At 44.9% G+C, this 144,179-nt stretch overlaps 2 protein-coding genes across 5 annotated transcripts; one reads left to right on the top strand and one right to left on the bottom strand.

The window, feature by feature from the left end:
• The first annotated feature begins 4,793 nt into the window (after positions 1–4,793).
• ESRP2 (epithelial splicing regulatory protein 2) lies at positions 4,794–57,649 on the top strand. 4 transcript variants are annotated; one of them, XM_048516253.1, is made up of 17 exons: positions 4,794–5,003; positions 5,263–5,418; positions 6,417–6,545; positions 28,593–28,706; positions 30,427–30,541; positions 31,421–31,519; positions 32,176–32,236; positions 36,513–36,623; positions 37,602–37,734; positions 38,826–38,868; positions 40,365–40,666; positions 44,742–44,963; positions 47,039–47,225; positions 48,206–48,416; positions 49,017–49,194; positions 54,399–54,510; positions 57,279–57,411. In XM_048516253.1, the coding sequence occupies exons 2-16, from the start codon at positions 5,281–5,283 to the stop codon at positions 54,486–54,488; spliced, it is 2,133 nt and encodes a 710-aa protein (XP_048372210.1). In that variant the 5' UTR covers positions 4,794–5,003; positions 5,263–5,280; the 3' UTR covers positions 54,489–54,510; positions 57,279–57,411. The 4 variants fall into 4 exon arrangements, with proteins under 4 accessions (XP_048372210.1, XP_048372209.1, XP_048372208.1 ...); XM_048516252.1 differs by having other exon boundaries at positions 47,039–47,237; XM_048516251.1 differs by lacking the exon at positions 54,399–54,510 and having other exon boundaries at positions 57,279–57,649.
• Positions 57,650–74,424: 16,775 nt separating this feature from the next.
• On the bottom strand, positions 74,425–135,954 carry NFATC3 (nuclear factor of activated T cells 3). Its single transcript, XM_048515630.1, has 11 exons — positions 135,446–135,954; positions 120,520–121,642; positions 110,671–110,833; positions 96,753–96,952; positions 93,602–93,774; positions 92,019–92,159; positions 88,365–88,420; positions 87,600–87,726; positions 85,648–86,703; positions 76,802–78,882; positions 74,425–76,693 (listed from the first exon to the last, which is right to left on the bottom strand). The coding sequence occupies exons 1-10, from the start codon at positions 135,573–135,575 to the stop codon at positions 78,758–78,760; spliced, it is 3,294 nt and encodes a 1,097-aa protein (XP_048371587.1). The 5' UTR covers positions 135,576–135,954; the 3' UTR covers positions 74,425–76,693; positions 76,802–78,757.
• Positions 135,955–144,179: the final 8,225 nt, after the last annotated feature.

Raw genomic sequence — 144,179 nt, 5'->3', positions numbered from 1 at the left:
TGTGATGTCATCACCTCCTAGTCACACCAGAAATGGTATCATTACATCAGTCAAACCCTCCTATTTTGCCCACAAATTTTCTCCCACTGCCCAGCTGAGCTGTGGTATGCAACAGAGGGGTGTGGGGTGTGGGGTGTCTCCTGCTACCAGCAGGCAATTGGGAACCCTATTATCTGGTAAAACTCATGGCTGAACAAGGGCAGTGAACTCAGTTCACTAAGCCATGTTGCTGATAGGGAAGCTATCCCTTGACCTCCATTTCTCTGGCCAGATCTGGTTATGTCGAGTGGTATAACAGTTAAAACAGGAGCCCCCAGTCTTGCTGAGCCTGTGAAGGACTTCAGAATGTTGAGGATAGAGTGGGCACCATCACAAAATGGCTGCCATGTGGACTGAATACCGAAGCCAGTTTCTAGGTGGAATCTGGAGGATCCCCTGGAATTACAGAGATTAGTTTCCCTAAATAAAATGGATGCTTTGGAGGGTGGGCTCCCTGGCATTGCATCCCTGGGGGTTAGCAACCCTCATAGACTTAGGGTCACCAGGTTCCCTCTGGCCACTGCTGCCAATGTGTTCAGGGGAGCTGATCTCTGTGGTCTGGACAACAGTTGCAATTTGGGAGAACTCCATGCCCCACCTGGGGGTTAGCAACCCTCCTTGCAGAGACAAGGGGAACAGATGCATGCCATCATTTCTTTACAGTACAATAAAAGAGGTTGACCACCAGATTTTTCAAATAGCCAAGAAGTTGCTGAACAATTTCGGATACAGATATGGCTTGGGAATACCAGACATTCACTTGAGTAGGTATTCAAATCACTCAGAAGAAGAACCATCACCCTCAAATCTTATAGAACCGTACAAGCTTCAGTGTTCAGGTTTTGGCATTTTTTGATAGTACGAGGACCCCTTTTCACCCCATCAAAAAATTTCACACTCCCCATGATAGCAATTGTAGTACAAGTATCCATTGATTGAGAAAATACCTAAGGAGAAAATCAAAATGACAAAGCTCTGGCCGTTTCCGCACGGGCAATTAATGGCGGCCTGGAGACGGAAAAAACGCCGTCTCCAGGCCGCCATTCGCACAGGGGGCGCAGCTGCGCCGCCCTTGCGCCGTGAAGCCAGCGTTTCCCCAGAGCGCTTGGAAGCGCTCTTGTTGGGGAAACGCCGCCGTGAAGCCGCTGCCGAGCGAACGGCAGCGGCTTCACGACGCCTCCCCCACCCGGCACTTACCTTGTCCCCAGGCCTCCAGCGCGTCGCCGAGGCCTGGGGACACCCCCCCTGCCTTGCGCCGCTGGAGCAGGCGCGCAGGGCCATGGGGGCGTGTCCCCAGGCCTCAGCGACGCGCTGGAGGCCCGGGGACATGCCAGGTCGGCCGGGCACCGGCGCTCCGTGGAAACCCTGACCCGGCCGCTTCCGCCTTTGTGCGGAAACGGCCTCTGTGTGTGTGTGTGAGTGAGTGAGTGAGAGAGAGAGAGAGAGAGAGAGAGAGTGGTGGGGGATCACTGCATTAGGGATTAATTGTAGGAAACATTTTTGCCATATCATTACATGTTGCACAGAGCATAGTCCTAAACTGATAGTTGCAGATAACACTTCCACATTATAAGCTCCTCAGTGGTTTATGCTGACATTTCTTCCAACAAATTCTCACCAACCTCGTCAAAGTTCTCCCTCAATTTGATGCTGACATAGTTCCACTTCTACTTGGAGACTCTTTAGTTTTAGCAGAATTACATGTGCAGGTTAACTACCTTAACTGATTCTTTTGGCAGAGAAAAAACACCCCCCCCCTCCTAGACTAGATGACTGACATTTTACCCCAGCATTTCCCTAGTTGGGAGGGGGGGGGTGTTGGAAGCCAAAGTAATGAAGCTCCTGACCCAGGAATGCATGCAGCCCACTTAACATTCCACAGGAAACGCAGCACCTGTGGAAAGGCTGCTCTGTTTGAGGTAAAGCCCACCAGCTACTTATGTTCTGAGGTGAATTTCTCCTAAGGATGCAGAAATTTGTAGCCCACAGCCAGGTAGGTTAGCCTTCCTGAAATGTATGTTTCCTGAATCTTTTCCCATTTTAGTCAGCTCTCTCACTTGGGCTTATCTGTACACACCTCTGAAATGTATTTGTTTAAATTCATTTGGATACCCCCCCCCCCAGCACTGAGTCATTCAGAGTTCTTCTGGCTTTATCATGTCTGAATGGCCACTAGGCAGTTTACAATGTAAGTCACCCTCCAAAGTAGTACCACATTTTTACACCACTCTATTTTTAAGCAGCTCTGGACAACTGTGGTCCTCAGCCTTTTATCATCACAACAATTCAGTAAGGTAGGCAGGGCTGACATAGAGTGACTGACTCCAATTCATGTTTCACAGCTGTGTAGGGATTTGAATTTTCCAACCTAATTTTAAAGTTTCTAAAGTATGTTATTTTTCTTGGGCCTCTTATCTTTTTTAAAAAAACAACCCTGTAATGATCCTGTGTGGTTTACTCAGAAGACAGTTTTCAGTTCAATAAACCAATAGGCCATGTAAGCACACAAGCCTGAGAAATTTGCTCCAGATCACTCAGTGAACGTTCAGGGCCAAATAGAGGCTTCACATTTAAATCTTCCCAATCCGAGTCCACAACTCTACTTACTACACCATACTACCTCCCCAAATTCTTATTAACAAAATTGGTTGAGTGAAGTATCTTTTTGCCTAGGCTGAATCCTAGGAACAACCCCCCCTGTAAATTGGGCTTACTTCTAAGTAGACCAGTTTGGAATTGCACTGTTACTTGGTGAAAGGGTCCTTAGTACATGATCTCAAATCTGTGATTTCCTAACAATTAAATTACAATGGGATCATTGGCTGTTGAACCACATTCTGGCTTTCATTGATCTAAAATCTTTCCCTTTTGAGCACTCATTTGGCAGTAAACCTATCTTAACAACATATTTGCTGTTCTCCCGTCTTCCCCCCTGCACTATATTATGGCTCTCTTTCTGTGGTTCAGCTATCAGCAAATTCCTAAAGCTGAAAGACCAGCTCCAGTGTTTGGAACTTAAAATCAGACTGCAGCCAAAAGTCGACCAGTGAACACTTTTCATATTTGGAAAATCTTGCTCAATTTACTCCATAACTGAGATAATCTGGGAGATGGAAGATAATAAAGATTACAACTTGGGGGGGGTGGGGTGGGTTTCTGTGCCTTCTAGATCTGTAAGAGTGCCAGAAAATCATCTTTGTTATTATTCAAGAAAACTTCAAATGCTGCATCTGTCCTGATCTTGTAGTTGTTAAAGGCACAGGCTGCAAATTTATTTTAATAAGTTATTTTTTCTCTACTTTTTTTAACTGGAATTTTGATTCCAGAGAGACTCTGAGAGTTAATTTTTCTGCCAGTGGTCAGCAAAAGAGAATATACAGAGTATATTTTGTACTTCTAGAACCAATTGATGTTTTTAAACATCTGCAATGACGAATTTTTAAAAAATGAAGGTAGCCAAATAGAAAAAGGACAAGGGTGTTTATCACTATATTATATTCCCAGGAGATGGGAGATTTCCTTTGTTTAGATTTTTGCTTATTTAATAACTCTCACCTGTTCAGGCAGCACGTGTAGTGGTTAGAGTGTCAGACGAGCATTTGGAAGACCCAGGTTTGATTCCCCCCTCTGCCATGGAAGCTCTCTTGCTGACCTGAGGCCAGTCAGCCTAAATGACCTCATGGGGTAGTTTCAGGGAGGAAATAGAGGTACTACTGTAAACCACAAACAGAGGCGGAGCTTCGGACATGCAATGGGGGGGTTGAACCCGAGGACCCCCCCCCCCGCCGCCTACGTCCTTGCCTGGCCCATCCAGTTCAGAAATAAATCCAAGTGTGTTTGATGATCAGGAGTAAATTCCATTCAGCAGGGCTGACTTCCAGATGAGGCTAAGTTTCTATTTATGCCTATTGAATTAAATATGACAAACTTGTGCAACATGTGTATGTTTATTTATTAGACTTTTATCCCAGTGTTTCTTTAAGAAGATCCAGGCATGTCTCCACTTGCCATCTGTTAATATTTGGATGAGAGACCACCAATGAAGTCTAGGGTCACTAGACAGAGGCAGGCAATGGCAAATCACCTCTGTTCACCTTTTGCCTCGAAAACCTGACAGGTTCGCCAAAAGTTGACTGCAACTTGACGGCACTTTCCACCGCAAAACATGCTCTGGCTGCAAGTGAACAGAAGATTGCAAGTCAATAAGCCCGATCCTGTGTTTTGTTTTGTCAAATGCAGCAGCATTTACTTCCTAATAAAGGTTGATCGATGTGTTGTAAGTGACGATTAGCTCTGCTTAGGGTTGGGCTCTGTGCATGCGGAGGATTGTAACTCCAGAACAATTAAAGGATTCAAAACAGAGAGAGATCTGCGCCTAGGTGGCAAAAGATAGGAAAGGAAACCGTGGAAGAAAACTGTAGAAACACAATATTGTTTAGTCAAAGAGTCCTCTGCAAGCAACAAGAGGGCCCCATACCTTTGTGGGGAGGAGGGGGAAGCAATTCACCTCATTCCACTTGCTCAGTGCTGATAAAAAGATTCCAGTTAAACTCAAAGCAGGTAAAGCACTTCCTGGAGCCAGAATTAAAATTGAGAAGGGGGAGGGAGAGAGAGAGAGAGAGAGAGAGAGAGAGAGAAAGGGAGTTTCCCTTCTGATCTCTCTGAGTAAAAAAAAAATCCAATCAGGTAAGCTGTAACAGGCGTTGATTTCACTATGTCCCTCCTACACCTTTCCTAAAGGCCCAATGGTTTTGGCCTTTGGGGAGATTGACTAGGGTCACATGGTCTCTCTCATGGGCAGGTAACTTAGGAAAGGAAAGGACAGAGGGTGGAAAAAAAGGATTTTTAAAAAATATATACCAAAGCCTGAGTTCCTGCCATGATGTTAAAGGGACAGAAGCTTACAGCCTGTTGATTTCCTCTCCCAGTCAGACCCAGGGAGACCAGAGATTCCTCTCAACCAGGTACAATGGCGAGATTTCTTCTCCTTGATCTATTTTGTGGGTGTGCGTAAAGCGCTACTTTCTCTTTGACCCTCCCCTACCCCATAGTTCTGGCTTTTCCACTTGGAGGAAAGGGGTGACCCTTTACATGTGGGTTTTTTTGTGTTTTTGGTTTGTGTTACTTTTTCTCTTCTCTCCTTTTTTTCTCCCCTTCCCTTTTTATTTTCCTCCTCCGTTCTTTCTCTCTTTTTTTTGTTTTGACCTGTGCTTTTGATTGTAGTTGTCTCTCCCTGTGGTCATGACGGCTTCTTCGCACAGTGACTCTGTGGTGGTCTTGTTTGGGGCAACAGCTGGTGCATATGGGGCTAAGCTGGGTTCCGATGAGAGGGAACTAATTCTCTTGGTGTGGCAAGTTGTGGATCTACACAGCAAGAAGGTATGGCTTCCCAAACTCTTGATACAAAAGTTGGACAACGGGCAAAAATCAGCTCTGTCCCCCAAAAAGCAAGCTTCTTTTTGTGTGTTTTAAAAGAGGGAAACTCTGTGGCTGCCCATGCTTGCTTGAGAAGAAATCCCATTCCTTTCAGTGGGGTTTATCCTTGAGAAAACATTGGGCTGTTATCTCTCTCCCCGCCCAAAACTGTTGTGGGGAGAAGAGTTCAGTTAGCTGGCCAGAATTGTCCCCCACCCCTCATCCCAAAAAGAGATAGATTTGTTGATTTCACAATTGTGCCTGAGAGGTTGAAGGGACAGGGCAGAAATTTACAGAGATTTACAAAATCACAGCTCTTTCCCCCTCTTCCCAAGCACAAAACTTTTTATATGCTAGGTTAGGAATGGCAAAGCTTTCCCTTCTTCTAGAAGTCAAGTGGTTTCCTTATTTGGGATATCTGGTTGTTGTGTTTTTTAAAAAAATCAGGCCTGCATGCTACTCTTGGGACCTGTCGCTTTACATGGGAATTGAACACCCGGGGGAGGTCTTCTGTGTATTGATAAGAGCGAGTCTAAATTTTCCCCTTCTCCTTTCAATTAAGTGAACTCTTGTAATCATTGCTGTTTTAAAAATGTTTGCCCAGTTGTCGGTGAGGCCGAACCCAATTAAAGGAGACTCTCTGCCTGCCGGGTTGCAACCTGTAAATACGTATTTCTCAGGGTTATATAAGAACAGCAGCTCAGTCTCTTTGCAAAGGGGGTGGCCAGCTGTCTCTCTGTCTCTTTCGGGGGGTGGGGGGGTGGGGAGGAGGCCTCGAAGGATCAAAAAGAGCTTGGCTTCAAGCAACGAGTCCTTTTCCCATCTGTAAGACTCCAGGAATGCAAGCCATTATGTGTTACCTTTAAAAAAATCAATATGAAACACCTACAGCTCCAGCTTCTTACTTTTGTCCCCCCCCCCCCCCCCAATTCCCATCTTCCCACTATGTGAAATATTTTCAGGTAGGGACGCTGCACAAATGCTTGGTGAAGGCAGACAACTTGGAGTTGAGTGACCAGTGTCAAGAAGTGACAGGCTTAACCCCTGAGGGACTGAGCAAAGCAGAACCATTGGATCAGGTTCTCCAACAGGTGAGGACAACGAGGGGTTAATGCACAAGGAGCCGGACTCCATCTGATGCAATAGGGCAAACAGACTTGCTTTGGGCTTTGAAATGAAAGGCAAAATGTCCCTTTGGGCAGAAGCGGTGAAACCAGGGAGGGTTTTTCTTAAAAAAGAAACCTGTCGAGCTGGACTCATGAAAAGGGATTGGTTTTGTGACGTTCATGCACACCCCAGCTTCGCTCATAGTTGGGTGGCTGGGCACGGAGTGTCTGCGTTGACAAATTCTGAGAACTGGTTGCAACCAGGAGCCTGAGCTGGGAGCTGTGGAGCCCTTGGTTCAAATTACTCCTCTTTCTCGAACTTGGTAGATAATTCTTAGGCCAACCACATTCTCTCTCCTCTCTATGGTTCTAAGGATTTACTGAGATTATAAAAATGGAACGTTTTGAACTCTCAAAAGCACAATACAAAGAATATCTGGGGGGGGGGGGGTTGTGAGGCATGATAGAGACTTATAAAACTGTTCCTAGGATGGAGAAGTGGTTGAAGTTGACTTTTCCCCCCTCAAAATCCTAGAATTTGGAGGCTTCCAGCAGATTGGCTTTGGACTCAGGGCAGAGTGGGACGAAAGCTTTCCTTCACAACACTCACAGTTGCTTTGTGGTACCTTCTGCTGCAAGATATGATGATACTTTAGGTGGCTTCTTAAAAAAAAGATTAAACATTATTCATGAAAGAAAGCTGTTTTCCATGATGGCTAAATGAACCTCCATTTTCAGGGGTGGTATACCAGTTGCTGAGGAGCTGCAATAGAGCTTGTTGTCAGTTTCTTGGGCATTCTGTTGATCACTGGAGAACAATTTGCTAAACTAAATAGATGTTTGGTCTGGCTCCACGGTAGGAGGATGTACTTATGTATTATTAAAAAATTTAATTAACATTCTGTTTTGTAGTGTTTGATCTATGGCTGCTGTTTCACACATTCAGATGACAGTTGGATGTTGCGTTTGTTTTGTGGTGCACTTGCAGGTGTGAATTGGCCCTGAAGTGTGCATATGTGTTCTTAAATCTTTTGAACAGTTGGTTTCATGTGAAAAGCTCTTCAATGTTGTGATGATTCTTACTTGTAGTATATTTAGTGAGTCTTTAAATGGACAGGAAATCCATTTACACTCTATTGTGTAAAATACCTCATAATTCTTCCCTCACACACACATGAAATGACTCTATAACAGAGGTTAGACTGGTGAACAAATGATTTGTTCGGGGTTAATCAGTGAGCCCTGTGGGATCGGGCCTGAAATTTGGACATGTAAAACCAGTGCCACCAACCAGTACCACCTCTCCCATAGGTGTCAAATTCAGATGAGCTGAGGAGACCAATTCCCATCACTCGAGGTCAAACCCATGGCCTACTATGGTGCTGGCGCCTTGGGCTTGAAAATTTGCATGGAGAAGTGTGTGAAGTCCAGTGTTTTGTTCTTCAGTGTGAAATTGGGATGGTATAAACTTTCCGCGGAAGTTGAATTTTGGGTCTCCCCCCACCCAACATTTGAAGAAGAGGAGAAGAGTTGGATTTATATCCCTCCTTTTTCTCCTGTAGGAGACTCAAAGGGGCTTACAAACTCCTTTCCCTTCCCCCCCTCACAATAAACACCCTATGACAGTGGTGGCGAACCTTTGGCACTCCAGATGTTATGGACTACAATTCCCATCAGCCCCTGCCAGCACAGCCAATTGGCCATGAGGGCAGGGGCTGATGGGAATTGTAGTCCATAACATCTGGAGTGCCAAAGGTTCGCCACCACGGCCCTATGAGGTACGTGGGGCTGAGAGAGCTCAGGAGAGCTGTGACTAGCCCAGCTGGCGTGTGTTGGAGTGCACAGGCTAATCTGAATCCCCCCCCCAGATAAGCCTCCACAGCTCAAGTGGCAGAGCGGGGAATCAGACACAGTTCCTCCAGGTTAGAGTACACCTGCTCTTAACCACTACGCCACTGCTGCTCCCAGATACTTTGCTAGTTTAAGTATCCTTAAACAGAGATGTGGGGATTTTATCTGGTCCCTTCTGTGTGCTAGGATTATGTTATGCCCACTGAGCCCTGGCCCATCTAGCTATTATCACTGTTTTATTTACTTCATATTTAGTTATTTACTTCATTTATAACCCTCTTTTCTCCTCAGTGGGGACCCAGAATGGATTAAAGCATTCTCATTTGCTCCACTTTACTTCACATCAACTCTGTGATGTGTGTGAGGCTGCAAATGTATAACTGACCCAAGGTCACCCAGCAAGCTTCCACGGTGTAGTAAGGTTGTGCACCAGAGCATCCCAGATCATAGCCTGGCACTTTAACAACCAACCGTATTGACTCTGCTATTAGTTCCACAGGTTCAGGGACGCTCTCTTGATGCCGAAAATCAGATTCCATCTTTGCCATAATTTTCACAGGCAAATGGCAGGAGATTCCATGTCTAGTTTTTCAGAAGGCTTGGCTACCCCAAACATATATGCAGTTGAGTGTTGCTGATGCTTGAAAACTTAAATATTCTCCAGTTGGGGCCTAAACATTGCATCCCTGTTCAAGTATCTCTTTTCCTTAAAGTTTACCCTTCCCTTGCTATCTCTAGGATCTGCCCTACTCTGTGGCAACCCTGTGCCAACAATAACACTCTGACCTGTGTCAGTTCCATAGATCAGGAGAAATTAAGCAGATCTAGTTTCTTTGCATAAGCTTGAAATTATCTGAACTGAAAAGACTGAAATTATCTGAACTGAAAAAGAACTTTCCTTTAAAAACAAGAACAAAAATGGGCTGAATCAGGTGCCTATGTACTAACTTACGTCGAGCTGTTTTTGCTCATCCCAAACAGGACTGCATCACTATCTGGATGTTTGTGTTTTGACAAAGAGGGCAAAGAGTAGTCAATCTGAGTTTTAACACATGATGTTAAGTGTCGATGTTTTCTCTTTTCTGGATTACCCCCCCCCCCCCCCCCCGGCCGCCATGACCTTTGAGAAAACAGGACTCAAATGGAAAAGCACAATAGTGAAGCTTTGTGGAATGTCTGAAACGGGTTCTTCATATCTCACTTGAATCGCAGGGAGTGTGTGTTTGTGGGAGAAACTTGCTTAGGCAGTAAAACAGGTTCTAGAGACAAGGATCGGCTCAGGCAGCAGCTTCTGTGAGCTACACCTTTCGGGGTTCTCTGTGCCTTCCCCTGAGGTCTCAGTGTTAAGAGGGAGCACAGCAGACCTCCAGAAGGGGAGAAACGTATTCTGCAAAAGAAACAATTAGAAGTGGGGGTTCTTCTTGTTCTTCTTTCTTCCTTAGATTTCATGCAAGGCTGGTTAAGGCTGTAGAAATGACTTTGATTGCTCAGAATTCGCTCTGTGAGACGAATGTTACCGGCTGCATGTTAGATCTTGTTTTGAATCTTGCAGCCAAAGACAGCTGGAACAGCTTAGCTAAGTACACTTTGCTGTTAACTTTTCCCAAAAAAAGAGACAAACACTGTAATTATGCTCCAGTTTTCTATAGGGGTTGTATTTTATGGCCACAAATTGCAAGTGAGGAGCAGCTATTAAGGTAGATGGGAAGAAAAAATTGAACTCCTCTGCCTCGGTGTGGTGTGGAGTCTGGCGAGTTGGTGAGGGAGATTTTACCCCACGTTTTGGTTGAATAAAGCAAGATGGCGGGATTGACAGAGAACCTTGAGCAGTAGCATTCTGGGCCCTTCGTAGTAGTTTTCAAGTCAGAGATGGACAGCTTATTACTGTCTTAGTGCAGTCATGAGAATCTCAGCCTTTTACTAGTCCTTGGGTTGCCAGCTCTGGCCTAGGAAATTCCTTCAGTGGGGGTGCCTGGAGAGGTCAGAGTTTGGGGAATGGAGGGAATTCAGTGGGGCCTGATGCCATAGAACCCATCCTCCAAAACAGCCATTTTGTTTCACGGGAACAGATCTCTGAGGCCTAGGATCGCTAACACAAGGTTGCCAACTGGTGTGTCCTTGGGTTGTCCATAAGGAGTCCTTGGCAGCGATGCAGCAATGTTGCTGGTGACTCACTGATATCACTTCTGGTCACACCGGAAGCAATATCAGCATGTTGGGACACTGGCAATTGCTCATCACACACACCCCTCCTTATTTCTCCTGTCACCCAATTAAGCAATAGTGGGAAGATCCCACTGAGGGTGGGGTGTGTCTTTCTCCCAGTGGGAATTTGGCAAACCTACTGAGATGCGGAGAGCAGTCATGATTCCAGAATAATTCCAAGTCCTCCACCTGGAAGCTGGTAACTCTTTGTGCTTGGTTGAATCGCAGCCCTCATCCCAACCAACTAGTCAGCTGAACAGTCTTGCTGTGCACAACTCAAACCCATTTTGGAGGGTGGGGATCTCATTCGTGTTTGTTTTGAGTCTCTGTATCTAGCAACTTTCAGGTCGTTTCCCCACTTACCTCGACCACCCTTTGCTGCGCACTACTCTCAGCGTGCATCATTTCTGGTGTGCTCCGGGGCTCCCCCACGACCCCGCGCTCTGCGCGTGGTCATCAAAAGGCACCGTTTTGAGGAGCGCCAGGAATGACACGCGCTGAGGGGGCGCAAGAGCGGCAGCGTTGGGGCGGCTGCATTGTCGCCGCCCCTGTAGTGGGGAGTGCCACGGGACCCTGCGCTACTTGAGGAGTGTAGCGCGCAGCAGATGGTAAGTGGGGAAACGACCTCAGATATGTATCTGCTTCCCTCATCCTGGATAGACTAATCTTGGATTGGATAGTATAGTTCTGTGAGGGAGCTTGGGAATTCTGACAGGACATTCTTGGTACGCTTACCAAAGGATGCCTTTGGGGAAAGACAGTAAAATCACTATAAAATTAATATATAGGCTGTATTTTATTTCTTTACAAAATGTGTGTGTCATCTAAGATTGCCAACTCTGGGTTTGGAAATTCCTGGAGATTTAGGCATGGAGCCATGGGAAGGGCAGAGTTTGAGGAGGGACCTCAGCCAGTTTTATGCCACAGAGACCACCCTCCCAAGCCACCATTTTCTCTAGGGAAACTGATCTCTGTCACCTGGGGATCACTTGTAAGTCTGGGCACTCCCCAAGAGGTTGGTAACCCTAAGTACTGCCTCTCCAGAGACCAGATAGTTATAGTGTAGGTATATTCATCATAATAGTTTCATCTCACACAAACACACCCATGGTATAGTGTAATACTCCACATTTATGAAAGGATGCGAGCTTTAATCAGCAGATCAAATAAAGTTTCATTTGATTAGTCAGAGAAGGAAGATTTTAGTTGCTGAGGCTGCAAGTTAAAGGTACTCTTTATTTAAGCTCTTAGTTCTGGTGTGTCCTTGGCAGTGGTGGTGAACCTTTTGCACTCCAGATGTTATGGACTATAACATCTGGAGTCCATAACATCTGGAGTGCAAAAGGTTCGCCACCACGGTACTAGGGTGAAAGAGACAATACTTTCCACTAAGCTGTAACCTACAATTTAATGAAGTAAAATTAGCTTGGATTTCGTTCAGCATCTCAAAATGCATTTATAGTGAATAGGTTCCATAGATGTCAAACTCGTGGCCCTCCAGATGTTATGGACTACAGTTCCCATCATCCCCTGCCAGCATCATGTTGTGGGTTAAACCATCCATTAAAGGGCAGATGACTTACCTATAAATATTTAAGCATGTTGGTTTTGTTTTAAGGTGTATAGCTCTTCCATAAGGCTGCCATCTTCGACAATGTGTGGATGTTGTGCTAGAACAGAGGTGTCCAACTCTGGCGCTTCAGATGTTCATGGACTACGATTCCCATCAGCCCCTTCTCCTGCCATGCCAGCAGGGGCTGATGGGAATTGTAGTCCATGAACCTCTGAAGCGCCAGAGTTGGACATCCCTGTGCTAGAAGGTCAAGCATGCATTTGGGATGTCCATTAATTGATCAAAGGGTTGAAGACTTATGAAGCAGTGTTTAGTTTCCACCCAGTCAGCCAGCTTCTGACAGAGACAGGGCTCAGTACGGGACACTCTGTTTTGTATGCAGAAGTCCTCAGGTTCAGTTCCCAACACCTGAATTTCAAAGGAGCAGAAAATGAGTGATGTTAAAGATTTCAGCCAGAGATCCTGGGGATCAGTTGCCAATCACCGTAGACATTACTGATCTTGAAAAATAGATGGTGTTGTGATCTGTTTCTGTTGGAGGAGCAATTTTGTGGCTGATTCCTTGGTTTATTTTTTTCCAAGAGGGGTTTTTAAGTTAAATACTGCTTGTTGCTAGTGTGTTCCTTTTCATAGCCCCCTCCCCCCTCCCATGCTTTTCAGGGGGGAGAGGTCTCCTAATTTTTCTAAGCAGTATGTTTGCTGACACCAGCCAAGTCAGCAGAAAGCTTTTTGTTTTGAAAGCCAGAGGTGGTTCAGCCATTGGATTCCTTCAACCTGATGAACAGGTTGTAGTTTTGCTTGAGGGCAAACCTGTTCTTCAGCCTTTCCTCTTGATGGGAAAGGGTGTGTTCCTTTCTGCCTCCTTTAATGGCATTGGCAACAGTTGCAGTTTTATTGCACTTTAAAAAAAAACGGGACCAAGCTGAGATGCTTGCAAAAGCAGTGTGTGATGGGTGGGGGAAGTCCTTCTCTCCGACTGTCAGGGATTAGAAGTTCTTGCCAACTTTGTTTGCACCTGCCCCTCTTGACATACTCGGAAAGAGCGGAGCCGGAATGTTTTCTAAGCTGGATTCCTTCGCTCTAAATCAGCTTTTCAGATCTGATCTGGATGAAATGACATTTAGTTACTTCTCTGCAGTATATGCTGCAGAGGCTCCCAACTTTCCTTGCGTCTAATAGAGACCTGTAAGACCCCAATTCTTACACCCAAGAGGGACTTCCTATTCTTATTTTTTTTAAGCTTTGTGATGAGATGCTATTTAATAAAATATCTTTTTGGTTTGTTTCGATTGTGGGTTTTAATCATAAGTTGCCTTAAGTCATTATGCAGAGAGGTGGGGATATACATAGTAAATAAATATGTGCGGGTTTGTTTGTTTGTTTATTATTTAGTTTTATATACTGCCGAAAGGGCTCAGGGCGGTGTACAGCACAAAGTTTCCCCACAAAATACAAACAAAACCCAAACTCCAAAAAACAGGTGGAGTAGATAGCTACATACAAATAAATAATTTATAGATAATAATGCACAAGCTCCATCTACTAGAAACTATAAAAACTAAAAGTCCATTAAAACAACAGTTAGCACAATAAAACGGCGTCCAGCGAGATTCTTAATTTAAAAACCCCATCCAAAGAGGAGGAACAGTGGGTCCCACTGATGTTAAGGGACCCTTGGTGTAGTGAGAACAGGAGGGGTTAAGAGCACTATAAAATACTTCAGTTATACTTTTGAAGTACAGCTGACTCATTAGCTCAGGACAGGTGGCAACAGCTATGTAGGATCCTCAAGGTTTTCTTGGACCCTTAGGGAACAAACGTTAAGACAGAGATTAAAATGCATAAATACTTTGATAAAGTGTCGTAAGAAAAACAAACCACCACTCATGTAACTCTCCTACTGCCTCTTCCCGCCTCTCCCTATCAAACAGGAATTAGTATGTGAGTTGTGAAAACCATTGGTAGCGCGTTGAATCATACTACAAATAATTTTGCTACAACCTGGTCGGCTGCATAAAAGAACAGGCCAGGTTGTTTCCTTCTTTGATGCAGGTGGTTCTGGAATGCTCCAGCTAGACTTGTTGCCAAGTTGTTACAGTGAGTAAATTGGTTGAGCTGCTCCAAACAGAAGCTTTGACAACTTTGGCAGAACCATAGTTCGGTGGCAAAAAGGAAACCGGAGGGTGGAGAGATGGCTGACTGACAGGGTGGAATGTGTTCCCCTCACCCCCCTCTCTCTGACACGCACACACACAGATACACACACACTCTGCCACCCCTTTCCTCCCAGCCTTTTGCCTCCCCTGACTGGCGCACACTTCCCAGAGTACAAGCCGAAGTGGAAGGATTGCAGAGATCCGCTAGCAGGCAAGGGATGTTTGACTCTGTCCCACACCTGGGGCTTCTCCCTGCCACGTCTCTTCTCTCTTTTGCTTTCCGCATCGGCAACAGCTACACATGCATTCTTTGTAGGGTTCCCACCCTCCAGGGGTTGACTGCAGATCTCCTGCTGTTACAACTGATCTCCAGGCAACAGAGAAGGCTTTCATGGCTGGAATCACTAGACAGTGGTGGCGAACCTTTGGCACTCCAGATATTATGGAGTACAATTCCCATCAGCCCCTGCCAGCATGGCCAATTGGCCATTCTGGTAGGGGGTGATGGGAATTGTAGTCCATAACATCTGGAGTGCCAAAGGTTCGCCACCATGGCACTAGGATGTTGTGGGTTTTCCAGGTTGTATGGCCGTGTTCCAGTAGCATTTTCTCCTGATGTTTTGCCTGCATCTGTGGCTGGCATCTTCAGAGGATCTAGTGGCTGCAAAGCAAGTGGAGTATATAACGATCAGTTTATCGGGAGAAAATGGTCACTTTGGGAGGTAGACTCTCTGGCAGGGGTGTCAAACGTGTGGCCTGGGGATTTGATCTGGCCCCTTGGGAAGGTTTATCAGGTCTGTGAGCCAGCTAAGGCAACACCACCTTGCTCCCAATCTGTCCAGGCCCACTGTGGGGTGGCTAGTCCAGGTACCCACCCCATCCCACTCCTGATCTGGTCTTTTGAGCACCCCCCCCCCCATCAGTCTGAGCTGGCGAGCCCACTGTGTAGGGTCAGATTTGTGTCTTTCAAGGACTGTGTCACTATCTTCCCTGTGTCTTTAAGAACAGGCCATCCAGTGTTAGAGTAGAAGTTAGGTTTTGCTCTCCCTCTACACCTACAAGTAAAGGAAGTGGATGGGATTTAGTTACCGGGAGAACTAAGACACTGTTACGACTTGAGGAGGGGCTTCTTTCTAATGCCCTCCACTGCAAAAGCACCAACTAATTTGTACTTATTTTGGCTTGGAGGAGGAAAGCTGTTGAAGAGGCCGCCTTGAAGTGGTTAATAACCACTAGATTTTCACAGGCTTTGGTCTTCTTCTATGGGATCTCTTTCCCTTGCTCCCTTTTTGTGCAATATATGGGTGGTTTCTGTTTCCATGGGCAGTGGCGTGGGGTTACTATTGACTATTTATCAGATCCTTACTATATTTTTACCCCCTCTGGCTGATATTAGTACACGGCGCCAGGATGTTGAAGTCAAATTATTGCTTGTTGATTTTATTATTGCTTTGATTATAATTGACTGTTGTAAGCTGCCCTGAGAGTATTGAGTAGCCTTTAAGTCAAATAAATAAATAACCATCCTATGCCGAGGTAATCCAACCTAAGTCAATTGGTTTTGTTGGTTTTAGATTGAAATAACTCTTTATAGAATGGCATTGTAAATGTTGAGGCAGGATACCTCTTCGTATTTGTGCACGTCCACAAATATGCCCGTGTGCATGTGTCCCACTTAACAATTAGCCATTAAAACAAGCTAAGGTGTAATGCTAGAGGGAGATCTACATTACTGTGAGCATATATGTGTGTGTGTGTATTTGCAATAGCTTCCCTCCTCCACACACACACTCATAGAAACATGGCACTGGAAAGGACCTCAAGGGTAATCTAGTCCAACTGCCTACACAATGCAGGAAATTCACAATTATGTCCTCTTTCCACTCCCCTAGTGACCCTTGCTCTAGATCCAGAGGGAGATCAAAAACCTCCATGATCCCTGGCCAATCTGACCTGGAGGAAAATTCCTTCCTGACCCCAAAGCAATTGGTATTACCTTGGTCATGTAAGAAAGGGCCACGAGAGCTGAGCGCAGACTCCATCCTTCCGGCCCTCCCTTTCATGATCTGCTTATACACATACTGTCCTTCAGCTTAAGCTATCGCTGCTTGTATAGACGTAAAGTTTGCCACGCACTCCATGCATTTGCCCAAGTGTTCACCCTCATCCCTGGAAATTCTGTGAGAATAAGTTTGTTAGGCTCAAAGATGCAGCAAGACACCGTTTATCCTGGATTTTGCTTCTTGGTCACAAGGGTGACTAATGCCATGTTGTGAACTGGCCAGTGGTGGGATTCAGCCGGTTCGCACAGCTTCGGCAGAACCGGTTGTTAAAATGGTGCTTGTAAACAACCAGTTGTTAAATTATTTGAATCCCATCACTGGAACTGGCCCATAAATATATCCTGTGTATTTTTTTGTGTTTGAAATAGTACCCATATTTGACTCCCACTGCAGGCTTTGTTGGCTTCTTCCTAACATGCTCAGCTTTGCACTACAAACAGTGTCAGTGTTGGGTAAACACGGCTGCCAATCAATAGAGCCAGTGCTAAAGATCACGTTGCCAGTGAAAGCTTGTCCTTGAAACAGGAAGGGGAGAGGACGAGAGAGAGGAGGGGAGCAAAACACTGTGTGTGAAAGAACTTACAAGCATCTAGTTTTTGAAAGTTGGCGGCTGTCTATGGACAGCTAAATTCTCCACTACTTAGAGAAATGTTTTGGGGCCTAGGACAACATAGAGGGGTACTGACTACACAGCTAAATTAATTCTGTTGGTAAATTCTTGTGCAAGAGAGAGTTTGGCAGTTTGGAATGGAGTTGCTGTTGTCTGTTTTCAGAGGATTCAGTGGAGTAGAGGTTACAGTAATGGACTAGGATCTAGGAGACATCATGGGTTCAAATACTTGTGCTACCATGGAAGCTTGTTGACTGACCTTGGACTAGTCGCACACTCTCTGCCTAATCTACCTCATAGTCTTGTTGTAAGGATAAATAGATGGAGAGGAGGCTGTTAGAGAGAAAGGATGGAGTATAAATGAAGTAACTATATAAACTTAGTGGTGGAATAAGGGATTGCACCAGGTAACACGTGCAGATTAGATTCGGTTTCTGATCCAAAGGAAGACGAAATGAATGGCATGACCTGCTGGTGGCCTTTGATCTTTTGTGAAAGTTTGAGCAGCCAGGTATAGAAAGCCCTAAGTGATGTGGGTTTTGGTAATCCCATGAAGTGCTTTGGCCTATCATAGACTCCCCTGGAATTTAAGATGATTCTCAGGGAAGCCCTGCTTCAAGGTCAAACTTTTAGAGAGGCCAGAATCATTTTGAACCAGAAGAAACCAGGTTTTGTCTGTTACAGAATCTTGGGCCCCTTTCGCACATGCAAAATAATGCATTTTCAAACCACTTTCACAACTGTTTGCAAGTGGATTTTGCTATTCCGCACAGCTTCAAAGAGCACTGAAAGCAGTTTGAAAGTGCATTATTCTGCATGTGCGGAATGAGCCTTGGAGTACTTTACCTTGAGCCCGTTTGGGGAAAGGCAGCCTGTAAACCAAACAAACACCAATATATACAAACACCAATATATACAAACAAACACCAATATATACATCTTATCTGACAATATCCCACAAGCAAAAAAGTTATTCTGCGGCCTTGGAATTGAAATTGCATTCTACATCTCAGTAGCTGTTTTTAAAACGCTCCAAATAATGGCAGTATTTGTATGTGTGTGTGTGTGTGTGTGTGTGTGTGTGTGTGTGTGTGTGTGTGTGTGTGTGTGTGTGTGTGTGTGTGTGTGTGTGTGTGTGTGTGTGTGTGTGTGTTTCTTGGATATGCTACTTTAAGAACAGCAGTAGAAAAGCAGTCTCCCTTTCCCCCCCAAACTCTGACCCTAAATCTTCAACCTTACAAAAAGATTCACTCATCTTTTGCTGCAGAGAAAATGATCACCAAAGTGTAGATTCTGAAGGGATGTGGGACGTCTATGAAGTGCATGAGGTGAAAGTCACCCCCAACCCACATACACACGCACCTCTAAGAAAATGTTTCCATGGGATCCAAGCCAAATACCACCAGATAACCTTGGCTCTTTTCAGATTATCGTTCTAAACCAGATGTTAACCATTTTTGGCCCAATTCTGAGTAAAGTGATTCAGAGATGGGCATTTAATATAGCTCATTTCAATCCATCTGTGAGCCAGCTCTAAAGTGCTGTGAAGCATCCTAGCTATTTCAAGCAACGCTGTGCTTTCGCTCACTTTTTTAAGAGCCTGTTTCTTTTTTGGCTTTCTGAAAAATGTTATAAGATTAGGGCTATAGCACCTTAGCGATCCAATGCATCTGAATCCTGCACTGAATTGCTATATTGCCAGCATTCGAATGCATTGGATTGCTACGGAGCTTTAGTGCTAGTCTCAGAACGTTAAAAAAAAGTCAAGAAAAAAAACTGCTGAAAAAATGGGGAATAGTAGTCCTTTTGGAAGCACGGCAGACATTTTTAAACAGCACACGGCAGCAATTCCAAAGCATAAGAAATAGCTGAAAACAAGAGAAAGCATTTTCATAAAATGGTTGAGTCCTCAGATGCCGGCAGGACACAAGATAATTGATCTATTCAGGCAACCCCCCCAAAAAATTAGCAACCAGGAGCCAAAACAGTTGTGTCTTGTCACAAAAAATCTGTTAGCAACCAGCTGCTCAAACGGATTGTAAGGATGGTTTGAAAGGGGTCTTAGACTTTACTAAGTTAAGAGACAGCATGCTAAAATAGTAAAGAGCAGGAGGACTCTAATCTGGAGAACAGGTTTCATTCCTCATTCCTCCACCTGAGTGGCGGAATCCTCTCTGGTAAACCACATTTGTTTCCCTACTCCTACGTTCCTGCTGGGTGACCTTGGGCTAGTCACAGTTCTCTTGGAACTCTCTCAATCCCACCTACCTCAGAAGATGTTTGTTGTGGGGAGAGGAAGAGGAAGGAGTTTGTAAGCACCTTTGAATCTCCTTACAGGAGAGAAAGAGGGATGGCGTAAATCCAAACTCTTCTTCTTCTCAGACTGCGTAGGAGTCCACTGATTTCTACATGAAACTGTACTGTTGAACTTTCAAGATGTTCAGATTTCCTATGACAAACATGGTTGAAGCCATGGCATGCGATTTTAATAATCGGTTGCTCTTTGCTTGTGAATGTCACCATGAGGAGATACTTCAGAAGCACCACTGAATGACGACTCCTCTGCTAACAGTCTCTTGGAGATGTAAATTACATTTTTGCTTATTTAAAAATGTTTAATGACCAGTGGAAACTCCTTTTGAAACGAAGCAGGCTATCAAACAAAATAAACTGGAATCCTTCTGCCTGGCCCCTCCCCACCAGTCCCCTCTAAGGGTTGGGTGGTAATACACGTGTGAGCTATAGTTTCTACATTGTACCCAGGAAAAGGAGAACATTCTTGTGCGTGTTTACAATGCTGCAACTCTCACCTGAGCACACTCTTCTCTCCCAACCCTCACTCAAGGTCTTTCTCTATCTGCCGTATTGATTCAGTACCAGCCTATTCTACTCTGTAAGTTTAAAAGCAAACAGGGTGTGTGCTGTTGCTCATAATGTAATAGAAAGACCAGAATTGTCCTATGCAACGTTTATTGACAATTCAGGATGAATCTTGCCAGCATGTGAAATTGAAGACTATGTTACAGGACTTTGCTGTACTTGTACAGAAGTATTACAGTGGACCAAAGAGGAGCCAGTGGTTACTTTTCCTTTGTGCAGAGTTTTTGTCATTTTCTTTTACTGCTAACTGGTGGGGCATGGGGGGGGGGGGCACGGGGGAGCGGGTCCGGGCGCCATTTTGCCTCGGGTGCCATTTTCCCCCCTCTGACTGGAAGTGGCCATTCCATGCTTGTCTGTAATCAGCCTGCATAGCCCAAACTACAGCTAAATAGCCTTGGTCACTACTTAGATGGGTGACCACCAAGGAACACCAAGGTTGCTAAGCAGAGGAGGTGAATGGCAAACCACCTCTGCTCATCTCCTGCATTGAAAACCCAGCGAGGGGTTGCCATAAATTGACTGCTACTTGACAGAACTTGATTATTGTGCGACGGGCACTTTGGACCACTGTCTACAAGCATCCTGGCTTTCAATTTCAGAGCTTCTCCAGTTTTGCCCCTGTTTGCAAGGATTATATAACAACGCCCCAGTCTTCCAGACTGCATCTTAATTCTCACAAGTGTTTCGGGGTAGACAAAGGCTAAGTGGATCCTTGTGGCTGTTTCAGACTCCGAAAGAGAAAAAAAAACAAAATGCTCTCCCATGGCCAATGTGGTGATATTGCTATTAATTATAATGTGACATAAAGTACAACAATGTAATACAAATGTGCAAACTCACAAACAACCCAAACCCTTCTTGTATATACTATATCATACAGTGTAAGTTTGCATCGTTGGGCTGTTTGTGAGTTTGTATGTAATTGATAGCAATATCAAAACATTGGCCATTGGAGAGTGCCTTGTTTTAATTTGTCAGATTATTTGTCAGATTATTTGGTTTACACCTCTCCATTTTCTTAGGTAGTATTGCCGTTTCAGACTCAACCTGGATGCAACCCCCCCCCCCCCCGCCAATCCATGCCATCCTAAAACAAGTTGCGCCCTTCTTTGAAGCTGATAGGCTTAGAAAGGTATTGTTAGTGGCATAGTGGTTAAGAGCAGCAGTGGCGTAGTGGTTAAGAGCAGGTGCATTCTAATCTGGAGGAACCAGGTTTGATTCCCTGCTCTGCCACTTGAGCTGTGGAGGCTTATCTGGGGAATTCAGATGAGCCTGTGCGCTCCAATACACGCCAGCTGGGTGACCTTGGGCTAGTCACAGCTTTTCAGAGCTCTCAGTCCCACCCACCTCACAAGGTTGTTGTGAGGAGGGAAGGGAAATGAGATTGTAAGCCCCTAAGTCTCCTACAGGAGAGAAAGGGGGGATATAAATCCAAACTCTTCTTCTTCTTCTAGGGTAAAGGTGGCCAATAACCTTAGTAGGCCGTGTATGCTGTATAGAGCCTTTGTACGTGGAAGTAGCTCGTTTGTATATTGCCTCTGCCGTTTGGCAGGGAGCCATCTGACTTTTAGGCCATGTTCAATGAAGCGTGCTTGAGGAGGAAGAGCGGTTGCAGGAGGAAGGCGGGGGCAGTGTGAGACAAGCCTTTCTATTCAAGGAGGCCTGTTTTTTGTTTGTGGAAAAGTAGCCCCGCAGCTGGGGATGCCCAGAACATCATTCAATATGCTTACGAGAGCTAGCATGGTGCAGTGGTTAAGAGCAGGTGGATTCCAATCTGGAGAACAGGGTTTGATTCCCCACTCCTCCACCTGAGTGGCAGAGGCTTATCTGGTGAACCAGATGTGTTTCCGCACTCCTACATTTCTGCTGGGTGACCTTGGGCTAGTCACAGTTCTTCAGAACTCTCTCAGCCCCACCTGCCTCACAAGGTGTCTGTTGTGGGGAGAGGAAGGGAAAGGAGCTTGTAAGCCACTTTGAGTCTCCTTACAGGAGAAAAAGGGGGGTATAAATTCAAACTCTTCTTCTTCTTATGTCTCATCCAGATTTGGGGGCAGAGGTGATGTTATGCATTGCCAGACATCATTCCCCCCTTTTCCTCCAAGGGTCAGGAGAGAGAGCGTAACCGCCAGGTGCTCTCCTACTATAAGCAATCCAGTTGTCTCCTTAAACTGCAGTGATAGTCGTGGGCTTATTTTCCAAGAAGGGCCCTGGCTCAGTGGCAGAGCATATCCTCTGCGTACATGTGGTTCAGTTCCTGGCAACTCCAGTTAATTAACTGTAGGCAACAGGCCCTGGGGAAAGACCTCTCTCTGAAAGAGACCCTGGGGCAGGAGTGTCCAACTCTGGCGTTTCAGACGGTCATGGACTACAATTCCCATCAGCCCCTGCTGGCATGGCCAGTTGACTGATGGGAATTGTAGTCCATGAACATCTGAAGCGCCAGAGTTGGGCACCCCTGCCCTGGAGAGTTGCTGCCAGTCGAAGCAGACAATACAGAGCTGGATGATCCAGCAGTTGGAGCGGCAGCCTTGTGTGCCGAACTAGCAACGGGCCGTGCTTTGCTTGTGGCTTTGGAAAGTTACATGTTCTAATAAGATGCTAAATTTCCCATTAGGCAGAGTGCCTTGTCTGCCCTTGCAGAGTAAACAGGCACAGGTCTTGGGGCTCTGAGCTGACTGCTGTGTGGTGACCCATGCCATTTTTGGCATGCAGCCACAGCTGCTCCTTTCCTTTCCTTCTTTTGTCGTGGGGCCAGGAGCAGAAAGTAATTGGCTCGAGCCTGACAGATTGCATGGGCTTCATCCACTTTTTTTTCTTCTTCTTGCATGAGGTCACAGTGCTCCTATTATCAGCCACGTGGAGTAACAGTTAGCAGCCGAACAAAAGGCGAGGCCCCAGTGAAGGGCAGGGGAGCGCTGTTGAAGGGCAGGGGAGCGCTTTTCTCTTGCCAGCAAGCAGCGTGGTAGTCCAGAAACCCTCTCCTGTTGGTATTTGTGCACAGCGGGTTCTTCTTAGCAAAGCCACACCCGAGGGGATAGTAAGACCAGCTTAGGCAACAAACACGCTGTTACCGTCTCCAGGATGTGAATGATGAAGCCGTGGCTCAGTATAAGTTCAGGAAGCAGAATTGTGATTTGGTGCAAAAGCCAAATTGACATCTCTGCAGCCGGGCAGTTGGGGAATGGGGGCAGAGAGAACCAAACAGCAACAAAGTGTTTGAATTTCTCTCTCTCTCTCTCTCTTCTATCTTCCATCTATCTTCTTTTATCTATCTATGTGACTGCTTAGAAAATAAGGCTGCCTCCTGCCTCTCTCTGTACAAACGCTGAGAAGAACAGCAGGAGAATGAGATGAGGTTCTTCAGTGGAGCAGATTCCTCTCTGGCCAAGGCATGGTTAAAAATCTATAATGATTAGGACTAGATAGCAATTATAAATATGAAACCACTGCCAGTCCTACTGCTACTATCATCGACACACATACAACAACACTCCTGGGTTGAGCTAAACCATTTACTTAGTGGAGTGAAAAAGTAATAAAGGTGCCTTAATAATCTAGAACAGTATAAACATACAAAATTTTCCACCATACAAAAAGTACACAAAACATGCATGAATTCCCTCAATAACAGTCTCAGCTGCAATGATAGGGAACTAGAGTAGTGCTGTACTTCTTCTTTGGAACACAAAGTATTCAGCAGAAGGCCATTCTATAATGCCGTTCGCAATAACAGAATGTTTTCATGGATTACTTCTTCAGTAGAGTGCTGTTAAATACTCAGTGTTGTAAATAATCTTCTGCAAAAGGATAATTCAGTATCACATTAACGCAGCTTGCTTAACCATTCTCAAGGCACAGACTTCAGGACACAATCAGGTGCAGCAACTTGAAGAATTTCAAAACTAAACAGGGGAATATGTAAGACTGCTCCTTTTGCCTTTGCCTGCCTCAAAAGAAGGACGAGTCTGAATAGTATGACGCCCACTAAAAATGTTGTCCATCAGGGATTTTAAAAAATCTGGACATATCTGTGACTTCCATGTGAATGTAAGGCAATCCCCCTCCCTTTTTTGATGGCATGCCTTGGGGGTGGGGGACTGTTGTTGCATTCGAGTAAATACTGTACTTTCTTTTGGCTATTGTGATGGCCAGAATATTGCAGGGTAAATACAAGCTTCAATAACATGTAATTTCCAGCTTGGGTGGTGGTGTGTGTGTGGGGGGGGGGGGGGCGCTAGTGGTATCAGGCAGCATTTCTGTGATAATCAGGGTACAACAATGTGTTTGGACTTAGGATCTTTGCGACTTGTTTCTTTGTTTCCACGTCATGGGTATGATTCTTTCATGGGCTTTCTACTTTTTATCTGTGACGGGGCAGCATTTTTGTTTAGTAGCTGTGTCAAGGAGTTAGATGGGTCAGATGATCCTCCCATTCCCCCTCCTCTCTCTCTTATCTCAAGTGTGCTGAGAACTCCACCTGCCCTCCATTCAACAGGAGAAGCCAGGAGTGGAGTGCAGCTTCTAGACAGTACGACAGGAATTGTTTACCCTTCCTCCTTCCTCTTCCTGTCCTTGATAGACACTTATTACTCTTCCCCATGGACCCCACCCCACGACACTAAAAACAGGGGGAGCGGAATATCATACACTGAACATGCAAAACATGCTGCAATAAAAAAAAAATATTTTATCCTTACAACATCTCTGTGACTTCACTGTCTAATACTGGAAGAACTGAGGTGGAAGCCCGTTCACCCTACTTAAGGCTGCCAACCTCCTGATGGGCATTAGGAACCTTCCAGAATTACAGCTGATCTCCAGCCTGCAAAGATCAGTTCCCCTGGACAAAATGACAGCTTCAGAGGGTGGACTCTATGGTTTTATAGACTCCTGAGGTCCTTCCTCTCCCTAAACCCCACACTCTACCAAACCTCTAGGAAGCTCCCAGCTAGAGTTGGTAACCCTACTCCAAATTAATGGTTGTGTTCACTAGACATGGTCCAAAGAAGAGCAGTTTCTCCCAAGCATCTTTCCTCAGAGCCCTGCAACTTATTCCAGTGGATGGGACCATCGGCCCACTCACTGGAATAAGTTGCAGGGATCAGAGGAAAGACGTTTGGGAGGAACCAGACTTCTTTGGACCCTGTTCAGCTTGCAGAGACGAAAAATTGACCCGTAGGAAATGAGCATGTTTTGCAGAAATTAGGCCACGGATAAGATTGCGTCACTTCATGTTGTTTGCTTTTGTTGGAAGTTTTGCAAACATTCCTCTATTTGTTGTTTCTGCTTTTGTTTTATTTGTTTAATTTGCAACATTTGTATCCCACCTTCCTGCTATTTGTTCTACCATCTGCCTATGCAGGGTTGATCAACCTACAATGTGAGCATAACATACAGTGGAACCTCGGTTTTCGTTGGTAATCCGTCCAAAAAGAATCGATGAAAACCGAAACCGATGAAAACCGAGGCAACCTTTTCCATAGGAATCAATGTAAATCCAATTGATCCATTCTAGGCATTCCAAAAAGCATACCAAAAACACATTCCAAAAAGCATACCAAAAACACATGCTGAAAACAGTAACAAACAATAACACTAGGACCAGCGTCAGAGCCAGTGGACCAATGTCGCACCAGAAAGCTGTCCAAAGAGGTCTGTTTCTGACGCCTCTTTAAGGTTTGTCTGAAGTGGGGCAAGATATTGTCATTAAACAAGTTGCAGACACGGCCTGCCACAGCTTTGTCCGGGTGATTTTTCTCCACAAACCCCTGCACCTTACTGCAAATCAATGAAAACCGAGACAAATTTTTCACGAAAAAATCAATGAAAACCAAAACTGATGAAAACCAACAGCAATGAAAACTGAGGTTCCACTGTATTCATTTGGGCTTAGGGCTGCAGCCCCCAGGTTGTGGCTGGAGAGCTCCTGCTGTTACAACTGATTTCCAGGTGTCACAGATCAGCTCACCTGGAGAAAGTGGACTCTGTAGCATTGTACCCCATTGAAGTCTGTCCTCTGCCCAAATCCCTCAGTTTCTACCCTCAAAAATCTCCAGGTGTTTCATAATCCAGAGATGACAACCCTATTCAGGCTGGCCTGGTTCAAGGTTAGCCATGGTTTGGCATTGTGCAAGCGGCAGCATCATCCTGAAATGGTTTGCTCATCAGTCACGTCCATGGATCTCTTGTAATTGGTTTAGGGTTGCAGCCAGATTGCCACATTGTGTGCTTCCTTCTCTACTCAGGTGATCCCACCTTTGCTTGTGCAGAAAAGCCATAGATTTGCCATTGCGTTACCGAGCTTGTCTAGATTAGATGTAACCAGAGATGCTTCAAATGCTGTGACAAACTGCTCACCTAACAAATGTACCTTGTTCAACTGCTGTCTCCTACACATAAATTGAGCACTGGATTAAGGGCAAGACAAACCAGTTTATCCAGAGGCGTATGGCCTGGGCCCTAGTGGGACATGGGGTCACCAATGTCCCTGGGTGCCTGCCTTTTGGTCAAAAAGTCCTTCGGGGCTAGAGCGGTATACTAAGTTAAATAAATAATAATAATAATTTAAAAAAATAAAAACATTTTGTTTTTCTGCGCTATGTGGACAAAAAAAGCCACAGCAGTTCTTTTTTTAAAGTTTGCAAAACATTTTAAATGTTCTGTGTGGGAAAAGCCTATGGTGGGGGGAGGGTGAACCACAGCTATCGTGAGATGATGCAAGAATTCACATGTGCGGCTTTCTTTGAATCAACAGCTCAGCTGGTGGAATAGACAAACGAATAGGGAACTTGTCCCCCACTCTACCTTCATGTATTTTTTTTTTCAGCATATGGCATTTATGTTGACAGGGGATAGGTGAGGAAGAGTAAAACAATAAAGTGCATGCTTGCACCAGATGGGTTTAAGCTGTTCAAATGCAGACAAACAGCCTGTTGAACGTATTGTTGAAGGCTTTCACGGCCGGAATCACTTGGGTGCTGTGTGGTTTCCGGGCTGTATGGCCGGGTTCTAGTAGCATTTTCTCCTGACGTTTCGCCTGCATCTGTGGCTGGCATCTTCAGAGGATCTGAGCCTGTTGAATGTTCAGCTCCCGTATCGGTCAGGATGTGAGCTGATTTGGTACAAGTCTAGATGTAACAGTAAACTGCACATCAGGGAGCAGAGGAGGGAAGAGGGCGCATGAAGCTCGAGGTCCATTCAGGGGGAAAACATACTTGGCTGTTGGATTTGAACTGAGCTGCTACCTAGAATGTCCATTTCAGTCTACATCTCCTCCTTTGCACTTGATTATCCTGATTTTAGCTGCTTAATCGTTTTGGTACAGAGGAGCAGAGGGGCTGGAATGGGCGGAAGTGTCTCTTGCTGCCAGTAAGCAGTGGAGTAGGAATTTAGATGCATCTTCAGCTGCTCTTAGCAATTTGTAGCTACAAAATTTCCTGTTGTGCTAGACTCTGTGGCTGCTGAAGGCCTAGTTTTGTTGATTCTGGTTGTAGAAGCACAAAGGGGGTAATATTTTGAAACGTGGAGTGTGTGTTGGAGGAAGAGAGCGAAGGCAGGTGCTGGCTCCTGGCCAATGTACAACCGACTGAACTAGTTTCACTGCTTTTCTCTTCTTTGCTCCCAGGTAAATGGCCAGAATCTCGTTTAACCAGGTTCTAAATCAGCTCTTCGATCTCCTTCTCCCTCTTCCCTTCCCCTTTCCTTGCCAAAATTCTTTCATCCAGGTTAAATGTACTAAGAAGGATTTGGCCCGTGCATACTTAGTAGGATAGCACTTTTATTTTCAATATGCAAAACTATTCAAGATCCCCCCCCCCCCCCCCCATCACAGGAGGAATTGTGCTGTGGTGCTTAAAGCAGATGTTTTGTTTACAGAAATTCCCAGATTCTATTCCTGGCATGTCTTGGTACAATTCCTTTGTTCACTCGGGCAGTACTTTCATTGGGATGAATTAAAATGCCACTAAGTAGTAAGCAAACTATTGAATTTTCCAGAATTTTTCTTTGGACTAGATAAAACAAAGAAGAGCAGGGTTGGAGGAGATGTTGGGCCTGACGGGAAGTCCAGCTCTGTAGTGTATCTTGATTTGTTGCTGAACACAAGTCTGAATTTGTACTACTTTTTATATGAGAGGATCACTTCTCGCATGGACCTCCCCACCCTTCAGAAACTGGGGGTGGGAATGTGCAGCGTGTCCCGTCACTTACACAAGATCTGTACCTACTGAGAGCTCTAATTGAATTTGCTTTTATTAATTTACTGTTTTAATTGGAAGCCACCTTGTGAGGTTTTAGCTGAGACACTGGTAAAAATGTTTGCTAGCCACAAAGGAAAGCCATGGTGTCAGAACAGCATTGTGTTTTGGCAGTGGTGGGATTCAAATGATTTAACAACCGGTTCTGGTGGTGGAATTCAAATAATTTAACAACTGGTTGCATGCAAGCACCATTTTAACAACCGGTTCTGCCGAAGTGGTGTGAACCAGCTGAATCCCACCACTGTGTATGGTGGGTCTTTTTAAGTGACTGAATTAATATGAAGTAAAAAACAATATTCCAGTTAATGGATATAGTTTTGTTCAAAGGCAACTGGTGACAAATGTATGAGCACCTTTATATTTTTCCTTCAGGCTGTGCTGGTATGTTTCTTGTGACCTGTTTAACATACGTACTCTCTTTTAATCTGTTTTCCAGTTCAGCCAGTTGGTATCCAGTGATCTGAAAGCACTAGGGAGAAACTCCTATACATTCTGCACGGATGGCCAGTTACTCGTTCGGCAGGTCCTTCACCCAGAGGCCTCGAAAAAGGTATACCTGGTAGAGAAGGAGAGGATCCTGGGTACCAGTCAGAAAAAACATGGGTGCAGCTAGAAGGGAAGATCTTAAATGGGCTACCAACATGTTGTTCAAGGGTGGAGCTGGTGCGTGCCTCACCCTACCGTAAGGGCTGATTCATCCCAATTAACTTTGTTTCTTTACAACAGGTTCTTTTTTTAAGGCTGTGGAAGGGCGGCTTGTGTGTGAAGCTGTAAAAGGTTTTGTTTTTTTAGAAAAGTTCTGGATTGATTGATTTTAAAAGAAATAAGTAGTGACTGATGTCTGCAGAAAGGTTGCCTCTCCAAAGTCTATCCACCTTCTCATCGAGTTTTGTGCATCCGGGCCCCCTCCGCACATGGTTTTCTTAGGCTCAAAATAGTTTTTCTTAATAATTCCCACTCTTACTGTGCTGATGTGGCTCTGAAAAAGAAAACCTGTTAGTGTCTTGTCAAAGGCTTTCACAGCCAGAACCAACTGGTTGTTGTGGGTTTTCCAGGCTGTGTGGCCTGGTCTGGTGGTTTTAGCTCCTAACATTTCATCCCTGTGTGTGGTTGGCATCTTCAGAAGACACTAGCCACAGACGTGGGTCAAACTTTAGGGGCTAAAGCCACCAGACAATGCACAACCATACAGCTCAGAAAACCCACAAAAACCTTTTAGCTTGAGTTGCCAACCTCCAGGTGGGGATTTGGAGATCTCCGGAAATTACAACTATCTCCAGACTCCATTCCTTGCTTGCTCATTCATTCATTCATTCATTCATTCATTCATTCATTCATTCATTCATTCATTCATTCATTCATTCATTCATTCATTCAGTTAAAAGATTCATTCTACTTTTCTTGGAGCAAATAACTGCTTTGGAAGGTGAACTGTATGGTGCTCTACTCTACTGAGTTTCCTCACCTCCCTTAACCCTGCCTCCACCCTCAAATCTCCCATGTATTACCAAAGCTGGCATTGGCAACTTGGTAGCTGTTATGTCTGTGAGTATTCGGGTTACTAGATTGGACCTGCAGTTTTGCCGGAATCCCAGCTGTTCTCCAGACTATCAGTTCCCTTGGAGGAAATGGTACCTTTGGAGAGCAGACTCTAGGGCAGGGGTTTGCAATCTATGGCTCTCCAGATGTTCATGGACTACAATTCCCATCAGCCCTGCCACTTTGCCATGTTGGCAGAGGGGCTGATGGGACTCGTAGTCCATGAACATCTGGAGAGCCGTAGGTTACAGACCCCTGCTCTAGGGAAAATGAAAGCATTTCCCCACCCAGCTACCATCTCCAGATCTCCAGGAATTTCCCAAATGACAGCTGGGAAGCCGAATCTCACCGCAAATAATTTCTGCTTCTCAAGAGCCTGGGAGATGGAGCCACGGGAGCTGACTTGGGTCAACTTTGTGATAACATGTTTATTCAAATGATTAGCAAGTATTATATGTGAAATGTCTCATGAAGTGTTAAATTTATATTCCTCTACTGTAGCCTCTTCACTCTGACAGAAGCACAGAATGTTTCTGTGCCTTTTTTTTCCTTTTTGAAAACTTTAGAAAAGCAGCAGGACTCCGTTCTTTAACTGGATGCCTTTTGTGTGTTTGATTAACTTATGCATAATGTGTTGGGTAAAATTTGCCTTCACCTTAGTCTTATTTGAAAAGTTTGTGAGGGACCTGAACCTACTAAATGTTTGTGTTCTGTTTGTTGTCCCTTCACAGAATCTTCTGTTGTCTGATTCCTTTTATTCCTTTTATGATCTACGCAAAGAATTTCACAACTGCTATCCTAACTCGGCCTCCTTGAAGGATCAAACTATCCAGTCCATGGCTGAATGTATCCTTGCTGATTGTTCCTCTGTACCTGGATTTAATTTGTTAGACTGAAGAGCAGGGATGGCTAACAGACAACTTTTGGGTCAGATCTTGAAGAGTTTCTGATCAGTCCAGGAAGCCGCATCAGTTTCTAGCCTACGTGTTGTGTGTAATATTTAACTCGCTTGGGGAAACAAATGAAGGAAATAGTCTACCCTAGAATGCAACATCTCTCTTTGAACTTGTCGTGTCTGAATTTTAAAGAATATGGGTTGATTCCCACTTGCTGAATCAACCAGGGTTTGACCTGAGTTCGATCTTGGTACTCCCCACAGCTGCTGATTTTGATGCAGGTCTGTCCCAGCTTCACCCCCTCTAACCGTCAAATTTCCGATTCTACCAGGGAGGTACAGCTTTTTCGGTGAACCTTGGTAAAAGGTCGAAGCCGGTAAAGTGGGGAATCGTTCATCGTGTGCCATAACTCTGTTGCCTTTGCTGCTGCTGTGTTTAAAATGCCCTCAAGTGCTTCCAACTCAGGATGAGCCTATGAACCAATGCCCTCCAAAATGTCCTATCATTAGTTTGGAGATAGCTGCTGCCAGACAATATTTGTAAAAAATAAGCCCAGCCTTGCTGGGAAAATGGCACTGCTCACTTTCTAAAAACACTTGGCAGACTCCGGAAAAGGTGTCACAATGGGGCTCCTGGCTGAAGGCCTCTGCATATATTTACCAGGCCTAGTTGTAGTAGGATCTTTTTTCCATTCTTCTGATAAAACTCTTTGCTTAAAAGATCCTCTGCCAATGGATTATTAAATAGTTTGAGTTGTGTGCAGGCCACAGCAGAGTGTCCTTGCTGCTTGTGAAATCCTTAATATTGTTTTCTTGAACATAACATCCAGATATTGGCTTTGCAATAGATGAAACAGAGGAGGATTTTGGGGTATGGCAAGTGAAAGCCATGGTGGCCATAATTTTCAACATGCTTTCAGATACATGCGGTAAGTGCTGGAATTGGGAAGTCCTGCTGCAGAAAACTAGAATTGGCAAGGGGTTGATTTTTTTTCCAAAGTTTGAAAAAATTGACTAAGGATCTCCAATGAAACTTTTTGTCCCCTTTTGGAGTGAATGAAATACTGTCTAAAACAAGGTTTTCTTTAGTCAACAAGTTGCATGAAAAAGTATGATTTTTTTTTCAAATTTTCCAATGGAAAAATTGGGAAAATATCTCTCTCTCTCTCTCTCTCTCTCTCTCTCTCTCTCTCTCTCTCTCGGAATTAGTAAAGTAAGCAAATATAGCATAGCAGTTTGCAGCACTGTCTTGCTTTAGTATTTGATATATTTATAGTTTTACTTGTAAAAAACTAAGGCATTTATATACTTGCAATCCATCAATATGCCAGTTAATACAATTTTATATGCCAAGTTGTAAATAATGTTCTTTTATATTGTTGAAGCAGAAAAATGAGTTTGATAGGAAAGTAAGTAAGGTGCATATTTCAGTCCCACTCCCAAATGGTTCCCCCCTCCCCCATGGCTTCAAAATGTTTAGAAATTTTTTTCCCCTAAAGTAAGTGCAAATACGTCTGTGGGAGCCTGTTCCTTGTGTCAGCCATGCCTACCCTGTTCATGATTCCATTTTGCCTTTCCATCCCAGTTTCAGATCACACGTTTACAGACCCAGAGACTGTGAAATACAAGTATGAAACTGGACCCTGGTAAGACACTTTCTCATAATGCAGTCATAGGATGTGAAAGGGTTGCTGCGACTTTCTGTTCCCTCTGCAGTTAGAAAGGGATTGGCATTCAGTCAGGTGCATTGGGTATGGAGAGTGCTTCAGGATCAATCCCTAGCACCTCCAGTTAAACACCTTCTCAGGCAGCTGATGGTTGAGACCGACCTTTGGGGTTGCTGCCAGTTGAAATGTTGAGCTAAATGGACCTGGCCAATGCCCCTTCCTGTGTGGCCCACATGAGATCTCCATCCTCTTGGTAGGGTCTGGATTTCTTCTAGAACAGTGGTTCTCAAATCTTCCTAATGCCACAACCCTTTAATACAGTTCCTCATGTTGTGGTGACCCCCAACCATACAATTATTTGTGTTTCAGTTCCTAAGACCATTGGAAATATGTGTTTTCCTATGGTCTTAGGTGACCCCTGTGAAAGGGTCTGGTTGAGAACCGCTGTTCTAGAGGTTTCTAACCTTGCAGCACTATCTAGCTGACATTCGCCTGCCCTCTGTTGAGTCTTCTTCTCTGTTTGCATGCTAGACATTGTTACTCCCAATGATCTCTTCATAGGTTTGCTAAGTACTGTTCAGGATCCTTTGATATTTCATTAATGTTGCTGTGCTTTTATGCCAGGTTAAAAACAGCCAGCTCTATGCAAATGTGTTGGAAGTTCTTCCCATTTCTCTTAGAATATCCCATATTCTTTTCTTTCCAGTCCAGAGGGATGGGGAATGTAGCAGTTTTGTTTGCAAACTGCAGCTGGAAGTAATGTAAGCACTGCAAGATTCACTGCCTAGGCTGTGTTGTGGAAGATTTGGGGCTTGCATGGTTAAAGGAGGGTCAGCGGGAGATTGAGAGACAGCTCCGTGGTGGGAGGCTCGGTGTACCATGGTGCCCTTCCTGAGTTTCTCAGAAGTCCCCTACTTTGGTTCTGAGGGTTTCTACTTCTCACCTGAGTAGAAGTTGTCAACGGGGGTTCACTCACTTGCTGTTTCTCACTCTTGCTGGCGTTTTCTGGCTGTGTGTGGTTTATTGGGCTGGACAGACATGGGTGTTCGTATGGTTGTAGTGACATGACTCTAGAGATAATCAGCCTCTAGGCTGATGACCCTCACATGATTCAGAGGAAGCTGAGAATGTTCAGCCCCGTTTCTCTAGTTTGTGTGAGACGGTTTGTGGGTTTTGTGTGTATGCTTTAATCTACTGAGAAATATCATGAGAAACAGTGATGTGGGGCATTTTTTGATTGGAAGAGTTTCCTGTGCAAATGGATTGTGGTAAATTCCTAAAATTCTCACTTTCCATAAAATGTTTGGGAGTTGGAAAACATTTTCAATACACTACATTTTTTTAAGGGTCCTCCTGATCTAGTGGGTTTGGTCAACAAATAAACCCACGTAGTATGTGATGGGAATTTCACTAACAAAATTATTGGTTAATTTTTTTTTAATCCACAGATAAATATAGTAGGAACTATTTGGAAAATATTCTCTTTTTGGAAGCTGATCTCCCCCACATCACTAAATAGTGTTACGAAATGCCGAAATTGATCCTTTCGTAGAATTCTTTTTCTGGGAGAAAATTGTAGTCTTGTATGCTGGTGACAGTTTCTTCAAAAGGCATTGTTTTCCATTCATGCAGAATGAGTTTTATTATATTTATTAATGTTGTAGCAGTTCATCCTCATAAGCAAGGATTTACATATCACAGAAGACAGTTGCTATTGGCATATATAAGTTGTCTTTGAACCAGTTCACACATTCACGTTCACATATGTGTATGAGGTGATGATCGCCACAGAACTATCACATGGCCTGCATTGTTTCGTTTGGTTCCTCATCCTTCTTCCAAAGAGCTATGAACAGCATACAGGGCTGGGCTTCCATATTTATCTCCACAACAACCCTAAGAGATAGGTCTATGGACATCATATGAGCTTCATACTTGAAGTGGAATGTAGACCTCTTCGTGGTCCAAATCTAAAGCCCATCCCTTTTCCCCACACCAACTCTCTGATGTCCTGATATTTGAGACCCAGTGAGGTTATAGTTAGGGGTGGGTGTTCCATATATCCGAACCAGAAAAAAAAAACAATCCCAAAAATACCTAGTTGGTATTTTTCAGGGATTTTTCACCATAAAAGACCACATTAAAAGGGAGCCGAAAAATCGGCTTCTGGAAAATGCTGAATTTTTTCATCACTTTTCAGGTCTATTCAGTCTGCCACCTATAAAAAGAAAAGAAAACCCATTTCCCTTCCTTATCTTCAGCCTGGCCAAGCCCAGCATTAAACTGTATGTGCCATCCCCAGTGAATTGTATTCCAAAAGTCACATGGACTCCAGAGGTGGAGCCAGCAGTATAAGCCCGCAGGTGCTGTCAGCTGCCTCCAAGACCCACATGGAGTTCAGAGGCAAGCGTATTTTTCAGTTCATGTTTAATTACCCAATAATCCAAAATTTTTCATAAACATCTTGAAAAGCCGATATGTAGTATCAGCTTTTTCCCCTGTAAAATATTTGGGTTATTAAAGTCAAACCCGAAAAATACCAAAAAAGTGACCACCCCAAGTTATAGTACCGTGGTGGCGAACCTATGGCACTCCAGATGTTCATGGACTACATTTCCCATCAACCCCTGCCAGCATGGCCAATTGGCCATGCTGGCAGGGGCTGATGGGAATTGTAGTCCATGAACATCTGCAGCGCCATAGGTTCGCCACCACTGTTATAGTGGCTACAGTGTTGAAGAAGAGGAGGAGGAGGAGGAGGAGGAGTTTGGATTTATATCCCCCCTTTCTTTCCTGCAGGAGACTCAAAGGGGCTGACAATCTCCTTGCCCTTCCCCCCTCACAACAAACACCCTGTGAGGTAGGTGGGGCTGAGAGAACTCCGAGAAGCTGTGACTAGCCCAAGGTCACCCAGCTGGCGTGTGTGGGAGTGTACAGGCTAATCTGAATTCCCCAGATAAGCCTCCACAGCTCAAGCGGCAGAGCTGGGAATCAAACCTGGTTCCTCCAGATTAGATACACGAGCTCATAACCTCCTATGCCACTGCTGCTCCCAGGATCTGTCAAACCCAGGAGGAGTCTCCACTCTTTCATGGGAAGCTTGCTGGGTAACCTTGGACCAGTCACGTTCCCTCAGCCTAACTTACCTCATAGGTGGTTATTAAGATAAAATGGAGGAAGGGAGGAGGATGTTAAGCATCTTCAAATCCCCTAGGGGAGAAAAGTGAAGGATCAGTATTTAAATAAATATCAACTCAGACACAGTTCAGTGACACCAAACCAGCTTAATCAAGTGGTGGCCGTACTGCGTATGAATCATCCTCATGTTGGTGTTCATATTTTTTGAAATTATCCTGTCTTCCTTGTATCTCATGATTTTAAACTTTTTTGGGTGTTTGAGCTATGTACACGCTAAGATCACGTGTGTGAAACAGCCCTTTTATGCACAATAAATGAGACTGTTTCCAGAGTTCTTACTTATGGATGGAGGACTTCCTTCCCTATATGCTATTATCCAACCTGTCCTTCAGGGAGATTAGGGCTGTGTTGTATCCTCATAACCTCACTATGATATGTGTATGAACAAAAAGACTGGCTAGCCCTGGATTACCCAGAGAACATCATGGCTGAGTGGGGGTCTGGAACCTGCCACTACGATCTTCTGCTGGCAGATCTTCTTCTACTTTGTGAACAGAAAGATACCACTTGGGTTCAACCCTGTGGTTTGGATGCAGCCCTATCTGAAGAGAGGTCCTTAGAGGAACTGGTTCATTTCCCTCCAGTGACTTGTCTAAAGCTTTCCAGAATACACCTGAGGTAATCAATTGGTTGTCTCTTAAGACAGCATAGGGCCAGACTACACATACAATTTATGAAAAGCCAGGTATGGATTTCTGGAACCTGACTCGCTTTTGATTCTGAAAGAAATAGCAGAACTCTTGAGACTCTTTCTCAGAAAAGAAGCAGCCATCTTGTGTGGCTTAAATTTGTTCCCCCCTACCTTGTGCTGCTTAACCTTGTACTGTCCCTTAAATCTAGCTCCTAATACCTTTTTGCTGTACCCTTTTTGTGTTTTTAAGCGTGCTGATCTTCAGCTTCATTTTCTGGGATGCATAGCAGTTGTCAAATAGAATGCTTCAAATCTTGTCAGTAGAAGATATTCCAGTGATGCTTTAAATAGATGCTCATGAGGCAACTCAGAAAGCTGACTGAAAAGTTGGCTTGTTTCACCCTCTTTTTCTGTTTCTTTCCACAGTAGTAAATCAGAAACAGTAGACAGTGAAACTGTAATACGTGCCAGAGGACTCCCTTGGCAGTCTTCCGACCAGGACATCGCTCGATTTTTCAAAGGACTTAATATTGCCAAGTAAGAATGCTAAATGTGTTGTTCCACTTTCAAGATCAGTGTACTTTGGTTTCCTTTCCCATTCTGGTACAAAATTTTGCTTGTTATATGCCTTGCCCACCATATTGTCAGTGAAATATGTAGGGAGCATAGCTGAGTGGAAGAGCTTGGGCTTTGCATACAGAAGGTCTCTAGTTCTACACCCGGCATCTCCAGTTCAAAACTCTGAGGTAGTAAATGAACGTAAGCCCTGCTGGATCAAAATAGTGATCCAATTCCATAGCCAGTGAGTTGCCCCGGAGGGCCCGCAAATGGGGTCATAGAGGCAGAGGTCTTCCAATGATATTGCTTCCTGCCACTGATATTCAGAGGCCTACTGCCGCTAAATATGAGGGTTCCCAGTGGTCATCATAGTAGTCTAGCTATCAGCTTGAAAATATTTTACTGTTCTTCAGACTCACGAGATCAAAAACCCCTTAAAGGCAATCACCACAACTAAATTTTTAGTGATTGCTGAGGTAGTGTCCCGATTTCATCTACAAGAGAAAACTGGACAGTTTTTGAAACGATGAATTCACATAACATATTAAAATGGAGGCCAAACACCCTTCTTTCAAGTAAGACCAGATTTCACACTCCAATAAAATATATTCTGAGCCCTCAAGCTGACCAGATCCACTCTGTGCAAATATGTTGTGCCTGTGAATCAGCCTTCAAGTGTGGTTGAGGGAAAAGAATTTGACTGAGCAAGCATAAATGCTCTTCTATAGTGCAGAATTGTTAAACCCTTTAAATCCTTTAGCTCAGAATAGCACAAGGGAAAGGACTTTAAAATATCTTTCTCAGCCTGGGACCCTGAAACAGTTCCGGACTACCGGAGAATAGACCGTGCCAGTCTGACTTGCGTTAATACAGCTTTATTCATTCCTTGAAGATGTGATATTCTTAACTGCCCGCATATAAAACTCTTTTTCATCCTGTTCTCTCCCCTCTCCTCAGAGGTGGTGTGGCTCTGTGTCTGAATGCCCAAGGGAGGCGGAATGGAGAAGCCCTGGTCCGATTTGTCAACTCCGAACAGAAAGACTTGGCTCTAGAGAGACACAAGCACCATATGGGGAGCCGGTATATAGAGGTGCGTTGCATGGCAAAAGGTTTGAATGAAAATCTGTGTTGACTTTAAAGAACATGATCTTTGAGGGCCACCTTTGAAAGCCAAGCCAGAGAGCTGCAAATGACTTTACGTATTTATCTGTGGGCAACTTATATTGTGTACAGGCTGTTTTAGTGGTCTCTCAGTGAAATGGATAGCACTTTGCCCTGTCCAATGGTGCTGTCAATAACTATCCAGCAATAATACAACCTGCAGCAGCACATCATAAGATAATCAGAATTAGCAGAGGAATAAAAATTTCACTGTAGTAAAAAAAATATCAAAGCATAATAGGTCAGGCTAGAAACACAGTGATGGCCGTGATGGCGAACCTTTGGCCAATTGGCCATGCTGGCAGGGGCTGATGGGAATTGTAGTCCATAACATCTGGAGTGCCAAAGGTTCGCCACCACTGCTATATGGTCATGAGACAGGCGGAGCACCTAAAGTGACCCTTTAATTAACTAAAAAGTGGGAAAGAGCTCAGATACAATCCTGGACAAACAAAATGTGCTAAGTAGGTGCCTGAAAAGCCAGAAGACTGAAGAAGAGTTGGATTTTATTTACCTTTAAGGAGTCCCAAAGCAGCTTATATCACCTTCCCTTCCCTTTCCCCCAACAGACACCTTGTGAAGTAAACGGGGCTGAGAGAGTTCAGAGAAAACTGTGACTAGCCCATGTCTAGGAGTGAGGAATCAAAACTGGTTCTCCAGATTAGAGATCACTGCTCTTAACTATTACACTAAGAAAAGGAAGAATAGATGTCAGATGAGCTTTGAGGGGAAGAGCCTTTTCCAGATGAGGTGCCACTACTAAAAAAGGCCCTGTCTCTTACTCCCATGTGGCTCCCTTCCAAGGAGCTTAGGATAAAGATCTAGCTTGGCAGGAAAGAGGATAAAAGAGCAGGCTGTTCTTCAGATACCCATATCTCATGTTGGAGGAAAAGTGGAATCTTAATGCAAGAAGTGAATACCCATGTCTGAATGAAAATATTCAGTTGTGGCGCTCCATTTGTATTTGAGTTTAATGAAATAAATAGTGAGCTAACAGTATTTGCTCTCTTCTTATTTCAGGTTTACAAAGCAACCGGAGAGGAGTTTCTAAAGATTGCTGGAGGTGAGGAGAAGTTGTAAACTTTTCATCATTGCAAGTTTGCTACTCTTAACTGCATTTAATGAACAGAAAAACTGTGTTTAAAATGTTTAGCTGATGAATGACTTCTGACTGCATTGTGGTGAGTTTTGCAAAAGGAAAAGCCAATGGTGGTCCCTGCATTTAGGGGTTTGCCTCTGATGCAGTTCCGCTTGTAAGACAGAGCTGTTCTGCCAGGTATATGGTTGAGGAAGCTGCTGTATTTCCATCTCATAGAATCATAGAGTTAGAAGAGACCTCAAGAGCCATCCAATCCCCTGCCATGCAGGAACACACAATCAAAGCACTCCTGACATATAATCATCCCACTGTTTGAAAATCTCCAAAGAAGGAGACTCCACCACTCTCCAAGGCAGTGAAATCCACTGTCGAACAGCCCTGACAGTCAGAAAGTTCTTCCTAATGTTTAGGCGGAATCTCTTTTTTTGCATCTTGAATCCATTACTCCGTGTCCTAGTCTCAGAGGCAAGCTTGTTCCTTCTTCGACATGACATCCCTTCAAATATTTAAACACAGCTATCATGTATTTATTGTTTTAATTGCTGCTGAATTTTAATGAGTTAGATTTTATGTTATATTGATTTGCTGTTCTGGAAACAGTCATGTTGTGAGCCGCCTCGAGCCCTTCGGGGATGAGGCGGCCTATAAATTTAATAAATAAATAAAAAATGTCCCCCCTTATATTCGCTTCTCCAGACTAAACATCCCCAGCTCCCTAAGTCTCTCTTCGTAGGGCATGGATTCCAGACCCTTTACCATTTGGTTGCCCTCCTCTGGACCCGTTCCAACTTGTTAATATCCTTCTTACATGGCGGTGCCCAGAACTGAACACAGTACTCTAGGTGAGGTCTGACCAATGCAGAGCAGAGTGGTACAATTACTTCCCTTGATCTAGAGATCTTATTGATGCATCTTGGCCTCCCCCTCCTCTCACTTCCATCTTCTGCCACCTTTTCCCCCTCCAGTGAATTAATAATGTTGTAACGGACTTCCACCATTTTGTATGAGTACATTTTCATATGAGTTGAATTGTTTTTAGAATGTTACTTATATATTGATTTTAACGTTTATAAAATGTTGGTAGCTGCCCTGAGCCTGAAAGGGGAAGGGCAGCATGCAAAATTATGTCAGCAAACTGTGGCTATTGCTAACTGAAATCAGAAACTACAGTTTAAAAGTGGGCTTTCTTGCCTTGTTTGAAAGGCAAGCCAAAAACGTACAGGTCACAGATTTGGGTGCACAGCTAACAGTTTGTGTGTGAAGGAACAAGAAGGGAATGGGAGGAGGGAGGGAGTCAATCTGTTTGCTAACTTGGCAGTGAACACAAATGAGGTGAGAAATATCGATGTTGAAAAAGCGTTCTTGAAATAATTCACCTTTGGGAATCCTAATTTCAGCCTGTATTCTCCTAGCTGAGAGGGCAAATAAATGAATCCCCCCCCCCTTGCCTTTCCAACCAGGTACCTCAAATGAAGTAGCCCAGTTCCTATCCAAGGAGAATCAGGTTATCATCCGGATGCGAGGACTTCCGTTCACAGCCACTCCCGAGGACGTCTTGGGCTTCCTTGGGCCCGAGTGCCCTGTCACAGGCGGGAAGGAGGGGCTTCTCTTTGTCAAGTACCCAGATGGCCGGCCCACGGGCGATGCTTTCGTCTTGTTTGCCTGTGAAGAGTATGCACAGAATGCACTTAAAAAGCACAAGGAAATCCTTGGCAAACGCTATATTGAACTCTTCAGAAGCACAGCAGCCGAAGTCCAGCAGGTTGTAGTAATTCTTGGGTTGTTTTTTTTCTCACATTGACTTGTTGCATGTCGTTTGTGGGTCGTTACCACAGGGGACTTGAGCATAGATCAACACGCATCCTCACGTATAAAGGGCAGGTTTGGCCTATATCAGCAAAGAGCTCAATCTCACAACTCTTGGCTTGTGGCTAACATGTAGTTTTTGTTCCATGTCAACTGGCAAAAGTTTTTCCCGCACAGGATGTCATGTGCTGCAGCTGTTTTCAAATTGATTCCAGCAATGCTGTGAAAATGCTCTGAGAGTCAAACCAAATGTGACTCTGTGATCTGTACCCGGTGTCTTTCCCCAGCGGGGCAAATAGAGGCTCCTGGGGTATGTTTGAGTAGGAAAAAATGGCTCAGGAGAAGATGCTTAAATCCTCACACTGGGCGCCCAGTCAGTATCGGGCTGCTCTGTGCTTAATAACTGCAGAAGTGGAGTGGTGTGCTTTTGCATTGTATGTATGCCAAAGCACAGTTATTGTCACTAATGAAATGGCCTTCCTCCTTCTGGATAGGGAGGGACCGTGGTTCAGCCTAATAGCATCCACTCAACATCTGAAAGAATCCAGGTTCAAGCCCCAGTGTCTCCCAGTCAAAAGGATCATATAGCAGGGGATGTGAAAAACCTCTGCCTGAGACTGTGGAGTCAGAGTAGACGAGGCTGACTCTGGGCCTTTCCCCACTCTCGTCGTTCCCCTCTATGCTGCGCGCTGAGGGGCGCGACAGCAGCAGCTTCGGGGCGGCTGCGCTGTCGCCGCCCCTCTCAGTGGGGAGTGCCGAGGGACCCTGCGCTACTCTCCTCAAGTAGCGCGGGGCTTAAGGTAAGTGGGGAAAGGCCCTCTGATATACCAAGGGTCACACTGGGTAGAAGGCAGCTTCATGGTTGTTCCCATGTGTCTGTTCAGTCTACCTAACAGAAGAGCCAGTTTTGTGGCCTTATTCACATGTTACAGTTGGGTGTCCTTGCATCCTACCTGTATAGGTGTACATCTGTTTGTAAGAAAGAGCCGATGTGCATTCAGTTGGCTAGTGAAACTGGGGACCAGTACTTGGCTAAATGTGGGTTTTCAGTCACATGTTCAGTTGCACATGTGTTGATTGTAACATGAGAATTCTTCAATGCACACGCAAAGGGCTATCGTGGGTTACTGAACACAGACTGAAGTGGATTCTAGACAGCAAAGTATGTTATAAAGAAATTTTTTCCAATGCACATGCAGGCCGTGCAGGCAGTGATTGGAGCCCGTGGGGGGTTTTGCATCTTCGCATGGAGATGCTTCTCTTTGTTTGTTATTTCCTGCAACACATGCATAGCTGCGCAGGCACACAGAAATGAATCCCGGCAGCCATGCCAATCGTCCCACAATATGATCTGTATTTGCGTAGCAGCGCAGGTGCAGCATCAAAAGAAAAAGGGGCCTCCCAGCAATGGCAGAGCAATAATGAACGTATTGCTGTGGCAGGCAGATTTCTCCCTTGCTGTGGATGGCACAGTGGAAGGGAGGGAAATAAAGCGCCTCCTGCCCGGCCATTTGCATGAAAGCAGTTCCAACCTGCGATTTTGCAAGAGGATCGCTGATTTACCAACGTTCAAAAATCCTGGGTTGAGGAAAATAAAACAGGGCAGGCTTGTTTGTGGGACAGGACCTGTCCCAAGCCCCCACCCACCCCAAAAAACCGGTTTGTAGTGCTCCTTACACCTGTTACATTTGCCCTGTGTGAAATCCACCTGAACGTGCATTCCTTGCAATTTGTGAACAGGGCTTGTGGGGGGAAGGGAGCGACTGCAACTGTCTTGCGTCTGAAAACCACTCAAGCAGAAAAGCCGAAGTTTGGCTGGGAGTGTGACTGCTGCCGGTGGGCTTGTGCTTGTGGCTTGCCGGCCTTCCCCCTCCCCACGCCCTCCATGGCTCCCTCTTCCTCTCCTCTGTAATTAGTTTTTGAACAATGGGCCCCCACGGCAACCGCTCTGCCTCCAATTATCTCTGTCTGGTTTCTGTCTGTCGGGAGAGACCGGCAGGGCACTGCTGCAAAGAAATCCCTCAGGAATTGCAAGGCGCACCGAGAGTCAGAAGGAAGAGCAGAGGGAGATGTCCCCAAGCTTGTTATTTATTATCAAATTGGGAGGGGCGGGTCCCTTTGTCTGGAGGGAGGAGCTGGTTCTTTGTTGTTGTTTTTAAAAATTGGTAGCGTCACTTTTGCAGGTGATATTCTAGGGCTGACAACCTTAAGGTAGGGTTTGGAGATCTCCTAGAGTTACAACAAGTGAAGTGAAGTCTTTATTTACGGTCAGTGACCAAATACAATACAGGGCCTTTCCCCACTCCCTTCCATCCCCCCTATGCCGCGCGCTGCTCTCAGCGCGTGGCATCCCAGGCACGCGCCCAGGCATCCCCACGACCCCGCGCTCTGTGCAGGGTCGTCAAAAGGCGCCGTTCGGAAGAGAGCCTGGGATGCCGCGCGCTAAGGGGGGCGCGACAGCGGCAGCGTCGGGGCGGCTGCGCTGTGGCCGCCCCTGCCGTGGGGAGGGAGGAAGAACCCCGCACTACTCTCCTCAAGTAGCGCGGGGCTTACAGTAAGTGGGGAAAGGCCCACAATTCCCCAATATAATAAAAACATCTACAACAAAACAGCAAGTGCAAATCTCTCTCCAGTACTCCAGCACATTCCACTACAAATCTCCAGACTGTCAATCCCTTTAGAGAAAATGGCTGCCTCAGAGAGTGGACTCTAGATTGTTATACCCTGCTGAGGTTTCTGCCCTTCCCAAACTGTACCTTCCCAAGTTCGCACCCTGTATACAAACATTTCCCAACGTGGACTTGACAGCCCAATTTTTGCAGGGTGCTGAAATGTACACGAAAGTGTGACAGGGGGCAGACTGGCAGTTTGTTAAATCCAGTCAGCCAAGGCTGACTGATTCCTCTCATTATAATGCGTTCAATACATGTACTCTTTTGTTGGGTTTACGTGCAAAAATAGGCAGCAGTGTTGCTCTGAAGCAAAAAAACCCCCCATCAAATACATCATACACCATGTTGTGCTATTTTCGTCTTAATGAAAAGGCATTAACATCGCTTTTCAGTGTTGCCAAGACCAAAACAACACACCTCAGTTTGCCAAGTATGTAATGTGCTTGTGGTTTTGGTTTTAATAAAAAGTGTTTATGCACCTTTTGGATGTGGCTCAGACCAACCAAAATAATAACACAACACACGTTTTGCCTACTGTGTCGTGTTATTTGGGGTAGTCTTAATAAAAGTAATCTTATGTGACTTTTTTTTCTTGGATTTTCATCTTGAGTTTTAACACCAAGTGAGTAGTCTGAGACTGCTAATCCAAGAGGTGGTTTGGGTTAGCATTGGCGGTGGGACTGCAGTGTGTGAGGGTTAGGGTTAGATGAAGGTTGTATGTGAAGTAAAAACCTCCAGACCACAGCCTCGCAGCCTGGAAAACTCACAATAGCCCATAGAAAAATTAATAACACCAAAATCCAAAACAGTTAATACAACTTGTTAGCTCACAAGTGCCAAAGAATCATGCCACTATACAATCAGTGGAACGCTGTGAAAACAATCAGTTTTTGAAGTGTGCATTGGAGGGGAGTGACACAAATAAAATAGGTCAAACTGTTGACAAAATGCCTGCTTAAATAACATTATTTCATCTGGTGCCTGAAATGGGAAGGTGAGGTACTAGGAAAGCAGCTATTGACCTTGTAATTGCAATGAACAGGATCAGGAAGATTGACTTTTGAATTATTCATTGGAGGGTGTCTGTGTCGGCCAATTAGTTCAGTTGCCAACAGATGGCCCTAATTTGTAGAGAATACTTATTCCTGCTTTCTAATGATTCTGTGGATGTGTTTTGACTTTGAGTCCTGTTTTGGAAAAGCTGACTTTCCCCTCTTTCTCTCTCTCCTCACCAAACTGTTTGTCAAACTGTCTTTTTATTTTCTTTTTCCTACCTACATTGATCATGTGGGTAGTTTTATGCCTCTTTTACTTATTTACATACCAATAAAAGGTGCTGTTGTTGTTATTTGTCAACAGGTCCTTAACAGATACATGTCAACGCCTCTGATTCCCACGCTCCCCACTCCCATAATTCCCGTCATACCTCCTCCTTATACCATCGCTGCTGGAAACATACGAGATTGTGTCCGGCTCCGAGGCCTGCCATACACTGCTGGAATCGATGACATCCTAGAATTCATGGGAGATGCCACTGTGGATATCAAGCCCCACGGAGTCCACATGGTCCTTAATCAACAAGTACGGAGGCTCAAAATAGAGGATATAGAAAGAATAGAATGGGGTGGCTGGAATTTAGCTATCTGAGGAACAATCCATTATCTCCCAGGCTCCTCTTTAAGGGGGAAAAACTGATGGCTATCAGGATCTCTTGCATTTGGATTTGTGCATTAGTTTATTTATATCCCATTTTTCTCACCAATGGGGACCCAAACTGGCTTAAAATACCTTTCTCCCTTCTTCCATTTCCCCAACAACAACCCTGTGAGATAGGCTGGGTTGAAAGCATGTGAGTGGAAATTTGAACTGGGTCTCCCAGGATCCTTAGCCAACACTCTATCCATGACACTATGCCAGCTCCGTCTTTGATCAGCCCCACACACCAATTGCTGAGCTTGTGCCTTTGCATCGGCAAACTACTTGGTTTTAGGTTTCTGGGCAACTTGTGGGTCTTGAACCAGGACTCTTGTGTGTGGCAAACCCTAGCACCCTACTCCTTGCTGCCACAGGCTGGTCAGAGGAGGAACTGCAGGCTGTTCAAGCTAGGAACACAATGTTATTGGTTCTAGAAATTGGGTCACTCTGTAGCACCAGTTTCTTGCCTGTTCTGCTCTCTCAGTTTAGGAAACTTTGTTGTTGAGAGACACCACTAGGCTATCTATCTGGGCATCCTGATTGTTTGTCCCTCCACTCCAGCTATTTCTAGCTCTAGAGCCATAAAGTCGAGGGATGCTGCAGGTCATAGGGCCTGGGTGCTTGTTGCGATATCACTGTCTTTGTCTTACTGGGGCCAAGGGCTTGTAGAAATAATGGGTACTCTTGGAAGGCATATTACACAGTTGGTCTGACCAATCCGTGTGCAGATCCAGAGGTAACAGAATGAGTTTTTTTCCAGCACTCTCAGACGAGGCAACTGTCAGGAGACTTCCACTGAGGAGGGGCTGACTGGCCGTGCCATTTCATTGTCTGACAATGCAGTGATGTCATTTCTGGCATGAGCCAGAAGTGATGTCATTGTATAAAGGGCACTACTCTAGCATTCTTTGCAAACTCTATTGTTTAACAAACCATAAAGTGTGCAACAGACTTCCCTCTGTGATACACCTCTGAAGATGCCAGCCACAGATGCAGGCGAAACGTTAGGAACAAGATCCACCAGACCACGGCCACACAGCCCGGAAAACCCACCAGAACCAAACCATAAAGTTTCGGGCAAAGGCTACCCTGTCACCCAGTGTGATCTTGTTCTTCCAAGTCACACCAGAAATGGTGTCTTTACCTTTCTGGTAATGCTGATTGCTTCCCACTTCCAGGAGTTTATCTTTGTTGCCCATCTGTATGGAGTGGAGACAGACCTAGATAAATTTTCTCTTCTGTCTACCAAGGCAGGATATCTTTCTTTAACACAGTTCTCTCTCAGCTTTGTACATGAATGCAGTCGAGACAGATTATAAAAACATGCGGAAAAATAGATCTGTAACAAAGCAGTGGTCAGAAGTAAAAGTACATCAACAAAGCAGCAGGGTTAAAGAGATTCATGTCCTGAGCACCTAAATTATACCTACAGCTACACATCTGCAACTCAAATGAAAGAACAGTCACTTATTAATTAAAAAACAAAAGCATGACGAAGCAGGAGCACCTTCACCTGGGCACCGAGAAGGTAACAAAGCCTGTGTTCAGCTGGCCTCCTTGGGAGAAGGATTGTGTAATTGGGGCTCTTGATAGAAGAGTACGAGAGCAAGGGCCCTGCCCCAAAGAGCTTACAATCAAATGAAACAATAAAGGGAATGGAAGGAGACAGGGTTGAGAGGGATGAAGAGGGGAATAATCTTCCCCTTCTTAGACTTGGAAGACCAGGTTCAAACCCTTGCTCAGTTATGAAGCTCACGGGGTAGCCTTGGGCCAGTTGCACACGCTCTCTCTGTGCCAAAGCTGCCTCATAGGTCTGTTATGAAGATACAGGAGTCACATAAAGGACCCTGAACTCCCCACAGGAAGGGTAGTATAAGAATGTGGCTGATGGAGCGGTAGGGTTACAGACTCATTCTGGGATCCCTGCCTGTGTTTCTTCAATTCCGGTTTCTGTTCTTTAGGGTCGGCCGTCTGGTGATGCTTTTATTCAGATGAAATCTTCAGACCGGGCCTTCCTGGTGGCCCAGAAGTGCCACAAGAAGATGATGAAGGACCGTTACGTAGAAGTCTTCCAGTGTTCAGGAGAGGAGATGAATTTTGTTTTAATGGGTGGCACTTTAAATCGTAGTGGCTTGTCTCCACCCCCGTGTAAGTTACCATGTAAGTTGCTGATTCTTCTGCTCTCTCTGCTGCTAACAGCTGGTGCCTGGTAGGTGCTGACGTACTGTGGTCCCCTCACCCCTCTTCAAGCCTTTTGCCATAATCTGTAATTCGCCATGATCTGTAATCATCCCTCTGGGTCTGGGTGGAATTGGTTGCTGGGGCAACCGCAGGCATGATTGAAAGCATTTTTATTAGGGCGAATCAGTGCTCCAGGCAGGGCAGGGGCCATCCGCTGATCTCTCCCTGGCTACCAGTTAATTCAGATGAATGCTTGCAACCCTTATCCTTGCTCTTTTCAAAAACAGGGTAGTATTTATTTTTATTTTACAGTATTAGATTTATACCTCATTTCTAGCAAGGCTGGGCTCAGGGCGGCTTACAAGCAAGGTACTTCCTGCTACTGTGCAGGTGTCACAGTCACTGCCTTTCTGTGCTGATCCAGGTGAGACAGCAGTTGATGCCTCCAGTGGCTGCATTTAAGTCATCCTCTACAAATAAGAGATGTGCAAAATAAATGATAGAGCAGGAAGATAGATCCTGTGATGAAACTGTATGTGGGCGAAGTATAGTCACAGCCGACTTGTGGCAACCCTAGCAAGAGGATAGCGCAGATGAAGTACCTTAGTACCGAGGCTCCTTAGGACTCCAAATTGAGAACTCAAGGGGAGGAACTGTTGCCTGGTTGAGGAGGGGGCCTCTGTCCACCTGTGCTGTCTTTAAGGCTGCACCCACATGTCATTGGCTGTTGCGCTGCTGGCACCATGATTTGCAACTGGGTGGTCCTTCCTACCTAGGAAGAGCCATTTCCATATGAGGCTATTGAGCAATATCCCGTGGGGTGAGGATGCGCCGACTTGCAACCTGCGGCTGTGCTGGAAAAAAATCCACCCCACAGGGACGAGCCCCGCTAACTTTCTGAATGTCTTTTTTGTTTCTTCCTCTGTTGTGCTGTGGCTTCTCCTTAGGTCTTTCACCTCCAGCCTACACCGCTTTCCAGACAGCAGCCGCCGCCATGCTTCCCGCCGAAGCGGCACTATACCAGTCGCAAGCGCTTTTGCCTCCCAGCAGGACTCAACAGGCTTCAGCAGCTGCTGCCGTTGCTGCCACTCCAGCTGTTACTTACTATCCAGCTCAGGCTGCTCAGCTTTATATGAACTACACAGCTTATTATCCCAGGTAGCACATGCGTGCGTGTGTATGTGAAGTGCCATTAAGTTGCAGCCTGTTTTTGACAACCTCTTATGGGGTTTTCAAGGCAAGAGATATGCAGAGGTGGTTTGCCCTGGGTAGCAGGTGCTGTCCTGGGCGCCATTCCCCCCCACTATGCCTCTGTCTGAGTGCATGGCCCCTGTAGATTAGGAGACTTTGGAGAGCTGTTCCTTCTAGAGTAATGTTGGCTGCATGGAACAGTAGTCTGACTCTGTGTTAAGCAGACTGTGTTTCTTGCCTTGATAATGGGGAGAGGCCCTTGTACAGAGAGCCCCAAGTTCAGTCTCTAATACCTTCAGCTTAAAAAAGAATACAAGTTTGGAAAGCAGAGAGCTGGTTGGAAGCGCAGGGCTTGGTGGACCAAGCTGGTTGGAATTGGCCATAATTCCAGGCATTGCGATCATTTTGTGATCTGGTTAGAGAGTGTCTGTGTACATTTCAGTTTGCAGGTGTGAATGAGCCATTATGTCATGGAGAATCCATTTGTAAATTCAGCAGCTGGTCCCCAAGTCAACTGTGCGTGTGTGAACCAGCCAAGTTTGGTTCAAACAGGTCTTTTTCTTTCAGTCCTCCGGTGTCCCCTACCACTGTGGGGTACATTGCAGCTCCCCCCGCAGCTGTGGCAGCTGCTGCATCAGCCGCCCACACTCCGATGCTACCCCAGCCTGGCGCTCTTGTCCGGATGCAGGGATTGCCCTACAACGCAGGCATGAAGGAAATCCTCAGTTTCTTCCAAGGCTATCAGGTGAGTACTAGATTACTTCCTCTCCTTCCCATCCTCTCCTTCTCTCTCTCACTCAGTGGTAAACTTCCATATCTCATGGCTTTACGGGAAGAGGAGGTTTGCAGAAGAAACTTCTCTTGTGCAAACCGGTGGTGGAGTCAAACACTTGCTAAGAGACCGACATATTGAGCTGCTGCTGGGAACAGTTTCCTTTCCTTGACCAGAGCTGATCTGAGTACCAACGTGAATCTTTGTGTTTCAACTGTCACTCATGTCAGCAAACCCTTCTGTCGACAGAAATAGAGGAAAGTTGCCATTACCATCCTTCGTGGCATTTTCCAATCTAGGAATGAATTGGTTTTCCCTTCTGTTGTCCAATCCAAAGTATGCCAACTTTCTTCTTAGACTTGTTCAGGCCTAGAGCAGTCAGTACCACTCAGTGCCACTAGGCAGCCTTGACCAAGATCAGCTTTCAGTCCAGTACTGGAAGTTCAGTCTTCTTCTACACTTCTGTAGTTCCTGGGATGTGGTTTGGCACTTTAATCCTCAGAAGCTCGCAGGATGTTGTTTGGGAGTTGCAAGTAAAACAATCCTGAAACAAGCAGATAGATTTCCAGAAAGACTGTTTTTGCAGGGTGGAAGTTTTCTGTTGAAAATGTCCTATTCGTGTTGAGATGTAGTGGTTTGATTGTTTGGCGTGTATTTTTCAAAGTGGAAAGGTAAACTCTGAATACTCCACTGTAGTGATTTTGAAGCATGCTTTGGTCAAGGGTGTGAAAATCCTAAGACACCCATATTCCAAAATTCTGTAATGTCTGTTTAAAGTAAAGCAGTGTGAGATGATCTTTACGATGCCAAATGGAGGTAGAGCAGGTCTCTGGTTGGAAGCCTCTTGGCTTTCCAGGCCGAGAGCTCTGCCATGTTGTGCTCTTTAAGCTGAGTCGCAATGCATTCATGGGCTGAGGAGTCCAAAAGACTATTCAGGATAAGCAGTACTAAACATGGGTGTAGAACAGGGGTCTCCAACCTGCTGCTCTCCAGATGTTCATAGACTACAAATCCCATCAGCTCCTTCCAGCATGGGCCATGCTGCCAGTCAATTGGCCTTGCTGGCAGGGGCTGATGGGAATTGTAGTCAATGAACATCTGGAGAGCTGCAGGTTGCAGACCCCTGGTGTAGAATATGTAGGGATGCCAGCTCTGGGTTGGAAAACGCCTGGAGATTTTGGGGGTGGAGCCTGGGGAAGACAGAGGCCTCAGTAGGGCACAATGGCATTGAGTTCACTCTCCGAAGCATCTATTTTTTCCCAGGGGAACTGATCTCTGTAGTCTGGAGATGAGGTGTAATTTTGGGGCATTCCCAGGTCTGGATGACCCTCTATGTCTGGGTGTTCTTGTGGGGGGGTGTGGGGGGAGGTGTGAATGGTCTAACTATAGGGTTGTCTGTGGGATATGCTTCGTGGCTTCAACCTTTCATACAATTATACATCACTTCCACCTGTGTTGGACTTCCATGATCATGTAGTCTTCTCTGCAACTAAAAAGAAGCTTTATTGTGTTTCATCTGTTGAGTTTTTCAACAGACTCGATGACCGAATGTGGTCTAAAACCTTTAAAATGGGAGGGCGGGGCGGGGGGGGGGGTAAGAAAGCACTGAAGAGTGAGTGTGGAGTACTGAATTGATGGCAAAATGCCAGAGGCGTTAGCAGTCTGTATTTCTCCACACTGGGACAGGAAGCCTCATTGTGGCTGACTTCACTAGGATTTAAAGGTTTCCTTTCAAAGATATACTTGAACAAAGATGTCTTCTCTTCTCTGAGTTTCTTTAAAAGTATGACACCTTCCGTGGCCCCGCGGAGTCTCGCCCTAAGCCATGTCAGAATCTTCTCCTAGTTGCCCATTCTGCCAGAGCTTTTATTTAACACCCAGAAGGGAGAGAAACTTTTTTGTGTGTCCTTTCTATCTTCCAGTGTGGGATGGAGAATCAGGTACAGGACTTCGAGCAGTGGTGGGATTCAGCAGGTTCGCACCACTTCGGCAGAACTTGTTGTTAAAATGGCGCTTGTAAACAATCAGTTGTTAAATTATTTGAATTTCCACCACTGGAACTGGTTGTTAAATTATTTGAATCCTACCACTGACTTAGAACCCTGCAGATCTTAGCTTTGATTACAGACAAACAAGCTTCTAGCCCAGGGGTAGGGAACCTGCGGCTCTCCAGATGTTCAGGAACTACAATTCCCATCAGCCTCTGTCAGCATGGCCAATTGGCCATGCTGACAGAGGCTGATGGGAATTGTAGTTCCTGAACATCTGGAGAGCTGCAGGTTCCCTACCCCTGTTCTAGCCCATAGTGTTACTGAGAGCAATTTTGGTAGTTAGGGGGGCAGCTCAGGGTTCATAGGGGCAAGAATACCAGCTCTAGATTTCTGTAGCTGTACAGTCTTCTTGGCAAAAAAAACCCACCAAAACAAACCCTGTAGCCAGGAGATTCTTCAACCCAAAAAGACATTTTCATTGGTTCAGCTTCCCAAATATCAAAATTTGAATTAAACCTGGTAATTGAGCAATCGTATATCAATCTGTTTGGCCACATAATTTTCTTTGGTGCATTTTTAGCACCTTTTTAAAAAAAATATGATCATTTGCTACAGAGAATACGAATAGACTTGAATAAAAGTAAAAGGCACTGAGGAAGAACTCGTTCAAATGAAATGCTCCAAATAGAGCACTGGCTATGAGGGAAAAGGTGAAATCACACATTCATATATATATATATATATTGATTTTACATACTTACTCTATTTATAGGCCGCCCTTCCCCTTATGAGCTCAAGGTGGCTTCCAACATAATACAGCTGAATAAGTGAACTGTCTTTTGTTTGGAGCGAGGTCCACAGTGGCAACCAATTTTTATCAGCTTATGCAGATTTGCCATATGGTGCCAGGATTTTGCTATCCAAAGATTTCACTATTGAAACCAATAGTTGATAGACTGACTTAACTCATTCAACATATCAGGCAATATCTGAATAGACAAAATACCCGAAACAGTTGAGTTGAGCTGTCAAATTTTCGGGGAATGTTTTGTTCTTTTTTTAGTCATGTTTTATCATCAAAATCCCAACTTTTCAGATTTTGAAAACAACAATGCATTTCAATGTCTTTCACAGAACTGAGTTTTGACTTCTGTTGTTGGTTGATCTGGAAGTTTGGCTGTAACGCTTTAAGAGAAAAGAACGGCCATGATGAATCACCACGGCTGCAGTTTCTGCCCAGGAAAGGGGGTGTGAGGTTGCCCTTGGCATCGCCATCAAGTAAGGGCGGAGGGCCTCTCAGCCATGCCCCATACGGGCAGGGCAATGTCACCAAGGGAAGCCGGCCAGAGCTTACATAAGGCCGGGCTGGCTTTTATGCTCAGACCATGTGCCCTGGCCAGCCTTTGATTCAGAGAACAAAGAGGGAAGTGCTGCCAGCCACAGTCACTCCCAGCTCTTTTCTGCATTTTTTTTTTTAAAATCGGTTCTGGCCTCTTATTTTTTGGGTTTGTCCCCAATTTCTGCAGGCATTTTTCTGTCTTTCACTTTCACTTTTTTTGTCCTCCCACTGTCCCCATCAGAGTTTTGCCAGCTCTTTTGAGACTACAGGTACCCCATTGGGTTTTTTGGAAGTTGATGTTGAGTCTACTTTGTCCTAGTAAGCAATGTTTCTGTCTGTTTCCTCTGCCCCGCCCACTCCCACCCACCTCCAGTTAACTTTTCAATTATTGGACAACCATCATTGTTAAACCGCTCCCTCTCCTCCCCCCCCCCCAAAAAGAGTGTCTTCAGGTTGTTTTTAAAACAGCCCTAAAATATTGAAATAGCACAGCAGCGTTGCAATGATAGTTTAAGTAGGTTCTCTGAATTCCCAGCTTTCATTTTTAAAAAAGAGTAAGTCTCTAGCTCCTATAAGGAACAAGGTCTATCTCAGCAAGGTAAGAGCTATGGTGGTGGTGGCAGCATGGTCCCATGTGTTACACTGCCAAAGAGGTGACACATGAAAGGTGAAGCCGCTGGCTCATTTGCACAGCATCTGGGACACCAATATATGCGCATGCAATCTCATCAAATGCACCCTGTGGAATTAGAAGGGTCCCTCGGTAGCCTTGTTGTGCAAAGGGAGCAGTTGTGAGCTGCTTTCAGAAAGTGCATCGCAAGGATGTAGCAAGGGGAAAGTATCCCGTGCTGGTGCAGTCCTCCGCCCCATCCCTCTGGAACACCCCCCCGGCCACACCAGGGGTCAAGCGCCTGCGTATGCTATTTGGCAGCACTCCACCACCCCTACTCCCTTGGAGTTACGCCTCTGCATGCATGCACATAATGCTCTGAATGTAGCTACCATCCCCATGGGCTGCCTTAGTACTTGTGCGCACACACAGGGAATGATCATCTGTAGAAGTTATTTGTAAGTCCCACCCACAATGGCACCAATCTGTGGTGAGTCCCCCCATCGCCCCCCCCATCTCTGTAGTTTCCTCCTCCTCTCCTCTTTGCTTCTATTTCCTTGCCTTCCTTCCCCAGCGCTTCCCAGTTTACGTTTCCTTCCCTTCCAGTTCCCCGCAACTCACTTTGGTCAAACTGTTGCCAGCATGCCCGGTTTTTTCCACCTCCCCATCCTATGAACTTTTGGAATTTTGCAAAACCCCCCAGCAGTCAGCTCGCCCCAAAATAAGGAGGGCAGCTTCTTTGCCCAAAAGATTCTTCGGTTAATTTCCCACAAATGATCCCGCTCAGCCCCTGAACCCTGCATTTTGTTTGCTTAGTGCAGTGGTGGTGAACCTATGGCACTCCAGATGTTCATGGCCTACAATTCCCATCAGCCCCTGCCAGCGTGGCCAATTGGTTCGCCACCACAGGCTTAGTGGATAGAGTGCCGACTTAGAGGGTCCTCAGGTTAACCCCAACCCATCTGGCTCAAATAGGCTTGCCAGTTTCCAGGGGGTGCTTGGCAGTCTCCCAGAATTACAACAGCTCTCCAGGCTACAGAGATCAGCTCTCCTTGCAGTTCCCATCCTCCAGGCGGTAGCTGGAGATCTCCGACTATTACTACCTATGTCCTGGATAACATGGCTTTTTTTGGAAAGTGGACTCAGTGTCCTTATACCCCATCGAGGCCCCTCCCCTCCCCTAACCGTGTCCTTCTCAGGCTCCAGACTGACCTTGTGTGTCGCACTTGTACTGTAGTATGCCCCCGATGACTACAGTGGCCTCGTGCAGCTGAGCGACCAATCCAGGAGTGTGTTACAAGCACCGAAAGAATGGGTCTGTTTGTAACTGTTTGTAACCTCCAGTGAAGGTAAGTTTGGCCCGGCAGCCGCGGAGCCTTCGGGGATGAATGCGGAAGGGGCAAATGACAGGCCCGGTGTGTGGGGAGGAGTGATTTGCTTTGCATTCTCCCTTCCCGGCTTGTGGTGGGGACTTTGCTCTCTAATATGTCCTGTGCTTTTGCACCATGCATGAATCGACTAACCCAGCGGCGCTGATGATTACTGGGGGGGTGGGGGGGATGGACTGTGTTTGCCTGCGAAAAACAGCAAGGGGAGTTACGTGGCTGCTTGGTAATCTCTTCTTTTCTGAGAGGTGTTCCTGGTTACTCTGTCGTGATTGTATGTGTCGCTTTCTGGCAGTCGCATTTAACAAGATGTTTCTGTTCCTGTTGTTGGATGTTGGCCATTCAAGGCAAAAAAACTGTGCACATTTAACTTTGGGGTATGTGGGGCTGCGGTGCAGCTGCAAAGCAATTGGCCTAAATGGATTCCATGGAGTGAGAGACAAAGGAATTCTATTGGTGGGTTCCATTTAATGTTGTGAGGGCGACTGCTGTAGAAGACCTTGCTCTAGAGCATTGCTTGCTGTGTGGTGAAGACATGAAAAGGAAACCTACCAGTTTAAACCTAAAAACTGCTTTGCTGGTTTGGCCAAAACCAGGAATGTCGCTCATGAAATAGGGCCCTGCTTTTCTGGCAGAGAAGAAAGAGCGGACGGTGCAGAATTGAAGAGTGATCAATTCTGCTTCGTTCTTCTTAGTCTGTTTCAGTATCTCTTACACACATAAACACACACACACTCAATCAGGAGAGGGGGTATATAGCTTGGCAGGTGACATCCAGTGGTGGGATTCAGCAGGTTCGCACCACTTTGGCAGAACCGGTTGTTAAAATGCTGTTTGTAAACAACCACAGTTTTTAAATGGCCATTGCATAAAGTAGTCCAGGCTTTATTTGGGTTTTTACTCTTTGCTTCCTCCACTCTGATTTTCTTCCCAGATTGTTTGTGGGTGCCATTTCTGCAGAGGCAGAACAGATGCTGAAGATGTCATATTTGTTTTAAAAGAGCAAGGACAACTTGGTGCCACAAATAAGGCTGCAGTTCCTATGCCCGTGGTGGCAAACCTTTGGCACTCCAGATGTTATGGACTACAATTCCCATCAGCCCCTTCCAGCATGGCCAATTGGCCATGTAGGAAGGGGCTGATGGGAATTGTGGTCCATAACATCTGGAGTGCCAAAGGTTTGCCACCACTGTCCTGTGCTGAGTGTGAATTAGGGATGCCAACTCCAGGTTGGGAAATACCTGGAGACTTTGGAGGTGGAGCCTAAGGAGGGCAGGGTTTGAGAAGTGAGGGTCTTCAGTAGCGTTAGGCACAGGTGTCAAACTCGCACCCTCCAGATGTTATGGACTACAGTTCCCATCATCCCCTGCCAGCATGATGCTGGCAGGGGATGATGGGAACTGTAGTCCATAACATCTAGAGGGGCGCGAGTTTGACACCTATGGATCAGGGTATAGTGCTATAAAGTGGACCTTCCAAAGCAGCCATTTTCTCCAGGTGAGCCGATCTCTGTCACCTGGAGATCAGTAGTAATGGTGGGAGATCTCCAGTCACCACCTGGAGGTTGGTAGCCCAAGGGTGAATCTGTCTGAGTTATTCCATTATGCAACTACAGTGACTTAGGGCTGAATTCTAGACTAAAGCTTTCAAGAGTCAAAGCTCTATTGCTGAAAGGACTGTTGGCTCCCCAAACCTTTCAGTTTCTGCTCTTGGAGTCAAATCTGGCTGTCGGCTGTTCTCCTTGCTGAAGAGCCCCCCTCTAAAGATCTGAGCCAGTCCCAGCAGTGCTTGGAAGAAAGTTTGGAAACCAGCACAATGAAATCCCAGCCTGCTTGGCGGAGAGCTGTTTTGGGGGCCTAAAGGGAACCGAAATGTCAACCTCGGGTCAACCTTGGAGTCATTAAAAGGCTTGTCAAAGATGTGCTTCATTGGGAGGACTCTAAACCGAGGAGGGGAGCGGGAAGGAGAGAGATTGGATAGCCCAGGGGTCTGCAACCTGCGGCTCTCCAGATGCTCATGGACTACAAATCCCATCAGTCAATTGGCCATGCAGGCAGGGGCTAATGGGATTTGTAGTCCATGATCATCTGGAGAGCCGCAGGTTGCAGACCCCTGGGATAGCCTAAAAGGCAGTCTCCCTAATTAATTCTGGCCTCATTCCATTTACCATGTAATTGACTACTCATCTCCATTTTTGATATTGCTGGCCTTTCTTCATAGGTATATGTATATTTATTGTTGTTCACACTTTTATACCGCCCCATCCCCTAGGGGTGTTCTTCAAAAAAAAAGTCCTGCAAAGTTCTCTTTTTCCAATCCTCTAAATGTCCATGTTTCCCCCTCTTCTAGAAATATACTGGGATGGGGGGAGCATTCTCTGATTTTTATTGATGGTTTCCCCCTCCCCCTTTTAGGTTTCTTAATATATTTTTGCAGCCTAGAAAGTTCAGTCTGTCTGTTTTAATTTCCTGGGTCTGTAGCTTTCTCCCCTACCCAATACACTTGCAGCACATTGCTTTGCAGAGTTACTCCAATCTGAGCCCATTGGTAAATAACCTTCTAGTTTCCCAGTCACCAAATCTATTTTTTCCTCTAGTTTATCAGGTCTCTCTCCTCTCCCCTTTGACCTTCCACTGCATTTCATTGTGTTCCCCGGAGCTGTATTACTTCCTTCTTAATCTGCCGACTTCCCTCTTTCCTTCAATCTCTGACCACCTTCTCTATCCCTGCAGCTCCATGCGGATTCCATCCTCCCGCTTTACAACTTCAGCGGGCAGCCCAGCGGAGAGGCCCTGGTCACCTTCCCCAGCCTGGACTCGGCCAAGAAAGCCATCGCCGAGAGAAGCGGACGCCTCTTGGGCAGCCACTGTGTGGAACTCTGCCTGATCTAACCAGCAAACATATTTATTGGGGGAGGGCGCCTAAAAATCTGTGTCTTTTTACAAAGAGGTCTTTCCCCACCAAAGTGCCTTCTCTTCCTGATGCAATGGGACAAACACCCTTTCAAGTGGCTTCAAGTGGGGGGAGGGAATAGGCCAGAACCTCCCCCCCCCCGCCCCCTCCAGAACACACACACACCAGAGAACTAACTTTGTAGAACTAGGCAGGGGTAGGGAACCTGCGGCTCTCCAGATGTTCAGGAACTACAATTCCCATCAGCCCCTACCAGCATGGCCAATTGGCCATGCTGACAGAGGCTGATGGGAATTGTAGTTCCTGAACATCTGGAGAGCCGCAGGTTCCCTACCCCTGAACTAGGGTATTTGATTTCAAGATGGCTGCCCTAATGATCTCTAGCCATTGAATTTGGAAATAACGTGGCTGCACTTCAGCAGAGGCACCTATGATGGGATGCCCCTAATATAATTATTTTTTAAAATTTTATGTATCAGTTTGGAGTTGGAAGCGGAAGCCAACGTTTCCTTCACATTATCCATTTGTTTTGAAGCCAGGCTTGCCGAATAAACCCTCCTTTTGGAGGGATGTGGCGATGCCCCTGAAAGCCCCGATTCTTTCTCTCTCCGGGGCAACCTGGCAAATTGTATACGTGTTTTTTTGTTATTTTTCCTAGCTGAAGAGCATCTTGAGAAGCTGCATCCAAATGGAGTGGTTTTCTTTTTTTTAATGAAAGAAAACTTTGTGGGGTACAATGCAAATGAATAAAGCCATATCTGTCTCCAAACATTCAAGCTGCCACTCTTCAGTTTGGCAAGCCGAACCAAAAAAAAAAAATCCATAATTTTAGAACTCTCACTAGGACAGGAATGGCACATAAATGCTGAGGACAAGTAAATTATATATATTGTTTTATTTAAGCATCATAGTTCTCAGATACTATGTTAAAAGATTTTTTTTTGCTCTAGTCTGTGTGCATGCCAATTGTTTACAATATGAAATTATACTTTATTTGTATATTACGAAACAGCAAGGCGACCTTATAGTTCCAGCTAGTGCATGGTTTGTTTTTTATGTGTGTGTCTGTATATACATGTCCAAAGAATTTAGTTTTATGTTGTGTAGCGCGTGTGAGGAAACATCTACTGTAGAAGCACTAGATGGTTTTATTTTGACTATGCCTTTTGATCCAAGATTTTTCTCAAATGTGCAATAGCAGCTAAGGAAACCAGAACGGAGTCTGTTTTTTTGCAAGCAGCTCTCAAGGTACCTGTGAACACAGGGAACTTTTTTTGTTGTTAAACTCTTTGTAGTACTTAAAATGGAATTGCCCCTGCCCCTCCCGTCTCCCAAATGATAATGTATGCTTCTTCATATAACAAACATTTTTTAAAAGATGCTTGAAAATATGTTTGCTTTATTAAATGTTTGTCAATTGAAAACAGCAGAGGAGCCCAAACACTGGGAATACACTGTAAGCTGATTTGTAGTTAAATTGTCGTTTGTTGTTTCTGAAGTATCCATGTTGGTCTCTAGTAGAAGAGCTAGACTCGAGTCTAGTAGCACCTTAGAGACAACAAGAATTTTGCAGTGTAAGCTTTTGAGAGTCAAAGTTCCCTACATCAGATATAAGTAAGAACTTGTATCTTCCTGGTTATATCTTGGAGGAGGAGGAGGAGGAGAAGGAAAAGGAGAAGAAGAAAAGAAGAAGAAGGTTGGATTTATAGCCCCCCTTTCTCTCCTATAGGAGACTCAAAAGGGCTTACAAACTCCTTTCCCTTCCCTCCCTCACAACAAACACCCTGTGAGGTGGGTGGGGCTGAGAGAGCTTGGAACAGCTGTGACTAACCCAAGATCACCCAGCTGACGTGTGTTGGAGTGTACAGGCTAATCTGAATTCCCCAGATAAGCCTCCTCAGCTCAGGTGGCAGAGCGGGGAATCAAATCCAGTTCCTCCAGATTAGAGTACACCTGCTCTTAACCACTACGCCACTGCTGCTCCATTGGAAGTTAATCCCTCCCCCAAAATCTTGTAGATCATTAAGGTGTTAAAGGACTTGAATCTAGCTCTGTTTTGTGCAACTGATGATCAGACACACTGGTGTAATTCCAAAACTGAGTTGTGAAATAGAAAGTCCCTGGTTCAAACCCCAGTGCTGCTGCAAACCCCCACGAGAACCAGCATGGTATAGCACATAGAGTGTCGAACTAGGATCTGGGAAATCCTGGTTCCCAATCCCCACTCTATCACACAAGCTTGTCTACTGTTATATATTATGTTGATTATCATCTGGTTTAGGTAGAGGGGATCATGGGCCAGCCAAACACATTCTGTCTAACCCTCCTCACAGGATTGTTGTGAAAATAAAATGTAGGAGAGAATGTCATGAGTTACTTTGGCCTTCCTCCCCCATTGGGAAGAAGAGCAGGGTATAAATGAAGCAAATGTCCTTCTTTTCTCTTATTCTACAACACAATGATGATGATAGAAATCCTGGCAGCAATTCTGAAAGTCAGGTCTCTCATGGCATATGGATCACGAGCTTTGAAGACTCTGAAACTTTATAAAAGTATAAAGGGAGAACTTAAAGGCTGCAATCCTTGGAAATTCAGGCTCTGTGGAAGGTTGCCTGAAGAGACTAAAAAGAATGGAAGCATCGATGCTATTGAGATTGATCAAGCTTGTCAAAGCTTTATTGAAATCATTGGGTTGGATCTCAGGGATCTGTCTGGATCAGGGGTAGGGAACCTGCGGCTCAAGAGCCGCATGCTGCTCTTCTGCCCTTGCACTGCGGCTCCACGAGCCGAGCCGCTGGCCCCATCCTTGTCCACCCTGCAGGCAGCAGGGCAGGTGCACCAAGTGCCCGCAGCTGGCTGGGCCGCGCCACGGGCTTCCCCTCTTGCCTGCCCCGTTGGAGTGGGGTGGGCGGTTTCCCGGCGGCTGGTGAGGCCGAGCCGCGGGCCCCATCCTTGCCCGCCCTGCAGGCAGCAGGGCGGATGCATCCATGCGCTGCTCAGAATGAGCGGAGTAAAAGGTAACCCCCCCCCCCTCCCAATATATACAGTGTTATCTTTATTTTAAATGTCAAAAATTATTTGCGGCTCCAAGTGTTTTCTTTTCCCATGGAAAATGGGTCCAAATGGCTCTTTGAGTGTTAAAGGTTCCCTACCCCTGGTCTGGATAATGGAGGTGATTTCATCTGCTAGCAGAACGGACCCCCAGGATCCAACCCGCATTTACTTCATATCCAAATAAAATAAATAACATTTACAAGGCAATATCTGCTAAGAGCTCTAATTAGATTAGCAACAGAGCAAGACGTTCAGCTGTGGGGCTTCAAACCTGAAGTTGCTCCTCCTACAACTAAACTTTACATGTCACACAATAATGTCTGCAGAACATGCGAACAGAGGGAATTTATAGGGCAGTTACAGAATCTGGAAAGCAGAGAATACTGCTGCTCAGAGAATCACATAACAAAAATGACAAGCCCAGAGAAACTTACGTGCAAAGAAGCATGCTGAAATTCTGTGCATTTCTGCAGAGCAGGTCGAAGCCCATCTCTGCTCAACTGCTGGAATCACTGGGATGTAAAATGGTTTCTCTAAAGTTCAAGGGTGGAGCAGAACTATGGTCATTTCCCCACTTACCTGGGTGAGTGGTTGCTGCGTGCTACTCCCAGTGCGCGTCATTTCTGACGCTCGCCCGGGCTTCCTCACGACCCTGCGCTCTGCGCAGGATCATCAAAAGGCGCCGTTTCAAAAGGCGCCAGGAATGTCGCGCGCTGAGGGGGTGTGACAGCAGCAGCATCGGGGCTGCTGCATTGTCGCCGCCCCTGTAATGGGGAGTGCCAGGGGACCCCGCGCTACTTGGGGAGAGGAGTGCACAGCAGCAGGTAAGTGGGGAAACGCTCTATGTATGTATTTGCACCTGGGGCAGAGGGACAGGTACACATTCACTGGGCAGGAAAACGGACTCATTTGGATAAATCATTAAAGAAAGTACAACCATAAACAGCAGAATGAAACCAGGAGTCCAGTAGCACCTGAAAGATTAACAACCAATTGTTCCAGAATTTGTGGTTGTGAGTCAGAACTCACCTCTTCAAATGTAATGGAAAGAAAATCATCCATGAAAGCATGTCATGAAAACATCTAGCCAGTAGGTGTCTCCTTTGGACTGCATTTGGGGGTACCAAAGTGGATCTTTGGGAAGATTTTCAGCTTGTGGTTTCTCACAAGTGATTTCAACACATTCAATAGCTCTAGCTCTTATTTTAGCCATAAGTGTGTGTGTGTGGGGGGGGGGGTCTTTTTCTCAGAGATGCTGATCTTTTGAAAAAGTGTCCTTCATTGGTTCCCCTTTGACACCAAACTGACTGTGCAGGGACCAAAGGGACAGTGTGCTAGGTTTGCAATTGTCACAACTGGGTACCGTTCAATAGTCCTGAGCATTTCTCTCCACAAATGTGGTCTGACGTACTGTTAATTGAGGCAGCTGGTTTGGTCTAATGTGAAAGCGGTGGATTCTTGCCTGCATGTGAAGGACTATTCCTACTTTGAGAGAGGATGACCAATTGGCCATGCTGGTGGGGCTGATGGGAATTGTAGTCCATGAACATCTGGAGTGACATAGGTTTGCCCACCCCTTCTCTATGGCATCACATCTCCACTGAGCTCCAGTACCAGCCTTCCCCAGCATTGCCCTCAACATGCTGGGACTCTCCCAAGCTAGAATTGGCAACTCAATGTGTCACATGAGCAGAAAGTCATTGGATGACACCCAATTTATGGAGCAGTCTCCGTGGAAGACAAACTTGTCCAGCTCCAAGGGTGTCATCTTTGAGACACCACGCTCTTCCTCTAGCCATTGGAAGGGTAGAATGTTTCCTGCTGTTTGTGGCTGCTAGTGAGCATTTTGTATGTTTAATAATAAATTAATAAAACTCTCATCAGGTGAGTAGTACTGCTTGTCTGTAGTAGCAGAACAAATTCTGAATTCAGTAGCAACCCGAGAGACCAGCACAATTTTCCTGGGCACAAGGTTGCCTGAATCACAGTTCACTTTCTCAGATACCACACCTGACCAAGTGTGCTTGAACTCACAAGAGCTTATGCCCTGGGAAAATATGCTGGTCCCCTAATAAAAACATTTCTAGAGTTACTTCAGGATCCAAAGCACTGCTTGTGTATTATCACAATACTCCAAACAGTCTTGTAAAGTAGGTTGGAAATATCCCCCCTTTTATGGCAGATTTGGGAAGGGCGGGGGTGTTAGAGCTGAGAAAGAGTGGTTTTTAGCCTCAGGACTCAATAAGGGGAACACCTTTTATGGTTAGCCTCGGGCCAGAGGCAGAGAGATAGGATTTGAAAAGTGTCTGTTCCTTTTTATTGAAATGTTTTGTTTGCCTTATTAAGTGCCTCCTTGAAAGCGTTATAGATCAAAGGGGAGAACAGCAGCATTTCTAAATAAATACGGAGTCCTCCTTTGTGATCACCTTCAAAGTCCTTCCATGGCATCAGGCTCCAGTTACTTTGCTTTGACAGGCACAACAAACTCTCTATGGCGAGGAGGGGGGTCAAACATGCAGCCTGGAGATGGGATCTAGCCCCTTGAGGGGGCTTATCAGGGCCAAGAGCCAGCTGAGGCACACAACTCCCCCCCCCCCCATCTGAATCAGGAGCAAGGAGGGTGGGCTTGCCTCAGCTGGCTCATGGGCTGAAAAGCCCTCTCAAGGCAGCCCCCCCACACACACACACTTTGCTGCATTGAGGCCCCCCCTCAGTGCCATTTTGGGGCCAGCTGAAGCAGCCACCCAGCTTCCCAGGGCCTGACCAAGCCACATTTACGTCATATCTGTCCCCCATCACAAATGAGTTCAACACCCCTGCTCCATGGCATAGCATAAGGTGGGGGGAAGGAAGACACCCCCAAACCTCCTGCCTTCTGCTTTATCTTCTTTGGTAAGTGCCCTGCTGCCATTATGTCCGGAGTACCATTTGTTCTAATGCTCCCAGCTGCTTGCAAAATGCTTGGAAATGTCTAAATGGAGGCCGCTGGCCGGGGCCCTGAAATAGTTATTTAATGGCTGTTGCTGGCAGGGGCGAGGCGGAGAGAGGTGTCAGGGGAGGCCAGGCAAAACAAGAACCGGCTCCCCGCCTGCTTTTAATAGCTCTTTAATGAAGCCGGGAGCGAGACGAGCTGCTGGCTGGAAGCAGCGGGGAGGAGATGGCTGGCTCGGCAGGATCCCCCTTCTTAGCACGGAGGAGAGAGAACACAGGCCAGGGCAGAAGCTGAGGGAGCCTGGCCCAGAGGCTGTGCCAAGAGACTTGGCAAAACTTGTATTCAACTTCCCAGCACTCTCACAGGGGTACAGGAACAGCTCCCTCCCTCCATCTCTTTTGCTGGGCACTGAAGCTAGCTGGAGGGAAGGCTGGGGATAGGGTGTGGAGACAGTAAGGACCTCAGCGAGGGATACGGTCATAGAGGCCACCCTCCAAAGCTGCCAGGGGAAGGGGTCTCTGTTGTAATTCCTGGAGATTTTCAGGCCCACCTGCAGGCTGGCAATGCTACCACCAGGGAACAGTTTGCAAAGGAAGGCAATGGTAAACCACCTCACTTGCCTGGACAGCCCTTTGCTGGGGTTACCATCAGTGGTGGGATTCAAATAATTTAACAGCCGGTTCCAGTGGTGGGATTCGAATGATTTAACAATTGGTTGTTTACAAGCACCATTTTAACAACCGGTTCTGCAGAAGTGATGCGAACCGACTGAATCCCTCAACTGGTTACCATAAATGGTTTGCAGATTGAAGGCACTGAATTATGGCACTCACATGCGCAGAGGCGTATCTAGGGACAGTGGAGCCCAGGGTGAAATCTGAGTGTCCCCCCACCCCACCCCAATTCCATTTTTCCTAGATACGAAAGGGGAATGAGAGAGATCAAGCACCCAGGTCTACCACCCGGAGCCAGCGATGGGGCCCAGGTCTAACGCCCGAAGCTGGCAAGCACAGCCTGGGCACGGAGGGAGCCACTGGGCGCAAGGACCTGGCCGGCACCCAGTACCCCCCCACACACATGTGACTGGCTGGCGTGCGGGCGGGGACATGTGACCCCCCATGTCTTTGGAGCTCTCTGCCCCTGTGTAAAATACATATGTACTGAAGCTAGTTAAAACTTTACAAAACTGGGTAGAAACTTCTTTGAAAGTCCAGTCGTTCCTTGAAGCCAAACATCTGTTTCAGTCTGAGCTTTCCATGAGCCCCAGCTCCTTTCTTCAGGTGTGTGGGAAGATCATACTGGGAATTCTTAGGGTAGGTTACTGGGGGCGGGGGGGGGGAGGATAGTTGGCGTCAAAAGGTTTGGTGTGAATCCCAGCATGACTCTTTCAAGTATAGCTTCTCTGTGTACGGGGGGAGGGGGAGGAGTTGGAAAAGAAAGGTTAGGTGGGACGCCCGTTGTAAATCAGGAGGATTAGCAGTTACAAATAAGGAGGACGAGAGATCAGAGGTTTGAACGGATAAGTAAAATGATGAAGTAGGGTAAATAAACCTCACTGTGGACAATACCCAGAGCAGTGGAATTAGACTCTGGAAGTGGGCCTTTCGGGCAGCAGCGCATTGAAGCCATCCTTTCCTCCCACCCAAGTGAACAGGAGAAGGGAAGTGGTCGTTTCTCACAGGTAGTGGACTCTCTTTGCATGCGAAAGGTCCCAGGTTCAATCTCCACCTATGCCAGTTATACAGTCTCAATCTAGCAGGTAGATGAGGCAGACCCTTTCTCTCCCTGGGGCCCTGGAGAGCTTCAGTCAGTCAAAGGAGACAAGATTGGTCTGGATCAGGGGTAGGGAACCTGCGGCTCGAGAGCCGCATGCGGCTCTTCTGCCCTTGCACTGCAGCTCCACGAGCCGAGCCGCTGGCCCCATCCTTGCCCGCTCTGCAGGCAGCAGGGCGGATGCACCAACTGCTCACAGTTGGATGGGCCACGCCGCGGGCTTCCCCTCTCGCCTGCCCTGTTGGAGCGGGGTGGGTGTTTTCCTGGCGGCCGGCGAGGCCGAGCCACCAGCTTCATCCTTGCCCGCCCTGCAGGCAGCAGGGCGGGTGCATCCATGTGCTTCTCAGAATGAGAGGAGTAAAAGGTAAAAAAACCCCAATATATATAGTGTTATCTTTATTTTAAATGTCAAAAATTATTTGCGGCTCCAAGTGTTTTCTTTTCCCATGGAAAACGGGTCCAAATGGCTCTTTGAGTGTTAAAGGTTCCCTACCCCTGGTCTGGATGGACCAGTGGCCTTCCTGACTTGATGCACACTAACGTAGCCACAGGCACCAGTAGGACAGCCCAGACTAGAAGGTCCCTGCCAAAATGAATTAAAAGCCCCCCGAATCTCCAGGTAAATTCATCTCCTAATACCCTTCTTATCAGTATCCTCCAATGAACTCAGGGCAGAGTATATAGTTCTCGCCTCTTGTCTTTTGCCTGCCTAGGGATAATATATTTAAATATATGCATATTTTATGTGGACTTGGAAGTGGAAAGAAAGAAAAAGCAGGGGAAGAAGAGAGTTGCCTGGAGCTGTAACTGCTGTCCATTGAGTGGCTGTTAAAATGTGCGACCAACACTTGATCTGCCAACTGTCCAACTCTTTCTTTTCACTGGCCAAGTGGGTTGCCCCGCCTGGAATCCCGTCTCTTGCTTCACGCCCTGTCCTTGCCTTTCCCTGGGCCCATTTGAGAGGCTTGGGAGTGTTTCAAGGAACAAGCCATGATGAGAAAAGGTGTGCTCTACACAACTCATCTCACACCACACAAAATAGTGATGTGCTGGAAGGTCCGATGTTGACAGCCCCGTCCTACTTTCCTCTCTGAGATTGTCAGCTAATTATCATTAGTACAGGTCACTGGAGCGTTGAAGAAGTGCCAAGTGAAACAGATAGCAGCACTGCCCAGGCCGAGCAAAAGGGGGCTCAGCGGCTGAGCGAAAATCCCCTCTTGCACACACACATTTGAAAAAGGCATCTATTTTTATCCCAGCCTTCCTCTAAGCAGCTCAGGAGGGGCTATAGGGCCAACTACTCCCCCAACCCCATCTTAAGGTTTGCCAGCCTCCAGATGTTGAGGAGGAAGAGGAGTAGTAGTTTGGATTTATACCCCACCTTTCTCTCCTGTGAGGAGACTCAAGGTGGCTTAGGAGGTTAAGAGCTCGTGTATCTAATCTGGAGGAACCGGGTTTGATTCCCAGCTCTGCCGCCTGAGTTGTGGAGGCTTATCTGGGGAATTCAGATTAGCCTGTACACTCCCACTCACGCCAGCTGGGTGACCTTGGGCTAGTCACAGCTTCTCGGAGCTCTCTCAGCCCCACCTACCTCACAGGGTGTTTGTTGTGAGGGGGGAAGGGCAAGGAGATTGTAAGCCCCTTTGAGTCTCCTGCAGGAGAGAAAGGGGGGATATAAATCCAAACTCTTCTACTCTTCTTCTTCTTCCTTTCCTCACAACAGACACATTGTGAGGTAGGTGGGGGCTGAGAGAGCTCCGAAGAACTGTGACTAGCCCAAGGTCACCCAGCTGGCGTGTGAAAGAAGTAGATGGAAAAGAACAGCTCAACTTTTCTCCTGCTGATTCGCCACCTTCCGCCATCTGTTTTTTTTTCCTCTTATTGATCTCAAAGCCTCACTTGTGAGAAAAAAAGGGTGTGGAGGTATCGGTAGTGCAGCGGTACAAGAGAAAAATCAGCAAAGGGGTGGCTTGGTAACCCCCCATCCCCCCTGCAGGTGTGCTCAGCTTTAGAAATTCCCTTTTCTGTTTTGTCTCTGTGAGCTCCTGACTCACCCCTGCCACTGCAGCTCAGTTGCCGAATAAGGTTTGAGACTCATTCCCTGCCCAGCTGCTACTCCAGCAGGACGATGTCTAAGTCAGCTGTATTTGCATACCATCATCTGCTGCCAGCCCTGGGAGTGGGGGGGGGGGGGAGGAAATGCTTGCAGCAGACGCATGTTTGACTGCTTCGGAGGCGCATGACTCTTGAGTGGGCAGGAGAAACCACAAGGGCTTGAGCAAGCCGACCACCAGGGGCTGTGAGCATCAGGTGCCTTGACCAACTGGAGAGGCAAAAGGCTTTGCAACAAAGCCAGCCAGGGAAATGGTCACCCTGAACATTCTGTGGCTAGATGCAAGAAAGAGAAGTATAGAAGATCAACGCTCACTGGTTGCTAAAAAGGAGAAATGATGTCAACTGTTGTGTGGAGAAGAGCACCTGTGGGTGAGCCACCTCACCTCCATTGCAGGGGTCATTTGAAGCCTCTTATAGAAAGTGTTGCTCAAGATGGCTCAAGGAACAGCCTAGAGGCAAATTAAAGGCAGGCTTGTTAGTCTCCAACATTCTTTAAAACTTATTTTTTTAAGCTTCTTTTTAAAGTATTCCCTGCTTTTCTCCCTCACTGGGGACCCAAAATGGCTGTTCACATCATCCCCGCACCCCCGTTTAATTCTCCCAACAGCCACCTTGTGAGGATAGGTTAGACCAGGGGTAGGGAACCTGCGGCTCTCCAGATGTTCAGGAACTACAATTCCCATCAGCCCCTACCAGCATGGCCAATTGGCCATGCTGGTAGGGCCTGATGGGAATTGTAGTTCCTGAACATCTGGAGAGCCGCAGGTTCCCTACCCCTGGGTTAGACCAAACCATTGAGACGGGGCCAAGGTCACCTGACAGACTTCCATGGTCGAGTGAGAGATTTGAACCCAATCATTCTCGTTTCTAGTCTCTGGAGCAGCAGAAAACAAACTTGCTCCCTCACCAACATGACATCCCTTCAAATATCTAAGCACCTCTTAAATCACCTCTTAACCTTCTCTTCTCCAAACTAAACCTCCCCGGTTCCCTAAGTCTCTCCTTGTAGGGCATGGATTCCAGACCTTTTCCCATTTTGGTTGCCCTCCTCTGGACCCGTTCCAGCTTGTCAATATCCTTCTTGAACTGCGGTGCCCAGAATTGCACACAATATTCCAGGTGAGGTCTAACCAATGCAGAATAGAGAGGTCTAACCAATGCAGAATATGCTTTCCAGTGGGCTCCCAAAGCATTTTACACCATCATTTCCCCATCCATTTTACCTCATAATCACTGCGCAGGGAGGTGGGAGATTACTGAGAGAAAGTAATTGGTCTAAAGTCACCCAGCAAACCTCATGGCAAAGAGGAGATTCAAACGTGGAGTCCCTCAGTGCCATACTCAAAACAAAATACCACACTGAGCTTTCTCATGCACCGTGTTCTCACCAGATGGTCTAGTTTACATCCCTACTTTCCAGCTGGGAACATAAATCTGGAACTTTGTTTCTTGCCCTTTTGATTTCCAGGATGTACTAACTTACGATAGTATCATCAGGAGATGAGACTGACTCGGGTGCAGAAAAATACAGCAACCCAACCCATCAGTCCCGAAAGAAGCTCCGCTTTTGATCTCTCTCCATGAACGCTAGTCAAGGATTGAGGGGATTTGAAGATAGACCAGGCTCCCAGGATACGGCTTCGCAATCTTTCCATTCTGCCACTGCTGCGTGTGTTTGTCTGCGCATTCGTGTAGGGGGAAGGAGAGGAGACAGCTTTGAGAATCCGCAGGACCAAAAGGCCTACATTATACAGAGAAAGGGAGGCACCAAACCTTAATAGCTCTCTGCTATAAAACAGAGACAAAAATCCATTATGCTAATTGCTGTGTCTTGAGTTATCTACCTTTTGAATTTACAGCTTTTACGGTTTTTGCAAAGGAATAATAAAAGGAGAATGTAAAGCGATCTTCAGAGAAAGTATGGCCGGCGAACTCTCCATGGAACCGCACACAACTAGATTAGCTTTTATGAGCTTGTTTGGCAGGCGGGGTTCATCGTTTTCTGAGAGTTCTTGCCCAGTTTGTAACATTGTGTAGGGGACTTCCGTGCTCCAGCATCTGACGGTATTGGCCTTCAGGACTCATTTATTTACTCCATTTATACCATGCCTCCTTCCCTGCAATAAGGACCACACCGCACAGATAAGCATCACAGCAAAGCTACAGTAAGAGGCCGACTGACCAGTGGAACCCCGCGGCAGTGGCAAGGCATCCGCTCAGCCATCAGGGTGGCGGGAAGAGCATCTTGCTCAGGAGGAACCCCTGAGGAGGGGCTGCCCAGTGTTACAAATCAGATCAAAATCCCATGCTGAGCCTCACGCGTCTTACTGCGCAATAATCGGTTGGCCATGGCCAAGTAATTTACCCCAGCCGTGAGTGTGGTGTGGTTGTTGGGTCAATAACTCAATGTTGCAAGAATAAAAAGTGAGCGTGTGCTGTCGGCTGACTTACAGTGACGCAGCAGTTTTCAAGGCAAGAGGTGTTCAGAGGTGGTTTTGCCATTGTCTGCCTCTGCGTGGGCGGAGAGAGTTCTGAGAGAACTGTGCCTGGCCCAAGGTGGCCCAGCAGAGATCATGCGAAGTAGTGGGGGATCAAACCCAGCAATTTAAATTAGAGTCTGCTGCTCTACACCACACGGAAAACAATGTAAGCAGTTTTGTGTCCCTGTTGGGAAGAAAGGCGGGATACAAATGAAGCAAATAAAAAACATGATGGCCCTTTCCTCACTTATCGTTTGTGGCGCGCTACTCTCAGCGCGCATGATTTCTGCCGTGGGGTCATGTTCCCCACTGCCTGCGCGGGGCAGTCAGAAGGTGCCGTTTCTTCAGCGCCAGAAATGACGTGTGCTGAGGGGACGCGAGAGCGGCAGAGTCGGGGCGGCTGCGTTGTCGCCGCCCGGACTTGTGGGGAGCGCCGCTGGACCCCGCACTATTTGGGGAGAGTAGTGCGCAGCAAACGGTAAGTGGGGAAAGGGCTGATAACTACACCCCCATCTCTAGTAAAAGCCAGGAAGTTTAAGTCGCATGACCTAAAGTTTGTCCCGTCCCCCCCCCCCCCAAGAGGTAGTAACACAGGAACTTCACTGTTCCTGAGGAAGTAGCTGGGCTTTGAGAGGAAGGTGACTACAGAAAAGACAAGAAACAGCCCTCCTGCGTAAGTTCAGAGGGCATTCCAAAAGAGGCCCTAACCAATCACTCAAGGAAACGTAAACCCTCAATCCAGGGCAGCAAGCAAATGATACGATGTTCACAACAGCTCTTAAATGAGATAAACAGCAAGGCTTGAAACAGGATGCTCAGAAAGGATTTCCAGAACCTGGCTGAGTATCCTTTTAGTAACACTAAGCATTTTCAAGAGCGTTCAGAGCACTTCACAATTCACCTTTTCGGTAGGCACTTGTATTGCAGTCCAGGAGACTCCAATGGAGATATTTTTTCTGATTCACACACCCATTAGGACTCCCAGCAGATGCTCAGGGCACTGGGCTTCCACTAGTGGGCTGGTAATCACAGGCACAGGGCAACCATGGCACACTTTAAAGAGCAGAAAATGCACACACTACACATACACACCCATTCTACACTAGTTTAACCATCAGAGGACCCCCTCCCATAAACATGCTGGGAATGGTAATTTAGTGCAAAAGCTAAGAATCCCTGGGCCTTTCCCCACTCCCTTCCATCCCCCCTATGCCGCACGCTGCTCTCAGCGCGCGGCATCCCAGGCGCGCGCCCAGGCGTCCCCACGACCCCGCGCTCTGTGCGGGGTCGTCAAAAGGCGCCGTTCGGAAGAGAGCCTGGGATGCCGCGCGCTAAGGGGGCGCGACAGCGGCAGCGTCGGGGCGGCTGCGCTGTGGCCGCCCCTGCCGTGGGGAGGGAGGAGGAACCCTGCGCTACTCTCCTCAAGTAGCGCGGGGCTTACGGTAAGTGGGGAAAGGCCCTCTGGCAATCTTTTAACTGTTTTCCCCCCAGAGTTACAACGACAACAGGAGAAATGAGTGAAACCAGTTTTTGCCTGCTCTGAAATGGATCCGTGTGTTGTGACTGAAAACTGGTATCTGCCCTGATAAATGAGCCTGGAATGTTAACTCGAGGGGGGCCACCTAACTCTGCACCCCCATCCAGTCTACAGCTGGAGAGGCTGCTTGCCAAAAAACCCCACCCTATTTCATTTCTCTGCCTAGTTAGGACTTGAAGGGCAAAGCGATTTGGTGGCAGCTCTTCAGCCTGAGGTGACGACACCTCCGATAAATTATGGGACTAATTGCCCCGTGTGACACGGCAGCGCTTTGAGCCTTGGTTGGAGACAGTCCCGTTCTGCAAGCAACACAAAAGTACCAGCTGGACGCATGCGGAGAAAAAGGTGCCCCAAATCAACAAGTTCTCCTCATGCCAATGCATCTGGAGTCCCGGCATTAGACTCTAATTACCTCTTAATTAGATGGCACGATTACAGAGCGGGATTCAAGCCTCCGAGCTATATTTAGACAGCCTCAGACATCCCTGTTCAATATGAAGTCACTGGCAGTCCCACCCCTCTCCCCTATTTATAACATGAGGGCCACTCATAAAGGCCAGGAGTCTGTCAACGGGACTAATCCTAAATTGGTCAGTGCTCTCACTAGTCATGTGCTTCGGATCCCGGTCCTTGCCTCACCCAGCTGGGGGTAGCCCGACCACAATGCTATCCAAGTGGAATCCTCCTACCTAGAGCTAAAAACCTCAGTTGCAATGGCCTGTTGTCCAGTCTTAGTGCTTATAACTTGAACCACTGCAGACGTAAAGGAGCTGCCACAGACTAAGCCTGTCTTGCCCAGTGTGACTCCATCAAAGCGTCAGGTAGAAATTCCAGGCAGGCTGCCTTTTAAAACAGAACCACCAAGGACTGAACTCAAGACCTTCAGCATAGCAAAGAAGAAGAAGAGTTTGGATTTATATCCCCCCCCCTTTCTCTCCTGTGAGGAGACTCAAAGGTGGCTTACAAGCTCCTTTCCCTTCCTCTCCCCACAACAGACACCTTGTGAGGTATGTGGGGCTGAGAGAGTTCTGAGAGAACTGTGAGTAGCCCAAGGTCACCCAGGAATGAGGAAACACATCTGGTTCACCAGATAAGCCTCTGCCACTTAGGTGGAGAAGTGGGGAATCAAACCCAGTTCTCCAGATTAGAATCCACCTGCTCTTAACCACTAAACCACGCTGGTGCCCTACCATGAAACACACTCCTCATAACGGATTGTGTAGGAAGAATGAAACTCTTTACTTTCTTCTATGTTCTGCAGCTGAAGAGAAGATGGTCAGAACCACCGCTAAGACCAGTTCCCTCATGCAGTAAAGCTCTTATCAGCACCAGTCTACTACTCTGACTGTGAGATGCTACACCGCGAGTCACTGACACCCCAGTCCCAAGCTGAGCAGAATTAACAACCACCAACCAGTGACCAGTGAAAACCGTACCAGAGTCCAAGGATAAGATTCGCACCAGTACGAAAAAGGCATCCATTTTGTTCTCCATCCAAAATCCACTAGCGTAGAATGAAACAGATGTCTTTTCCTACTAGTGTGCACACTGTCAAGATTTGCACTAGTAGGGAAAAGACATCTGTTCCTTTCTATGCTAGTGGATTTTGGATGGAGAACAAAATGGATGCCTTTTTCGTAGTAGTGCGAATATGTGCTGTTAAATCACAGTTATGGTTTTCAAGGCAAGAGGCATTCAGAAGCAGTCTGCCATTGTCCGCCTCCACCTCATGACCCTGGTATTCTTTGGAGGACTCCCATAAAATGCTAGCCAGTCAGGATTGAAAGTGTGCAACTGGTCCAAGGTTATTCCTTTGCAAATAAATATGTGCCCAAAATAATGTTTCTTTGTTCCTTTCCTTCCTTTCCCTGTATAGTCTGCTGCCACCAGGAATTTAATTCCAAACCTTTTAATTTCCCCCTAAAGTAGTGTGCCTGAGCTTTAAAGCAGTCTCGACGGGCTATATGGGTCTGAGGAAATTACCAGTCACTCCTTTACATCTCTGAGACCCTATTAGAATTTGACTCCATTTCTAGTCTCTGAATGTTTCTACCTCTTTCTTTGGGCAGTTCTACACTTCGCATAACATGAGACTGTTAATATCAAGCCCACTTCTCTCTCTCAGTTCAGCAGACTCTTCACAGCACACTCTAGTGACAACCAATCATCTTGCTCTCTCATCCCCCTCACTCCCTGCCTCCTTCTACAACACATCCCTCCTTTTAAAGAAACACACACACATTTTAAATCCTTATGGTCACGGTCACTCAGCAAGCTTCTGTGGCATGAGCAGGGATCTGAACCTGAGTTTCCCAGGTCCTGCTCTGACAAATTACAACATCGCACCGGCTCTCAGATATGTATATAAGCAATGATATAATTTATATGTAAATTGCAGCTTGGACAGAAGAGTCAACTAATCTTGACTTCCCTCAAGCTCTCCGTGTGCCAAGACGGCTGCTACAATTGGCGATGTGAGGTCAACGTGGACCAACTTTCCAAAGGCTATTACAAAATTTGCTTTTTGAGTTCTTACAACCATGGGCAAAGCTGTCTGGAAGCTAGCTGTATGTTCAGGGCCTTCTCGGTCTTTTAAAATATTGTTCTAGCCACAGAGAAGCATAGCAGTTCCCACAAGGTCTCCCCTTTACCCACCCCAGGGAGAAAATTACCAGCCCTCAGCACCAATTTCCCACTCTAGAATTGATAATGCGGAGGAGGGAAAATTACTTCCACATAGTGATGGTCTAGGGATCTCCCCTAGCCCCTATGCTAAAGAGTGCAGGGATTAGGGAAGACTCCCTATAGCAACACCTCGAAATGACATCACTTCCTTTCCAAACTGCACCTTTCCCAGGCACCACCCCCAAGATCTCCTGCCATTTCTCAAGGCAGTGTTGTTGATGAAGGGACATCATTGATTACTAGCCAGCATCATACAAATAAGGTCATGTTCTGGGACAAATATTGATGTCCGTACGCACACGCACGAGAGTTCCCCGCTCACTGCACACACAGAAAATACCAGAGTATAAACCACAACTGCATATAAACTTTGAAGGCGCGAGACATTGTTAGGCATTTTTTTTCTTTATTTCAACACTATGATTCAAGAGCCTAAAATGCAAGTTCTTCCCTTTGTATTTCTGCATGTAGCACTGCAATCATAACTTACAAAAGGTTTAATACATGAAATGTACATTAAAATTACAATACAAGGCTCTGTAAACATCTAGAATGTAACCTTTAGTCTTAAATCATTATTGTCCTGCATTGTTAAATACAAAACGTCAATTTTGAACAATCTCCAAACCTATAAGGAATGACATTCATTCTGTGTATCAAAAATAGAGTTTTCAAAGCACTGTTTGCATCCTAACAAAATGTGTCATCGCGCCCCCCCCCCCCTTCTTTAATCTTTGGTTTTAAAAATGATGGCAGTTCCATTTCTACAATGAAGAGTTTATTATGAGTGCCTGATTGTGGTGAAACTTTGGTAAAAACAAAACTACTTCGTCAGCCCATATCAAACGGGCCACGTACTCCCCCCGCCCCACAATTTGATGTACAAATCTCAACTTTTTCTGTAAAAGAGTTTTTTTCATTAGCGCTTTCCCTGGTATATTAAAGATTTGGACGCCAGCACTGAAAGCAGTTGTACACTTTGAGGTGGTGGGGGGAAGCTAGCGAAGGAGATTCCAGAGTGCCTGTCTAAGGCTGCTACTGAAAAAAAAAATGTAAATTTGCATAGTCCAATGGAGATAGTGTGCTTTTAATATCCACTACATTTCACAAGATCAGTCTTACCTATAACATCACACAAGCAATAAAATTAAGACCCTTGTACTGAAGCTTTTACAAGGCAAAATACATTTTTAGTACCGAAATCTATATTTGTTTTAAATAGGAAAGCATTTCTACTTCTACAGGCATCAAGGTATTTGAAAAGGCATCAGAAGATTCATGAGCATTCCACCAACTCCGTAGCCACAAAACCTCCTTGTGTCTCAGACAGCTTGCAAGGTATGCCTGGAGCAGCCTTGCTGAAACTTAGGGCACTTCCGCACATGCAGAATAATGCATTTTCAATCCACTTTCACAATTGTTTGCGAGTGGATTTTGCTATTTTGCACAGTAAAATCCACCTGCAAGGTGCACTGAAAGTGGATTGAAAGTGCACTATTCTGCATGTGCAAAAGTGCCCAGAGAGAGGTTGTGATCTTGCTGAACTTGGTGGACTGGCCATTTAGTGCATAGAAAGTCGGGATTTATTTGGGTTCCCACATTTTAGGTACAACATAGATTCAAAAGTACGCAGGATGACTTAGAGGGAAAAAATGCTCTACTTCCCTATCTGCCAAGGAGCAGAAAATCCCACAGAGTACAAAAAACTCAGAAACCTGAAATCTCCGTGCAAAAACTGGAATAGTCACCATACAAGGCTTGTACTATAGTTCAAGGAGTGAAATGCTACAAAATGTAACAAGCCATATTCCAGGGGTTTTTTTTAATGGTTTTTATAAAATGGTCAGCAAAACAGAACCCAGATTTACTTACAAAAGCACCGCCTCTCTTCTCTTGAGAACAGAATCACCCCGACCCTCCTTTGATTTCAATTAACAGCAATGCAGGGCGCCCCTAATGAATGGTAATATTATGCATCTTGGAAGCTAACAGAAAGTGGATCTACCAACAGGGACAGACAACTCCAAAAGGTGTAAGCCACGCAAATGAGATGTCTACTAGGTTAAGATATTCAAGATAGCATTTTCCTCTGAAAGCAGCCTCCTGTTCTCCATCCGAAATGTGTAGATACTTCATACAATTCTGTATTTGGTTTCCTGTTTCTAAAATAACACAAGGCTGTATTATCAATGTTTTTACGTTCAAAGGTACAGAGGGACAAATGTGTAAGTATTGTGCTTGATGTATAACCAAGTGGCAGCCACCTGGCAGCCCATGAGCCACATCGGCCTGCAGATACGCTGCTTAGCCTTCTATTTCTCGGTGGTCCTTTAATGCAAGCACTGATGCAGACCACTTCACAGGAGTAGAAGAAACTGTTAGACACTTGTGCAGAGGCGTATCGGGGGAAATGGGGCCCGGGGGACAAACCTCCTCCGGGGGTCTCCCCTTTGCTCGGGGGTGGGGCTGCCTCATGCAAAATCGCCCCCACCCCCCCTTCTCCCCCACACTGACCCAGCTCAGGAGGAGGGGGTGGGGATGATTGGGGGGCATTGCGCCCAGGGACATTTGTCCCCACCTCCCTGTGGGCGGTACGCCCCTGCACTTGTGGCTTCCTACTCATAGATTTCCTAGATCACAGGTGTCAAACTCACGGCCCTCCAGATGTTATGGACTACAGTTCCCATCATCCCCTGCTAGCATCATGCTGGCAGGGGATGACGGGAACTGTAGTCCATAACATCTGGAGGGCCGTAAGTTTGACACCTATGTCCTAGATGGTCTCCCTAAGACAGATATTTCAGTCTGTTTCAACTGTAAAAAATGCTGACACAATATGAGAAAAGGGCCATTTTAGATATGGATCACTTTGACTAGGGAATCAAAAACTCAGATGCACTTAAGACTTTGGTGGAAATGCAATTCATAAAGGGGAGGAGGCTGTCATTTTTTACCTCATGGAAAACCAAGAGGATTTTTGACAATTTAGAAAGTCACATTCTAAGCTGCCCAAAACTTACAGCTTTAATTTTCACTAGAATATCATCCCTATGAACAGAGCAACAGAAATTCTCACATCAAGTCTCTCTAGTGGCGACTCTGATATTAAATATTTGGGTTCCATATACCCCTGCCATAGTCCATAACAGAAAAGCCCAGAGAATTTTTCAAAATCTGAAATAACATTTCATTAATTTATCAGTTCCATCCATTTTTACTATATACTGCACCTAATACGACTTTACAACGTCAACTCATATGAAAAATAAACTGCCATAGTCTCATCAAGAAAATATTTTGAAGTAGCAAGTTTGCGTAAGAGATTTAACAGGTTTACCCACCAAAAAAGGAGGTGGATGGAGTTAAAGAAGACCCTACCTGAGGGATCTCAAGACAACATTTCAGTGGGGATAACTCTTCCTTAAAACTACTCTGATTAAACGGGGACCATTTCCGCACAGCACAGATAAAACATTTTCAGGATGGGGGAAAAGTGTTTTGGGGTGGAATTCCTTGCAGTTCTAAACGCCCCCCCCCCCCCGATTTTTTTTCATTTCCAGCTAAAGAACTGTTTTAAATGAATCCCCTTTTCTAGCAATTCTGTGGGCTGAAAAGTTTTCAAAAAGGCTTCATTTGTGTGCTGTCCCTTTAAGACGCCATTTGTGACATCACTTTGCCTGCAGAATCTTCACATCTTCAACTACAAAAAACTCAAGAGAACTGCAGCACGGGGCTGCGAAGCATGAAGCACTTATCTGTCCATAAACTAAGGGAAAACAGAACCGTTTTACAAATGTTTTAGCAGATTTGTGCGGAAAGAGCCGGGGTCCTTATAGAGGAGGACTTCTAAATGCGGGTATTAAATAAGCTCACCCAATCTTAGTTCTCTACTTACAAGTATTTCTATTAATCGTTCTGAACATGAAAAACTGTTTCAGTTACACGGCCTGTGCTAGCAAGGGGGGGTCATCTATGAAGTTTAAAAGCTTTATTTTGGAATGTCATTTTTACCCCAATATTTCCATGATGGAATGATCTCTCTTCAGCCCACCAAAAGAACACAGACCTATATTTGGCTTTGCTTCCTATAAATCCAAAGAAAATGCTAATAATCTTATACACAAGACTCCAAAGGCATTGGCTTAAGATGACAGGGTATTTTTGTGCCTCTGGAAGATTTCATTTATTTTTTTAAAAAGTTCTGTTTTTAAACAATATAAGCTTAAAGGCTCTCCAAAATGACCCCAAAAAGGTATACAAATTTATATTACAATCCTAATATCTCTCCTAAGGAAAAAGCAGCATATAAGATGCGTATTTTTTTTAAATCCCCCCCACATTCAGTACTGTGCATATTGAGAGCAAAAAAACCTATTTCTCCATACGTTAAGCATTTAATATAAAAGTATTCTATTTAAATGCACAAAAACAAGCAAAGCTCATTGGTGATGGTGGTGGTTGACTTTTCAAGAGTAAAGTTGCTCCTGTGTGTCCATTTCTGCCAAAGTTTACAGCATCCTAGGAAGCTAGAATTAGACTGCTCAGTTGCCAACCCCGAAGTATATCCCCCCTCCCGCTGCCCACCCCCTCCAAAAAAACCCAGCCACATCGCGCCCAATCATCAAGGCCACAAAGTCGGAAGCACAGTAAAATCTAAGGAAGGGTTGAAGCGGTCTTTGGAGGGGAAGTGCGGAGCGGTCTGCTTCGCCACAAGCTGAGCGGCTACTGAACAGCATCCGATACGCCTGCCTCCAGAGCCGTGGGACATGTGTTTGGAGGATGAACAGCCACCACCACACTATGGGAGACGGAGATCTGCGACATGTCTCTTCCTATGATCTCATTCACTGAAGGGGTGGGGTGGGGGGGAGAGAGAAAAAATATATAGGTCAATATGTTTTTCCAGTTGTCATACAGCCTCTCTGGAGACAGCTTTAAAACAAACAAAACCACACGCTTATTCATGTTAAATAACATAACAATTTAAAGGTTTAAGGATTTGCATTTTTTTTAAAGAAAGGTAAACAAAAACATGGAGACCAAGTTTCTCTACAGTGTAAAGCACAGGTGTCAAACTTGCGGCCCTCCAGATGTGCATGAACTACAATTCCCACCAGCCCTTGCCAGTATAGCCAATGCTCATGTTGGGAGGGACTGATGGGAACTGTAGTTCATGAACATCTGGAGGGCCGCGAGTTTGACACCCTTGGTAAAGAATATGTCATGAGACAGTTTTGTGAATCTGTAGGTAGGGCCATCAGCCGTCCATGTTTAAAACTGGCCAAACACATAGCAAGACCGCTACTAACAACTGTTCAGAGTTGGTTATTTTTTCCCAAACAAGTTCTGTTTTACAGAAATAGTCAGAGCCCAACCACACAAAGGCAGAACATGCTGGCATTTTTAAGTCCTTGCTGGATAAAAACCAAGAGCAACCTGCGAAACTGAAGACAGGGTCCACCACCCAGCCATCCACACAGAGTACCAGCTGCCACTGGGGAAGTTCCGCCTCATTTCTACTTATGCATCCTTCCCATTAATACTCTGGTCTTCAGGCCTAATGCATTGAGAACTGTTAGATATTCATTAACTTTTCCTAGCTCCAAAGGCTCAGGCTCAGCAGAGCTTCCACGCCTGGTAGCAATGGAAGCTGGCAGCGTACAGCCGGCAATTTCCCCTGACTTGATCCATCTCTCTAATTGTGGGCAAGTGGAAAATCACTATTTTCTTGCCAAATCTATACATTCCATGCTTTGGTGTCTCAGATATCTATCTTAAATTGATATACGGAATATAAACGGGTTGAACAGCATGATAAAATGCTATGTGAAATTTACTACTGGATTTTGTAATTTGATATGAATACTGGCTGTGGTGGGTTTTCCGGGCTGTGTGGCCGTGGTCTGGTAGATCTTGTTCCTAACATTTCGCCTGTATCTGTGGCTGGTATCTGCAGAGGTATATCACAGAGGGAATCTTTAGAGGTGTATCACAGCGGGAGGTCTCTGTGTTACAGACTTCCCTCTGTGATATACCTTTGAAGATGCCAGCCACAGATGCACGACAAGCAATCCGAACAAGATCTATATACAACCAAACTCCCTATCGAATCTAACCCGTGAAAGCCTTCGACAATACATTGACATGAATAGTTTACCAAAAACTTTATATCCTACAAAACCTCTTCTGAAGTTGTTGGTCTTATCCTTTTTTTATACTGGCTATTTGAGTCATTGGCATCCACCCCAGAAGTCTAGGGTTGAGAGATGGAGTATAAATCCCTCAAAATAAATAATGCAGACAAATTTTGGAGCATCACCGCTGGTTTTCAATTTCTGTTTCTCCAGAAGAGTTAAATCCCACTTTCCCCCTAGTCTGAAAACCTTTACGAACACTATGAGAACTGACTGTCACTCCTCTAGCCCTAACTACCACAGATACTAGCAAGTCTTAGGGCACCCCAATAGTCAGAATTTTGGCTGCAATCCCAATCCACATAATTAGGAAGTACGCTGATTAACATAACTGCATTTAGAGTAAGCCTCAGAATGGTTACTTGCATGGAAGGAAGGAGTCAATGTTTATTTATTCAAAGAACCCCCAGAAGCAGTTCACCTGATAAAATACCACACTAGAAGCATCAGTAAGAAAGGCACCAATAGAACACATTTGTGCTGGACTTTTCAAGGAGTTGTGTTATATGTATTTTCAGAGAAAGGGTAGTGATTCTACACCACAGGCTTTGAGAGGAAGAAAAGCAAAATGGGAATCCTGCTTGCATGCGCTTGCAGATTTGGAATCCAAGACTGCTTAATTACCTGCTGACCATTTAGAAATTATTTTGAGGGAGTATAGTTGTGAGCAGAACAGATGGCAAGTGACATTTGATGAAGTTGCTGGAATGAACTGCTTCGCCTTTTGATCTTTAAAAGTAGAAGTGTATTTGCAGGCAAGATTTACAATGATCGAGTTAGTTATTTTATGTGTTTGGAGTATTTTATACCACCCTTCCTGCCAAAGGCTCATACACGGGTCTCTCTTCTTCCGTTTTACCTTCACAACAGCTCTATGAGGAAGGCCAGGCTGAAGGAGTGCCTGGCCCAAGGTCATCCAATGATTGTTACGACAGTGGGGCTTTCACCTCTGATCTGCCTGATGCTATATCAATGTTCCAACTCTTACGCTATAACGCCTCTCTACAAATATGGTTTCAAGTGGTAAAACACCTGTCCCAAGACCAGAGAGACTTCATACAGCAGAGGGAAGAGGTGGTTCAGATGTTTTATCATCTTCTGAAGTAATTAGGAGCAATCCCAAATAAGGGTGGCTGGCCACGTCCTTCACATGGAGAACGGTTGGATCCCAAAGACAGCAATGAAGTGGATACCTCCTAATGCCAAACTTGTGAATTGGGAAGATGTTTCTGCAAACCTGGAGATACTCCTAGACTTGAAGAAAAATCTAAACTCTATAATAATAAAATTGGGTGGGGGTTAAAAACGCCAAACCTAAACAAATGATTTTTCAGCAAACTTATGAAATGAGATCCTATGACACTACACTGCAGATTCTCCGGCCATTGCCTGCCACCTGCACCTGCCACCTGCCTACCTGCCTGCCTGCCTGCCACCTGCCTACCTGCCTGCACCACCTGCCTACCTGCCTGCCTGCCTGCCTGCCTGCCTGCCTACCTACCTACCTACCTACCTCTCTCACTTACTTTAGATTTCCTAGACTACCTCATCCCCAAAGGGCTCTAGGCGGTTCACAATTACAGTATACAGTAATAAATACTTAAAACACATCTAAAATCCGTAAAATTAAGTAAGCAGCATAACAATTCCAACAATCTAAAAACCCATGTTGGTGGCGCTCAATCTTAAGGCCGGGAGGGGCCGGCAGTGCCAAAGGTGGGACCGATATAAAGGCCCTGCTGGAGATGGTTTAAATATGGCGGGGGGCCTTGCGACACTGGCATGGTTAGGCAATCTGTGTTATCAGTAGCAGCAACCTGCCAGAGAAATGTTGTCTGTGCTTTGAGATCCCTCCCCGCTCCCCTGGATGGGCCAATACAGGATGGGAAAACAGGAGGGTAGGAAGCAGAGATCATCAGGAGTTGGTGGGGTTTCCCCCTCCCCCAGAAGTTATCACAGACACTCCCCCTTTGCTATTTACATAATTATTTTTATTGAGGTCCACTTTGGGAAACTGATTGTAAGAGTTCTACATTTCAGAATTAATCCACATGGTAATTTCTGTCCCCTTTCCAACTCACGCTGACAAGGTTTATTTTAAAACCCTCATCTATCTACCAGAAGGGACTCAAGGTTGCTGGGTGATTAAATTCATCCTTCAGTGAAAAGATACTAGACTGAAAGGACACATTAGTCAACTGAGTGCATTAGATCTCCAAAACAAAGGGAAAGAAGCCAAGTTAAGAAGCTTTAAATACCACTCAGAAAAGAAAAGCCCCTCTGGATTCAAGCAAAGGAAATGCCCAAGTTTGTAACATACACACAGCGAGCATGTTTGTAACATACACAGTGAGAAGGCCAAGTCACCATATATGGCAACATTTCACATCTGCATATATGCACTGCTAACAGTACGGATAGGTGCCGTTTGTATGGCCGGCATACCTTGATTTTATAACACACAAGTCACAAGTCAACCTGTGTGAATTAGACAAACTCCTTTTGGGAGAACGGCTGTCTACTCTGTTGATGAGTCACCCTCAGTCTAGCTTTGCTGCTGCAGAGATTAGCTTTACTGAGTCGTTTTAGCGACCCGTGGTATTTATTTGAAATTCTTGTACTTTTTTGATATTAGCCACCACACTTGCTTCTGCATTGTGGCCAGATCTGGACCGCATGTATCATTTGCAAAATTAGATTATTATTGGGGTGTGTGGGTGGGTGTGGATGTGTAATGAGCTGTGCGGCTTTGGTAAACAGATTCACAGATGCAAAAAAAAAAAGGTTCAGAGGTTAAATTTAGTCTCAAGGAAAACAAAGATAATAGTTGCGGCCAGTGCTTTTTCTTGCATAATTTGTCGGTATCTGCATGCAAAAGGCTAACAGCTGTAGTAATGTTATGAGTCCCTGTAAATATACAAGCTTTGGCGGTACAATATATTTAGCTCTATCTTTTGTTGCACACAGCCAGCAAGTGGTATCATGTCAATTTCCAGTATAGCAGCAGGCCAAGATATAATTAACTTGTACTGTGGGGAAACCAGCTGCAGTTGCTGGTTTGTGATCAAGGGGACACCAGGAAGACAAGCATTATACATGCCTCGAAAAAAGAAAAAAAGGATCACTTCACAAGCTGCACTGTAAGCTGTATGAGAGGTTAAAAGTAGGTTTATATCCTCCTGTGTTATTTCCATTCAAGACCTGATCGGTTACACACAGAAGTTGTACAAACTGAGCACAACACACTTAATTTACTGATCAGCGAAGTACACAATAGACCTGGGCCGTTAATTAAATTTAAGACTTCTGTGTTCATTTTACAACACCCCCCCCCCCCCAAATATGAACAAAGCTGGAAGCCGCAGAAAATTTCCAACTATCCCCTTACTTGTAGGAAAATTTGCTTCCCCATAACTGGTTCACATGCTACCTGTTGAATGAACAAAGGCTTGTATTCAAGTGACACTCTAGCTGTTTGGGAGTCTAGAAGGGAGCAGACAGTGTTTCGCTAGCATCCAATGCAGGAGATGACAACTAGAGAAGTCTTACTTCTCTCTGCCTACTTCCAGAGGGATGCTTACTTCTCTCTGCCTACTTCCAAAGGGATGCTGGAGGACGCTTGGCAGCAGCAATGTCTACCTTTAAGGCAACCAACGGTCTCCAACCTAAGAAGAGTGGGACACTCCTAAGCCCACTAAAATCAATGGATTTAGAAAGCTGCAATCCTGCTTGGAATGGTACTATAAATCTACATGCTCTTGCAGTGATTGCATCAAAACCCAATTCCTCCATCACTGCCCTGGCAGTCTGCATATGCGGTTCATGTGTGCAAATCCATACCCGACCCACCAAGGACAGTCACAGTCAAGCAGCCTTCTCTCTCTCCTTGATATCTCTGCCAACACAGATTCAGGAGACTGACCAAATGCCTGTACAGCTCAGCCCTTGCTCTTTTTACCCTTAGAACAACCCTACGAAGCAAACACTCTTCTCCTACCATGACACAAAGTCATTCTATAAGCTCCATGACTGAGCAAAGCAGAGAGCTGAACTCAGGTAAGGGCTGATGGACTAGTTCCAATGTAGCTTTCTATTTGTCGGAGAAACCCATTTCAAAAGAGAGATTGGCTTGATCTAGAATAAATGCATAGGTCTATCACTCAGCTTTCTGATCTGCAGCTTTATGCAATGGTGGGTACAACAGAAAAGGAAATGAAAGATGATCAGCAAAAGGTCCATCAATCTAATGCTGAACATAACTTCAGGATAACGTCACCTCTTAAACTGGCAGGGGAGAAGCTGTGGGTCAGTGCTAGAGTATCTGCTTTGCATGCCTAAGGTCCAAGGTTCAATTCCTGGCATCTCCAGCTAAAAGGATCAGGTGATGGAGATGTGAAAAGGTTTCAACTCGAGACCCTGGATAGCTGCTGCCAATTAGAGAAAACACCACCCTCCTTGTCAAACTAAGGGTCAGTATAAGGCAGAATCACGGGTCAGTTAACCAAAACAGCAGCATCTACTGTTACGCTAAAAAATGGTTTCATGACAAATATCAAATCATCTGGACGCATGAACGAAAGCCTTAACATGTTTGATTCCACATATATTTTGGGACTTTGTTAGATACTCTGGAATCTACATTTTATCTGCTTGAATACATGAAGCTGCCTTATGCTGAATCAGAGCATTGGTCAACCAAGGTCAGTCTTGTCTACTCTGACGGGCAGGGGCTCTGCAGGGGCGCAGGCCAAGGCCTTTCCCATCACTTTCTACCTGATCCTTTCCACAGAAGATGCAGGGGGCTGAACCTGAGACCTTCTGCGTGAAAAGGAGGAGCTCTACCACTAAGACACACTCCTTCCCCACAAGAACGTCTCGAAGCGGACATCACAGTGGAACTCCACTAATAACCTACTGTGATTTTTAAATATCATGTGGAGGAAAGAGGGCCATTACTTGTAAGAACAGGTTAGAGGCGCTTTTTGAATCCACCTCCCACTCTCCCCCAAATGAAAATTCACCCTTACTCTTGACAAAAACACCCGGAAGAGTCTTGTGTGAAAAAAAAACTCAGCAAGACGCTATTCCTGCTCTTTATGCAATTTGTGTGAATTCTTCTGTCCAAAGAACTTCATTTTGTATTGTTGCGCTTCTTTGCATATGCCTTAAAGCAGTGGTGGGATTCAGCCGGTTCGCACCACTTCGGCAGAACCGGCTGTTAAATTATTTGATGCCAAAACAGTGTCTAAATGTGTATTTTCCCAGCTGCACCTTTACTGCGCAACACTGCTGCAAACAAGAAAGTTCGTAAGTATCTGAGGAGCCAAGTGCCAAGGACTAGGCTTGCTAAAAGGCATCCTCTACCTCGAAGTCAGAACACCATTCAACCTCTGACTCCAAACACCAAAAGATACTTACCATCATCTAAGGTGATGTCTTGCAGCCCTATTGTCTGAAAATTCAGCTCTCTATCTTCAGGTTCAGGCTTTACGTTAACCGCTGCCTCCTCTGGTGAAAACGGAGATGCATCACAAACATTACGATGGATCAAGGATGAAGTTGCGGCAATTCCTCCCAAACCTGGACTATGTGCCTGAGGTGACTGTTGCCCGGAGTGACTAACAGTAGATGGAGGTGAGGAGGCAGGTCCTGAGTTAGAAGTCTGGTAAGGCATAGGCTGCAGTTGTGGAGAAGATGGTCCAGATCGTGGTGAATGGACCATAGAATGAGAAGATTTGGGGGATGGTGAGGAGGTGTTACCTGGATTTGAAGAATGGTAAGCGACCTGCTGCAGCTGAGGGGAAGGCTGTCCAAGGGACTGAGTCATTGAAGAAGTGGCAGAACTTTGCCGAGGATTTGGACAATGGTAACCCATCGGTGTCAGATGAGGCGAAGATTGTCTTTGTTGAGCAGGGTGTGATGAAGGATGGCCTCCCGCTACAGCTGAAGTTGACACCGAACCCAGATTTGAAGAATGATACGGCATGGGTGGTAGAGATTGGCAGCTAAGGTTGATCAACTGAGGTACAGCTGCTGCGTCTTGGTGAAACGAAATCGCGTCAAATCCTTGGCTGGCAGAGTTCATGGGAAGACCAGGCTGTCCGTTAAACATAGCATTCGATTGCATAGGCTGGTAGGAAGGCCTCGCAGAAGGTGCCGATGTTACCTGAAAAGACGGGTGGACTACAGCTGGAGACAAAACAGAATGTTCTTCACCTGGGCTAAGGTTTCTGCCTTGGATGTGTGACAGCTGGGATACTGTGGAGGACACCATGGATGCATACGCTTGCTGAACTGGGCACACAAGGCTCCTGGGTGACGTGGAAAGAAGGCTCTCATGGGAGAGCCCTGAATCAGGTGAAGACAGCTGAGTCTGAAGAGAAGGGAGTCCTTCAACACCAGTGCAATGGGTCAGGGACAATGAGGAAACGGAAGTCAAATCAATTTCATCTCTGTTCTCTTGTTTCAGTACAACTGTGAAGTTAGGAAATCGGTAAAATTAAAATGCATGCGTTCCAACCTCTGCCTCTTAATCAACCACAAAGAGTTATATCCTAGGTTTATTTACACATGCTATATCAACAGTAAGGAAACAAATTTTGCTTGCAAAGATCCATCTGTGCATACTAAGAAAGTGTTTATTTCACAGCTCTGCAGACTATAAATTTTTCACTCCAAGTAGTAACAGCTCCATACATGTGAACAAGATAACACAGTGTTATATTGTGAAAGGAATACTGGAAAAGAGAAGTGTTTTACAAATAAGAGATTTTTGTGTTCACAAAAGTTCATCACAGGTCAAATGCACACAGGTTACATATAAAGAACCTATGGATCAGAGGCAGTAAGGAAATAATTCAGAAAAGTAGAATAAAATTAACTGCATTTCCACTTATTGCTATATCCAACAGTGACCTTCTGTTGGATATACATCTCCCCCCTCATCTCCCCCCTCATAAAACTGGAGCTAAGGGAATTTATCCAGCATTTTCTGAGAAGAGATCTTAGTTTGCAGGTTGTAACTGCTTGGACCCAAATGTGAAACTGGACAAAATGCAAGGAACTGCCTTCATTTCACCAGTTATACTACAATCATAATCCTAGCCAGCCAAAGCTCAGGAGGTGAGTGAAGTATGTGCAGATACAGCCAGAAGTATCTTCAGTTTTTACTGTAGTCAATCATCCAGCCAAATGGGCAAAATAATTTCCCCTGATTTTCCCATCAGGTCAGGATTCAATTGAACAACTGAAACTTTGACAAAAAATACGTATGTCCAAATGTCATTGTGAAGCCTAATTTAAGGGCCACAGCAAATGAAAAACAAACAAACATCATTTCTTGTGCTACGCTTGAATGAAATTATCCTTACTTGGTGTGTAAGTAAAACGCTGAGACTGGCTTTTTTTCCTCTTGCCATTGCAAATGTAGAACTGCACCTGGACAGAAGCCAAAACTGCTTTGTTGTGGTACGGAGGAACTTCAAGAACAACTGTAGCCTGAATGAAAGAGTGAATAAGTTCACATGTCAAAGCGAAGGGGGCAACTTCAGAAAGCACTTTCTTCCTCAGAAGCTGCCAGATATTCCGCCATCCGGCAAGGAGCATGCACCGCGTTCTGAAGTAAGAGTTATTAGGCTACAGTGCAGGGCCTTTTAAGTGGTGGTGCCTTCATGGACTGGCCTGCTACAACAAAATCTGTTAAGGCCAGCACACCACCTACATACAGGCTGCTGCAGCCACCCCAATCCAGACAACTCAGCCCCCTGTCACCCACCTTCAATATTTATAATTTGTTACTTTCTGCACAACATTCACCAGGCCAGTACACGCTCTGACACTTTTCAGTGAAGCACGGACTTGAAGTTGTTGGCTTGGGGGGTGGGAGTGGGCAGAAGGCAACAGGAATGGGATCTCCCCTCCTCAAAGCCAGCTGCTAAGTTCTATAAACATATTTGCATGCCTGCTAAAAGAGCAATGCCAACTACCCACTGTTATTTTCCCTTAAGAGATTTCAGGTGCCTAGCCAAAAAATGCAAACACCCACTCTGTGTAACATTTGTCAAGCTAGTTACATGGTCCAAATATTAAAATAAAGACAAATAAAAATAAAATTTCCCATTCAAAAGAGATCTCACCTCTTGACTCCTTTCCCTAATTATTTTTCCTTCTACCTCCCACTGAGGCCGTCCATCTGGTAAAAGAAAGGTTTTAGTATCAAATTATTCAGCAACCATCCAGCTGGTAAGGATAGCTAAATACAGGTTCGCTGCAAAAAAAATCCTTAGTGGCTGTTTTCATCTGGGAACAATACTTTTTGAAAACTGAAAGAGGTCTTCAGTAATCTGCTGAGAAAAGCTAGAACAAAAGGTGAAGGGAGAAGAAAGGACAGCGCAGAAAGGGCAGAGCTGCAGAAAGTAGATTTCAAAAGGGGATTTGGAGAAGGGGAAAAGAAATCGCCACACCAAACAATGCTGTTATGACATAATGCAGAAGACAACCCAGAATCGCTGAAGAGTCTTCCCTTTTTTCATTTAGAAACAAGATAACTAAGAGGAAACATGATGAAGTTTACAAAATTATGCATGGGATTGACAGATTGGATAGAAAGGACTTTTTCCTTCCTCTTTCCAAATACTAGAACCGTGGTGGCGAACCTTTGGCACTCCAGATGTTATGGACTACAATTCCCATCAGCCCCTGCCAGCATGGCCAATTGGCCATGCTGGAAGGGGCTGATGGGAGTTGTAGTCCATAACATCTGGAGTGCCAAAGGTTCGCCACCACTGTACTAGAACATGAGGGCATCCAATGAAATTGATGGGCAGTCGATTAAAGACAAAAGAAATACTTTTTCATGCAAGTTATTAAAATGAGGAATTCACTGCCAGAGGAGATAGTGATGGCCTCAAGCACAGACAACTTTAAAAGGGGGATGAAATAGATGCGGGGAGGACCAGTTCATTGGTGGCTACTAGCCGCTGATATTCAAAGGCAGTAAACCTCTGCCTGCCTGTGCCAGGAGGTAACGTCAAGGGAAGACCTTGACCTTTATGCCCTGTGGTTGGCCCTACAGAATAACTGGTTGGTCACTGTGTGAGACAGAATGTTGAACTAGATGGATTACAGTTCTCATTCAGCAAGGCTCTTCTTATGTTACGATCTTATGTTCTATAACTGAAGCAAGAACCACAATCAGAGAACGCAACCTGGAGGGGAACTAGACCCGATACGTGGCAGACGTCACGTCTGCTTTGGCCCTAACAGCTGCTTCACACAGAATGAAAATAGAAAATTCTCCAGGTGCAGAACAACAAGCAGTGAAACAGGCTCATGCTGCACACCAAGACTAAGAATATTTAGGTAAATGTGCTTTGGGGGTGGGGGGGGAAGCAATAGAAGCGGCACCATCAGAGAGTCCAGAGTTTATCTAGTTTTCTATTTTCTACCAATACCTTCTCCCTATTTCCTTTACAACCTGAACCGCCATAGCTTTGGGCTTAGAACTTTGTACTGTTTCTCATCAGCACACAATTGCTACCAGATGCTTATTAGAAAGGTTGGAATCCTGTGATAATATCAGTCGTAAACAAAGGCGTTCCTCCCATTGGGCAAAGTGGGCAGTTGCCCAGGGCACCCTCTTGTGCGGGGCGCAAAAGCTGCAGGTTCGTTTGTGGGATTTTTTGTATTTTCAGTGTTTTTCTGTTTTTGGCCTGCAGAGGGCGCAGTTTTTAGGCTAGCAGCACCAAAATTTCAGGGATGTTTCAGGAGACTCTCCTGATGCTATCACCCAGGTTTGGTGAGGTTTGGTTCAGGGAGTCCAAAGTTATGGATTCCCAAAGGGAATCCCTCATTGTTTCTAATGGGAGCTAATAGGAGATGGGGCTACACCTTTGAGGATCCATAACTTTGGACCCTCTGAACCAAACTTCACCAAACCTGGGAGGTATCATCAGGAGTGTCTCTTACTGATACAACCCAGGTTTTGTGAAGTTTAGTCCAGGGGGTCCAAAGCTATGGACTCCCAAAGGGGGTGCCCCATCCCCCATTGTTTCCAATGGGAGGTAATAGGAGATGGGGGCTACAACTTTGAGGGTCCATAACTTTGGACCCCCTGAACCAAACTTCACCAAACCTGGGTGGTATCATTAGGAGAGTCTCCTAAAGATACCCTAAATGTTTGGTGCTGCTAGCTTAACAATTGCACCCCTGACAGCAGGCACCTCCCAAATTTCCCCAGATTTTCCTTTACCCCCCCCCCCCCCCCCCCACCGACTAGGCATGAATTTAAAGGGAGAATCTGAGGTCCTCAGTTTAAACATTGAAAGTGATGCTGTTTCAGGGTGGGAGAGAATCAACCCCAAAATAGCATCACTTTCAATGTTGTTTAAACTGGTGATCCCAGATTCTCCCTTTAAGGTGGATTTAAAAGGAGAATCTGGGCTCCCTAGTTTAAACACACTGAAAATGATGCTGTTTGGGGGTGGATTCCAGCATCACTTGTTTAAACTAGGGAGGCCAGATTCTCCTTTTAAATCCACCTTAAAGGGAGAATCTGGGGTCCCCAGTTTAAATAACATTGAAAGTGATGCTGTTTCCCTCAATTGGGGGGACTGGATACAATATTATAAAATGTTTTCATAGCAGTAATAAAACATTTTGAAAGCATTTTGAAAATGTTTTCCAAAAATTATTTCTGCTGTGTGGCATGGCCTATTGCTGTGTTCAGATTTGTGAGTTGGAGCATGTTCTATAATGTGATGATGACTTTGAAACGACCTGGTGTAAAAAATCATTGCTTGGTCACAGTGGGGGAGGGCGGCTGCCCAGGGGAGGGGGGGGGGCGCCAAACTCCAGTTTGCCTAGATACACCACTAGGCGTGGCGACAAGGGGACAGGGGGGTGCGCGTTACACCAGGTTTTGCCCAGGGCTCCAGTTTGCCTAGTTACGCCACTGGTCGTAAAGCCACCAATAACTGGAAAAATGGGTAATTGCAGTGAAGTATTACGCAGTATTAAGAATACACTAGCAACTATACAGTGGCTTTATGGGAGAATGTGCTCCCTTCATGCGTATTTGGACTATACTCAATGAGAGTGGCTCTACACACAGGTCCTGTGAACGTTATAGCTTTTCCTTCCACAGCATCTGGAGGCAGGGGATTCACAAACAGCCTTAACCTTGCAGAGCTGCCAAAATATTTGGAGGGAGCGGGGTTAGTCTGTCTCTGTGGGAGACAAAGCTAGGGAAAGAAACCACACAAATTCTTCATTGCTACAATACAACTGGGGGGCGGGGTAAGGGAGAAAAAACCAATCTTATTTCCCCCACAACTTTTAAGAAGTAACTTTTGAGGGGGATGCCACAGGTTAATGCTGAATACAAGCTGTACCTAGCTAAAAACAGAACTTTGAATGGAAGCTTTTGGAACACCCAATACGATATTATGAACATATGGAGGGGTTATCAGTGGTTGCTCAATATCAGTCGTGTCACTTCAGATGAAAAATGATCATGTTGGTTGGCTGTTAAATTCTGATACTACAAAAAGGGCTGACAACTGGCATAAAGAAGATAGCACCAGTACTGTGTGCTGATTTTATATGTACACGCATCAAAATAGCAGGGAAAAAAGAGATATCTCTGTACACCTTGTTTCAGTTTAAAGTATCAGTATCATGTTCATGATGAAACAGGATGTATTAGCCACAACACAGATATATTTCACTATATCAATTCAGATCCCAAACTGAATAACTTTTTTTTTACTATTTAGAATACATTAACTTACCTTGCCCTTTTTCAAGAAATATTATTTTTGATTCTGGAAGGAAGTTAGATCCAGTAACCACCATTTCATGCCCTCCGTTCACTGAGCAACTGCTGATGCTGTATTTCTCTATCTGAGGAAGTTCCTGAGCCGATCTCTGAGCTTTGTGGAAAAAAAGGTATACAAAATATGAAAGTATTCAGGAGCCGTTATACCTCTTCTGTCAAATTACGCCTAAGTAGGTTGGAAGCAAAAAATCTCATGAATTTTATGAACGGAATATGCTTCCCTTGCACACATTTACTGTGAAGAGGGGCTGTTAACCACTCATAGAGCTATTCCTGAAGCAGCAACACTTTGCATCAATATTAGATTGGACAGCTGAGAAGCCACAAAGCTGATGCTGTTTCAGTGCATTTCATACACACACACATAGTGCTTTACAATAATAAAAAGTTGATTTGTAAGCTAGTTTTTTTAAACACACCACTTTACATTACTGGAATGTTCACTCCATCTCAAGCAGAGAGGGTCACAAACATTATTTGCAGCCTTTTCTGTTGTTTCCATTCGTTACCTGGTTCTTAAATTACTTTGACTTTTTAATACATTTTTGAAAAACTTCAGCGTTGCTGAAAAGTTGGCTTCAAAGGGGAAAACAAACAAAAATAGGCAAGCGTGATGCCACCATAAATTATGCAGTATGACAAGTCATAAAAATGTTACAAGGAACAATTCAACTTCATTTAGAAATAGTCTTCAATGTTAATTAAATATCGTACGTGCTCCTGAATCAACTGAATACTGCTCCCGCAGTAAAGTTACAGACCATTGAAAACATAGCATTAAATATAAATTATAAATCCCTATTATAGAAAACAAGTATCTTTATATGGGTTGGCTTAAGCCATGATATATTTTTTATCAGCATTACAATAAATAATATTTCTGCAAGGGTATTTTTCATTTCAAACTCCTTGCCACTTACTTCGCACTTCATTTATACCCTGCCTTTCTCCCCAGTGGAGGCCCAAAGCAGCTTATATGGCTCTCTGCTTTTATCATCACAACAGCCCTGCAAGACACAGTTAGGCTAAGTATGTATAACTGGCTCAAGATCACCCAGTCAGCTTCTATGGTCGAGTGGGGATTTGAACCTTGGTCTCTTAAATACTAGTCCAACACTCTAACCCAGTGGCAGGGGCTGATGGGAATTGTACTCCATGAACATCTGGAGTGCCATAAATTCACCACCATGGCTCTAACCGTTATGCCAGGGGTGTCCAACTCTGGCAGCCCAGATGTTCATGGACTACAATTCTTATAAGCCCCCAGCATGGCTAATTGGCCATGCCAGCAGGGACTGATGGGAATCGTAGTCCATGAACATCTGGGGCACCAGAGTTGGACACTCCTGCACTATGCCAGTGCCAGCTCCAAATTGGACACCAAATAAAAACCCCAGCCACTTAAGCTGAAGTTTCATACGCTGATCTCTATTCGTAAGTTGGTTTAAATATATTTAGTATTCAGTTCTTGTGTAAACTAGTTTTGATTCGCTAAGCCAACTGCGAAGGCATTTCAGCTAGGAAAAAGAAACTTACAGCACTCAACGGGTATCGAAGCAACTTGGAGAGACAGGACTTTTCCACTGGCCTGTGGGATGTGCACTCGAAACACAAGTCGTACTCTTGTATTTTTCCTTCCAATGTCCGTTTCCCCCTTACGAAGCTCTATATCGGAATTACGGAGTTTCAAAATGCCTGCACAATCGATACTGGGGTGGCCCACAGAAAAGAAAGCAACATCACAAGCCACTCATTACTGATTTAGCAAGATAACCTTTCACGTTTGAAAAAGTCACAGCGATACACTCTTCGTTTGTTCACCCCCTGTACGTTGCCTGGCTGGCTTGTGGCCTAAGCATGAAGTGCTGTATTTGTCCCCTTTCAACTTATGCAATTAACAGTCAATCAAAGGAACTCCTGGAGATGTGATGCATCCCCCAAAAAAGATATTGGGCGGGGAAAAAATCACAAGAATTAATGCTTTTACTATTTTGGAAATCTGGAAACTTGGTAAAAAAAAAAGAACCTCACTGGAACTATGTATATTGCAACCAAATACAGCATATTTTCAAGGATGCTGTTTCAATGTGACTAATTTTATTTACAAAATATTCTACCCGATATGACAACAGAACCGGAGTTGCACAGTTAAAATGTTGTCGTTTTAATTTTGTATCACAAAGAGCGTGTTTATTGCTAAAGATTGTTAATATTGTTATTCTATCAGAGAGTTAATCTGGAAATACTGAAAAATACTACTGATACTCGATAACAAGACAAGCAGTTCTGTCCCTACTTCCCTGTACAAAATTAAAACAGGGAAGGGAGAGCTGACAAAACCCAACTTCCATTCTTGCAGCAGAGAGTCTTTTAAGTTTTAAAGGAGACTTTTTAAAAAATGTGGTGGTCTTGAGAAATAACCCCCTGCAGAAAACAACGTTCCTTTAGAATTCCTTCCCTGACGTGACTCCCAATTCCAGTGTTATCACTGATAACATTGGAATTGAGACTCCTATCAAAGAGACAGCAGTGGTGGCAGACACTGCCGACCCAACATCCGAAATATCAGGCATCTTATCAGTTCGGCAATATCAGACTACACACCCCTGGCCAAAACACTACTGAATAATTCATTGACATGAAGTTTAACTTAGTTATCAAGATATGCCACTGATCCTATTGTGATTGTAAGAAACTGTTTGTCTCCAAATACTACAATTCCTTTTGTTTAATACAAAATTGGGAGAGGGGGTCCCTCTTTTTAACTTAATTAAAATATACATAGAAAAATCACATGGGCAAATGGTGTAGAAAACTAACATTGCCATGTTAAGCAAATCTGCTCATAAACGATTCAATAGGAATTGCTCCCTGGTAGGCATTCACGTATCCATAAATATGCCAAACAGAACCATTTTGAAGGCAAGCTAAGGCATCCTGCTGGTTCCCAGCTCTGTTTCCAACTGCTCAGTGCCTTCTCCTGTTGCTGTGGTTTTCCTCTGCTGCAGAGTCTGTTCTTCCATTAGCAGGCACTTCCATTCACACAATACCAAAGGGAAATGCGCCAAGCTTGTGTCTTGGTCTCATTATTTTTTTAAAGGTTTTAAAACAAAAGAGAATTTTTTTTGGGGGGGGGGAGGAATGAGATGGACAGGAGTTTGCCTAAGGCAGCGGGCATGGAGAGGGCACTCCCAACTCAACCCTAGCTGCTTCATAGCACAGGGCTGCGCTGATGGGACTCAGTATCTCTCAGCACAATTCTGTATAGCAAATGAACGTGTGTTTGTTAAGTGCTGTCAAACTGCTTCTGACTCACGGTAAACCTATGAGTCAATGTCCTCCCAAATGTCCTATTGTTAACAGCATTGCTCAGGTCTTGAACAATGAGGACCGCAGCTTGCTTTATAGTATCAATCCATCACAGCAAACACAGTGGAAAAACTGTTGCTCTCACAATCCATTTTCAAAGGAAGAATTGAAAAATTGGAGGGTGGGGGGACCTTTCATGAAAACTTCTCAGCCCTCCTCACTGGAAAAAATGATATGGGGGGGGGGGGTTCTTGAGCATTGTAGCAGAAGATGTTGCAACAACAGTTGGGCACAAGCAGAAACAAGGCTTAGGTTTCAAACCTGAGTTGCAAGTAATGCACTCTTATAAAACAGAAAAGTAAGATGAGTTTTGTGAAGAGTTGCTTATATGTTCATTTTCTTCGAAATCTTCCTGTCCCCATCAACCCCCTACAGAAAAGTGTTATTTTCCCTCATGGCTTCAAGATTTCCAGAAACTTTACATCTCCACTCCTCTTATTCTTGCACGCAAGCATCACAAAGGGGCAGAATATACCTATAATAAAACCCTATCAAAGCATGTTCATATTGTACATTTTTTAATTTGTAAAATTGGATAGGGCGCTGTATGCTTGGGTTTTGTTACATCACAGGCTTTGAGCACAAATGACATGTTCATCACTAGGGACCACAATGAAAATGCATCCCAAGTTAGGGTGCCACTGATAATTTGCTAACACTAAACTGCACACGATCAATGAAATGTGCAAATATTTCCCATTAAGACTGAACATTCCTAACTACAAAAGGAGAACGTCACATTTTTGCTGCAAAAAAGAGTTATCTCTGGATGTAAAAAAACGAACCACTTTGATTAAGTTTGTTTCATCAGTCAGATATCTACATCTGGACAAAAGATTGGGAGTTTGTGTTGAAGGTTTCCCAAATCAGGATGATTCACCACAGAATCACAAACTAGGATGAGCTGCATACAAAACAAGGATGGAAGTAACTTGCAGGCATAGCCAACATAAGCTGTACTTATGCTATCACAAACGTCAGTTTGTTCTGATGTCAATTCAACTGATGCTACAGGCATGACACTTTGTGGCATCCGAAGCACTGATAGATCAAAGCATCATTATTACACAAATTCAGTAGGGCAAAAGAGTTTTTTGTTGTTTGTTTCAAACTTAGGAGGGCAATCCAAGATTCTTGCATTAAACTAGAAAGAACTTTTGAGGGATGAAGCAACCAAAGAGAAGCTGATCCAAAACAGACCCGGAGAAGAGCAGTTTTCAAAAGATAACTTGCCCAGTGACTCACCCTCAACCCCTTGGCAACTGATAAACCTAGACTACAATTTACCAACTTGCATGGAAAAAGTCTTCCAACATACCTGGCTGCCATATTATTTTCAGGAAGCAGTGGAATTTCCAAGACCTTTGTGCTAGTAATAATTATTTCTTGACTGGCAGTAGCAACTGTTTTCCCTGTGATTCTGTGCACCTGGTAGAAAGCGTGTGGCCTTAAGTAGCGATCGTCTGCTGTCCCAATGAACATCTGTAGGTTTACTGGCTTTTCACTGTAGCCCAGGAGCTGATAAAAAAAAAAGGATGATGCAAATGTTAATTTGCATTATTTAGTACTCATGCAATTTTGTAATAAAAAGTGTTCTGAAGATAAGTTACAGAAAGGTACATTTTTACTTCCATAAGCCCAAATATAAAAGGGTGTGTTATGCAAGCAACTGAAATTTCTGTCAACAGAGAACTTCTGTTTTCAAAATCGTCAGTTTTCTTCTTGCACATTCTATTACTTGAAATTTTACACACGATTATAAACATTTCATCTTACACAGAACTTTAGTCCGTGGCTCTGCAACCCATTGCTCAGAGGCGAACATGGCTTGGTGAGTCCTGACCTGGATAGCCCAGGCTAGTCTGATCTCATCAGATCACAGAAGGTCAGTAGGGCTGGCCCTGTTTAGCATTTGGATGGGAGGTCACCAAGGAATACCAGGGATGCTCCATAGAGGCAGACAATGGCAAACCACCTCTGAATATCTCTTGCCTTGAAAACCCTCTGGGGTTGTGATGTCAGTTGCAAGTTGATGGAAAAAAAGAGCAGACATCGCTCTTGTAAAAAAGAATATTCAATCATTAAGGTATACTGGAAAGGCAGACAGAATGCCCGGGTAACCACAATGTGAAGGGAATGATGAGGAAAGATTTTAACGGGAACTTAGAGATGCTTCTCAGAAAAGGGAATGACAAAAGCAAACAGTGGCCTAAAACCCAAGTGCAAATCATGAGCATTAAAACAGCCAAGCAGGATGCTCCTGTGAATATTCATTTCTCATTGTGAATCCCTGTGTGCCCTGCTTCCTAGTAAGTGACTGGGAAAAACCAATGTATGTGCTGCAAAAACCTTATAGATCAACATGCCGATTGTCAATAATGTTAAGCTGCATAGTTTCAACTGGTTGTGGTGGGTTTTCCGGGCTGTGGTCTGGTAGATCTTGTTCCTAACGTTTCACCTGCATCTGTGGCTGGCATCTTCAGAGGTGTATCACAGAGAGAAGTCTGTTACACACTGTGTCTACCCACCACAACCAGTTGAATCCGGCCGTGAAAGCCTTCGACAATATATAATTTCAGTTTGGCAAATAGGCTCTTATACTGGCTTCATCTGACTTGTGTTCTTTAACTGTAAAATTGTATAAAAGACCATTGTATCAAATTGTATAAAAGATTTTAGACCAGTGGTGGCGAACCTTTGGCACTCCAGATGATCTGGAGTGCCAAAGGTTCGCCACCACGGCTTTAGACCATTGAGAGGTTACCCACATGCTTCTAGCATTCATAGCAATGACCATGTGGGATTCAAAAGTATTTTAGACATCCCCTTATTGTAAAAAGGAAGCTAGGGCTGAGGGAACAGCCACTATTTATCACAGATTCTACAGAGTACAGTGGAGGGGGTGGGGAGAGATCTGAACCAGGAACTTCCTAGTTCACAACACAGATGCTGTTTTAAATGGATGATACCCACAACCAGAGAAGAGCCAGTGCAGGGTACTGGTTAAGAGTGTCAGGCTGTTTCCGCACGAGCAATGAATGGCGGCCTGGAGACGGTAAAAACGCCGTCTCCAGGCCGCCATTCGCTCAGGGGGCGCCGCTGCATCGCAGCCGCGCCGCCCGCCCGTCGCGGAGCCGGCGTTTCCCCAGAGCACTTGGAAGCGCTCTTTTTGGGGAAACGCCGCCTCGAAGCCGCTGCCGAGCGAACGGCAGCGGCTTCGCGACGCCCCCCCCACCCGGCACTTACCTTGTCCCCGGGCCTCCGGCGCATCGCCGAGGCCTGGGGACACGACCCCCTGCCCTGCGCCGCTGGAGCAGGCACGCAGGGCCAGGGGGGCGTGTCCCCAGGCCTCGGCAACACGCCGGAGGCCCGGGGACATGCCGGGTCGGCCGGGCGCCGGTGCTCTGCGGCGCCGGCTGCCCGGCTGTTTCCAGGACCGTCCATGCGGACGGTCCCAGCGTCGTCGGGTCGGCATCATAAACGCCGACCCAGCCGCTTCTGCCTTCGTGCAGAAACGGCCTCAGATTAATAACTGGGAAACCCAGGTTTGAATCCCTTTGTGTGCCATGAAAGCTTACAGGGTGACCTTGGGCCAGTCTCACCCAAACCTACCTCATAGAGTTGTTGTGAAGATAAAATAGAAAGGATGTAAGCCACTTGGTCCCCACTTGGGAGAAAGGTGTGGATATAAATGAAGAAAAGAAATAAAATCAACAAAGGTTTGCTCTTCCGTCCAAACTTTCAGCCAAATTCCAGGTATTGAGGAATGAATAAGCAAGGAGCTAAATAAACAAGGGATCCCTCCGCAAAGTCAAGTAGTATGTTGATTTCATCACAAAGTTATAGTGGAAGAAAGCCACTACTCGGCAGATAAGAGAAATAGACTTTATAAAGGAGTCTGGCCTTACGTTCCCACCCCCCCTTTTCTTTTTCTTTTTTTTTGCAAACTCCAACAGCTGCTGAGAACATGATGTTATAAACTAGGATATTTTAAGGAAGCAGCAATGTGCTGTATCAACTGTACTAATCTTAAATTAACTGCCATCTAATGCAATGCGCTTGCGAAATCCACTGTGGCGCATACTATTTATTCCCCAGTATTCTAAGGCATTATGTCGGCTAGAAGGACCTAGGACAGCAGCAGTGGAACAGGTCTGCATTTACCCCCTCCTACTCTTGTGGGATCACAACAAAACCGACAGTGGGATCAAAACCAAATCAAATTAAATAAATCGTGGTTTTTAGAAAATCAGATGCGACAGAACCTGAATTGATGTGCAAAATATGAAACTGGGTAAAGGATCATCTTCAAGACCAGAGAAACAGCTTCTCATATACAGGAGTGGTATCTGCGACTGGATGTGCCTCTTAATTCCTATAGGGTCTCAGACCCAACAGCTGACTTGTATACTTTTTCTCTTCAACAAACTTTCATAAATATATGAAATATATATCATTATTCAGTGCTAACATAACCTTATTAAGTACCTTTGCTGTTAAACGCAGGCTCACTATACTTGGCTAACCAAGGATTTTAATACGTTGGGACACCGAGTGTTTCAATCTAGCCTCCCCCTTCTCCCCACTTTATTTAGCTGGGGTCACACAAACTCCACTACTCTGTTAATGAATCCCTTATACTAGTTGAAGGGGGTGAAGAAATCCCTGCTCTATAAATCTCCTATAGTGAATTCCCATTACAATTAAAATATTTAGCAATACACCCACTATAATTCCAAACTTCTGCCCTCCCCCTTCGGCCCTCTCCTTGGGGGCGAAGCTTGTAAGCTTATAAAAGCAAAGGCCCCCAGCATGGAGCCTTCCACTTGCTTCTGTCCTCCACAGAGGGATGTGGAGTCAACCTTTTAGCTAAAGTAAGGAATCGTGTGAGGGGCCACTTTGTCCTTATGGAACATGCAGAAGTCTGAATGGATCGACAGTACTCCCAGTTCTGAGACTCAGTGGCATATTTGCCTAGGGACAGGGGGTACCCACTGTCATTGGGCGCCACTGAGCTGGTCATGTGGGGACGCAAAATCGCCCCCCCCCCCACATGACCTGGAAGACGGCAAGGCAGCAGAAGTCCTGCTGCCTTGTCGTCTTCTGGCACCCTCGCCCCGCCCATGTCGTCATCAACATGGGCGGGGCCAAGGAAGCCAGAGGACCTCCCAAGCCTTGCCCCCTCCTAGCTCCCCTCCCAAGCCCTGCCCCCCCCCTCTGGCTGATGGTTCTGAGCCAGCAGCTGGCAGTCCCTTCTGCCCTCCCCTCCCCTCCCCAGCTTCTTGTCATGGGGGATTTCAATGTCCATGCCAATGCAGCCACATCATCACCAGCAGTGGATCTGGTCCCATCCATGGCAGCACTAGAAGTCTCCCTGGTTAATACAGAGGCCACACATCAAGGGGGCCACATGTTGGATCTGATCATTGGGATAGGGATGGATGTGGCCTTAACCTCTACTGATAGAGTGCCATGGTTCAGACCACTTTGCTCTGAATGCCTGCTCTCGCTCCTGGCTAGGCAGGAAAAGAACTAAAGAAGATGGGCAGTCTCACACTGAACAGGAAGGAGAAAAAAGTTATTTCCTGCCTCCCTGATTGGATGGTAAGAAACACTCACAAGATGTCCTCTGCTCCATGGGAGAACTTACCATTTAAATCTAGGATCAGTTCCCCAGGAATGTCTTTCCCTGAGGAAATGTGTTGACAGAACTGAAAATCCACTTTTCAAGAAATAAGTAAAAGCAGAATGCCAGCTCAGTGCTCAGCAATTTCAATATAAAACTCTTCCCCAGTGAGTTCCTAATTCCAACACTTCCCATGTGAACTCTACCAATGGAATCATTTTTAAAATAGTCCAAAAGAACGTAGACCAACAGAGACTCTTGAAAATGCATTATGTTTATACAGCTGTTTCATTTTTACAAAGTACACACTCTCTCTCTTATACCTGCCTCACCCAATGATAGCCAACTGGGAACTTGAAAAAACTTCCTAGCTTTGACATCAAAATATATCAACCATGAAAAACAAATGGCCTATCTCATTTTTTTTTCTCCTACAAATGAACTTCGTGTAAATGAACTTAACAGGCACGTAAAACACAGATTTTTCTACTACACAAAGGAAGCCATATTTACTCCAAACAACTGAAACTTTGAAGGAGTTCAATGAGTGGCATTTTTTCAGCAGGAACAAACCTCCACAGATCAGCTATGATGACTCTTCAAACCACGGTTTGGAAGACTGGGAACCTCCTCCTCCCCTATTATCTGCCACTTATTTCTTACAATTGCTGGGTTTTTTATAGCATTCAAATCAGGAAACTATGGATAATACTAACCCCCAAGTCATGTCAAATCATAGTTTTGAGGTTAGATTTAACCACAGTGACAAATTTCCAGGTGGCCTCAGATCAGGTTCTTGTGGTTTCTCCATGGCCTGGCATGGATCCCCTTTACTTCTTAATTCTGACTCCCTCTGCTGCACAGCACTGCATTGAACCCTCACCCTGGCATCCATGCCTTCCACCTCCCAGAGGCAATTGTCTCCCCGATAAATCTGCAGGCCTAGTCAAAATTTCCATTGGGAGACAACCACATTTCAACATCTAATGTATGGGGTTCCTATATGGATCCACATATGGGAATCCAAGCTTGAACAGTTGCAGTCCAGCTTCCTAGATACAATATTTGGAGTTCCACACTGTGTCTCCTATGCAGTCCTTTGCCTTGAAGCAGGACAGCACCTTCTGGAAACCAAGGCGTGGGTCACCACTTTCAAATTTTGGGTGCGCCTCTGTTTCTATTCCAACTCCCACAGCTTGATCCAACTAGTGATGCATGAACTCCAGACCTCTGACTGGTGGCTACTAACCGAGGCTAAGATCTCCTCATTGGGCCTTGCCTGGGACTTCTTGCTCATGCCAATGAGGTTTATCTTCAACTAAAAAACAAATTATTTGAGCAGGAATATCGATATCTTTTGAACAAGGCCCAGAGCTCCTGTTCACCCTTGTACTTTGGGATTATTCCCTGAAAGCTCTGTGTTACCCTGAACCAACTTCCTAACCATAAACTTAGATGGGCATTCTCAAAAGCAAAATGCAATTCCTTTCCATCGTCTTTACTTCAAGGCCGGTTCTTAAACATCCCTCGGCATGATTGACACTGTTCTTTCTGCCCTACTTATACTGACTACGCAGGTCAGAGCAAAAGAGAATTTGATTCTTAAGTACATGACTGCAATGATGTATTTAATACAACTAATCACAATCTTGATAAGATATTGCTTAGCAGAAATTCCTGGTATGTACCTACAAGTGTTGTGAGAAAGTTCTTTTAAAAACAAAATCATAAGCCAAATAACAGTACTTGTTTTGAAGACATTTGGGGGACATTTTGACCCACGATGCTCCCATTACTGAGGTTCCTCTCTCACATTACACCAGCACATTTCGATCCTGCGCCACTAAGGTAATACGAGAAGCCCCAGATGATGTGGGAGGAACTTATGCTGTGATTTTTCTCCATGCCAGTGCTCAGTTTCTGGGATGAGCATTCAAGGGGAAAGTTGCATTATTATCTTCCCACGCATGGCTCAGGACTCCTTCCACACTACGAGTTTCCGCTCATTTTTAACAGTGATACAGGAGCAAGAGGTCACAATTAGAAGGCAGGAGTGTCCCAAGTGAAGGCAAGAAGAACATTCCAGCAGTCAGACCCAGAAGATGACCTGCTCATGAGTCAAGCAACTAGAAATGGTAACATTGTTGATAAAAGACTGAAGTTAAGAGCAAGGCAGAAAGAAGTCAGGTTTAAAGCCCAGCCCATAGCTTATTCAACAGGGTTCATAATTAATATTTGGTCCATCCAAAGGTTGATGCTTGGACTAATGCGTTTGAAGGCATGACAGAAATAAGAGGTGATAATATTCAGAACTGGAGAGAAAGGAAAAGTCCAGATTAGAAGCATAAGTTTCTTTGTATGGATGTCTATAGCCTGTAGGCAATACCGAAAACCATAGGGTTCGATAAGGTCACCTGGGGACAATGTACAGCAAAGGACGAAGAACGAAATCCCAAGGTACCTCAGAAAAGGGGGAAAAATACTTACTTTGGCCCCAGCTGAAACCCAGAACAAGTGACCAGATGGGTAGAATCATGCAGGCAAGGGTGATCAGCCATGTCAAATTTTCTATTTTGCACCAATGCATTTACTGTGCATTTACTTGGGCAGATTCTTTGGAAGAATTTTAAAAAATCACTTTTTCACATATTAGGTCTGGACCTGTTTTTTGAGAGACCGTTCTGTTCCCTGCTCTTTCCCAGGGTACACAAACACCCAACCAAGCGGAAGAGCGGCAAGTTTCAAGGTTCTCCCCAAGAAGTCGCCCAAACAGAAAATGTGTAGCTCTCCTAAAAATGACAAACAGCAGCTGGTCACCCTTCTCTAAAGACCAAGACATCACCCACAGATAAACTGTAGCATAAACCACCCTATGAATATTAAGTTATATTAGACTACTGACATTAATGCCATCCTGGTGAATATACAACCACATGTCCTTTATGCAGAGATAGTAAATTAGACTGGTAGTTGAGAGATGAAGGGCTAGAAGTATAATATTACAAAACGGGGAAGACTTTAAAGCATATTTCTATTTACTACCAGCATCTGCTGCAGTCAAATATAAACATGTCCATATGTGAAAGAATAAACTTTCATTCTGTAAACATAACCATACCACTGTTCACACAGAATGTTATTAATAATGAAAAAGTTACAGCACGCTGTCACTACTGACCTCTAAAAACACTAGTAACTGTATACTGTGACACACAACCCACTGCTTTGTGGAGGAAACTCTGCCAAGTTGTTTGTGTGTTTCTGTATCGTTTCCATAGCAAAGGTCAGTGAATGCGTAAGTTAAACTAAAGCTGGAAGGCTAAAGAGAGAAGGTCACCACAGGATAAGCTACAACAGCTTCCCGTTGAGAAACTTCCAATTGTATTAATATGTCATCAAGGGGATAACTATGCCTTTATGGAGAGGTAAGGGATGCATTTAAAAAGACTGAGTTTATGAAAGCTATTACCCTGCATTTTAATCCTTTTTCTAGAAGTGTCTAGAGCTGTGACACACATTCACAAATAATGAGCTGCTCTTTCATTGGCAGTATTTTACAAGGCAAGATTTACTCTGCTGCTGAAATATAGAAAGAGTAATGTTTTAACTGTATTTTACACTAGTTATTTAAGATGGATTTTAAAGTTGTTTTTATTTAAATTGCATTTTAAACGTTTGGTCTAAGACCACAAATAAAGTTGATTGATTGATTGACAAGCCATTTATTTATTTATTTATTTATTTATTTGTTTGTTTGTTTGTTTGTTTGATTGATTTATCCGATTTATCCCCCCCACCCGCCCTTTCCCAATACACCAGGTTCAGAGCGGCTTCCAAAGCTAACACAACAGTATAATTATAGATATAAATACATACAAAATCCCAATATAAAACTGATAAAAACTGATCATAAGAAGAGATATCTGCAAGGGGCACATGCTTCAATAGAAACAGCAGGCCACTCATCTGCAGAGTTGCTCACAAAACAGGTACTCTGTTGGTTGGTATGGGTCTTGGAGCCTCGTGGCTACTAACCCTAGTCAGCACCCAGTGACATCATTCCATTTCTGAGCACTATTGCAGAGAAATCAGTATGCTCATTAACGCAGGAGTAATATTGCTGAAAACAAGGAACACTGTCCCAAGGAGCTTAGCTTACCTGGAGCTTTAATTGTGGTTAAGCCCCCGAGCTTGCAGCGTCAGCAGGCTGGAACACACCCTCCACAAGCAGTTCCCTAATCAGCTGTGTTCCTTGTTCATAACAACTATTCAGAGAGCACCTAGTTCATTTCCCTGAAAGGCAAGTCAAACCACCACAACCCCTGCAGCAGAGGCTCCACTGGAATTTGATGTATACCATCTTTGGGATTCTCTAATGGCTTTTATTGAAATATCAGAGGGTTGGAAGGATTCGGAAGATGACTTTGTCCAGCTACAGATGACACAGCAGAATTGCCCACCTGTTAACAGACTAACCCAGACAATCGAGATAAGCCTGCCACTAGAAAAGAGCAGGTGCATGGCAGAAAGGCACCTGCACAGCCAAACGTGCATACTATCACAAAAAGAGGTAAGGTTTTCAGCCAAACGTCCTCTTTAGCTGGTTGCTTTGGGTTTTCCAGGCTGTGTAGCCGTGGTCCGGTAGATCTTGTTTCACAGCCACATAGCCCGGAAAACCCACAACAACCAGCTGAATCCAGCCGTGAAAGCCTTTGAGAATACACTGAACGTCCTCTTTAGCATTTGTCCATTTGGAATGATTCTTTCAGACCCAATTTTTAAGGCAGAGAAGATTTAAGGAGATGTTCCCCTGCTCAAGGGAAAATAGCTTCAGCATCAGATCAGACTGCAGAGAAAGAAATGAGGAGGAAATGAAAAGAGTGGGAGACCTCGTGGATGGGCTGATGAGTGTCTTGCCACAGGAGAAAGCCGTTTTAGCATTGTGGCTTGGCTGAGGCTCATTCCGCACATGCAGAATAATGCACTTTCAAACTGCTTTCAATGCTCTTTGAAGCTGTGCGGAATGGCAAAATCCACTTGCAAACAGTTGTGAAAGTGGTTTGAAAATGTATTATTTTGCGTGTGCGGAAGGGGCCTAAGAAAGATACAAAAGAGGATCAGAGAGACCGCCAGAAAGAACGAGAATAAACAAGGTCCAAAACAACTAGAGCATGAACAACAGCTTGAGTTATAAATACAGAAGGTTCGATTTTAATAGGACATTAATGGAAAGGAGAGAACGGAAGGATTCATCTTTTACCGCTGTTTCATTTGAAACTCTAACAACTGAAACAGAAGGGAAGCGGTCGGGTTTCAGCGTGTCAGCTATGGTAAGCTAGTCGTGAGGAGCTGATTGCCCGTAGTGTGTCCCCGAGGGTGCAAGGCCAGGTGCATTTGATGCATTTACTGCAGCAGACGCAAACATAGCCTGACTGCTGCATAAACTATGAAGTGGTTCACAACAATCTTGCGTGTTAGTTTATGCAAGACTGTGATCCGCCCAAGCACGCTTCATGAGTGAGTCTGTCAATATCTTAATGCTCTTCTGGGTAAATCATCTGGACAGGAGCCTGTATTGACTCCGGGTGCTGTGTGAAGCCGTACACACCACTGGTGACCGAAACAGTGATCACACTAGTCATCCCCAAAATCTGCAACAGCTAGCTCATTACAAGAATAAGGCTGTTCGCAGCCGATTTTGTAACACACGCTGCTGTGTTACTCCGCAAAAATCCGGCACACAATGATTAGGTTTCTATTGATCTTACATCAGAAAATGTAACGGGATCAAACAGCTACCATAAAGCAGAACAAGCCCTTGTAAACTATTCATTTATGCAAAGCTAGTTCAATAATCCCAGCTATACACAACTACGCTTTTGGCACGCAGCATGAAGGGCCGCTTTTTATAGATGCTGCTTTTGAAGACTACCTCCCTTGCAACTGAAAACTGCAGAAGCAGCTCCAATAAATAATTCCATGATTGAAATACATGAGACAACAACCCGGTTTGGACCATCTGACTCTGTTTGTCTGCGTATATTAAAACCGTAAATATAAATAATGCTGCAAGTCTCATACAACAGTCTTGCTGCCACAAAATTGAGTTCACGGAGGTGGGGTGGGGGGTGGAGAAGGAAGGGGGAAAGAAAACATTCAGATGACCAAGATGTGTCCTTGGTGAAGAGGAATACAGGACTGCTCTGGTTTACACAATACAGTTGCATCACCGGATGGTCATAGCCTAATGATTCAGACATCATCAGCTACTTCTCAGCCAGAGCAGGGAACTGGAGAAAACTCTGGATAGACCAGCAAGTGCCATTCCATTCAATCTACCCTCAAGAAAAAGTATAACTTTTAATATCTGTCACTGCAATTGCATTAGAAAGTTCAAGCCCAAATCACAGAACCAAGCAGACACACACACACACACATCCTTCCAGAGCTATTCAACAAGGCTACCAGTGCTAAAGCTCAACTCTGACCTACATACACAGCAAGGTAAGAGAATGAACTGCATGACTTGAGCGGGAGGCAGGGTGGAAACCTGATGGTCCTGTCCCTATTTGAAGAGCAGCAAATAGGGGCATGCACAGAAGTTTCTACGTTACCCCTGCCCCAAAAGTGCACAAAAATGTAACCTTGTAAGGTAAGAGAAAAGCAACTTCTGTTCTCCCCACAGTGCCCTGACAAGGATTGAATACATGCATGACCAGGAGAGCCAGAGCATACAGAAGGAAACTGCACGTCAGTTAGGAGTTTTATATTTCTTTAAAGGAAAACTGGTGAACAAAGTGAAGAATAAATGAGATTGATCTGTTGCAAGTTCCTAAAATCTTACAGCAGTCTGAAGGGTGTATGTTGAACATTCTGCAACACAACCTCCAAACTTCATTATATATCACAAGGAAGTGATGTGTGGGTAAAATACCTTGTGGCTAGATAAGCACCCTGCTCACTTAATCCCAGATCTCAGCAATAAAGACATCGGGAAAATCTATTTGATTTCCAAAGTGCTCTGAGAGATTTTGACGACGTCTGTGGCATCTCTGTCCTAGTAACTGTCTTACCGTGTGTTCCTTCTTGGTCCCCTGCATGGGGGAGCTTCTTGGTGTCCTCTGCCCCACCCGCACAGAACAGAAGCAGACCCATTGTTTACTAGAATTGTTACGTGACCTTATAGAGCGTGACCTTATATACGTGACCAATTGGCCATGCTGGCAGGAGCTGATGGGAATTGTAGTCCATAACATCTGGAGTGCCAAAGGTTCGCCATCATGGGCATAGTGGGTGCAGCGACAAAATGGCTGCTACAAAATGTCTGCTGCAGGAGGTAAAGCCAGCCACAAAATGTTTGCCACAGCTTAACTTCAGTAAAACAGTGTAGATTCTTATGGTGTAGTGGCAACTGCTTCCAAAAGAACATGTAAAATAAACAGTCTATCAGAAGCCTTGATGGGCAAACACCGTACCTGGTCCCACCCTCTTCTTAAAAACAATGAAAAGGTGTGGGCAGGTACCACAGTACCCATGGGCACTATGCTGGGGACACCTGTTACAAAATAAGGACACCAAAGTACAAAATGTATACAGTCCACCAAGTGCACAGATTAGGTGCATTTAGAATTCAACAATTCCCCTTTAAGCTAGTTACAAGCTAGGCCCCAATTCTTCCCCAGCCAAGCCCCGCATCAACAAAGTTTAATTGGATTCCGACCCAAATGTTCATGCCAGATGGTTTTTGTACTCAGGTGTCCCTATCCAAGGAGCAGCGTGAAGCTACCATAGCAGAAGCAAACGTGAGAACAAGTTGCCCTTCCTGCTCACAACAGAGAAATCATCCCTAAGTATATTATTATTGGGCAGTTGCCCATGAGATTCAACGCTCATTAGAACTGTCCAAAGAAGTTCCTTCCCCTAAGAACATAAGAAGAGCCCTGCTAGATGAGACTGGCGGTCCAACTAGTCCAGCATCCTGTCTCACACAGTGACCAACTAGTTCTCTAGAAGGCCAAAAACAGGGCATAGAAGCCAAGGCCCTGATGTTGCCTCCTAGCACTGGTATTTAGAGTTTTACTCCCCCTTAACATGGAGGCTTTCTTTAGTCACATGCCGCCAATAGACCAATCCTCCATGAATTCACCTACTCTCCTTTTAAAGCTGTCTATGGCCATGTCCATCACCACATCCTTTGGCAAGGAATTTCACATTTTAGTCACTTTCAGTGTAAATAAATACTTCCTTTTGTCTTTCGTGGATCTATTGCCCATCATGATCCTGAATGCCCTAGAATTCTAGTATTTTGGAAGAGGACTAAAAAGCTCTCTTTGTCATCTCTCCACCCCACACATAATTGTATAAACCTCTATCTCTTAGTTGTCTCTCCTCTAAATTGAAAAACCCCAAGACTCTTCAGTCTTTCCTTGAAGGGAAAGGGCTGCAATGATGGTCTCCTATGCCTTGCCCACTCACTTGGGTTTTATTCACCAAGACTGAAATGCTAAGAGTAGTAGGTACAAATTACAACCAGAAGGACTAGAAGAAGTTAGGCAGGTATCTCAAATCAGGACTTTCCCCTACAGCCCACCAATCAGCCAGGTTCCAGCATCTTTCCTTTGGTGCTACCATGCCTACTTAAGTCCTATCAGGTAGAAGTGGAGGCAGCACCAAGAAAGCATTACAAACCACCATCTGGCTCGCCACCTGGTTAGGTGATGCAGGAGACTTCCAGCCTTTCCCTTCCATTGGAGCAGCTAGTCTCCTACAGAGTTCCTGTCAGATGGATTTTTTTTGCTAACCAGCAGTGGCTTGCCTTTGCCCCTGTTCCTTTCCTACTTTGGGAACTTGACCTTTGCATCTCTTAAATCACAACCCTTGCCCTTGACTCTCACCTGGTTGATGGCTGACTTCTTCCTTTTTGAGCTCTGTGACGTCCTTTTTAAGATACAGTGACCAGAACTATACACAGGATTCCAAATGGAGCCACACCATCGATCTACACAGAGGAATTATATTGCTGGGCATTTTATTTTCAATTCCTTTCCTCATAATCCCCTGCTGTGGCACACTGAGCAATCTACTATGACCCAAGATCTTTCCCCCTCTCAGGGTCAGTATTTTCAAGTCCCATTAGCATATACTTGATGCTGGGATTTTTTTTTGTTCCAATATTCCCCTGGTAAACAACAGCACAAGTTGAAACCCCATTGAATTTTAATAGGGCACAAATGCTTAAATCATGAGTTCCCATTTCAAAGAAACAGACCTGCAGTTATTGGAAAGCTACCAGTAAGTGTCATTCTGTACTGCTTAAAGAGGCTCCAGCTTCTGAAAACATGGACGTTATACAAGCGGTCCTTAATGCTGAACATGTACAGTTCTATTGGCGTTAACGACAGAAGAATCAATGGCAGCGGTGGATATGTGCCAGCTCCCTTGACAGCAAGCACCGTTAGCCACACATGATCAGGACAGTGGTGAATTATAAACCTTTTCTAAAACTTGGGAGAAGCATTCACTGTCGTTCCTGTGGATAATCTTAGGACTGTTTACAGGATTAAGGGTACTGCGGTAGTTCAGAGGAAAGGTTTTCATCAGCATGGCTTACCTTAACTACAGGATGCCCACCGGTAGATGCTTTCACAGCTCCTCTGCTGCCTTCTGTTTCATAGTGTGCTCTGTGATGAGTTTTTGGTTGCACTTCTATTTTCAGTTCACACTGTCCGTATTGAGCAGGTAAAGGCCAGTCTAGGGGAGGCAACGAAGATGTGCTGAAAACAAGAAGAACACAGATTTCAGTGGAATTTGGAAACAAACCAGAGTGCTAGCCTTACAGATCAAGCAGTCAATGGACCACAAGGACAACTGCCAGATCAAAGCAGGGAGAACTCCAGGAGGAAGAGTGAATCAGTGGACACGGCCCGCTCCATCTACCCCAAGTGGAACAAGAGTACAGGAGCCGGCCACAGCACTCTGCCTGAAAGCATGCTATAGCAGTGACCTCTACTAAACAAAGGCAAACATTTGCCAAGAATAGTTTCAATAGTTCTTGAGCAACCTTTTCCTAAGGTTGGCATGATGGTCCACTGAGCTGTCAGATGCTATCAAACATTGGCTCTAGTCAAGACCACCGTGGTATAGGGTAGCAGTCTACATTTTTATTTCATTCTGACATTTTCAGCAAGGGCAGGAATAAGGGCTACTCAGCAATTGCCCATACACATATCCCGTTATGGACCCATTTCACAGAACGGCCTGTCTGAGGAGGGCAGGAAGGCTCCTATATTTCTATCGTTTTGCAAACTTTACAAAGGAACATGATTGCAGAGTCTATTTCAAGGTTCATTGGAAGTTTTCATCCTGCTTTTACTGTACTGTCTTCTACTTTTATAATTCCTTTTTTGTTTTTTGGCTTTTTTGGCTTCATGATATTATGCTCCATACATTTCCCTTTCTGCATTTTGTCTAACTGTTTGTAATCTTCATCCTGTTGCACTGTTTGTTGGATGCCTTGGCCTGTCTGATTCACATGATCCGCCTTCAGCCTCAGCAGGAATAGGGCAAATAAAAAAGAAAATTAGTTAAATATTAAATTTGTAGACAATTAAATATCTTGTAAATAAACCAAGCAAGTCAATATGACCTTAGCAGATGCCATACTTGTCCTTGTTTTACCTCTTCCTCATACATGATCTGCTTTGATCACTAAACCTTTGTGGGAGATGCCTTGCTTCAAATAGGACTACTTCAGGAAGCATAACCTACACATGCAAAATAGTGTTTTATTGTACAGAACTCCTTTCCCAAAGAGAACCTGGTGACACCCAAAACTGCAATCATCCAAAATAAATGTGTGTGTTTTTTTATTTAGACAAGATTCAGGGAGACAGTTTGGTATGATCATAAGGTTCTACTAGTACAGCACTTTACTGGGCGAATTAGGAATTGTTTTAGAGAATAATATCAGTAGTCACACTAAGTTATTACTAAAGGGGAAACATACATTTTATGAATAAAAAGAAAGGGCATTATTTTGATTTTGTTGTCGAAGCAAGGTATAAGCCTAAGAAAACCCGACTTACAGGCTGGATAAAGTCATATACTAAACAGAATTTAAACACAAGGTGGCTCTCACACAAAGCAAAACCTGCAGTTGGAACCATAACTCTTATCTACTATAGCAATAAAAACTGTCTTATTTTAACACTATTATTTAAGGAAGGAGACTATAAAGCCAAGAAATACAGTGCTTTTTTTCTCTTTATTTATCATTAGATTTCTTCGGTAGATATCTGCATTACTTCAAAATGTTCAGTGTCGGGTTGCAACGCCACATTTCTGAAATCAAGGAAAGATTCACAAGATACAGTAAAGAGGCTATCCAAGTCTTTCTCCAGAGCATAAAGACACCCAACAGCATTTATTTATTTATTTATTTATTACATCACACTTGTAACCTGCCCTACATCAACTACAGCTTGTAATCAATAATACTCTGAGCAATTATTTAACTGGAACGAAGCACAGAGCTCCTTTTTTTGTCATTATGTAGTTTACTTCAATCCACCTGCAAGAATTAAAATGTTTCTCCAAAAAAATAATGTAGCCTCTCCACTGTCCTGTTCTAGGAGTCACTGATCTGTTTACCCAACATGGGCTGAGTTATACTGCCACCCACCCTTTCTCCATATTTAGGAGACCAAACACCCAGGAGAAATATTCCTCCCTCAAAAAAATAAGAGTAAGAAACTGAATTTCCTGGTTGGTTACATGGCCTGCAAGGGAGTGGAGGGTGTGTGTGTGCCTGTTCATCTTGCAAAAAGTGTTCAATATTTATTTACTTCATTTAAACCCCATCTTTATCTCCAATGGGGACCTAAAGTGGCTTACATAGTTCTCCTCCATTTGATCCCCATAACAGCCCAGTGAAGTATGTTTAGTTGAGCGTATGTGAACAGACCAAGGCCACCAAGCAAGCCAGCATAGCAGAGTGGGGATTTGAACTTGGGTGCCCAGATCCTAGTCCAATACCCTGACCACTACATCACACTGGCTCTCAAATATAAGAGCACTCTTGGGTTTGTTATTACTTGCTTGGTCAAAAGGAGAAGAGTTTGGATTTATACCTCACCTTTCTATCCTGGAGACTCAAGCTCCTTTCCCTTCCTCTCCCCACAACAGACACATTGTGAAGTAAGTGCGGCTGAGAGAGTTCTTGAGAGAACTGTGACCAGCCCAAGATCACCCAGCAGGAAGGTAGGAGTGCAGAAACACATCTGGTTCGCCAGATAAGCCTCTGCCACTCAGGTGGAGGAGTGGGGAATCAAACCCAGTTCTCCAGATTAGAATCCACCTGCTCTTAGCTACTATACCATGGAGATGCATGGAATGAGAGGTGTTAGCATACTAGAAACAGCAACTACATTAATTATATATTATGTTATTCACTGTTTTCTCCTCTACTTTACAAGGAATTCATATGGAGCAGTATGAATCATGAATCATATTTAACTTGCAAAAGTGCCAAGTACAAGGCTAAATTTAGTCAAAGGCAAGGTTTTTTTTAAAAAAAGGGAAAGTGTAGAGTCAGAAGCAGGACAACACTTATTTAAATATTTATACTCCACTCTGCTCTCCAACAGGGATCCAAAGCAGCGTACAACATCGTTCTCCCCTTCTCCATCGTTGTCCCACTTTGCAGGTCATGCAAATACTTAAGGGGCTTGCTGGCTCACAAGAGTTAATTTTGAAGGGAAAGCAGTTTAACACTGTCCAGTGGACCAACTGAACTCCTTCCCCTCTCCAAGCCCTGGATTCTGTGATCCCATTTGCAGCCCTTTTTCAGTGGCGGCACCACACATTTGGAACCACCCCCGCCCCAGACCCTGCAGGTTTCCTTGGCATCCGTTTTACTCTCCTTTAGATGCCGGGCCTGTAGTAGTGCACTGCCGACCCAGCAGCGCCGTAGTAGAACGTTGGGACGCCAACGGACCTGCGGCCTTGCCGGTCGCATCGCACCCCCACTCCTCATCCCCCCATGAGTCACGGGTCATGAACTGCCTGACTCAATCACCGGGCGCAGGGACAATGGTCTTGCCCCCAGGTGAGGATTAGGCTCAGACGCGTACGCTCCTCTCCGCACGTAGCCAGATGAGATCATGCATCACATGATGATCTCCCGACCTCCCGCTCTCCCGGAACCCCCCCCGGTCCTCCCAATAGGATAACAATAAAAGGTGCCAGGAACCGGCAGACGGGAGACTCGCTAGGAGCACGGACCTCCGGTCTCCCGCTGCTGGCGATCTCCACCAGATGTTATCTCCGCGTCTCGTCTCGTTCTTACGCTGACCGCGTGGGTCGACTACAGGGCCAAAATATTCCTCTTCACTCAGACAATGTTTGTGTTGTTTCTCATCCACTGCGCTCTTTCTCCATATGGGACAACTCATTGCAGGCCTAACTTGTACAGCGATTCCTGATGGCAGTCCTGAGGTTAATTTTTCCCTTATCCCTGCTTCCCCTCCAAAAGGCTCCAGTCAGCATGCGGTAAGATTCCCACATGACTTTCTATCCCTGCACAGCTTAAGCTTCAGCAACAACAAAATCTGAAGGATGGTGTGACTCCAAGGCCAAGTGAATAATGACACATTTGCCTAGTAATTGCTAGTGGCTGTCAGGTGGAGGACACTGATGGCAGAGAGTGCACGCTGCTACTGTGCTGCTGCTAAAGGAATGCACTCCTCCCAAGCACAAGTACCTGGAAGGCGGAATGATCCACCACAAAAGGTTCTTCCCAGTCAAGAAATCGAAGCCAGGCTACCTGCTTGAAGGGGTGCTCTTGCCAGAAATTAAAGAACTCCATCATGCTTATTAAACCCAAGCTAGAATTGGTCCTTTGTCAAACCGCCTGTCAGAAAAGAGTCCAGTTGCTCTTAGCCAAACAGTAGCAGCTGCGTGAAATATATGCATAAAGAGCAAATGGGATTTTCAACTGTGGCCTTAGTCCCATTTCATTCCTTCAGGGCTCGTCCATCATGTTCTCTCTCTACCTCCACCAATACCACTTCTATACTATTTCGGATTTCGGTTATATTTCAGATTTATTCATGGAATTTTTATTCAAGATATAGTTTGATGCACCAATAACCAATAACCCATCAAGTGCACCTAGTAACTGAAGGTATAAGAACCAGAACCAGCTCCAGTTCAATACACATCTGGGAAAAATTAGCAGCGATATCCAGCTGCATCTGCATGGTTTCAGGCTGAGACACTAACACTGTGAATATTAAAATGTCTGCCACTGCTACACAACTGGCAATCAGGACAAACTTGCCACCTGTATCAAAATGTTTTAAATTTATCTGTATTTCAAGAGAACCATTATATCATGTGTCAACTCTGAATTGTTTTGCTTTCTACAGTTAAGGACTTCAAAGGGACTTACTTGCTCAGCTTATGTGGGTACTGATTCCCAGGTCAACAAACATATTTGAAGGCTATGTTTACCTAATGCAGTAGTTTAAATTAGTTTGACTATTAGTGAACAGAATGTAATCAAAACAGCTCTGGTATTAAATGTTTGTTCTACTTTATTTCCTCGCAGGCTGAGTCACCGTATCTTTGCATGATAACCTCAGGAGGATTAAAGGATCTTTGAACTGTTAATTCAAAATTAGGGCTAAAGTTTGGGAGGGGGGGAGCTTTGATGGGCCAGTGATCAAATGCTAAGTAGTAAAGCCTTACAGCAACTCCTTACTGATAAAGGGGAAAGAAAACCTGGCAGGCATTACACAGCACACCCTTTTTCTGTCACACAGATCAAGAAAAGAAAGATTTAGCTTACATGTAACAAGGGAATTTTTATATGTTACACTGGGGAGAAGAGAGACACACACAAAAAAAACCTTTTTAAAAACCCATCTCTGACAGTTTCACTGGGAGGTAGAATCCAGATCTTTCAACCAAGGCAGAGTGGAAGCAGCCACAGCGAGAATGTTCAAGCCTTTGCCGCGTGCTTCTGAAGTGGTACTGGACAGCTTCAGTATGAGTAGGTCAAATATACATAAGCACAATTCAAGCTTTCAAAACGTCCTTATTAGCAATATGCTCCTTTCCTCTTTTCTCCATTTTTGGGGGGAAAGGCGCTGGACCCAGCCCACCAAAAGTAGAAAAAAAAACAGAGAAAACATCCAATACAGAGCTTAATATATATAATATATACATTGGTTTTCAAGCTCTTCTTCCATTGGAAAGAGTTCTGAGGCAGGTGTTAAGGAATACCACCACCACCCCAAATCCATGGAGGTTATGTACTGCAGGACTTTGAGCTTGTTATGGAGGTTCTAGCAGGGGAGCGCAGCTATCGTATACCCTTGACCGAAAAACAGTACACTCCTTCTATCTGGGATGGCCGTCCTCTTCCACCGAGCGCGCATGGAGCGGTGAGGGAGGTAGGGGACACCCGCCTAGCCAGCCAGATCAGCCAAATCAAGCCTGGTGATCAATGGGGTGACAGATGTCGCAGACAGATCACCCTCCATAGTTCACCTTTTTATGTCAATATATTGATCTATCGATTGACTGATGTGTCAAGCTATTGATAAGATGAAAGATAAAAATTAAATATATTGAAAAATTAAGCCCACGTGTGCGATAGAGAACCCATGAAACATCCCCCCGCCCTGCAAGATCCGAGCAAAAAGCCAGCGGATGAGTAATGCCTGCCCTGCTGCAAACATCCCCAAAACAAAGACTCCCTGGCCAATTCTCTTTGAAATCACGGGAACCTCGCCATGCTTAACTGGGCAGAGAACAGTAATTTGTATAATGTTTTAAATACTGAATTGTTATATGCTTATTGCATGTATTTTGAATGCTGTCTTGAGGCTGGCTTAAGTCCAAACTGTGGCCCACTGGCAGAACACTACGCCAGCAGCAGTGTTGGGATGCTGGCACTGTGTTCAGCAACTGAGGGGGGGGGGGAGTGGCTGCATGCCAGTGGGATTGTCCCTTTGCCTGTCCCTTAAACTTCCCAGGGAGGGCAAATCGGCCAGAATAGCTGGAGCATCGCTCCCAGAAGCAGATCACTCCACTTTGAATGGGGCTCCAAGAGTCTCCATACATGTCTAAATCCATTCCCCCACAGCCACACCCTATGTGGCAGCAGTAGTCTCTTGCATCCAAAAGTACGCCACAACTCTATCTGGAGAGGTTCAACTGAGATTTTCTCCAATTTGGAACAGGCAGTAGAAGAAGGCTCCTCATCATGTCAGCATAAGCAGCAGCAGCAAGAGATAACTGCATTATATCTACAAAGGTCCTGCAAAGGTCACTGGGCTTTACTGCCTTGTAAGCATTTGCTATAGCAGTGACCTTATTTGGGATTATATCTAGATCAGATATATATATAGAACTCAGATTTTCCCCAATGTTACCATCCTCACAAGCTTCTTCAAGACATTTCTGGTTTCTAAAGATGACAGTTGATATATTACCACAACTATACTTGAAAAGACAAGTCATACAAACATGATTATAAAGCCACTTATAATACAAGGCAGGGGAGAGAGGCTGGTAGCCAAGGCCTGTGGTTAACTACTTGCCTTGTCACCAGTGGAGGACAACCACTCCAGCAGAACAGATTTGTGCAGAAGAGTCCAAACAGAGAACAAAAGGAGTTGATTCCAGTATGTCTAAATTTCATCTTCAGAGTTTTGTCTAATCACTGGAGTGACATGCAACACATCACTACAGTAACAGTCATGTGCTTTTACAGCTCGAAAGCAGGACTAAGATGCTATGTTAGATGCTATGTTTCACTTACCAGATCAGAAAGCAAAAGTAGCTGGAAAGGGGCAAAACAAGGGAAAGATGACGGGCAGTGGTGGTGAGACACGGAAGCTGGTAAGGTGAAGGGCAACCAGCACCTGGGATGAACACCAGAAGCCCAGGCAAGTCTGGTGGCGGAAAGTGCCATTAAGTCACAGTTGGCTTACGGCAACCCTGTAGTTTTCAAGACAAGATGCTCAGAGGTGGTTTGCCATTGCCTGCCTCTGCACGGGCTGAGAGAGTTCTGAGAAAACTGTGACTGGCCTCAGGTCACCCAGCAGGGCTTCATGGGGAGGAATGGAGAATTGAACTCTGTTCTCCAGATTAGAGTTTGCTGCTCTTAACCACTACACCACACTAGGGGAAAAAATGAGTCAGATATAAAGATATCTCTCAAATACTGTCTCTGTCAATAAAGATGTAAAAGACTCACTCTGTGCCCTCCCTATCTTCCTTTAGCACTCCTTGTTACGCATGGAAGATTTTACAGCCTCGAAGCTTTTTCCCCCTTTTTGAGGCAGTTAATAAATTTAATTTTCGCCTACTGTTTGCAATTTGCTCTTCAGATTCCTTCTTGATTTGTCTTCAAATACATCCAATTTGAATAGGTGTTTTTGCTTCGTTCTTTTTCATTTATTTGTGAACAACTCTTGTACAAAAGGGAATCTTATTTTAATAGATGTCTTGACTTGCCCACTAAACTGTGTTAATACTACAGATAATATCTGTCTTTTTACACCTTGGTCCTCTTACCCACAGAAATTCTGTGGTTTTGAAGTGTCGTTTCACATCTGAAGTGCAAGAGAACCTAGTAACTTGATTTCTCCGTTAAGTAAAGCAATTGTCTGAGCAATGGACAAAATTTCCTAGCTTCAGGACAAAACGTTTTTGTCTTTTCAGAGACACGTTCAACAATTTCCCAACAGACTTCATAATATGAGAACAGATCTGATTGAGTATGTAGTACTTGAAATCAGTGAAGCAAATTCATAAAAACCTTACTGATTTGCTGTTGATCATTAACTGCAATAATACACTCTATGAAAACTCTACACTTTCATCCCTTCCCAAGTAGCAAAAGCCTGCAGCTAGCAGAAGCTATGAGCCATTTCCACCAAGTGTGCTCTAAAAGGTAAAGTTTCCCCTTCAGTCTTATCCGACCCTGGGGTACCACAGCAAGCAGTGATTCTATAGGCAAGCCGCGTTTGTGGGGTAGTTTGCCATTGCTTTCCCCGGCTATTCTTTAGCCCCTAGCTATGATATAGGTACTCATTTACCGACCAAGAAATGGATGGATGGCTGAGTTGACCATGAGCCAGCTGCCAGGATATCTGACCCACAGGGGGCTCGAACTCCTGACCATGTGAGTGGAAGTGCAAGCACCCACTCAATACATGGTACCCTGAAACAGAAGATATGTGGGGAAGGAAGGAGAGGATAATAGGACTAACCTCAACTGACAGCAATATCCATGCCTGCACACAATGCCCATAGCTACAGGTTTCATCTGCCATTTGCTAAAGCTTAGAAAATATGAAGCATCCAAGCATTAGCTTATCAAACTTCACACACTAACAGTCCAGTGAGATAGCTTTAGATTTAAAAGGGGTCTTTTTTAAAGAAGCTTTCATGTACTATTTAAGGATGAGGGTGACTGACCCAACATATCCCAGCAAAAGCTTGCCGACTCATTTGATCTGGCTTCCAATTGCTGCTTATCCTACCTCATAACCAGATCCCACAGACAACAGGAGTTTCTGCTCAGAATGTTTCAGAGGGTGCAACTAAAGACTACCCATTTTTACTCAATCTCTCAGAAAAGTACCCGTTATATTTTCAACGGGAACCGACAAATATCTATGGATAAACAAACACTATAAAGTAAGGGTAGTATTATTGCTTCTTCAGCTGGTTTTAGCAGTAAAGTATCCAGGAATACTTGCTTAACTGTTATAGGTCCTGGTCACACATTACACAAATGGAAACTGGAAAACTTACAGAGACATTTTAACATTTTAAGCGTCAGAAAAATCCCACAATTTTCCCAAGGGAATGAGGATGTGCATATTACCATGAAACCATATCAGAACTTGGGAGACAAACATCTGCATTAGCAGATCAATTAAGCACACAAACCTTTATTGGCATACAGATCAATTAAGAAATTTGCTGTACAATATAATACCTGAAAATCTTCATCCTTCAGAGTTTTCACACTTGGTGGATTACTAAATCATATCGGTTTAATGCCAGACAATGGCTAGCTAGGGAGTTCCCAAAGCAGATCTGCCTTACAGTTCCTCATTTTACTCTTAAGTTGCATTTAAGCAGATGTTTGAGGCTACCTGGACACTGTGACTAACTTGCACATGGTGCCGTTAACACATAAATTGTCTCCATACACAATAAGTGAAGAATTACAGGCTATTTAAGAAGCAGCTTAAGATAGCTGGATAATCAATAAGGTTCAGCAGATGTTTAGTGACTTGTGTACTGCAAAATAACTTTACGAATCCAATTGCTCAGTAAAACTCAGCACATGATATTACAGTGTGTACACTCATAGGCACATGAAACCTTTCTCCCAAGTGGGAGAAACCTTGTTTGTTATCCTTACACCACTTACCGAAATATAGGAGTGTGGCCAGGCTTTGGTTTGCTCCAAGTAAAGTGTGAAGGAACAGAAAGAAATTGGTCACCAGGCAAGTCTTTTTTCAGGGTATGTGGGGATGCAGAGCTATCCTCTATTGCAGATTCAAGGGATGGTGATAAACTACCCTGTTCTTCAGAACTAAGCTCTATTTTCCCCGACATGATGGCAGTTTGATCCTCAGAGGTCTTTCGTGTTTTAAGAGGGATGTCAGTCTCTGCACAACACTGAAATGGCGAGAGGCCGGGTGTCAGACCATGGAGAGAAGGGTTTAGCCACGTGTCTTCTGTGATGCTTCCCCTGGGAGAGTGACCTGGGGACGGGGTTGGAGAATGATGAGGAGAAAGTGAACCAACGTAACAGATCTCAGCACTAGAATGTCGTCGCTTTCCACAGGGTGACGTCGGCCTTGAAGATGGTCTTGAGGTGGGCCGAGGGCTAAGCCAATTTTCATCTGTGATACTAGTCCTGGGAGAATGACAAGGAGATTGTCTAGGCGACAAGGCATGGCCAAATCCATAAGATGACTGCCAAGGTTCATCTACTGGACAGCCCCTCGGAGAACCTCCCGGAGACGCTAAAGGTGACCCAAGGGTAAACCGAGCAGCAGCTTCGTTCAGCTCTGAATCAACGTCATCGTAAATGTGAGAGATCGACTCGCAAGAGGAGGCATCTGAGAACCAGCTCCGAGAGGAAATGCTGCTGGCAGGACTTGGGCTAAGGGATGAATCCCTGTAAGATGGTTCGAGGGGAAGATACAAATGGTCCCTCGAAGGCCTGTCCATATATTCATTTTGAGGGCCATTTGTGTGCAATTCATTTTCACTGGCTTCTATTCCTTGATGACAGTTAGGAGAGATGGATGTAATCTGAATACTAGGACACTCAAAGGGTTTAGGACCCCCTAGCGGACTGTATTTAGAGTCCGGTATTGCACATGTTCCTTCATAGCTTTTATGACCGTGCAGTCTAGTAGGTGAAGACAAAGGAGAAGGGTGTGATTGAAATCCATGACATGGGATACAAATAGGATGGTTTACAGGTGACGAATGGTCTACATTGAAGATACACCCAGATGTACAATCATCTGGATCAAGATCTGAAAAAAGGAAAGCAAAGACAGACATTGAAATACATTATAGACGGGTAATTCACATTTAAGACCATTGCCTTGGCAACAGCCAAACATTTTACAGCATTTCGATTACAAAACAAACAATGCCAAAATTGTTGGCCTGCTACAGAATTCTAACTTTATCCTGCAAGAACATGACTTCTCTAAGAATGCCTAATTCAGACTTTTCCCATCGCCATGCATTACTGCTAGTTAGTGAAGTAATAATAATAATGATTAAGCACCGGCAAGCTGCAACCGGCCCTTCATAGGGTTTTTAAGCAAAGAGGTATGCTGAGGGGGGTTGCCGCTGCCTTCCTCTGCACAGCATCCCTGTTCCTCATTGGTGGTCTCCATTCCAAGCACTTATTATGGCTGATCTTTCTTAGCTTCCAAGTTCTGATGAGCTCAAGCGAGTCTAGGAAATTCAGGCTGCTTATTGGGAAAAAAAACAGGTTTAAAAACCTTGTGCTGCTATCTATACTCTTTTCAGATTTGGGGCAAAGTTTAAGAAAGTTGCCAGCTTTTTAGTCTTTTGGAAAAGACATGTGAACGTACGAAGCTGCTTTTTACACCAAGTCAGACCATTGGTCCGTGTACTCTGATGGGCAGCAAGTACCCAGAGCAGGCTTTTGTCATCACTGCTATTCTGCGATGCTTGGTCATGCCATGAATGATGTGTTCTCCCTCTCCAGAGCCACAGTCTGCCTATGGCTCATAGGACAAGGCGAGTTCTGACACTTGAAAAACTTACTGCCTCTTTTTACAATACGCAAAGGAACACCTAGCTTTAGAAGGGAACGGGAGGACCATCCTTTCACTCCAGTAAAAGCTCGCAGATGATGGACTGTGGCTGGTACAGAATGATGCCCCAGCCACAGTGTGCCAGAGGACAAAGGGGTAGAGCTCAGTGCTGCCTGAACTCTTATTTGACAAATAGGAGATGACTCTGGAACACCGGCTGGTATGAACAAGTTAAAAAGACTGCTTCTAGACTACTACATTAAGATGTGGGGTGAGGGGAAGACAGTTAGATATATCTCTACCAAAACTGTAGGAAGATAGACCACAGTCCAATCTTGTGTAAAACACACACATGTGCATGCATGCACACACTCCACTCACCAGAGACAAATAAGCATCTCTTGCAGGCAACCATGGAAAGAGACTTTATGACTGCATGCAGAAGTTACGTCAAGCTGCCATTAAATTCTAATCAGTTTGCAGACAAGCCTGCGCATAACTCTTGCGACTTCCATAGCACACAAAACTTGAACACACACGTCTGTGCCCAACCGGAACGTAAATGCAGCTTGTTGCAAAATGTGAGGGTAGACTGTGAAAGCTGAAGGGGGCGGAGGTGGCATCCTCTATTAGATCACAACCTACTAACGTTGAAAGAGGTATGTGAACAGACAGGCAAATAACCTCTTGGACAAATATGCAAGACTGACACAACCGTGAATACTTGTTGATTTACAGCTATCTCAATGGATATGCATAAAATATTTTAATATATTTAAGAGGTATTATATATAATTTTACCACTTCGATAAGCTAATGCACTCTTCATTCGTTATTAGTATCAAGCTACATTAAGGTAGTCACAAGGATATAGTTATCCAACACCACCTAATTATATTTTAATTTCAAAATATGGCAAAAGTAACAGGATGGATTCCTCAAAGCCAGGGGTTTGGTGACCTAGTATGTCAGGACAGTACCAGACTGTACTTTCCGTATTTATAAGGATGCATCTTAAACCACACTGTGAGATAAATCGTATGACAAAAAGTTGAGCTGAGAGAATTTGAACTTCATAGTCTGACTCTACACTAATGTGAAAGCAACAGAATCTGATCTAAGCCCTACTATAATTCTGTATATATATACAGCTGAATCATGAGCAAGATGAAAGGTCAATACAGACTTGCATATAAACACTACTAACACATGCTAACCCTGAAAAAGTACTGATGGTTATTAGGACCAGTGTACCTGAAAGCAGATGGCACTGAAACCCATTTTTAGATATAACTGTTAACACATCACAAGTTGTTACTAGAGGCTGGACAAAGATTTTGCTGCCGCCACCAGCATTCTTTGTAAACAGACATCCTGAAATCCTTGAATATATACAGAGATTTTCTAGTCTGTTGTAGTAACTAGATACAAGAGAAGACAAAGGTTTGGATTTAGAGTCATATTTCTTCACAGAATTCCGCCTTCAGAGCTTGACTTTCTCACCTCCTCACTTTCCATAGCAATGTGAATCATCTACCCCATCACCAAAATCTGCTCCTGCAGTCAGGGAATCCCCAAGGAACAGGATCTCAGGGGACATTTATTGCTACTATAGAAGGGAAGCAAGAAAGTTAAGTTTTGCAAATGGAAATCCTTGTGTCACAGAAGAACTAGTCTTGATTCAAGCCTACGTATCTGCAGTTGTCCAAGAAATTTAAACTATGGTAACGTTTATGCTTGAATCAATTTAAACAATAGTAACATCTATGTTTAATTCAAACACTGCACACCAAATTGCTATGGTAGATGCAAGTATTCTATTTTAATACCTGTGTTTGATAGTGTGTTTGATAGTGAGTCAGGCCCTGGAAAGTAAAGGTCTGACTCACAAATACAAAGCAATTAAGCAGGAATGAGGTGGGAAAATGGGTTGCACCACCACAGACTGAAGGCGACAGATTCAAACTCCAAGTATTCTTTTACATAAACTCCATGCCACCAGTCCCTGTAAGCGCCCCCGCAGTGCTGCACGGAAGTTCCCTGGTGCCATGCAGAACTGAGACACCCAGGAGACCTCCCTCTACTAGACAGCCCCTTGTCTGTGTGACACCAATATGGACCCTACGGCTTACGTGGAACGTTGCTCCATGTAGACAGAAAACTAGGAAGCAGAAAGACATTTTCAAATCCTTTTCTTTGCTTGCTTTACTGACTTCTAGGTCCTGAGAGTTTTCTGATATAGATATACACAAAGACAAAGAGAGCAGAGTCAGAGAGAGGACCCAAAACATGATTGTTCAACTTCAATCTGACACACTGAAGTCTATTTTACACTTCCAGGTCTCTGCCACCTCACGTGTCGGAACTAGACCCTAAGCCACTGCAATTCCTGTTTCACAGAAAGACTAATGCTTAGATGCAATGGCTTCCACTAGACAGTCAGGGCTAAACTGTGATTTAAGCCTCAGTCATCAATTCCAAATCCTGTACTTCATTCCTGTACTTCATTCACTGACTCACAAATTTCCCTCAGTTTTGCCATATGCCTGTATGTCTCTCCTTGGATCGGAGTCAAATGCAAATGTATAGAATCAACTGAGGAAAAAAGTCAAATCAAAAAGCCAAATTACAAAATACTCTGCATGACAAGTTTAAAAAGTCAAAATTAGAATAGAATAGAATAGAATAGAATAGAATAGAATAGAATAGAATAGAATAGAATAGAATAGAATAGAATCTTTATTGGCCAAGTGTGATTGGACACACAAGGAATTTGTCTCCGGTGCATATGCTCTCAGTGTACATAAAAGAAAAATACATTTGTCAAGAATCATAAGGTACAGCACTTAATGACTTGACTTAATTATGTAAAAATGCAGCTGCCACCACCAACCACAGTTGGGAACTTGTGCCAACTTTTAGTGAATTGCTCCCAACCCAGGCCTACTGTTCACTTTCCAGGAAGGAGTTCTTTAAACATAAAGACGGGCTAGGTGGGCATTCATTCCCTCTGACACTTGATTTTTTCCTGCCTTGTATTTCTGCAGTGGCTCAGCTATCTTGAATAAACTTGTTCAGGGTAGAAGAACATAACCTTGTGTCCATCAGATAATCTCCAAACAGCACAAGTTTCCTCTGGAATTTGTCACTTCTAACATGTCTAATCCTTTGTCATTGGACTAGATCATTCCAGATCATTCCAATTAACAGCAACATCAGTAGGGCATGTGAAGGGCTGAGAGAAAGAGCTTCATGTTTGCACCTTCTCATTATATTTTTCTTTGAACTGTTACTATGCAGTATGTGTAATATTCTTTTTCAATAAATCCTCTTCTGTTTCAAATGCTGGTGGGTGCTCTCCATATATCACATGGTCCTTGACTATTTGAGCACATGACCTAAAAAAGGTACCAATGGCAGGGAGGACGTTGGTTGCGAGATCTGCTTTCCCACGAGTTGCAAGGGTGGTAATAAGCCACCGCTGAGATAACCGGTTGTTGGGTAACAAGAGACATGATGGGCAACACAGAAAGGAAACCAGACCCTCTGGGCAGGAAGTGACCAGTTAGTGGCAGTGTGCAGAAGGAGAAAAGCCCAAGTTAACTTTCCACTGCAGAGTGCCTAATATAAAGTTGTCATTCAACCCTAGTCTGCAGAACTGGCCAAGACCTCCAAAGCAAAATCCAGCCCTAGAAGTATCTTTTAGAAACGCAGAGGTGTTGATGGACTGTGTGGGTCCCTGTTTCAAATAGCTACTTAGCTAACTATTAAGACCAAGCATCTAAAGCCTTGCTCCAGGTGAAAATGTTTTTGTTTGGTTAATATTATTGCATTTGTTTCAGCTTCGCAGAATTTATTTTTTTATCACTGAAGCTCTTTTATCGTGTTTTAATTATCCTTCTAAGTTTGCCCTGTGAATTTTCAAAGTTGCTTTTATTAATATTATTTATTACTATTTGAGTGGATTTCACATATTTTAGTGCTTACTGAATTTATTGCAAATTGCGTATAGCAAGTAATGCAAATAAATAAATATTTTGGTAATGGTGGTCTGTCACAAATCTAATCCAGATCTGACTGTACAAAGGCTGGCTTTTAGCTTGTTAAAAGTCTGAGGGCAGGGATCAGCATACACTAAAACAGACCCTAAGTAGAGGAATAAGAATGATTCATCTGTGATTTAGTTTTTAAACTGCACATACCAATTGATTTTTGTAAGCAGTTGGTGTTTTCTAACAGAATATCTTTTGTTTAAAAATTTACTCTCAAAGTTATGGTTTGTTTTAGTAATAATAGGCTTGTTATCTGTAACCTCCTTGAGGCAGAAGCTGCCTTTTACTAATGTTATTCTGTAAATCATCTTGTTAAGTCAATGGGACTATATGAAACATGGCCATTTGCAACCTCTGTAAAACTCTTTGCATTCACAAACTGTTAAACAAGAAAAATAAAGTACTTTATTCCCTAAACAGCTACAGATGAGGAAAATGGATTGTGTTCACCTAACAAGTTTTATCACCAAGTAAAGAAGTTACCACCTTCTGCATCGACTGCATGAAAAAATCAGATGCTAAAAATGTTTCTTCAGTAGTTCCCTTCTGGCTCTATCTCAACAGGCTCCACACTCCAATGCATTTACTCACATCGTACTCACAGAACGGAGTCGTATCTCACTTCAAAGAGAGATCTCCTGACCTTTCAAGACTTCTCTCAACAAAAATCCACATTGCATTCAAATAAATTGGGAACCGGAATCCAAAACGGAAGATTCCAACCCCTGAACTGCAACCCTGCGGGGTTCGTTTTTTAAAAGTGCAGGATATTTGCAACTCCAGCTTATAAATTTGATGACGCAAAGCTCCTCAGCCCTCCTTCACTGGTGGCAGTTTTAGCAAAAGTCAGACAAGCATCTTGCACTTCCATAAATAACAGTTTGAATTTTGCAAAATACTTTAATACATAAACAGTATGGGCTATTTTAGTTTCCTGTTTTTATTAACAGTACTACATCAGCAGTAGGGGCAGCAATAGGACACTGCATACACTACTTCTATAACCAATTTTTATTCTGCTGGATCACCACAAGTACCCCTCTTGTTGTTGTCTTTTTAACTAGACTTACGTGTAAAGGATAACCATTATATTTAATAAGAACATTATAGCTGCATGCTGACGATATGCTAAAGCACAGTTGTTGTTCTGGAAACAAGCACTGCAGGTCTAGGGGCTGAAGCAGTCCCCTTCCCCTTGAATTCAAAACCGAAGAGTTCTACATTGCCAGTCTTCAGTTCCCACAGCTTGGGGAGGGGTGTGTGAGAGCGAGAACATATGAGCTTCAGGATTCCCTAGTAATTATAAGCTATGGTTTGTCATTATATCTGAATGCAACCCTAATTCATGAGGACCAGGTGACCCAAGGCCTCCATGCAAGCACTGATCACCCCTCAGTTAATACCCGGTTATCTAGAACCTTTTAACTACTCTGTGCCAAGCCAACTGACCCCTCCTTAAATGACCTCCAGATTCCAGAACTGACAGGCACATACACAGGTTGTCAGTAAAAGGCATGGCACAACACATCTGCCTGCTACCCTTTTCAATGCTAACGGCACCACATCCCATTCACTCATTCAGAACATGTGAATTCCGGCCAACCTGAGAGGAAACACAGCATTTCCAAATAAAAATAAATGACACGGCCCAAGCGTTAGAAGGCTGTCTTTCAGCTGCTTGTCACTAGAGATGGGAAGGCCCCAGGAAAGAAAGAAAGAAAAAAGAAATATCCAGGAAAACCAGTTTTCCAATGGAAAAACTGGTAAGTTTGAGGGAGCACTAAAAACAAACCATATTTCCCCTTTCAGAATGAAATGTTCTGACAGGGTTTTCGTAACGCAAAATGTGTAGCTTAAAAAAAATATGTAGAATAACCTACAGCATTCCTATGCATACTATAGATATACATACACTACATGTTTTTGAAAATAATTATTTGTTCAAACACAAATAATTTTTTGGCAATAATGAATAGGTTATAACAGTGGTGGCGAACCTATGGCACAGGTGCCAGAGGTGGCACTCAGAGCCCTCTCTGTGGGCACTCGCGCACAGAGTTCATCATGTAGGAGAGGGTAGAAAATCACACACACATCCCACACACACACACATCTAGGCTGGCCTGGGCATGATCCTTTACCTGGGAGTAAGCTCGGTTGTTGGCAATGGGGCTTGCTTCTGAGGAAACCCTCCTAGGATCGTTATTCACCCATTTGAAGCGTTGCACAGTTGCTTCACTTAGCTTACTCCTGAGTAACGCATGCCTCGGAGCCAACCGTTTTTTCTAAACTAAAACCTCATTATTCAGGTTAAATTGCCGTGTTGGCACTTTGCGATAAATAAGTGGGTTTTGGGTTGCAATTTGGGCACTCGGTCTCGAAAAGGTTCGCCATCACTGGGTTATAATGTTCTATGATAAAATATTAAAGAATCCAGCATTTTCAGCATTATAAAGTTGAATTCCAAAGATGCCAGTAGTCATGCCATGTTTCCCTGAAAATAAGCCAGGGTCTTATATTAGTTTTTGCACCAACAGATGCATTGGGGCTTATTTTCGGGGGTAGGGCTTATTTTAGGGGAAATATGGTACCTTCACAATTCATTAAGACGGGCTCTCAGCAGCCCTGTGGCTTCCCCGACACATGTGATGCAAGCCACATCCTCATTGGCAAGGAGCACCCTGCTGGATCACACCATCCCGATTTGTAACTACCGGTACGGCTTATTTTTGGAGTAGGGCTGATATTTTAAGCCTTCTCCAAAAATCCTGAAAAATCATGGTAGGGCTTATTTCCAGGGGAAACCGGTATTGTTGTTACTTTAAGCGATGGTTTTCTCAAACCCAATCCAAATCGATTTTTTTTGCTAATTCTCACTGCTGCCATGCCACCACACCGCCTCCAAGGGGCTCCCAGGTGGTGCAAACCACCACTCTCCCTCCACCCATAACTCTGAGCCCAGCATTCCCAATCCTAAACACGGGTGGAAGCCAAATAACTACACCCCCGGGAATGCCCCAGCCCACTCTCCCCACCCACAAAGGCACCAGCATTGCTCCACAGCAGTCCTGATGTCTGGGTTTCCGCACTGTTGAGCTGCAGGACACCCAGCCGCTGGCACCTTTGCCCTCTCTACAGGCAGGTGGCCCCACGCGCTGGTGGAAGGAGCAAACACGTCGGCGGCACCCTCGGCCAATTCCACTGCCCACTCGGCCACCCCATCAGGACTGGGCTGCCCAGCATTTGTACTTTTAAATTCCATACGTATGCCAACTAGCACAGTTTCACACAATGAGTTATCTATTATGTTTTATGTTGATAAAGTAGCAAAAAAAATGAACTGATAAGTATCTAAAATTTGTACTGCTTTAACAACATTTTAATTATTCCCAAAGTTTTCATTCTTTTTTTCAGAAAAAAAGATTAGCCACCCTTACTTTCTTGGAAAGGTTATGCTTCTTGCCACTTTGAAAAAAAAATACTTCTGAATCAGTAGATCTGTATAACAGATGCAAGTACGCAACCAACACCAGCAATGTTAAAGAAAAATATTAAACGGAAGTCCCCAATACAATGCAAACACTGAGACTGAGTGGTAGTCATGTCACTAATAACTAGTAACATCACAACATCCAACCAATGCCTGCAAACTGATTCCACACAGCTGTTAGAGGAGATAAAATATCAGACTCAGTGCAGAGAAGATGCAGTATCGCAGCAAAAATGCAACTCTCAACCACAGGCACCAAATAAGAAACAAAGAGGCACTTCAGCAAAAGAACTGATTATACTGGCATGCAGAAAATACAAAACCAACCAATTTTTCATACAATACTGTTTGCTCAAAAAGACCACTCAACAGAAGGCAATGATACAAAGGACAGATGGTGTTAAGAAGTTACAAGAAATTGTTACACATTAAATACATTTCCCTGTAACTCTTTATACAGCATCATGACTGCCATGTTTTACAGTTCAATTATTATTATTTACTTAACGTATACCCCCTTTTTTGCCCAGTGGGGACTAAATGTGGCTTATATGGTTCTCTTCATCATTCTTCCTAACAACTGTGTGAGGTTAAGCTGTGACTAGCCCAACGTCACCCAATAAGCTATGCTTCAACTCATAGTTTTTAACAGGATGCATACCTGGTTTCAACTAACTGTAAACAGTGGAAGCTCCTTAAGGCAGATTTGCAAACGCACTCTCAAAAGTCAAAAGCTTCTTGCGAATGTAAGTTAGCAATAGACAATACATCAGTAGCGGGGGGGGGGGGGGAGACTCTCATCCATTTTGTAAAGGGTTTCTCACCAGGTCACCCGGAAACAATTCTTACTCTTCACAGGCCAGGGGGCACATGGCTGTTTATAAACAGCTGACTTACAATTAAGACAGCAACATGGAAGCAGAATTGCATCACCTTTATACTGAGAACATCAGCTGGTATTTTGCATACAAAATAAAGAAGCATTCTCTCTATTGGTCTCCCCAAAGTACTACTACCTTATCTACCTAACACTGTCTCAATAGTGGTCCACATTCACCATTCATGTCTTGATTCCGGTTCCCTAGAGGATTTTTAAGCAACTGGGCAACATTTCACAGGTAGGTAGGTTATTAAAGTCACAACCATACACTGGGGAGCTATTAACATTTCTCCGCTACAGAAACAGATACAGCCAAATGTTTTACAGCTTCCAAAAAAATACACAGAGAAGTTTCTGCTACATTTAAATCACACATTTTATTATAACCAGCTTTTTAAACACTGGGTGTACTCTGAAAATGCAAACTGGACAGAACATTTTAAAAGCTTGTATAGTACGAGCTCAATTTTTTTCATTCTCTGTGATCTTTTGAATTAAGATGGTATCATTATAAAATCCTAACAGCCCAACCCTGAAGGCTCCAGTGGCCAGGGATGGCGTTGCTGCCACACTACCTCCAAAGGGTTCCAGGCAGCACGGGAAGGGAGGCAGTGAAGGCCAGAAACTCCCCGGCCACCTGAAGGCCCTTCATAGGGCTAAACAGACTTGCGCCACCCTTTGAGTGGCATAAGCCCAAGGCCTGTGCCAGGGGCATCCCCAGCTCCAGTGGAAACCAACTAAAGTCAACTCCACCCCCAGGAATGCCCCTAGCCCAGGGGTAGGGAACCTGCGGCTCTCCAGATGTTCAGGAACTACAATTCCCATCAGCCTCTGTCAGCATCGCCAATTGGCCATGCTGGTAGGGGCTGATGGGAATTGTAGTTCCTGAACCTCTGGAGAGCCGCAGGTTCCCTACCCCTGCCCTAGCCTGCTCCCACCCACACTGACCTACAGATTTAGGCAGGCATGGCTCTGACATGCACTTCCAAATCGAGCAACTCATGTCTTTTAAAGATTTTCCATTCTGGATATGTAATTCCCTCTCATCGGAGAGTGGAGTGAGTGGGAAGAGACAGATTTCCCACACTGAAGAATATGCTTCTCAAAAGCTCATTCTTTGCTTGTCAGCTATAGCCATGCACCACCCCTGAAGACAGATCTCCCTTCCTATTATTTCTCAACCTTCCGCAAATAGCCAGTGTGGTGCAGCAGCTCACGTGTCAAACTAGGACCTGAGCGACGGGGATCCAAATCCCCATTTTGCAATGAAGTTCATTAGATGACCTGAGGCCACTCTCTCTTAGCCTCACCTGCCTCACAAAGTTGGAAGAGTCCTATAAAAGAAAAACACTTCGTATTTTCTCCCCACTGCTATCCTAAAATACCATACATTTCCAAAACGTAACTACCAGAACCCATGAAGTTCTAGGATACTTCACGCAATTCCTGCGCTGCATCACAAATGACTACCTTGAATGCCAGCATGCCTAAGCAATTATTTCCAAGTAGGACCACTTGACAGATTTAACATTGCCAATTCATCACGAACCCACTGGCTGGAAAGTGTCCAGTTTAAAACTCACCCCATGGCATGGGGCATATTATTATATCCCTTTGAAATCTGCTGCATAAACAAGAAGCCCTGCTGCGAGATCCTTCAGCCACCTCATAAATCGCCTACTTTTTTCCATGTGTGAACACAACTTCCCAGATGTAACCCCTGCCCGTAATGACCAAAAGTCTAAACATATTCCAATGACCAGTCTCAAGTTTAGACAGCACCCACACTACTCATCTGAAATCAGATAGGAACCTCCACTACAAACAGGGAGATCCCATAACTCGCAAGAGAGGATATGTGCATGCAAAGCATATACTAGGTCCAAGTTCAATCCCTGATAGCTAAGAGGATCACCGAGAGAAGGGCAAGGGGAAACCCCGCCCTGAGATCTTGAAGAGCCGCCCCGGTCAGCAAAGACAACACTAAGTTAAGTGGATCAGCAGCCTGATTTGGTAGAAGGCGGATTCTCGTGTTCTGAAGAGCTCCCACAGAGATTTCTACATTCTTCCCTCTATCAGGGATCCAAAAGTTTCATCTGTTATGATCTGAACAGAGCAAATAACTTCCTCACGCATACAGAATGTGGAGGAAGAAAAGCGTCATTCCCTGTACCTGGAGGAGAGAAAAGATAATCTGTGAAGCATGATTGGGGTTCCAGGGAGCCACATTTGAAAACAAGAACATGAAGTCCTCCAGGGACTTATCACTAAGCAAGCATACCGTGGTGATTGCAGGCTCCTGATCCTATGCGTGATTATTCAGAAGTACAATACAGCGTTAGCCAAGACTTGCTCCCAAAGAAGTATGAACAGAATAACAGCAGCCAATAACTAAATCTGACAAACAAGTCCAGTGAAATTACATAAAACGTGCCTGGCTGGATTGTGATCCTTTTAGTCCAGAATTTTGTGTCACACAGCAGCCAATCTGTTGCTCTAGGAGGCCCGTAAATAGAAGTCAAGGCCTTCCCTTGATGTTGCCTCTATCACAGCAGTACTCAGATATTTGCCTCCTGAGGATGTAGAAGTTCTCCTTTGTCACCATGGCTAGTAGTCTGATGGACCTATACTCCAAGAGTGCTTAATCTTTTTTTTAAAAAAAAACAACCACCCATGCTATACCCTTTTCAGAATAAAGATGACACCAGATTCGAGCATTCATCCACTATTTCCTGGACCATCTTTGTTCTAGAATGCTCCAGTTGAGTCCTGGTACCTACCAAGTTCCACCCCCAAGGAACAAGGATTCAATCGGAGCATTCTAGAATGGTCCAGGAAATGGCAGATGAATTCTCAAATCTGGAATCATCTTTATCCTGAAGAATACAGTAGCTGCCACCATATCTCGCGGCAAAATATTCCACAAGTTAAATTATGCTTTAATTTAAAACCAACACCTTTTTCTGCCCCAAACCTACTGACATCAATTTCATTTGGGGTCAAAATCACTATTGTGCTCCCTTAGTCATTTTCCCTCTGTAGCCAGCACAGAACTACATCCTACACAGATTTACTCAGAAGCAAGTCAGAGCAAAACTCAACCTACACACATGGACCAGCGTAAACAAATCACTGAAAGAAACAGCACAACCAATCCCATGCAACCTCTTCTGACAAGAAAGTCGCACTGAGAAATGGAGCTCCACTCCTGACCATGTTCCAGCAAGATTCCAAAGGTTCCATTTCCAAGTATGGATGTATAGTATCCCACCTTGATCCTACACACACTTACATGAGTTCTGTTCACATGTTACCGTGAATGCACATACATCCTGTATGCATGTACACACATCTTTTTTTAAAAGAAACAATTAATGTGTGTTCACTTTACAAACGAAACCAGAGCCTAGCACCTGGATAAATGTGAGGTTTAAACGAAGAAGAGTTTGGAATTATACCCCACCTTTCTCCCCTGTCAGGAGACTCAAGGTGGCTTACAAGCTCCTTTCCCTTCCTCTCCCCACAACAGGCACCTTGTGAGGTAGGTGGGGCTCAGAGAGTTCCGAAGAACTGTGACTAGCCCAGTGGCACATTAAGCTGTACATGCATTAAATGTAACGTAACTCAATACAGGTATAAAGGAAAAACTATCCCCAGATTGCACATGTGGTCGCTGTAACTTGTGAGGAGATTGGGGGGGTGGGGTGTCCACAACTATGCACATCAAGAGCTCACCCCTTGGTACTTGGTACCCAGTACTTTCCTCACATACTCTGCCTTGGTCTATCAAGGTCAAAATATTGTCTCCTCCACATGACAGCCTCCACTACAGTCCCTCTTACATCATCTACTACCTGAAAATTATTCAACTTGAGGACTTTCAGCATGGAGGGAAGACACTCAGCCATGGCTGCAGTAAGCCACAGGTGCAAACAGAAGATCTGCATGAAGACACTTCACATCCTCCTATCAACTGCTCCTCCTAACTGGAAAGGCCAAGGATTGAACCCAGTACTTTCTTCACATACTCTGCCACTGACCCACCACCTCACCAAGAATCAATCACAACCAAAAGCATCACACAAACCCAGCTTATTCGAGATCCTGACTTCTACAAGTGCACACCCCTACCATCTGCTTCTTCTATGTGAAGATGCAGGAGACTGCACCCTGGGACTTTCCTCATAGGAAGCAGATGCTCAACCATCAAGCCAGCAGCCTCACACACACACACACACCCCAAATCAACACAAGCTTCGCAGGAAAACACCACGCAAGAAGTCAGAACTTCTCAATCCCCTACTGTCTGCTTCTTCTAACTAGACATGCAACACACACAAACTCTACACGAAGCCACCATGTATGGAGTCGAGACTTGCACCCACCCAGGTTTAAATCACACATTCAGCTGTACATGCATTAAATGCAACATAACTCAACACAGGTATAAAGGGAAAAACTAAATAAAGGAGAACGTTCTGTTGCTGCTAAAGAACCACGCCGGGGAATCGAACTGAGGCTCTTAGGATTGCAAAACCGACGCTCTGCCACTGAGCCACGGGACGGCCCCTCCCCCCTCCCAGAGCGCGCGAGCCTCATCCGCGTCCCTCGGAGAGGCGCACCTGCTGCGACGGCAGGCCCAAGCGCGCGTGGTAGTGGCGCCGGCGGCCCCGGGCCGGGATGCGCGTCCTCGCCGAAGATGAGCCTGAAGTCGAAGTCGTCGTTGGCGCCGCCGCAGTTTGCCGCAGTCATCGGGGGCCGGCGGGAGCAGAGCCCAGACCCCGCCGCCGCCGCCGCCGCCGCGCCGGGCTCGCTACGCTCAGGCGAGAAGGGAGGGCAGACGGAAGGGCGGACGGACGACGGGCCGGCTGCTTCCCCGCCACCCTCAAGGCCGCCTCATAGCCGGGCGGGACGAAGAGGACCGCGGAGATGGCGAAGGCAGCAACGGCCGCGGCGACGCTTCGCCCTCTTGGCTTCTCAGAGCGCGTCTGTCACTCACAAGCGCCGGAGGGAGGGGGAGGGGACGCGAGGGGGAGGAGGCCTCAAGTACAGCGCTAGCCCCGCCTCCCCGGCCAGCCGCGCGCTCGGCCACGCCCCTACCACCGCCTCTGGCTCCACACCCTGGCTCCCTTTTCCTGGCTGGTCGGCCAAAGGGATCGAGATGACGCGGGCCCAGTTATCGCCTGTACGTCCGGTTCACCGTGGACGGGCGGAGGCGTGCTTGCAGAGCAACCGTCAACGAAGTTGCACCTAAAGTGGCCAACCTCTGTACAAAAAAGAGAGGGTACACAGCCGCAAAAAAAGAAAACAAGTACGCACAAAAAATAGGGGGTTTTTTTTACGATCAATTGTTCATTTTACTCAAGAGTATTATCAGTGCACAGCGAATAGCAAATCTACTCAAGAGTAGTATCTCCAGGAATTATAAAAGATATCTGCAAGCACTCACAAAAATGGTTTTTACAACCAATTGTCTATTTTACTCAATGCATAGCAATCCAATCTCAAATTTACTGAAGAGTAGTAACTCCCAGATCTCCAGACTACTCCAGACTACTCCTCTCCAGACTTTACCCCAAAATCTCCAGGCATTTCCCAACCTGGAGGTGGCAACCCAACTCTCTTAAATAGATTTCAAATGGTGTAACTCTATTTAGGAGTGCACTGTTAATCTTTTTAAGAAAGTGGGGACCCTAGAAGTGTTATCCTGTGACAGAGGGTAGTAGCTTTGCTAGCCTGTTTAAGCAGAGTGAAACAGAAACATTGAAGACTGCAGGGACTTTGATTTCAAGATGAACAAAGTCCACTTCTTCAGAAATGAAGCAAAAATAGTTTTGGGTATCCTTATGGGGAAAACTGCAGATGGGTGCAGGGATAAGATGATAGAAAAGTTTGGTGCAAATTAGAAACTAACCATAAGAAAGGCAAACATGATTAAATGTATCCTTCCCTTGTTCTGAATTTATCCCTATGATATTAATGAGAGAGGAGAGTCTGATTTAATGTTTCCATGTTATTTATTCTGACATAACAGTGATGGCGAACCTATGGCACGGGTGCCAGAGGCGGCACTCGGAGCCCTCTCTGTGGGCACACACACACAGAGTTTGTCATGTGGGGGTGGAAAATCATCCCCCCCCCACACACACACACATCTAAGCTGGCCTGGGCCACTGAGCATGACGTGCACACACTGTGGTGAGCAGGGAGGACTCGGCTGGCAGGCCTGGTCCCTGTGCTCCGGGTGGCTGCTGCCCAAGGGGGGGGGGGGTGGCAAATTGGATGCAGAGATGCTAGAGAGGCACAGAGTGGTGCGCGCGGGACTTGCTGGAAGCTAGAGCAGGCTGGCCCCTGCTTGAGCGGGTGCGGAGGAGGAAGAGGGAGCCAACCAGTTTTTTCTAAACTAAAACCTCAGCATTCAGGTTAAATTGCGGAGTTGGCACTTTGCGATAAATAAGCGGGGTTTGGGTTGCAATCTGGGCACTCGGTCTCGAAAAGGTTCGCCATCACTGTGATATAAGATCATCCCCAGGCTTAGCTTGTTGATTTCTGCTCACTTGTATCAGTTTCAGCAGGTTTAAGACTGGCAGAACTCTTTTTCATTTCATTTCATTTCTTAGATTTATACCCCGCCGTCCCCCGAAGGGCTCAGGGCGGCTAACAACAACTAAACAACAACAACAAAATATAGGGTGGGACTTAAAAGGAATAAGGTTTCTGAGTCTAAAATGATGCTGCATTCCTATTTTATTCAAGTGTGAAATGAACTTTTTAATGTACAATCCTAAAATCACTTTCCTGGGAGTAACTCCCTTTGAGTAGACCTGAACAGTGGAAGATTGCTTTCTTACTGGTACTGTCTTTAGCAGGGGGCAGCAGACGATGGGAGATACCCCTTTGGTGGGTACTCTAGGTCTGCTTATTCCCTTGTCAGACAACCATGTTTATTGCAGAGTGGACACCTTCCCTAGGACGCAATCCTAAACGTATTCACTAGAGAATAAACTCCTTTTCAGTCCATGCAACATATTGCACAAAATGTGACTGTCAATCCGATACAGCTAAACTAATTTTTTTAACAAAGTTTTGTGCGTGTCTTTAAACTTGTTGCCACAAGTTTTAGGAATGGCGCTTCTTTCAGTTGAATTTTCTCATCGATTTCTATGCAGGGTTGTTTTTGAAAGATCTGTGGCCCCTTAAAAGACTAAACAGATGTACTGAAGTGTAAACTGCCACAGGAGACAGAATATTTTTGTATTCGTTTTGGAAACATATCTGCTAGCTCTCTAGAGACCTGTTCGTGGCGTTCAAATAACTAAAAACAACAATAAAGTAATTAAACCGGAAACACTGAATTAATGAACATTGAAACTGAACATCAGCCAGAAGACATCTGCAGTTGCCCCCAGCTCATGCACGCCGCTACCTGCCTGCGACGGGAAGCTCCCTTCACAACTTTTCAGACTCTGTCCCTTTAAGACCCCGCCAGCTGTTTTATCTGTCCTCTGGTGGATCTGGGCCCCGCCCCTCCAGTCGTCATGCTCGCACTGGCCTCTATCTCAACCTTAGCTTTTGATTTAGCCACGCCCACGAGCTATCGTCGCACCCATCAGCGAACGCTTTGTCCTCTTGGTCCCTCCCCCTTGAAGCTGGTCCTGTGGATGGCGTAAAACGAGCCTAGAATTTAGCATCCCGTGATTAAAACAAGGGTGGAGGAGAGCGTGGGGGTCATGTGATGCCGCGTCGCTTTTCGGGAGTTGTAGTACGGACGGAGGCTTCCGTGTACAGAATGGAAGTGGTTCCTTGTTGGTTTTGGTGCAGGGCGCATCAGTTGCTTTTTGTTTTAGAGGTGCAGCTGTGTTGTTTTGTTGTGGCAGAACTGCGCAGCAGTCCGACAACACCTGAAAGTTTTTCACAACTTTTTATTGAATCACGCGCTTTCGTGAGTCACATCTCCTTTCCTTAGATGCAGATCCTTTAACTTCTGGTAGCTCAATTATGCTTTAATTCTGAAGAAGCCGAGTCGCAATTCTGGAACATGATTGGTTGTAACAGACACGCATGTCACTCAATATGTGCAAAGTGCCTTTCCTTTGTCACCTGGAAATTATAAAGACAGTGCCCCTGAAGATACGCAAAGAGCTATTCCTGCATCCCCAAATAATAAAGACGAGTCGCCTCTGAAGCCGAGGTTATTGTGTCCACTTTGCAATAATAAAAATAACAATAAGCACCTTTCTTGCTTTACTGAGATGCCTCAGCACTACCAAGTGCCATCAAGCACAGTTGACTTGCAGCGACCCAGTAAGGTTTTAAAGGCAAGAGAAGAGCAGGGGTGGTTTGCAATGGACTTAATAAGGGCCTGTGTTGGTTATCCTGAGGCTATCCAGGTGCTTGTTATCCTAGGCTACAATGCCCTAAATAACAACAACAACGAAGAAGAAGAAGAAGAAGAAGAAGAAGAAGAAGAAGAAGAAGAAGAAGAAGAAGAAGAAGAAGAAGAAGAAGAAGAAGAAGAAGAAGAAGAAAAGATCGAGCTTCAGTGTTTATGGCACAAACCAGCTGAGGTCATCCCAGTGGTTATCGGCATACTGGGTGCCATCCCAAAAACACTAGGGCAGCCCTTGAAACATCTTCGAATTGACAAAATTAACATCTGTCAAATTCAGAAGGCAGCCCTGCTGGGATCCGTACGAATACTATGCCAATACATTGCAACTTCCTAGGCCTCTGGGTGAGGCTCGAATTGTAATGAAGCCCGACAACCAGCTAAAGATCTGGCAGCTGTGAAATCTATAATAATAATAATAATAATAATAATAATAATAATAATAATAATAATAATAATAATAATAATGGGTGTCACTGAGTACATGCAGAGTGACGTTCCTTAAGTTTGGAATTAGTCAGCAGCATTTCCATGTCCCCAAGGGTCACTGTTTTGTAATGGCATCTGCCTTCAGTTCCTTCTGCCATTGAGACTGAAGTACTAGTGGCCAGAAAAGTCTGCAGTTCAACTCCAGGGCAGCTCCTGTGACCTCAATTCCCCATTAGCCAGACCAGAATCCATCAGCGCTTTACCTCTGCCTGCCCTCCCCTCCCCACCCCCTTGCCTTCTTGTGAGCTATCAGGCAGGGACTTGCTTTCCTAAATTCTGTGTGACAGGTTTAGATTATTTTAAGTACTAAACAAATTAAGGAGGAGGAGGAGGTCTCCTTTGAGACCAGTTTGGGCTTTTTAACCAAAAACAAAGAAGTGGGAGTGGGGATGAGCAGGGGATGTAAAACTAATGTTGCTTTGCTGCTGTTAGCGCTGCCTTTGTTCATGGCTGCATCCTACGGTTTCTTTTTAACTTGCTCTTTAAAAAGGCAGATCTTTATGGCTCCTTTTTTTTTTTTTACAACAGCCACCTTTATTAGGCATATAAAATAAGCTCTAGAATATTACCAGACATTTGTGATGTACAAAGCAAGAATATGATCAAAACACAGAGAAACTGTATCTAGCATTAGACGTTACTTACAAAGTTCTGTCACTTGTAAAATAAATGTTGCTACCTTTACTTACAAAGTTCTGTCACTTGTAAAATAAATGTTGCTACTTTTTCCAAGAGCGTGACGTCTGTATTGTTTAACAGAAGCCCCACAACAGAATTGTCCTGTGTTCCTGTGTTCCCAGTGATGTATATTCCAAATTACAGCGGTCTTGAGTTTCCTCAAGGAAGGAGCATGGCTCATTTATGATTAGAACTTTTAATTAATTTCTTTATCCTCAGAGGCCCCTTACTTATCATTTCTATGAAGTCCAACTGTTCACAGTGCTTGAATCATTTATTAATATTTGTTGCATTTCAGTTATATTTGCAGTGTGGTGTTTTTAGGGGACTTAATCGCTAAGAAAAGTGATGTGTGCCTCAGTACGAAACAAAAGCATAAATATCCCATTGTTGATACACACTATGTATTATGACACTTAGATAAGAACTGTAAGAACAGCTGCTGCATCATTTAACGGCAAAGCCACTGGATTAATTAAAATGGAGCTGCCCAGGCTGCTGAGCGGGACACTCTGTGTGTGCAGCGATGATGTGAGTCCCGCAAAACCGAAGCTGAAATTGCTCGTTAGACATGGGGTTGGATCCTGCTGGCTTTTCTGCTGCTGAAAAGGGAAAGAGGAGTCCTCTTTGGGCGCCGCAAAAAGACCATGCTGGGGATCAAGGTGCCTACATGGACAAAAACCACAGGAGAGGATGGTTGTAGTAAGAAGCTGAATTGGATGAGAATGAGTGAAAAAATTGGCTGGATTCAACCCTTGGGATTTCTTTCTGCAGCCTCTGCTTCATCTTCCCAGGTCTGCACAGTCACACATTGCAGGTTCTACGGCTCATTCCGCACATGCAGAATGATGCACTTTCAAACTGCTTTCAGTGCTCTTTGAAGCTGTGCGGAATGGCAAAATCCACTTGCAAACAGTTGTGAAAGTGGTTTGAAAACACATTATTTTGCATGTGCGGAAAGGGCCTACGTTGGAAACTTAATTCCAGAGGTGAAGCTCCAAGGGAATGGGGGCACAACGCACCATGTGTGCACCGGGGGCGTTCCGGGGCGTTTTGGGGTGGGACAGGACGAGGGCGGAGGATGCACCGGTACACTGGGTGCTTTTCCCCTTTGCTACACCTCTGCTTAATTCCCAGGCATGTAGGGGCCCAATTCATACTGGAACCAAGATTGTCAACTGAGTTAGGAAATTCTGGGAGATTTGGGGATGGGGCCTGGGAAAGGTGGGGTTTGGGAAAAGGAGGGAACTCAGTCGGGTATAATGCCAGAGTTCATCTTCCGGAGCGGCCATTTTCTCCAGACAGTCTAGAGATCAGTTGTAATTCCAGAAGCTCTCCAGGTCTTACCTGGACGTGAGCAACCTAAACCGGAACTGTAGCACACAGGGAAAGGGAGCTTACCACAGTGTTTTCCTGACCTGAAATCGCACCAAGGGATGTAATTTTTCTTATTGGGGAAAGCTGAATATACCCCATCAGTACCCATGAAACTCTCAAGTGGGCAAATAGCAACCCACAACCTTTTCAGGTTGTACAGGTGGGAAGGTATAACCTGAGCTCCTGATGCAGATCTTGCCTCATGCACCTGAGAACTGAACTGCAGCACATGTTTGATCAGCTGAACATGAGGTGGGGGGGTGGGGTCGCAGTGTGGTCAGCTACCCTAGGATGTGAGGATTCAGACTTCAGCCTTTTGGTTTTGTCTTACTTCACCTGCCACTTAAGCAAGACCTTGGCTCCGAAGTCTGACAATTCAGTTTACTGAAAACCTTACAACTTCATTCACATTTATGGCATACAGGTGACAATTACACAGGGACAAATTTGTTAGATATTTGGAAGCCTTTTAAAGATGCTTATCAGTAGACTTGCTACCATCGTTGTTGTGTGTAGGTGTTTTTGTGTTCCTTTCTGTTTAAAGATTATAATTAAAAGATTAATATTTTTTAAAAGTCCCTCCAGCATGACAGACTTTGTCTTGTCCAGCGCATTATAAGCTCTTGATTGTTTGATGAATAGCAGCACAGTTGTGCTTTTGTGAGGTGTCTCAGCTAGGTCCCTCCTAGCTATTACAGAGTGAGGAGCAACTCTGGGTGTTCCCTGAGCGACGACTGGGTGTGGTTCCATTATTCTCAATGTAACCATCCCTGACTTCAATGCTGTTTTCCCTCAGGTGAGCAGGAAGTCTGTCCCACTTCACCCACCTTTTATTGTTCCACAAATTACAGCATTGAATGTCTGGTTGTCACAGCTGCAGGTCTATTGACAACCAGAGAGCCTCTGCCTTGCCTGAAGCATAGGGGAAGTCTCTGATTTCGGTCTGGAAATGTCAGGATTGCCTGTCAGGATTGCAGCTGAGGGAAAACACAGCCAAAACACTGTGAGCGAATCACAGCCTGGGGGTGCTTCCACCTTTTAGACAACCAAATGCAGACAAGCCAGGTGAGAGGATAAAAGAATATAAAGACACAATCCCTGGGAAAGGGGATGAGTGAAATGGGGCAAGTTTTGAGAGCACCCTCATTGTTCTTTCTTTTTAATGAAATAACTTGCCCCTGGGTGGTATCCCTGAAATATGAACTGTCCCAAGAGATGTTTCTTCCAACACGGCAGCAGCCTTCAATCATCCCCATATTCTCAACCCTAGGTCAGTCTAAGCTTTTAGGGGTCACCAGTTCTCAGCTGAAAACTTTAAGTAGATCTCAGAATAGGTTGTGTGACATTGTGAATGCGTGAATAGCTGGCTGTGCTGTACCACACTGTGAGGGTGAAGCAACCTGACAAAAAGCCATGACCAAAGTGAACAGCCCGTTGAAAAATCAGTTCCCTTTTCACAACTGGGCAACAAGACCTGAGCAGAACTGGCAAGTGTTTGAGTGTCCTAGGGGGATCGGTGCTATGACATGATGTCTTGCAGGACATGCAAAGGCTCTAGAATTAAGTTTCATCTGTTCCTCAGTCGAAAGTTTGACTTCTACAGACACAAAATCTCTCCCAAAGGACAATATTGACCGCTCTGGAACATAGATGTGGAGGATAGGCTGCCTTTCCTCCCAAGCAGCAGCATTAAAAGAGAGGGGGGAATGCAGCTGCAGTAACCAAACTGGCTGGGAGAACAGTTACTACAACTGATCCAAAGTAGTTTCCTGTTCTCGTCTACAGAAGGACTTCTTTCTGCCTACGCAGGAGCTTCCCCCCTCCCTCTCACCAGCACAGAATGTTCTCCTCACAGTGCTTAACTTCTAAAAAAAGATGCCAGCCCTCAAATTCATCTGAAAACAACATCCTTCAATTTAGAAGTCCCCCCCACCCCCGAAGAACACATATGCCATTCCTAATATGTGAGGACGCAGCAGTTTCTTTACGATGAGAAAAATGTCATCTGTTGTGGGGCACTGGAGCCTGTCTTTACTACATCTTAGTGCGGTCACCCGAGGAGCAAAACCTCAGAAAAGTATAAGTTTAAAATGATTGCTTCATTGATTTAATTGGCCTACATTTGCACATGGTACAGTATTTCTAAAGGAAAAAATAAAACCTAGGGGACCCTGCTTCTACAAACCCCCTCTGCTAACAAAGGTCAGTCAGCATGGCAGCAATAAAAATAGCACATTTCACAGGTATCCATAATTTTGCAGCCTGCACTACCAGTCATGGCTGGTCCATCAGTTCTTTTGTTCTACTTGCACTACTTTGGTTTCATATATGATGTTGACAACTAGCTGTCCCTGCCCAACAAGCAGATCAAGTGGAGGTCCCAAATCAAACAGGAAACCAAGGGTCATTTGTTTCTCCCTCTG

This window comes from Sphaerodactylus townsendi, linkage group LG14, assembly GCF_021028975.2.
Source record: "Sphaerodactylus townsendi isolate TG3544 linkage group LG14, MPM_Stown_v2.3, whole genome shotgun sequence".
NCBI lineage: Eukaryota > Metazoa > Chordata > Lepidosauria > Squamata > Sphaerodactylidae > Sphaerodactylus > Sphaerodactylus townsendi.
Note: the sequence above shows the minus strand (reverse complement) of the source record. Positions and strands in the feature narration are given on the sequence as shown.

Excerpts from the sequence above, each read along its gene's own strand:
- ESRP2 (XM_048516250.1), top strand. The coding sequence starts at position 5,281 with ATGACGGCTTCTTCGCACAGTGACTCTGTGGTGGTCTTGTTTGGGGCA. Across the intron at positions 31,520-32,175 it reads CATGCTTTCAGATACATGCG|TTTCAGATCACACGTTTACA; the intron begins GTAAGTGCTGGA and ends TTTCCATCCCAG. Across the intron at positions 47,238-48,205 it reads ACCCCCGTGTAAGTTACCAT|GTCTTTCACCTCCAGCCTAC; the intron begins GTAAGTTGCTGA and ends GCTTCTCCTTAG.
- NFATC3 (XM_048515630.1), bottom strand. The coding sequence starts at position 135,575 with ATGACTGCGGCAAACTGCGGCGGCGCCAACGACGACTTCGACTTCAGG. Across the intron at positions 121,643-135,445 it reads TGGGCCTGCCGTCGCAGCAG|ATCTTGATCCAGATGATTGT; the intron begins GTGCGCCTCTCC and ends TCCTTTTTTCAG. Across the intron at positions 96,953-110,670 it reads GTGGGCATCCTGTAGTTAAG|CTCCTGGGCTACAGTGAAAA; the intron begins GTAAGCCATGCT and ends TTTTTTTATCAG.